The sequence below is a fragment of the Ammodytes marinus genome (assembly GCF_949987685.1).
Source record: "Ammodytes marinus genome assembly, chromosome: 5".
Classification (NCBI taxonomy): domain Eukaryota; kingdom Metazoa; phylum Chordata; class Actinopteri; order Uranoscopiformes; family Ammodytidae; genus Ammodytes; species Ammodytes marinus.
Window position 1 is genome coordinate 31953256 of NC_137234.1, and position 144179 is coordinate 32097434.

At 41.5% G+C, this 144179-nt stretch overlaps 3 protein-coding genes across 4 annotated transcripts; 1 reads left to right on the forward strand and 2 right to left on the reverse strand.

Moving 5' to 3' along the window:
* Positions 1 to 5599: 5599 nt before the first annotated feature.
* On the reverse strand, positions 5600 to 16263 carry LOC307250653 (uncharacterized protein). Its single transcript, XM_080027786.1, has 9 exons — positions 16086 to 16263; positions 15792 to 15878; positions 14934 to 15007; positions 14372 to 14510; positions 11108 to 11307; positions 9357 to 9635; positions 7820 to 7990; positions 7083 to 7319; positions 5600 to 6888 (listed from the first exon to the last, which is right to left on the reverse strand). The coding sequence occupies exons 1-9, from the start codon at positions 16145 to 16147 to the stop codon at positions 6839 to 6841; spliced, it is 1299 nt and encodes a 432-aa protein (XP_079883912.1). The 5' UTR covers positions 16148 to 16263; the 3' UTR covers positions 5600 to 6838.
* Positions 16264 to 28947: 12684 nt separating this feature from the next.
* cnot1 (CCR4-NOT transcription complex, subunit 1) lies at positions 28948 to 62867 on the forward strand. Of its 2 annotated transcripts, none has more exons than XM_080028207.1 (49): positions 28948 to 29077; positions 30685 to 30984; positions 31091 to 31198; positions 33854 to 33952; positions 37790 to 37858; positions 38550 to 38604; positions 38871 to 39074; positions 39204 to 39372; positions 41401 to 41527; positions 41989 to 42099; positions 42305 to 42475; positions 42715 to 42842; positions 43069 to 43309; positions 43997 to 44116; positions 44364 to 44486; positions 44600 to 44751; positions 44984 to 45134; positions 45325 to 45538; positions 45907 to 46248; positions 46886 to 47010; positions 47123 to 47409; positions 47495 to 47573; positions 47717 to 47956; positions 48078 to 48218; positions 48304 to 48483; positions 48635 to 48751; positions 48851 to 48961; positions 49176 to 49253; positions 49546 to 49723; positions 50192 to 50346; positions 50491 to 50787; positions 50939 to 51079; positions 51317 to 51421; positions 51578 to 51697; positions 51978 to 52172; positions 52329 to 52471; positions 52570 to 52678; positions 52801 to 52970; positions 53307 to 53538; positions 54967 to 55215; positions 55555 to 55718; positions 55879 to 55996; positions 56129 to 56230; positions 59158 to 59331; positions 59473 to 59622; positions 59720 to 59900; positions 60142 to 60274; positions 60363 to 60497; positions 61934 to 62867. In XM_080028207.1, exons 2-49 carry the CDS (start codon positions 30883 to 30885, stop codon positions 62010 to 62012), a joined length of 7374 nt encoding a protein of 2457 aa, XP_079884333.1. In that variant the 5' UTR covers positions 28948 to 29077; positions 30685 to 30882; the 3' UTR covers positions 62013 to 62867. The 2 variants fall into 2 exon arrangements, with proteins under 2 accessions (XP_079884333.1, XP_079884332.1); XM_080028206.1 differs by having other exon boundaries at positions 47495 to 47572; positions 47707 to 47956.
* A 1234-nt stretch (positions 62868 to 64101) lies between these two features.
* Positions 64102 to 68265, reverse strand: setd6 (SET domain containing 6, protein lysine methyltransferase). Its single transcript, XM_080027371.1, has 9 exons — positions 68191 to 68265; positions 67671 to 67754; positions 67374 to 67518; positions 67118 to 67259; positions 66511 to 66705; positions 66276 to 66405; positions 65490 to 65670; positions 65261 to 65397; positions 64102 to 64502 (listed from the first exon to the last, which is right to left on the reverse strand). The coding sequence occupies exons 1-9, from the start codon at positions 68215 to 68217 to the stop codon at positions 64146 to 64148; spliced, it is 1398 nt and encodes a 465-aa protein (XP_079883497.1). The 5' UTR covers positions 68218 to 68265; the 3' UTR covers positions 64102 to 64145.
* Between the last annotated feature and the right edge of the window lie 75914 nt (positions 68266 to 144179).

The window sequence follows — 144179 nt, forward strand, 5'->3', positions numbered from 1 at the left end:
CAACTTTTTGTATAATAAAAATATTGACTGGTGTACCATTTATTTTTCCAAGAGTCATTTTAGTGTAAATGAAGTGTGACAAACTTTAAAAATAAGAAATGTGCTTTTATTTTCATTATATCTGCCAGGGACACAACATTGCCTCAAGTTGAAGAATGACAAATTTATGAAGATTTCAATTTACTTTAATGTTTTTTTAGTTACTGGCTTTAACAGCTAACTGATAACAGGGAATGGATTCCCATTTCATTCACAGTAGCCTACTTTTACGGTTTCCTCTGAAATTAAAGGTAGGGCTCAAACCATTAAATTTTCTTCACCTCTCTCTCTCTCTCTCTCTCTCTCTATCTATCTCAATCCCTCTCTCTTTCTCTCTCGCTCTCTCTTTCTCTCTCTCTCACCCACCCACCATGATGAGCAACTCTGGGTTTTTGGTTTCAGAACAGTGGATCAGCGTTGGGTTAATCAAGTATCAAGCATCAGCGTGTTCACTCAGGGTTGAGCGCGTGCGTAAAAGCCATCGTCAATGAATCGCTGATAACATGATTCACCATGGAAACAGAAGAAACAAATGCTTGATCCTCCCACACTTCTCCACTTCTCAAAAAAGAAAAGAAAGGAAAACCTCTCTGCTCCTCCCACTAGGGTTAGAAATAGCCTATTAACGAATGAGCTTATGGTATGGAGAAGAATTAACGGGAATATTGTCTCATAACTCTGATCTAATCACCTCGGCAAATCAGAAAAAAACGGGGCAAACAAAAGAGCAGCAATAGTCTATTTTAAGAATTAAGTTACGCATATCAGCAGCAGAAAAAGTAAGCTGGCGCTGCACAGCGTTGCTGACAGTGTTTTATATTCGCTGTATTATGTAGGCTAGGCTAGACAGTAGCCTATATGTATTACCAGATCCCTTGTCCTCTAGTGATCACAGTTTAAATTATTAGGCAAGGCAAGGCAAGGCAAGGCAATTTTATTTATAGAGCACATTTCAGGCACAGGGCCACTCAAGGTGCTTCACAGGGTTAAAATCAAATAAAGAATACAAATACAAAAAAAAAAATGAACAAATTTAAAACATGGATAAAAATACAACATTTAAATAAAAGAATTAAAACATTTTACCAAAAAAAAAAAAAAAAAAAAATTACAGGTTAAAAGGGAAACAAGAACGTTTTGAGACCCGATTTAAAAGAGCTGAGAGTCTCAGCGGACCTCAGACTCTCTGGCAGTCCGTTCCAGACATTGGGCGCATAAACGCTGAATGCCGCCTCTCCCTGTTTAGTCCTAGCTCTGGGGACTTTTAAAAGACCTGTCCCAGACGACCTAAGGGCTCTGGGCGGCTCATAACGTATCAGCAGATCAGTAATGTATTTTGGCCCTAAACCATTTAAGGCTTTGTAGACCATCATCGATATTTTAAAATCAATTCTTTGAGTGACAGGAAGCCAGTGTAAAGACCTAAGAACTGGGGTAATGTGATCTACTTTTTTGGTCCTAGTGAGGACTCGAGCAGCAGCGTTCTGAATTAGCTGAAGCTGTCTGATTGATTTTTTAGGAAGGCCTGCAAAGACACTATTACAGTAGTCAAGTCTACTAAAAATAAATGCATGGACAAGTTTTTCTAAGTCCTGCTGAGATATTAGCCCTTTAATTCTCGATATATTTTTAAGGTGGTAGTAGGCTGACTTAGTAATTGATTTAATGTGTTTTTTGAAATTCAAGTCGGAATCTATCACTACTCCAAGATTTCTAGCTTGGTGTGTGCTTTCTAACATAACAGATTTAAGCTGTGCGCTGACTTTTGATTGTTCATCCCTGGCACCAAAGACAATTACTTCAGTTTTGTCGCTGTTTAATTGAAGAAAGTTTTGGCACATCCAGTCATTGATTTGTTCAATGCATTTACTTAGTGCTTGAATCGGACCATAGTCTCCTGGTGATATGGTTATGTAAATTTGTGTGTCGTCTGCATAATTATGGTAGCATAATTTGTTTTTGTTCATAATCTGAGCTAGCGGTAGCATGTATATGTTAAACAGAAGAGGCCCAAGAATGGAACCTTGGGGGACCCCGCATGTAATATTTGTTCGCTCGGATGTGAAATTGCCTATTGACACATAGTAGTCTCTTTCCTTTAAGTATGATTCAAACCAGTTTAGCACAGTTCCAGAAAGTCCAACCCAGTTTGCAAGTCGATCTAGCAATATGCTGTGGTCAACTGTGTCGAACGCAGCACTGAGATCCAATAAAACTAATACAGAGCTTTTGCCACTGTCTGTGTTTAAGTGGATGTCATTGAGGACCTTAACCAGAGCAGTCTCAGTGCTGTGGTGTTGTCGAAAACCTGACTGAAAGACATCAAAGCAGTTATTCATTGCTAAGTAGTTATTTAGCTGATGATGAACAGCTTTTTCAATGATCTTGCTTAAAAATGGTAGGTTGGATATCGGCCTATAATTGTTCATGAGTGATGTATCTAGATTTTTCTTTTTTAGGAGTGGCTTGATGACAGCTGTTTTCAGGGCCTGTGGGAATACACCAGTGCGAAGGGACATATTGACAATTTCTAGGACATCTGAGGCCATACAGCTAAAAACAGTTTTAAAGAAGCCTGTGGGCAGAATGTCAAGGCAACAGGATGAGGAGTTCAGGTGTTGTATAATGTCATCCAGGTTTTTCTTGTTTATCAGAAAAAACTCTGTCATGGCATCTGAATTTGTTTTAAATGGGTACAGAGATAAAACATATCTTGAACCTGGTATTGATGCAGTGACAGCTTGTCTTATTTTATGAATTTTCTCAGTAAAGAAGGAGGCAAATTCATTGCAGGCCCTCGTGGAAAGATGCTCAGACGCTACTGACACAGGAGGGTTTGTTAGCCTGTCAACAGCAGCAAACAGGGCATGTGCATTGTTGCTGTTTTTGGTGATGATGTCAGAGAAGAAAGACTGTCTTGCATTTCTTAGTTCTAGATTAAACGTGCGTAGTTTCTCTTTGAAGATGTTATAGTGAACATTTAGATTTTTATTACATCATTTCTATATTCATATTAGGCTATTTAGGCTCGTCTGTGACTTTGTGATGACACAAGTGAACAGTAGGCTAACAATCGCGTGCAGCCGCAGAATTCAGTGGCACAGACGTTAAAAAAAACTGTTAATAAATAAATAATGAGATAGGCCTACATACAATACAATAGGTTTAATAATCTGAATGTAGAGCATGTTCGCGATGTGTAAGGTGGCCGCCTATATGAACGGCACGAGGGCTGAGAACTATGCTAGGCCTAGCCTACTGATTACTGCTTAGATAAATGATCGATCAAACATAAAATCATCAGGAAAGGATAAAAACATCCCGATGGAGATTTCTATGGAGTGTTTTGTTTCAAACTGTACAGGGTCGCGTTGTGACAGTGACACTCTTTCTTCAGTCGGAGCTGCAGCGTAAAGTGAAAACAAACTCAGAGTAGGTCAAATCACTAGCAGGTCAGACCCACGGCGTAGCCTACATGTTGCCGCAGTATGACTCTCGGTTGCGCTGAACCTGCTACCTGAAACGGAAAACCGAGAGTTTCCACTAACTCAGAGCGAACAAACTCTGGGTTGCCTCATAACCAGCTACCTGAAACAGGGCTCTGATGTTGTATGAAGAGAGAGAGAGCAGACATTGCCATCTAGAGTTGAAAAGGTGAAACGCCATCTTAGAAACGTAATTGTACACTTCATTGCCACTGCACTTTGTATTCATCTCCTTCATTCCAGGAGAACAAGAGAATCTGGCTTCTTCAAAAATATGTCTGGATAAAAATTAAAGTTACAAAGGGTAAAGAAGACAAAGATGTTGCCCACTGCCTTTAGTCCATTCTGACCTCCACCATCACCATCTGATACACTGCTGTCACTGTCAAGGACAAAGACAGACTACAACATGTCATTCCATTAGCAGAAAAAGGTGATTGACTGCAATCTGCCATCCCTACAGGATCTGAAAGCCTCCAAGACCCTGATGTCCCACTACTATGTCTGTAACGTAGTCTCCTTTCCTTAGTTAATGTGTCAATCACTTGCATATTTGTACAATTGTATAGTCCTTTCCTCTAAAGAACAATAGGCTATACTTCCCGGCCCAAATAAAATGTAGGCTATCGAAGCAAATAGAAGAGCCCTCCATTCAATGATAACTGCAGTGATTATTTGCTTTCAGGTGACCATAAATTGTTTAACCTTAATGCAGGCCGTGAATAGCTTCTTATTTCTTAAACAACCATGGCGGAAGACATATTTTGTGGTCATGGAAAATATGTTACTCTGTTATGGCTTGCATGAATCAAACAAAGACTTAGGATAACTAAAATTGGGTTAGAATTCCTGTCTTTCATTCCGTCTGCTTTCAGGCTTTTAAATCTCGGCAGTAGTCTTTGGAAATGAACATTTAATCTGAGTTTGTATTGCTTGTGTATCATTGTCTCAACCTTATTTATCTATTTATTTGTATCGTTGTTTTTTTTGAATTTTAACTGTATACTCATTGCCGAGCCCATTGTGTTCTCTATGATATACTGCTGTGTCTGTCTGTTGTCTGTATGTACATTTATGTTTAGTCTGTGGACTACTGAATTGAATTGCCCTCTGGGATAAAAAAAAAAAAAGGTAGTTTGAACTTGAACTAGGCATTATTAACAGCTGGAAGGATAGTGGTAAACCATCATCTTCAAGGGAGAAGAGGAGTCAGAGAGACATCTTGAATGATCGTGACCGGAGATTACCTAAAGGTTTAGTGAAATAAAATCGTAAAAGATCAACAGTAGAATTCATGGCTATGTTTAATTGTGAAAGTATGAGCATTTCCACAAGCACAATTCATAGAGAATTCAAGGGATTGGGACCTTAACAGCTGTGTAACCACAAATCAGTGAGGCAAATCTGATACAAATACTTCAAATTGCTAGGGAGCATAAAGATCGGACCCTTGAGCAATTGAAAAAGGTTGAGGTCAGATGAGACCAGAATTGCCCTGTTCCAGAGTGATGGGTGCATCAGGGTAAGAAGAGAGGTGGATGAAGTGATGCTCCCATCATGCCTAGTGCCTACTGTACAAGCCTGTGTGGCAGTGTACAGTATGATGGGGTTTCTTCAGTTGGTCAGATCTAGGCTCAGCAACCTCATTTGCCAAAAAAAGCTTTTCAAACGATGCCATAGTTTATGCGTGCCGTAATCAAAGCTAAAGGTGGTCAGACGAAATATTAGAGTGTGAGACTTTATGGGGGGCAGGCAGTGTGTATATACAGTTCAGCAAATATATAAACAGTATATACATATTATTTGTATAATATAATTTTTCGACATGCTTATACTTCTGTTTATTGTATATGTTCCAATGAAACAAGGAAAATTCCTAGTATGCTTACAAGGTACCTTACAATAAACATGATTTTGACCAACTGAAATCCTCACTGGTGCAGCCAGTTTTTCAAAGTAATCAAGGATTTGCTGATGTTTTCTTTAAAAATATCATTGAATATCCCCCGTATATAACTATGGAACATTAACACTGAAGCACAACGAAAAAACAAATCCACAGTGCAAAGTTGTTGAACATGTAGATCAGTATTCATTTATTTGTATATATACACATTAAGAAAAAAAAAAAAAAAAAAGGTTTTTAACATCATCTACAAAACAGAAAAATGTTTAGCTTTTTTAAAAGGACGTTTTTTTCTCACAAAGAACTCTTTTCCACGTGTAATCTCTTAAAACTTTTGATGGTTCCCACAAAAAAAATGGAAGGAAATGTCTTGAAGACCCTTTGGATCATATTTGAGAATTTAAAAGATGTTTCCCCACAACAAAACTCAACAAACACAGGTGCATGGAGATTACTTCATCACTGGATCGCTCCACAGATGCTACGCAGAGTAATGTCAATGAGTGTTAACAACCAAACAATAGGATTCTACAGTTCTACAGCAATGCTTCAAAAGTTATACATTCAAAATTAACAACACAGCTAGAAAAATTACAGTACAGAGTATGAGTTTTCCCTGAATTACATTAAGCAAGTGTGAATGTTGGTTCTCTCATATCATGTCCAACTGTAACAGTTTCAAAAATTGCCTCCACTTAAAATACATGTCTGACTGCATCTGAGGAATTTAATCCTAAAGTAAAAAAATTCAACATTGGGTATAATGATAACACACCATGCTTGGAGATGTGTTGCAGCTGAGCTTTCCAATTTGTTCTACATTAAGATGGTTGTCAAAGGTAGACAAAAAAACAAGTGTTTTGTGGCAAACTGCTTCTTTTTCTTCCCATCAATGTAAAATGGTCCATTTCTTTTTCTGGATGGCAAAACAAAGCTTACAAAGAGTCCAGATGTTGTTGGAGTAGACCATGCTTAGACAAGGTATATGGCAGTTTTTTTTTGTTTTAAGGTCATTGATCTGACTTACAACAAAGCATTAGAGGCATTTTAAGGAAATAAACCATAGGTGTGTTTACAAAGACAACACACAGGAAGTGAGGTGAAACCGAATTAATTAAATTATAGATGGTTAAAGGGTGCCAAAAAATGTACTCACAACTATAGAATGAGAACCATTACACAACGTGTATTCCTTATGAAATTTTGAGCACCGCTTTGAAACACTGTATACAGCAGGAAGTTACTCGTTTTATTGTACATGCCAAACTTCCATCAACTCATCCACAATGAGGAGATAATATCTCACGATAACTACCATCTTTTTCATCTAACTGAGTGTGGTTTACTACTTTAATAAAATGGTGTATGCAAGTGCCAGGATTACGCTGGCTTAACAGTGTGTGAAAATCTATGCCATTTCATAGTGTCGCGGGCCGCTCTGTCGTGGAATAGGGCCACCTGATCAAAGAGAGAGAGAAGAAAACAAAATACACAACGTTTCATGAAAAGATTACACTTACAGTTAACTTCTACAGTCTCTTTACAGTATTTCTATAGAAATTATGGATTGCAATCCTAAAATCATACTGAACAGACATAAAAATGTATATTTCAGGATCAAGACGAGAGGGGAAGAAGAAGAGACGACCCACCTGGAGCAGAGTGAAGAGGGCGGGAACTCTTGAGAGATGGTGGGGCTCCTCTACCCCCGTGAGGGCCCCTTGAGCCTGGGTGGTATGAGGGAGCGTGGTGGTGTAAGGGTCCACGGGGTCCAATGCCATAGGAGCTGTGTGACGACATGGGGCCGCGGGAAGGAGGGGCCCCTAAAGACGAGCCAGAAGATCGATGCATCGACAGCAGCGGAGGTGGTTTGGTTTTGGGGTAGGAGCCTAAAATGAGACAGCATACACGTCTGAATGAAAAACACTGTTGACAGGACATTACAACACGATGAAAGGTTTACTGCAGATATAACTATGAAAAATAACTATGAAAAATAAGTAATAATGTGTATGTCAAGACAGGTGACAAATTACAGGAAAAATTGGAATAAACAGTCCGCCCAGAATAATACAGAGGGACATTATAGTGGGGCCAAAGAGAAGGGGCTGTGTTTTATACTTCTTGTCAAAATTAAAACATCCATTTGAACGTTGGGGAAATCAGTCGTCACATGCATCCCTAGAAACCACAGGCACTGGTCTACAGCGATTTGATGAGTATTTAATCCTTCCCCATATTCTCCATAAGTGTTAATGTGTGTCGTACACCAAGAGGACAGTACAGGCCTGAATGCTTGACCCCCATGGTGAGAGGATGCGGTGGCGCTGTTATGCTGTGCGTGGGCATTTCCCTTCCATGGTTTAAATAGTCAAGTAATGGGTCTCACCTGGTGTAGGCAGGAGAGAAGCGGCTGAAGCTTGGTTTAGTTCCATCATGGACTCCAATGCTCCAGCTGTGGACTGGGACTGAGGGGGCCCAGGTGGAGTAGGGAGCAGAGGAGGCGGTTTGCCAAGTCCTGGAGGTAACATGTTATCCCTCTCCCCCTCAGTGTTGGAGGCTGGAGCAGAAAGTATGATAAATCCAAACGGAAAGGATGGATACAAGTTAAAACACGCAGTCAGTAAACATCTCTTCTATTGCCTCGTTTCCACCGAGTAGAGCGGGTCGGGTCGGAGCGGCTCAGAGCGGGACAGCTCACTTTTAAGAATCTCGGTGGTGTTTCCACCGACGACCCTACCCTTACTGGTAGGGCGGGGTTTAGGCTGGACTGCGATAGCCGGCAAAATATGGGTCAAACTGGCTGTGGAACAACTGTGGTCAAGCCAGCGGTCTCTCGTTTTTGCTTGGTCAAACCAGCCACTTCTTTATTATTCCCCCCGTGTTGTTGTGAGCGTAAACGCACAGAGACGGCTCGGTGCATCTGATACAGAGTGAGCGAAAAGTGCTGGCTGCGGCAGCTACGTGGCATCGTAGCAGTGGGACACAGTGTAGCCAACTGATTAATTTAACGACGAGGAAAAACACCACTCAATAAACAGTGCTGTGCTCACATTTTCGCCAAAACACAAGACTCTCTTCACTCTTGCCGAGGTGAATACACACGGCGGAAAAGATTCTTTCGACCAATAAACCGAAGGCATGTGTAGCTCCGCCTTTTCGGCACCCTTTCAGGCGGCTGGTACCCCAACGGAGGAGTACTGAAATTAGGAGCGGCTTAGAGCGGTTAGGTGCACTTAAACCGTACCCTACCCAACTTTTGGCAAATGAAAAGCCAAACTACCCGGACCGAACCGCTCCGACCCACTCTACTCGGTGGAAACAAGGCATATGCCTCATTTCCACTGAGCAGCACAGTAAGGTTTGGCACGGCACGGTTACCCTAGATCTGGCTTGCATTTCCACTGCCAACAGTTACCTTACTCTGTAGGCGGGGAATAGCCACGGTTAGAATATATAAGGTTAGATTATATACGCAGCCAGAACCGTCGAACGGCCCTGGCTGCGGCAGCTACGTAACTATTGTGACGTCATAGCAGCGGGAGACAGGGTTGCCCAAGGATTAATGCAATGAACAGGAAAAACGCCACACAATAAACACAGATCTGCGCGCCAACATTTAAATCTAAACAAGATTCTTCACTCTTGTCGAGAAGATACAGCATCTCTCGCACAGAAATGACTATTCTGTCAACCAACCAACGGACTGCAGTGTGTAGCTCTACCCTTTTGCAACTCTTTGGAACTTCTTTGTACCCCTACAAAAGGCTGACAAAAATATTTGCGGCACGGTTAGCATAATTTGGTACCCTTACCAGCTTTTGACAGTGGAAAACGCAAATAAAAGCAAGCAAAGACCCACCGAATTGAAAACAAACCGCTCAGTGGAAACGAGGCTCTAGATACTACAGTTGGATCAGTTCCACCTTGTATGTGCTCCTGCCGGGCACGGACGTACTCCGAGATGGTTTCCAGCTCCTCGGAGTACAGGTGCACTCCCTCTGCAAGCAGCAGGAGAAGCTGGCGAGTTTCCGAGGGAACGGTGTGACGCTCCGTCTTTTCACGCTCCAGAAAGTCATCCAGCAGCTGTGACGCCTGTGCCGCAACGTCTGCGGGGTCCCTCGGAGGGCGCTCTTGGACTAGACCATGACTAAACTCATTTGCAACAAAGTCCATTGCCTGGTCTTTAGGCATATTGCGATGGACTGGGAGAAAATGGGAATGTTAATGGTGAGGTGTCATTGTAGCGAAGGGGAAGAAAGAGGTGAAACAAGAAAAAACGAATACTGTAGAACCGCACTAAAATTCTTCAGGTTCTTACAAGTTACATTGAAGACAATTTTTTTAATGTGATAGTGCAAACTAACAGCAAAATATGCCCCAATGTTTTTTTATTTGTCAGGTAGTACTATAGTACAGCAACTTCACTTCAGAAGTTGTGGTTTGTTGGAAATTGGGGCACAATGAGGGGAATGCAACTTGTGTTAAGATGTTTATTTATCAGTAGCTTTTTATTCTAGTTGCATTATGTTCCTATATAAAATATTCAATTAGTAGGCGTTGATTTTATTTTTAGTGTGAGTTCAGAGTTGAATTACTGTTTGGATTTGTTTACAGTGAATGGATTTTTTTACTGAAGAATATTTTTTTGTTGTGAGCTACACAAAGTTGCATCATGGTGAGACAATTACATCACTTACGTTTTGAGATTCTGGTTTTATATAATGAATATCTGCAATTTATTTGTGCAGATTTGTTGGTGCAATGTTGAATTTTCAAATGAACTATCAGTTTTTGTGGGGCATTGAATTCCCAAAGACTGTTTCATGACTATTACACACACACAGTGACGTGTATTTTTATCACAAGTATAGAAAAAAGTTATATAAGATATAATGTCCTAATTGTCCTTCATGTTATTTGTTGATTTTTTATTTGGATCTTTTTAAATCGGCTGTATTAGAGTAAACTATAAAAAGGAATAATTTTTTACATTTAGGGAAAAACACTCATTTGGTTTTGATAGCTATCAGGTCTGATGGTCAATATTAAGCTTCAGCAAGCAGACAGCACTGGCCTGGCTTTGTTCAATTACTAAAGTCTCAACCCCATAGTGATGACAGTACAGTAGGTTTTTTTTTAATAGCCATTCTAGCCATTTTATGTGTTTAAAATAATTACGGATTGAAAAGTGAGCTTTAGATGTTGTTTTGCTTCGTCTTTATTATAGAGATAGACTGAGTGTGGTATGGATCTCTTCCAACTCCTGGAAATAAAGTCAAACCAACACGTCGAACCATCCTTTTTACAAACCTACATTGTTGCTTTTGGGCTTCATTCAGTTTGTTTAGTATGTAATGTCAAAGTGTAGAACAGTGGCAATCAGTGGATCATCAGCCAACTACTAAATTTAAATTGTGTAGATTTGATTTGTTACCAACACCATGCTCTACCACTTGATTGCAGATCTTAAGTTTAAGAACTCAACATAATGGTGGTTTAAGGGGAGTATATCTTGTTTTTAGATGGTTTTAAACTGGATTTATTCCAAATTCTGTTTTCAATGATGTTGGTAGAATGTACATAAAATGCACTAGACCAGGTGCACTAGAAGGGATGGAGGGTTGTACCTGAGTTGGTCTGGCTAAGTTTGAAGGAATGAGGGGTAGGGACTTACTTTTGAGTGATTCTGAGAATATGATAACAGTGCAGGAGGACAGAGCTACGTTTGTCTGCTCCACCAGAATACATAACGCCGAGCCGTCTGCTCGGACATCCTGCAGGGCCCGGGTCAGGCCCGACTCCGCCTGAAGGTAGAGCATTTCCACTGACAGGCCACGCTCCTGCAAACACTGGCTTAGCGATTTGGGGTAATCCCTTTGAGAGGAAGAGAAACACTTTGTTAACTTGACATTTCTATATTAAAAAGGTGCACGATGTCACTTTGGGTGTGGCAGAGAAGTGAACATTTTATAAAGGTATATTCTCATAACTGAATTAATGCACCTTCCTCACAGGACAAATTGAAACACTGTTTGGAGTTAGAAAGCTACTTTAAAAGTTACTGTTTCACGGTTGTTGTTTACAGCAGCAGGGCTCAGTTTGGTTGACAAACGTATTCAAGTCTTAGGTTTGGTTCAAGTTGGTTTGGTTCATTACATGTCTTGTAAACTAACTGCACACTCTGCAAATGTAAACAAATCAGCCACCATATAGAGAAACCTAAATTATATTTCTGAAAGGAACAGAGGGGTTATTCTTTGTTTTATACTGTGCTTTACCAACAACAAGGTAATTGTAAGTCATCATTCTTTTTGTGTGTTGACTTCTGTATGTAAGAACTTTAATTAGACAGGACCAAATGTAGCATAATGTAGAGCTTTGATTGGCACCAACAAAGGTTTTTTGTAGGGTAGTAATGTGTGTTTAGGGAATACACCAGGCTCTTATTCATATGGAAGATGAAGGGAACTGTTTTAGGTTTGCAAAGAATTGTGGTCATTCTGTCAAATGAAACACCTACACCAAAAACTGTGTAGAAGCTAATGCATTTTTGAGACCACTTGTGGTGTGAAGGTGGCGTATGATATAGTGTGAATAAATGTCTGCACATGGGCAGGTTTGATGGCATTTTTCGACGCACCTTTCTAAAGCAACAATGATAAATGTCTTGTTTTCATATTAGTCGTTGCAAATAATAGCACAAGGGCCTTGTCCAAGCTATATACTTTGCTCCAACATTCAACAACAAAATGGGTGGAATTCTTCTGGATGAGGCAGGAATGCCATTTCTTGTAAATGTCGGAGTTTGTAGAAATTACATCCATAATGTAGGTAACTGAAAAAGCAAAAACACTATGGTCACAAAAACAGCACTTTTTAGGGGGTATAATACACATTTGATAAGCATACCATGGTATTATTGATATATTTAATAGATGTTGTTATTAAGTGAATAAATGCAGGATAGCCTGCTGATTGCCTGACCATTGAACCAATTGCTAATTTTGCAGTGTTAGCAATATTCCAAGTTAGTCTTCTGGTTAGCGAGTCACAATTAACATAAATGCAGTCACACCTGCCAGATTTTGCACAACCTAAAAGGTTGCCCTTTGTGTAGGAGAATATATCCATGCATGAATTTTTTTAAGTTCCATTGTTTAGTGAGTGTAATGTTTTTTTTCCTGTATGACTGCTTTGTACAAAAGATGCCACAGTGTGAACATTACATATGTTTGTGTAAGCATTTGTAACCAAATGGGAGGGCTGATCCAAATCTAATGGTGTTCATTCAGGAGCTTAGTAAAGCACCCACCCACTGCGGAATCTTTAGAATAGTTTTTGACGGTAAATATTTAAATTTATCATGAGAAAAGAACATTTGACCTGCGTGTGCGGCATGTCACTCCTACGTAAACATAGAAGCCTTTCATGAGATGAAAGTTGTTTTGAGAGAATTTGTGATCCAAGTAATATTTGATAAGTAATGTAGAGTGAATAAAAGTAATTTAATGGTATTTATATCAATCAGAGTGTATTCAACCATTCTAAAGTAGTGTGTGTGTGTGTGTGTGTGTGTGTGTGTGTGTGTGTGTGTGTGTGTGTGAGACTAGCAGAGACACGTATGTTTCCACTTTTATTCTATGTTTAAATGGTAGCCTGGATTGCATAATCTCAATATGCAGAAATAAAATATAATATGAATACAATTATAAAAACACATTAATTTATATTCAAGATTTGGCTAAAGGTATGATTAACGATACATCTTATTGTAACTATATAACACTATGTCTTTATGAGAGACAGTTGAAAATAACTGTGCTGACTGCTCTTTAAATTTAAGCTTTTACTGTTCCTACTTTTTCGTGTGAATGGCACTTTCTCCAATTATTTTAAGGGTATTTACAACCAGATACACTTTAAGAATCGCACAACGTTTTGCACATACACCCTTAACTTAAGTGGAGCAAACACAATTGGACAAATATAAATAAAAAAAGGTGTTTACAAGAATCAAGCGGGCAATTCTGCATTTCTGTTATTTTCAATTCCTCCCATAAAAAGTCCATCTCTCTATACATCACAACTTCTCCATTCAAGTGATGCAGCAAATAAAACACAAAACTTCCTAATGAAGGCAATAAGACCAGCAGCTGAAGACTAGCAGCCAGCAGAGTAAACTCAGATGCGTGGGATCAAAAAGTTAAAAAAATCCATTATTATTACGTTAAACATGAAACTATACATTTCCGGTTATTGACCGATTGAGGCCTTAATACCTTTTTTTATGTACTCATGTTGGGAAAATGAGGGCCATTATGTACATAGGACATGTTTTGTCCTCTTACAGTACATTATGCTGATTTAATCCTTATCTGTCACATGCCCATCTGATTGCAAAGCTGTTTCAAGTTGTAACTATAACAAAAAAAAGAAACTAAATAACTGCAAAACACAAACAACATTGCTGACAAAATGAAGCAGTAAAGTTTTGGCAGTTGTCATTCAAAAGATGGATATGTTGATTTATCAGAGGAATTAATTAATAAACTCCTGTGTCAAGACCTTGTTTCATCATGTTTAAATAGAGCGATGGTAGGATATTTCTGTTGTGTGTTTTTTGTTGTTATGCATCACAATCAAAGGACGGTGGCCTCATGTCAGGGATGATCTCATACACAAAAACTCTTTATCTTCATCTTAGTCACTGCTGCCAAGTCTCGACAGAATGAGTGTCGCTGACATAAACACTTGAGTCTTAATACAGGAGCAGAACGATCTTATCTGGACCCACAAAAAAATTGACAATTACACGACATCCAACGGTCTCGCCTCGATAACTGGCAGCCAAGTACAACCGATCAAACCCTGGGTGTAAAGGTCTCCCAAATTTCTACTTTAACTGATAGGGAGTTTTGATATTGTTAAGAGTACTCACAGGCACTGGTTGGTGACAGAGAGGACCACGCAGTCCGCCGGCTTCCTCTCCTCCTGCACCTGTCTGTAGAACTTTGGATACAGGGCTTTACGTCTGTCTGCTGGAGTGCAGCCCTCTGGCTTGGCTGGGGGGAGTTTGACTGATGGTGAAACAGTTAGGAGAGAATTAAAGGGAGGTAAAGGGAGAAAGGGTGGAGGGAGTTGAGAATAAAGCAAGAAGGAGATTTGCAGGTTAAGAAATGCAAGCAGACTTTCTGTAAGCCATCAACAATGTCAATGTTAGATGCCAATGAAATGGGCTTTCAACTATGAATGCACTTTCTCAGAGGTTATTCAGAAGTGTTAACCGATAGGATACATATTGTCAGAATTCTAGACTCTGTGTCACAATCACAAAGAATGGACTTTCATACAGAGACCCTTTTGCTAGGAATAAAAAAATAAAATGTGTTTGTGTACAAGGTTTATATGAGTTCAGTAAAAAAATAAATTAAAAAAAATATACAAAATCATTGACCTATTACTTTGTTCTCACTGTGGTACATTTAAAGAAAAGCTCTCACCGGTGGGCTGATGCTTGTACCCCTCGTACTTCACGTTTCCACCATAGTTTTGAACTTGATCCTGTTCCTCGTAACTGAAAGAAAAGTGGTGAAAGAAGAGCATTGTTTTCTGTTTTTTTGATGGAGGATGAATTTATATGATTAAGAAAATTGCAGACTGAAATCAAAGTTTCTGAAATCTTGACTCTATATCCAAACAGGCAGCAGTCACTTTCCATCCAAAACCCAGTCAGTGAAGTGTGCTTCAAAGCACTGGCTAAGGGTTTCCCCCAGTGTATTCAAGCCGGCGGCACACCACAACTTTTCTGGGGGAAGCACTTCTGGCTTATTATTTTATACATCGCTAATGGTGGCAAATATTTCTGTTTCAGATGATTTCTTTAAATTCCATCTGTTGTTGCCGAAATATGTCTCTGAAATATTTGTGTTATTAACGCACTAACGGTTGACTTGAAAAACACAGGCTTCACCTGCCCCAATGGAACTGTTGCCCAATTAACATCTGTGTCAGTGCAGTGTGACTGCAAAACTGAAACAAGTTTATGAAATACACACTTTGTATGCATTTTATGAGGTGGTCTCATATAATCAGTTGTATGCCATTTCTGGAATGTTTTTCTCTTGCTTTTCAACCATGTAGTTGTCCTGTGAGCTAAATCAACTAACTAATTTTAAGCTTTCAACATTACCTAAATGTGTCTCGATTGTCAATTATTCAAGATATTGAACAAAAGAGCCTCAACATATTAACACCACTGGACATCAACATTCCCAACTATGACTGCGTACTTACTATACATTAACTACCACACAAACACTGGCTTTGAATGTGATGTGAATGTAGTCTATTGCTGGTACCTTTCCAAGGCTTCCTTGAGCTCTTCGATCCTCTCCTCTCTGGTGGGGTAAGGCGCTGCTCTCCGAAAGTGACGCAGTTGCTGAGCACTGCACGACACAAACATTGGTTTATAGACGGCTTTATTAAATACAACTCGTGTTTATTGATGTTAAACTGTGGAAGGGTGGGTGTTTATCCCGTTGGCACAGCCCACACTTCTGTTTTCAACTGTGACTGCTAACTGCTAACATAGCATGTTAGCTGCTAACGCTACATTCGCTACAGGAGGGGAACAAACCAACCACACGGCTCACCTTCCGTTTGGGTTAGCTGTTGGCCGCCGCACAGGTGCAGAGGATTTCGCCCAGGACGACATTTTTATCTGCACTGCAACTTCACCCAAACAAACCAAAGTTTTAAAAATAACAACAAGAGGAGAAAATGATTCCTGCAAGAGTTGGTTGAACTATCCCAGTATTCAGTTGGAGAGGACCGGACGACAACGACGAATTCTTCTTCTTCTTCTTCTTTTCGGTTATTGGCGGGTTGCAACCATAACTTTTTTGGTGCATACCGCCACCAACTGTACCGGAGTGTAACAACCGCATTTATGTCATAAAATAAATAATCATATAACTAGCTACTTGTATAGGAGAATAAAAAGGGGGGGGGGGGGGGTTAGGCTATACAAATACTAAATTATTTTAAATAATCCGGTGTCCTTTAAATATTCGATCACTGCTTTCTGTGCAAGAGTTACACCCTCCCCTGCTGTTCCCAGTATGCCACCCAGACTCCACACTCTTCCTGCTTTCTGCACCCTACCAGCCAACCTCATTCTCTCCCCCAAGTAGCCTACCTCTCACACTCCATCAACACATGCTTCACATTTTCTATTTTACCACATTCACATCGATCCGTACCACTTTTCCCAATTAAAGATAGAGTTTTATTTAGTCCTGTATGCCCTATTCTCATTCTCGTGAGTATTGTTTCCTCCCTTCTATTTTTCCTTATAACACCATGAGCATTCACATTTTTTTGTATATTATAATAACTTCTTCCAGTGATTTCACTATCCCACATGTCTTGCCACTTTTTAGTTACTTCTTTTTTTAATATTGCTTTAACTTCTGCTTTCCCAAAAGGCATATCTATAATATTATCCAGTTTTGTTGCTGTTTTGGCATTTTTATCTGCTCCCTCATTCCCTTTGATTCCTACATGGGCAGGAACCCAGCAACATTTAATATATATTCCTGTTCTGTGTAATCTATATAAGCTTTGTTGAATTTCTAAAAGAAGGTCTTGTCTGCTAGAGTTCCAACTCTGAATACTTTGAAGGGCTGCCAATGAGTCTACGCATACTCTATCTGGTCGAACTTCCTCCACCCACTGTAAGCCAATAATGATTGCCATCATTTCTGCTGAATAAACTGAAATTTGATCTGGCAATCTTTTACCAATATTGATGTGCATTAATGGAATATATACACCTATACCTACTTTGTCATATTCATCTTTGGAGCCACCTGTATAAATATCTAGGTAACTGTAATGGTTGTTTCTTATATACTTACTTGCCTTATACGCTTTCTCACCCTATTCCCACTCTTTTTTCATTTCTACTAAATTTAAATCTATCTCTGTTACAGGAAAAAACCAAATTGGTACATTACTTATAGGATTAGTAGTCACTCTTATATTACTTACTCTATATTATTCTGCTTTATCTTTAGCTATCCATCCAAATCCATTACTTTGACATTTTCCATATTCCCAACATTCCTGAATTACAGTTTTGGCAGGGTTTTCACTTCCACATCCCTGCAGCCGACTCCAGTATTCAAGCAACATTTTCTCCCTTCTGAGTTCTATCGGGATTTCTCCTAGTTCTACAGGTATAGCTTTAATGGGTGATGACCTCGTTACCCCAGCACAAATCCTCAATGCTTTATTTATTACTCTATCTATTTTATTTAAGTGCATTTTTGCTGCTGCTCCATTCACCATGCATCCATAATCTATGTTGATCTCATTAAAGCCCTGTATATATACATTAATGACTGTTTGTCCGCTTCCCATTCTTTTCCAGCTATTGCCCTCATTAGATTAATAATTTTCTTGCACTTTAGTTCTATATTTTCCACCTGCGTTCTCCATGTGCCCTTTTGGTCTAGCCAAATCCCAAGATATTTGAATTTTTCAACTTTTTCCATGCATTCCCCATATAGTTTTATATTATGCACATCTATCCTTTTTTATTGGTTATTATCATAAAACATGAAAGAAAGCTTAAAACCCCAGTTGTATGACCAATCTTCTACATTTCTAACTGCTTGCTTAATTGTATTCATCACTGTTGTAGTGTCCCTTCCCCTTGTCCAAATTGCCCCATCATCTGCGTACAAAGCCAACCCAACTCTTCTGCCCAAATTCATAAATATATCATTGAGCATGATGTTAAATAAAACTGGACTAATAGCGCTCCCTTGTGGAATTCCATTTTCAATTATCAGTTCATCAGATACTTCCGATCCCACTTTAACTTTAAATCTTTGCTCAGATAGAAAATCTAGGACCCAGTTATAAAATCTTCCTCTAATCCCCATCTTGTTCAGTTTAATTAATAGTCCCTCCCTCCACATAGAGTCCTAAGCTTTTTCAATATCAAAGAATACTATGGTCATTAACTCCTTCATTTTAAACGTTTTCTCCATCTCATTACTGACTTTAACTACAGCATCCATAGTTGATCGCCCCTTCCTAAATCCATTTTGATACGAAGCAAAAAGTCCTCTATGTTCGATAAAATAATTGAGTCTCCTAACTAAAATCTTCTCCATCCATTTACAGAGGTGGGAAGTTAGGGCAATAGGTCTATAATTACCAGCACTGCTTGCATCCTTTCCAGGTTTATTGAATGGCAATATTAATGCACTTTTCCAACTTTTTGGCATCGTCCCTACTTCTATATCTTATTAAATAAATGCAAAATTAATTTAAGTCCTTTTTCTGGCAATTTTTTGAACATCATATAGCTTAGTTGGTCCTCTCCAGTAGCAGCATTCCCAGCTCCATCTAATACTATAACCAATTCATTCATGGTAATCTCAGCATCCATTGCACGTTCCTCCCTATCTTTCTTTATCTTTCTGTCGCAGTAGAGTAGTAGTCAGTGTATAGGTGTAATACCGCCACCTACTGGATTACAACTGCTCCTGTGAAATAAAAGTGGAATTAAACTGAGCTCAATAATAATAATAATAATAATAATAATAATAATAATAATAATAATATCTACATCTGACACTCTGTTTATTGATAGCTAACCTTTTAGATCGTAAATGTAATAACACAATTTTGAGATAATCAATTAGGCCTAGGAAATGAATGTTTCCTCTTCCCGTCAAAGGAAATGTTTTATTTCATTGGTTCTCAAAGCTGTAAGCAATCAAAGTTAGAATACGATTTAATTTCCGCTCTCATTTCCGAAAATTAAGGATGTTCATTTTCAAACAATTTAGATAGACGTAAATGTAGGGTAGGCCTACATGTTGTCATATTGGCTAAAGGAAACTCAAGAACATATTTTCTACAGTATTGTATTTTCACCGTCACATGAAGGCTAATTCCTGTTTTTTGAGTATCACATGGTAAAGTTTGGTGAGTTAATGCGAAACAAAGAGGTAAAAATGTTGTGATAATATTTTTATTATAAATAAATTATATAGGCCCTAGGCTATTCACAAATGTATTTATTTTAAAGTTAACCCAAATTGTGTTGCTTTTAATGAATGACAATGTGGGAAAAGAGAAGTTCCTTGAGACTTATTGATTTGCTTGAGCTATATACACTCACCGTCCACTTTACAGCGGACAGTACAGACGTACGTACAGCGGTTCATTTTCTTGTTAAAAAATATAACTAATCAGCCAATCACATGTCAGCAACTCAATGCATTTAGGCATGTAGACGTGAGTGGACGGGACAACTTATTGAAGTTAAAACCGAGCAACAGAATGGGGAAGAAAGGGGTTTTAAGTGACTTTGAACATGGCAATGTTGAGGGTGCCAGGAGGGCTGGTATGAGGGTTTCAGAAACTGCTGATCTACTGGGATTTTGACTCTAAACCGTCTCTAGGGTTTACAGAGAATGGCCCGAAAAAGAAAAAATATCCAGTGAGCGACATTTGTGTTGACATAAAATGCCTTGTTGAAGTCAGAGGTCAGTGGAGGATGGGTATACTGATTCGAGATTACAGAAAGGCAACAGTAACTCAAATAACCACTCGTTACAACCAGGGTATGCAGAATACCATCTCTGAAAGCAAAACACGACCAACCTTTAAGAAGATGGGCTGCAGCTACAGAAGACCACTGGGTGCCACTCCTGTCAGCTAAAAACAGGAAACTTAGGCTACAATTCTCACAGGATCACCAATATTGGACAATAGAAGATTGAAAAATCATGCCTGGTCTGATGAGTCTCGATTTCAGTTGCGACATTCAGATGGCAGGTTCAGAATTTTGCGTAAACAACATGAAAGTATTGATCGATCCTGCCGTGCACCATCAACTGTGCCACGTTCAAAGTCACTTAAACCCCCTTTCTTCCCCATGCTCGTTTTGACTTCAGTAGGCCTACATTGTCTTGACCACATCTAAATGCCTAAATGCATTTCATTGCTGCCATGTGATTGGCTGATTAGCTTTTTGTTTTTATAAACCATTGGACAGGTGTAAAGTGGCCGGTGAGTGTATAGCAGTATGCCCACTCCCCAATTAAATTGAGTTAAAGTTTTTAATTCATAAACATTTATTTTATATTCTTATTGTTATATGACTAGTTGTTTGTTGTTATTTCATTTTATTCCTCAAGTTCGCTTCTTAGAATTTTTTTTGTAAAATTTAAAATGTTTTTTTTTAAACACCTGTTTTGTATTTGAAAATGTTACATTAAAAAAACTGTTTGATCATTCTGTGATCCTGCTAGTTTCTTATGAATTCAATGGTCCCATCTTGACCAGGACTCCCTCCTGTCTGCTTGACACTGCTTTGGATGAATTTCCTGTTTTTTTACATGCTCTACTGTGAATGATGCTGCCTCATACCAAAAAATGTTGTCCTTTGTTTGCTGTTCATTGCTTCCTTCTGTTGGGTGTTATTTGTTGCAAATGGCCAATGTAACTTCAGGCCAAGAGACACCAGTTGATAATTAGCCTCCAAACTAACACTTGCACATTCACAGTGTTGCTAATCAATGTGCATTGTCCCCGAGAATTAACACATACAAATGAAAGATAAACGAGGAGCTCTCCACTGCCAAAAATGTTGATGATTGGGACGGTGATGTAGTGCTAACGTTCTACAGTATCTGATATTTGTCACTGCAAAAGTAAGACCCCAATTCCGAAAAAGTTGGGACATTATGTTGAATGTGATTAAAACAGAATGTGATACTTTCCTTATCCTTTTCGTTGTGTATTCAATATAAAACAGTACCAACACATCATATTTGTTCAAACTGATAAACTTTATTGTTTTTTGTAAATATACACACATTTTAAATTTGGTGTCTGCAACACTTTCCAAAAAAGTTGGGACAGGGGCATGTTTACAATTATTTTACATCACCCTTAACAACTATGAGTAAGCATTTGGGAACTGAGGACATTACAATTTGAAAGCCAAATTATTTCCCATTCTTGCTTAAAATACAACTTCCGATGCTCAACATTCCGGGCTCTCCATTAGGATATTTTGTGCTTCATAATGCACCAAATGTTTTCAATTGGAGACAGGTATGGACTGCACACAGGCCAGTCAAGTACCCGCACTCTTTTCCTATATGAAGCCAAGCTGTATAAAACGTGCAGAATGTGGCACATTATTGTCTTACTTAAATAGCCAGGCACATCCCGGAAATAGACGTTGTCTGGATGGCAGCATGTTGGCCCAAAACCTGTATGTACTTCTCAGCATTAATTGCGCCTTCATAGATGTGCAAGTTACCCATGCCATGGGCACTAACCCACCCATACCATCACAAACGCTGGCTTTTGACTTGTATTGGTAACAATCTGGATGGTCCTTTTCCTCTGGAGCCCTGAGAACACACCGTCCATGATTTACAAAAACAATTTGAAATGTACTGTAGACTTGTCAGACCACAGCACATTGTTCCACTTTCCGTCAGTCCATCTCAGATGAACATAGGCCCAGGAAAGTGATCTGCAGCATTTGTGGATGTTGTTGATACAGTCATATGAAAAAGTTTGGGAACCCCTCTCAGCCGGCATTATAATTGACTCTGCTTTCACAAAAAAAAGATAAAAGTGGTATGTCTTTAATTTACCAGGAACAGCTAAGTACTGGGATGTTTTCCAAACAAAGATTTTTTGAAAAGCAGTATTTGGTTGTATGAAATAAAATTAAATGTGAAAAACTGGCTGTGCAAAAATATGGGTACCCTTGTGGTTTTGTTGATTTTAATGCCTGTAACAGCATGTAAAACTGATGACTTTAAACGCAAAGTTGGTTGGATTATGTTGTTAAGCCTTGAACCTCATAGAATTGTCTGTTTAATCATGAGAAAATGTATTTTAGGTGCCTAAATGCAAGTTGCACTTCTCTTTGACTCTCTGCTGAAGTGAAACAGAATGGGATCATCAAAACAGCTCCCAAAAGATCTGAAAAACAAAGATTGTTCATTGTCATGGTTTAGGGGAAGGCTACAAGAAGCTTTCCCAAAGGTTTCAATTGTCAATTTCGACTGTAGGGAACGTTGTCAGGAAATGGAAGGACACAGGCATAGTGGCAGTTAAACCCAGGCATGGCAGACCAAGAAAAAAACAGGAGCGGCATAGGTGGAGGATTGTGAGAATGGTTGCACACAACCCACAGATCACCTCCAAACACCTGCAAGAACATCTGGCTGCAGATTATGTATCTGTACATCGTTCAACAATTCAGCGCAATTTGCACCAAAACATCTGCTTTTTATAAAGACCAAATAACTTAATTTTTGTCTCATCAGTCCAAAGCATTTTCTTCCAATATGAAGCTGGCTTGTCTAAATGAGCTTTTGCATACTCCATGCAACTGTATCTGTGGCGTGGGCGCAGAAAGGGCTTCCTTCTCATCACCCGGCCATACAGATGTTTTGGTGCAAATTGCACTGAATTGTAGAACCATGTACAGATACACAATCTGCAGCCAGATGTTCTTGCAGGTCTTTGGAGGTGATCTTTGGGTTGTGTGCAACCATTCTCACAATCCGCCGCATATGCCGCTCTTGTACTTTTCTTGGTCTGCTAGACCTGGGTTTAACTGCAACTGTGTCCTTCCATTCCCTGACAACGTTCCTTACAGTAGAAATTGACAATTGAAACCTTTGGGAAAGCTTCTTGTAGCCTTCCCCTAAACCATGACAATGAATAATCTTTGTTTTTAAGATCTTTTGGGAGCTGTTTTGATGATCCCATTCTGTCTCACTTCAGCAGAGAGTCAAAGAGAAGTGCAACTTGCATTTAGGCACCTAAAATACATTTTCTCATGATTAAACAGACAATTCTATGAGGTTCAAGGCTTAACAACATAATCCAACCAACTTTGCGTTTAAAGTCATCAGTTTTACATGCTGTTACAGGCATTAAAATCAACAAAACCACTAGGGTACCCATATTTTTGCACAGCCAGTTTTTCACATTTAATTTTATTTCATATAACCAAATACTGCTTTTCAAAAAATCTTTGTTTGGAAAACATCCCAGTACTTAGCTGTTCCTGGTAAATTAAAGACATACAACTTTTATCTTTTTTTTGTGAAAGCAGAGTCAATTATAATGCCGGCTGAGAGGGGTTCCCAAACTTTTTCATATGATTGTAAATGGCTTTCACTTTGCATGGTAGAGTCTTATCTTGCATTTGTGGATGGAGTGACGTGTAAACTGTGTTTAACGACAATGGTTTTCTAAAGTTTTCCATGGCCCATAGTAATATAATTTATATACAGGTGAAACTCGAAAAATTAGAATATCGTGCAAAAGTTCATTTATTTCAGTAATTCAACGTAAATGGTGAAACTAATATATTATATAGACTCATTACATTCAAAGTGAGATATGTCAAGCCTTTATTGGTTATAATTGTGATTATTATGGCTTACAGCTTATGAAAACCCCAAATTCAAAATCTCAGAAAATTAGAATATTACATAAAATCAATAAAAAAGGGATTTTAAATACATAAATGTCGGCCCTCTAGAAAGTATAATCGTGCATATGTACTAAGTACTTGGTTTGGGCCCCTTTTGCACAAATGATTGCCTAAATGCGGTGTGGCATGGATGCTATCAGTCTGTGGCACTGCTGAGGTGTTATGGAAGCCCAGGTTGCTTTGATAGTGGCCTTCAGCTCATCTGTATTGTTGGGTCTGGTGTGTATCATCTTCCTCTTGACAATAGTCCATAGTTTCTCTATTGGGTTCAGGTCAGGAGAGTTGTCTGGCCAATCAACACAGTAATACCATGGTCAGTTAACCAGTTACGTGTGGTTTTGGCACTGTGGACAGGTGTCAAGTCTTGCTGGAAAAAGTAATTCAGCATCTCCATAAAGCTTGTCAACAGACAGGAGCATGAAGTGCTCTAAAATCTCCTGGAAGACAGCTGTGGTGACTTTGGACTTGATAACACAGTGGACCAACACCATCAGATGACATGGTGCCTCAAATCATCACTGACTGTTGAAACTTGACAGTGGTCTTCAAGCCCCTTGGATTTTGTGCCCCTCCACTCTTCCTTTAGACTGTGGGACCTTGATTTCCAAATGAAACGCAACATTTAATTTGGATCAGTGATGATTTGAGGTATCATGTCATCTGCTGCTGTTGGTCCACTGTGTTATCAAGTCCAAAGTCACCACAGCCATCTACCAGAAGATTTTAGAGCACTTCATGCTTCTGTCTGTTGACAAGCTTTATGGAGATGACAATTTCCATTTCCAGCTAGACTTGGCACCTGCCCACGGTACCATACACCACTGGTAACTGGTTGACTGACCATGGTATTACTCTGCATGAATGGCAGACAACTCTCCTGACCTGAACTCCATAGAGAAACTATGGACTATTGTCAAGAGGAAGATGAAACACACCAGACTCAACAATACAGACGAGCTGAAGGCCACATCAAAGCAACCTGGGCTTCCATAACACCTCAGCAGTGCCACAGGCTGATAGCATCCATGCCACGCCGCATTTAGGCAATAATTCATGCAAAAGGGGCCCAAACCAAGTACTTAGTACATATGCATGATTATACTTTCTAGAGGGCCAACATTTCTGTGTTTAAAATCCTTTTTTTATTGATTTTATGTAATATTCTAATTTTCTGAGATTTTGAATTTGGGGTTTTTCATAAACTGTAAGCCGTAATAATCACAATTATAAAAAATAAAGGCTTCACATATCTCACTTTGCATGTAATGAGTCTGTATAAGATATTATTTTCACCTATAAAGTTGAATTACTGAAATAAATGAACTTTTGCACGATATTCAAATTTTTCGAGTTTCACCTGTATACTTTGTAATTTTGGACCTTGCCCCTTACATGCAGAGATTTGTCCAGAAACTAAAGTTAGGTTTTTACTTTAGGAATAAGTCATGTTTCTCTCTCGAGGCCAGACGACGATTAGTCGAAGCTACCTTCTTGCCGGTTCTTGATTATGGTGATCTGTTGTACATGAATGCATCAGCTCACTGTCTACATATGTTGGACACTGTATACCATGGAGCCTTGAGGTTCATTACAAACAGCAGAGCCTTAACCCATCACTGTACACTGTACTCAAGAGTAAACTGGCCTTCTCTTTTTATGAGACGACTTAGTCACTTGTATGTTTTTATTTACAAGGCGATCTTAGGTAAACTCCCTTGTTATTTGCCATCGTATATGTCCAGAAAATGTGTCCCCCATGCGTTAAGGTCTCAGGACATGGTGCTCATGACTGTTCCTCAAGCTCGTACAGAGCTGGGTAAAACAGCTTTTAAGTTTTTTGCGCTGTCGTCATGGAATAACCTGCAAAAGCAGTTTAAGCTTCAGGACCTAGTAACTCTAAACAAATTTAAGGCTGTTGTTAAGAGTTTGAAGTTGGACTCCATCGGAAATTGTGAATGTTTTTAGTTAAGAATCTTATTTTTATGTTGTACAACTGTACTTAATATCGAACTTGTATTTTGTATTGTGTTTTATGTGTAACTGTGTTCTGCTGTCCATCTTGGCCAGGTCTCTCTTGAAAAAGAGATTTTAATCTCAATGAGACTAACCTGGTTAAATAAAGGATAAATAAATTCTCTCAATATTTTACTTATAATATAGATTATAGACGGTGTAAACCTTAAATTTTTGAATGTTGTTTTTAAACTGTTCTCCCTTACAGTTCTTCACAAAGTGGTGAGCCTCACCCCATTATTGCTTGTGAGGACTGAATCTTTATGGGATTCCCCTTTATATCCACCATGATAATAACACCCGTTACCAGTTAACATTTTTTTTAACATTCTACAGCTTTATCAATCTTTCAATGCCCCTGTCCCAACTTTTTTGAAATGTGTCGCTGGCATCAAATTCAGAATAATCATATATTTATATTTACAAAAAAAATAATGAAAAACATAGGGTAAAACATCCAATATATTGTCTTTTTATTGTTTTCAACTTGATTGTATGTTAAAAAATGATTACTAAATGATCACATTCTGTTTTATATACGTTTTACATAACGTCCCAAGTTTTTCTGCATTGGGGATGTAGATCAGACCTGACCTTTTTCAAAAATATACTGTAGTATTCTCTGGTTGTAGTTCCTGTCCTCTGTTTAGTGTGGCTAACGTTTGGATGTATGGTTTTGGTCATAGTTTGTAATTAGTTTATTATCTTACTGCAGGGCACCAGGAAGCCCAAGGCTTAACTTTTTCTTTTTCATCATCTATCGTGTTCAAGAAGCTATGTAGAAGGCAATAAGATTGCTCTTTGAGATGCTGTTGAGCCAGCAGTGGATGCATGTTCTCTTAATACAGGACAGTTCCTGTACATTCATGCCAAGAAGAGCAGAATGCAGTCCCATGTCCATGTCCATGTCCTGAGAGAAAGCTGGGGCCATGAATGTAAGTTAAGGATAGTTTCTGCAACACAAATGTAAGGTGCTTAACTTAAGGTGAGTGCCAGGACCTTTTTGAGGGAGGATGCAGGGTGTATGTCCACGTATAAAGTTGTTTTCAATGTCTGCGTGACATGTGTAAAATGCTTTATCATGTTAGAATCGTCAATGTTACATTTCCAGGCTTTTCAACTGCATTTGTATAGACTTCATGTTGCATTTAATAATCAACCTTCAATCACATAAATGCATGAATATAATTTTTTAAATGAAAACATTGTATTTGTTTTATGATTAAAAGGGTATCACGGAATAGGTAGGCCTTGGTGTTGATGTTACCTAAAGTCAAGGTAATCAAAGCATACAATCTAGTCCAGTTAGGTGAAGCTCAAAACATGCTGGATCCTTAAACATTTATTGCAACTCATTAGAGTCGACCTGTCATTATCAGTTATTTTCCAATACAAGCTCTATTTCAATATCCATGTCCCATGTCCCTCCATACAAATCCCGGACAATATAGCCAGATCTATGATGTCATAGATGACATCATAGATCTGTGATGTCAGCCCACAGTCAATACTTTTTGAAAAAAAAAACGACTTAAAGAATATTAAACAAAATGCAACAATCAATAGCAGGTAGCAGGTGGAATTAATTACTAGCCTACAGTTATTACTATGTATTGTAACCCGCTATGACGTGTGCTGTGTGGAATATTGGAGTATTTAGCGGCATCAAGTGTTGAAAGTTCTAGAGTGCAACGCTTCCTTGGTAACCCCTACCTTTTGGAGTGGCCTTCAAAGACAAGAAGCTAGATGGCATCATCCAACACTGCCTCAAGTCATTCCACAATATCTAGTGATGATATTTATTTATTCTAGCCTATTCTTCTTCGTCTTCAAATAGGAGTGCCTATTTCCCAAGGACATCCATACAAAAATGCACATTCATTTGCACATTCAATGCACAAACATCTTTAATTTGCAAGCGATGATCTAACAATTAAAATCATTAATATTATATGCCATTTCTACCTGTTGTTCTGAAAAATGCCAATAAATTCACACTGCATGTCATATAAAATGAAATAATAAAATCATCCAATAATGTTGAATTTGATTAATATGATAAAATGTTGCTGAAAAGTCTAGACCCACCTGTTACCTTCTGTGGGTTATATATCAGTCCCTTGTGCTGCATTTGCAGATGCACTTTAAAGGTGCAGTGTGTAATATGACATCATCAAGAAAGTTCTACAAAGTTCTAGAATGCAACACTCCCTGGGTAACCCCAACCCTTTCGAATAATAACAGAAGCCTTCAGTGGCCTTCAAGGACAAGAACAATTCTAAATTTTAAACAATGCACCTGATGACATTCCAACTATGACACTTTCAAGATGGCGGCACAAGGCCTTGGTCCAAAATATGCAGAAATATGGACATATATGAGACCCTTTCTAAGGGAAAAAAATGTATTCAAAACACATTTTTGCACTAAATTAAATGTACTTATGGATATTGTGATTACTTTCTACAAAATCTGCTAGGAAATAAAACCCAAAATTCTACTGCAGGTTTAAGATAGGCCTACACAAATAAGCAGATATGGCAATACCATAAAGTTACTAAAAGAGCAGAGTATCAAGAATAAAGCAAGAGAAAGAAAAAAGTAAGAAAGATAGATAGAGAGAAAAAGAAAGAAAAGAAAGAGCGAGAGAGAGAGAAATAAAGATGAACTTCCAGCTTATTTGACAATTAAAGCAGATCTTGATTAAGGTGTTAGTCCCAGTAGGCCTATAGGCAACACAAACAACAAGCAAGCAAGCAAGGTAAAGTCCAGTTGGATGAAGCCTATGTCTATAATTTGTTATTTTTCATAATTTAGAATTAATAAAATACGGTTATTGAATGAATGACTAGATCATAACAGCCACTGGAGCACCTGGCTTTGGTGTCACGCGGATAAGCACACGCACTGGTCTCGCTCGAGCCGTGAGCGCGCCGCGGCGGTGAGGGTGACAGTCGCCATTTTATTTTGAAAATCAAACTGAAGTGAAGGCACAGCGACCCTTCCATTTCGTCAAGTTTGTTGTGAGAAACAAGAAGGGATGAACACTTGAATTACTTTCTTGGGAGCACGGTGAGATTGATTATATATTCGATAAGGAGCCGTCGACCGGTTTAGATACAAAACAAAGGCAACAATATTAATGGGGAGGATGGCCGTTAGCCACCAGTATGGCTTGGTCTATTTACTGAAAAGTAGCTGTCATTTTGGTCACACCAAGAAAGTAACAATTCCATAATTTCGAAACGTTTTGTGTAACGTAGGTGATTATCAATAGTCATATTAGTTCAATAGTTGCTGGAGACTATATGGGCATTGGTTAGGTTAAAGGTTTACGCGTATTTTCAGGACTGTTGGCATTTGAAACTAGCCATAATGTTAGCGGTTCAAGGATTAGTCGGTGACCGTACACAAGCTAACGTTAACACGGTTGAAGCTATCGTTAGCTGACGAGATCGCGCAAAACAAATCCGCACCACCCGCGGCCTCCAGACTGATGGCAGGGGCATGGCTAACGTCTTCGAAGCCTTTGTGATCATTTAGGCGGACAAGAACTCAAGGTAGTATTTTAGAACAAAAACGCAGACTGAATTGGCTTTTTAGCGATTCATACATAACAAGTCGAAACGGGCTCGTGCTGCTAATGTTAGCTTCACGTCAATGCTAATTTGATAGCTTCAGCCCATAGCCTGCAGGGAGTTGGTAACATTTCACAAAGGTTAATGAAGCATATTGGCCACAAGTAGGTTATGCTGATGAGTAGACGAAATTAATATATGATTATCACGTTGGACTCATCAATCGATAGTGTTAATCGGATTTAACGGTTAACGTTGACGCCAGATAAATAATTAAGTAAATATGTTTGCTAACGTTCTCTTAAACTTCTTCCTAGCAAGTGTTTACCAGCGTCATGGTGATGTTAGCTTACGGAGCTAGGTTGCCCAACTTGCTACAGTATTACCATCCCTCAGTTGATTTAAATTAATGTTCCATCGTGTGATCATATCATTAATATGTTTGGGGAAATAACGACTCTACTCAACGTTTAGTAACACGCAGATTTATTGCGAATGTGAGGATTTGCTAACTTCTATTAGCTTGCTCTTTGTTTCATTGAATTATTTTTAACTGCCTTTCGTTGTACCTTGACGTTAGTCATTAGAAATTAGCTGCCCTCAATGCTATATACTTTGCTGTCGTATTATAAAACAGTGGGAGTGATTGTGTAATTGTAAGCGGAGAAGCTGGTTATTTTGGTCAGAAATTTGACTAGGTTTGACTGTGTGCCAGATATTAGGATACAGTCGAGGCCTAGCTCGGGCTACTGACATGGCAAGCGCCACAGTATCTCGTGAAGATACCGTGCTAAAGTACGTAGTGATAACTTGTCTTATATTGACTTTATGTGGGGAATGTATTATCAGATAAATGCCAGGGCAACAGAGGGTAAGAATCCAAATCTGATTATTTTATGCACAGGCCTCAAAGCCTATCACAATATTCTGTGTTGTCAATGAATTGTAAATATTGTCCTGCATAAAAGTAAGACCACAGTACCCAAGGTTTAATGTAGCTGATAGAGGAATGCCTTCTTGTGATTATTTTGTTTGTTCTGTAGGGTCTTTTGCGAAAGTGTGTAAAATTAATTTAGCCTTTTTTGTCCTTTTTAATTCCAGATGCTGAACTTGATTTTAAACTGAAGGACTTTACCCTAGCACCAGGAGCCACTGATCGGACAACACATTTGGAAGCTGATAATTTTCACACTTTTGGGGGGGGGGGGGGAGCAGAAGTAACCTATCACTGAAGTGACTAAAGGGGAATAATGGTGATTTTGCGCCGTGCTCGGCCGCCTGCTTCCGCCCCAAACAGCAATGAATCTTGATTCGCTTTCGCTGGCTTTGTCTCAAATCAGCTATCTGGTGGACAATTTAACAAAGAAAAATTACAGAGCCAGCCAGCAAGAAATACAGCATGTAAGTGGCAGCAAATACATTAAGAACTCTTGTTTTACATCTGTACAGTGTCTTGAAATGTATCCTTGTGTCCACATGAACTGATGTTTTTCGTGTTCTCTCCCAGATTGTTAATCGTCACGGTCCTGAGGCAGACAGGCATCTACTACGCTGTCTCTTCTCCCATGTGGATTTCAGTGGCGATGGTAAAAGCAGTGGAAAGGACTTTCACCAGGTAATTTGATTAGAAACATGTTTACATTTTCGGTTGTTCGGTAGCAGAATTTGTTACCAGATTTCTTTATAGTCCTCAGCAACATTGAAGGTTTCCCATTTCCTGCGATAATAGCCCTGTAGTGGCAGTAAACACATTTGGAAATGAGAATTGCTTACTGAAAAATGACTTAGGAACCCTCATTCTGCATTCCATTACTTTAACACATGCTGCATGTTTATAAACAGCTGACAGCTCTAACTACACAGAAACCTGAAGACCCAGTGAGACTTAAGGCGAGACACGGCAGGCAAAAACATCGTTTTTTTAAGCACTGGTCAATTTTGAGATTTGTCTATTTAGCTTCCATAACATCTCTTCTTTCATACTAGTATGGATAAAAGGTCCAAAATATACGTTTTAGGTGTTTATTTTACTGAACTTTGACTGCTTGCGTCTGTATTTTGCTCCTAAATTCGTCAAAAGTGAGCATTCTAACGTAACATACAGCACCGCGACCGCTGTATGAATCATAATAACCATGGTACTGTTGGAAAGCTTTGAATCTCAAGAACAACGTTATCTGATCCAAATATGGTCATTTCCTTTGTATCAGTAACCAATCGTGAAAGTGTGAGGAGGGATTCAATGCTAGGAAAGCGACCTCATTGGCTAATGCACATTTCTGACGATGTGATTCGCTAAAAGGCATCACGTGATGCTAGCCCCGGGTAGCTCGAAAATCACAAAATAAAATGGGAAAAACGTCGAAAATATGCCAAACCAAGACAAAAAAAATACTTAATCAATTGGCTATGGACATTACATGATCGCCATTTGAAGGGGAGAAGTGTTAAAGACATGTAAATCACGCCGATCACGTCGGAGAGACACAGACTGTCAGACGATCAGAGGAGAGATGGTGGGGAGAGAGAGCGTCTGTGCCGACAGGAGCAGGTTGACAGACAGTGGCTAATAATGAATTAACCACGTTTAAATTAGCATGTGGATGTAAATGTTACTATGCTATGGTTTATATATGTTAAGCAGTGGTAGGCCTATATGGCATTGAAGGGTGTAGGGCCTAATTCAATAAATTACTCTAGCTATAATCAGTGATTATCAGCAGAATTCACGTTTTTATCTTTAACGGCCGTTTTCTCAAAATGAGCTTTTTCCAATACTCTGCGAAAGATATCTCAACTTCTAGACCACTGACATCAACCAAACTTTCTATGATCATTCATAGCACTATTTTAAAGGTTTTTACACAAGGATTTGTTAATATATTGTTAATTGTCTGATTTATGATACATTTTCCTCCTAAAAACATGCCTAAAATGCATTTCTAAGACATGTACATAGTCTTTTTTGATTTATTAAATGAAAAAAGGCTGTATCCAAAATCTGTTGTGTAAAAACTTTAGAAACTAATATGTGGTTAAAATAAAATAGAGATTTTAACTCTGGCTTTATCCAACATCTCAAAATCTTTCTCGAAAAATGACCCAAATTTACGCATAATTGGTTAAATATTGCCATATTTGCATATTTAATAAAATATTAAAGAAAAACATGTAATACAAAAAATAATTGTGTTAGTGTCAGTAATCAACTGGCAAAGTTTCATGATGATATCTACAAGTTAAAAAAAAATCCCTATTCACCTGGGGTGTCTCGCCTTAATAAAGAAATTAATTTTCACATATCAGCAGTTTTTTGCAATTATAACTTAAATACTACTTTCACATCTCCTGCTTTCACAAATATGACGGGTTCACTCAAAGGACAGGATGAGATGAATTCAACTGATCTGGGCTTCTGGAAGCAAAACGTGTATTCAAAATTATGTTAAATTAATTGAAATCATCGCAATGACAATTTCCCTGATTTGTATGTCCAATGTGTGTATATGTATCAATATTTGATAATTTAATCACCAAACTGCCCCAAGTTATGAACACGTAAACAAGGATTAAAAAAGAGCCCCCTTAGTACTTGTAACTCGTTAGCCTCATTAGAGACTCAGCTTGCGTTATTAAAGCAGTGTCTCTGATTTATACTGCCCATATCTGTCGTTGACTTCTACTTAAGTCTCCTGTTCTTCCCTACGTGTGGTAATCGCAAGAAAAAGTGTGTGTGGGCTGCCGAGGTTATAATCTTTATGTTCAGGGTTGGCTTTTATTTGATATTGCGACTTTTTCTCACAGCGTGGCTGTGCTATGCTCTTAAAGGTCCTGGGATACATACAACTATGTTGCTGGGACTGAAAGCATCTACCATGCATTGATCATTTTGCACCAATCAGTTTGAATTTGTAACAGTTGGCCCTACACCAACTCTTCAGATCCTCTCATAGCTTTCTCTGATACAGTGTTTGCTGCCCCCCTTTAGCATTTATCTTAGAATGTGATCACTGGGAAACCTACATTTCATAAATTATTCATATTACCTTAAATAAACTGGAAGATTCCTTGATGTGCAGTCTTAATAGTTATTTCCCACATAGTGATTTTGGCAGAATTTTCATAATGGAGTAGACATTTGAGTTAATCATGTGTATTGTTTCACATTGATTCATGTGAGAGATCTACTTTCTTATCTTATTCTTCACCTGCCTCTGTTCTCTTTACTCTCCCTTCTTTCCAATACGTTTTGCTTTTCAACTTGCCCAAGACACAGTTTCTGATCCAGGAGTGTGTGTCGCTGATATCAAAGCCAAACTTTATCTCTACTCTGTGTTACGCCGTTGATAATCCCCTGCACTACCAGAAGGTAAGGAGCAAATGTCTCTAGCATTTATTTTATACCGGCCCTTAATAGAAAAGTTAGTCTTTAGTTGCAAATATAGTCATAGCTACACAATGTATAAAGAGTCGTAAAAATATAATAGTTCAATTTAATTGATTTTTTTTTGTTGTTGTTGTAATAGGTGAGTCAATCTAGGGAAAAAAAGGGCTTAACCCCAAAAAAATTGATACAAAAGGTTTTTCAATGGATTCCAGTAGTATTTGGTGTGCTGAATAACATACTAAAAGTCTACCAAAATCTACCCCCCAGAAAGCCCTCATTTCCAAGATGGCGGCCGAAATGGCGGCGGGGAGCTTGAAATGGCTATATCTCAAATTGAAAAAATGTTGCAAAGGAATTTTCAACTGATTTTGGTACCTCTGGACATGCTTACAAACATACTAAAAATCTAGGAAAATACACCTTCCGGAAAGGCTTCATTTTCAAGATGGCGTCCAAAATGGTGGCTGGCCAAGCTTAAAATGGCTATATATCTCAATAGAAAAATATTATTCAAATGATTTTTCACTTGATTCTGGTACCTGCAAATATGCTTATGACCATACTAACAATCTAGGAAAATATACCTCCCAGAAAGGCTTCATTTTCATAATGGTGTCCAAAATGGCGGCCGGGAGCGTAGAATGGCTATATCTCAAATGGAAAATGTTACAAAAGAATGTTTCAACTGATTCTGGTACCTCTATACATTAAGAAAGTGCGACAAATCTAGGTAAATATAACTGCTAGAAAGGCGTCATTTTCAAAATGACTGCCTGATGGTATAGGGGAGGGCTGGGCGATTAATTGAAATTCAATTTCGATTACGATTTTGGCGTCCCTCGATCATGAAAACAAGATAATCGTAATAAATTGATTATTGTGTCGCACGCCGTGTCTTGTGTGGTAAATGCAGCGAACCCTTCTGTGCCCCCACCCAAACACTTTCGCTTTCAGCGATTGCAATGCAATGGTTTATTCAGCATAAAGTTAAAGTACTCGCCCAAGACTGATGTTAAATCGAAACACAAAAGCCTTGCGTGAGCGAAATAGCGAGTTGCCAGTTGAAACTCCGTGACGGTGGGTAACGGTGTCATTCACAGTGACACCTCGCCAGTGTGAGCCGCCGCACAGAAAAGCCCTGTGGCTTTACGGCTAAAATGAACCGGGGATATCCTGCCCGTTAACGTTGTTGATGTGGAAGGCTTCAGCTCAGATCTTGTCATCGAGACGACATTGATGAGGTCATTGAAGACGCATGGAAGTGGAATGACTGACAATCAGAGAGCCCTTTGGACCATGTCAAAGTGCATAACATCACAGTACAACACCGCAATGCAGGAGTTCACAAACCAGACATACACAACATCAGAACAGCACAAGGACTCAACAGAGGCAAGGATGAAAAGGGATGCTGCTGACCTGGAGAAGATCACTTCAAAACTTGCTATATGGTCACCTTTCTCTCCAGACTCTTCTTTAAGGAATGTTTTTACAGGTGTTGTTGCTGAGGACGGAGTGAACGTGCATGATTATGACTCTGTTGGACGCAATATCATGCACAAAATGATTGGACAGCCTGCATTCACGTTCTCATTTAGTAGAAAGGATAAAGCCATAACCCTTGGACAAAAATCGTCTATCAAGGTTGCTCCTGATCGAACAATTGATTTTGCACTTATTTTTCAACGTTTCCTGATTGTCTCCCAAACTGGAGAGCTATCATTGGAGGAGGTTATGCGTTACGAACTCAGTCCTTTCCCTCCTGCCCTCTTTGAAGCTGGAAACATCTTCCGCAAGGCTGATAAACCACAACTTGCGCACGCAATCTGTGATCATGCAAGTGATGCAATCCTAGATTCTGTACCAGAAACAGATCATTATGTTCTTGATGGAGGTTCACTCCTTCACCGAATACCATGGAAGCACGGACAAAGCTATAGTAAAATTGTGCAGTCATATGCAGACTTCACCATCCAACATTATGGCTCAGCTACAACCATTGTGTTCGATGGCTATGGGGATGGGCCATCCATTAAAGACAACACACATCAAAGAAGAGGAAACAATATTCATCCCATTGTCAACTTCACTGCTGAGACAGAGTTCTCAGGTAAGAAGGAGGAGTTCATGTCAAGAGATCTGAATAAACAAAGGCTGATCCAAATGATAAGCGATGAACTGAAAGAAAGGGGTTGCACTGAGGTCAATTCAATTGGAGATGCTGATGTAGACATCGTAAGGGCCGCAGTGGAATCATCTCTTCTTCACACCACTACGCTGATTGGAGAAGATACAGATCTCCTTGTCTTACTACTTCACTATGCACAGAGAGATAGTAAGGGCGTATATTTCAGATCAGACAAGTCAAAAGCTGATGGCAGTTTTAAAGTGTATGCCGTAAACCATTTAAAAGAAGTACTTGGACATGATGTGTGTTCTCAGTTGATGTTCATCCATGCTCTCACTGGCTGTGACACAACTTCTCGGATCTTCGGGGTTTGCAAAAAGACTGCTTTCCAGAAGCTTGTAAAAGGGGATCCCGTCCTTCGATCTTGTGCCAATGCATTCATTGTCCCAAACCAGACCACAGAGGTGATTGATGACCTTGGGTGCCAAGTAATGACTGTCCTCTTTGGTGGAAAGTGCACAGATTCCCTTGCAGCAATGCGATATAACATTTTCAGCAAGAAGGTTGTCTCAGCTTCATCAACTGTAACGCCTGAACGTCTGCCACCAACTGAATAGTAGAGCGTACTACCAGGTCATGGTCTGGATGGGAACAGAAGATGGTATGGATGCCCTGAACTGGGGGTGGAGCCTGCAGGACAATAGATTTGTCCCACTCATGTCAACAACGAATGTTGCTCCAGACAGTCTCTTGAAGGTCATTCATTGTAACTGTACCACTGCCTGCAAGACACTCCGCTGTTCTTGCAGAAAATATGGACTACCTTGTACTACTGTCTGTGGACCATGTCAACTTAAGGAATGTGACAATCCACTTAACAAGTTTCTTCCAGAGGAGCCCGAAGATGATGATGAATAAAGACCACAATAAGTGTGGCATTTATGTTATTCAACAACAACACCACCTTTCTAGTTTGAATAGTAACCAATTTGAACCATTTAACCAATGTAAGCTTACAGGCAGTCATTTTGAAAATGATGCCTTTCTAGCAGTTATATTTACCTAGATTTGTCGCACTTTATTAATGTATAGAGGTACCAGAATCAGTTGACATTCTTTTGTAACATTTTCCATTTGAGATATAGCCATTCTACGCTCCCGGCCGCCATTTTGGACGCCATTATGAAAATGAAGCCTTTCTGGGAGGTATATTTTCCTAGATTGTTAGTATGTTCATAAGCATATTTGCAGGTACCAGAATCAAGTTAAAAATCATTCGAATAATCTTTTTCTATTGAGATATATAGCCATTTTAAGCTTGGCCGGCCACCATTTTGGACGCCATCTTGAAAATTAAGCCTTTCCGGAAGGTGTATTTTCCTAGATTTTTAGTATGTTTGTAAGCATGTCCAGAGGTACCAAAATCAGTTGAAAATTCCTTTGCAACATTTTTTCAATTTGAGATATAGCCATTTCAAGCTCCCTGCCGCCATTTCGGCCGCCATCTTGGAAATGAGGGCTTTCTGGGGGGTAGATTTTGGTAGACTTTTAGTATGTTATTCAGCACACCAAATACTACTGGAATCCATTGAAAAACCTTTTGTATCAATTTTTTTGGGGTTAAGCCCTTTTTTTTCCTAGATTGACTCACCTATAATGTTTTAATGTGTTTGACCTCAACTGTCTTTCAGAGTTTGAAGCCATCGGCTCACTTATTCACTCAATTGAGTAAAGTTCTAAAGCTCAGCAAGGTCCAAGAGGTAAGTCTGCTCTGCAATGCAATAGTATCCAGCTGCAGCCCCGGAGACAAGCACCCTGGCGTGACAACGACACCCAGGCGTGACGGAAGTAACTGTGGTGTGACGGACGTTACCTGTAGATTTTATTTTTGCAACGTCATAAACTTCTAAGTTGTAAACAACGTCAAACAATAACAAGACAGCAGACCGATACTAAGTTTGTGTTATTTATATTGTTTTGGCGATTAGGTTCAGGCATCACAGTTGGGTGGTTAGGGTTAGGGCAAGGGGACAGGGAGAGGTTAGAATATAGATAGAACATTGACGGAACACGGCGGCGGCCATCTTGAGTACGTCACGTCAAACAATAAAAAAGACCGCAGACCGATAGGCTACTAAATTTCGGTTAAATAGTCAAAAATCACGTCCGTCACACCACAGTTACTTCCGTCACGCCTGGGTGTTGTTGTCACGCCAGGGTAACTTGTCTCCGGGGCTGCAGCTGGACCCTACTCCTGCAATGGGCTGGAAAATGTACCTAAACTACTAAAGGGGGCATTTTAAATACAGCACATGGTTTAAATTTGGCAGTTATAAAATCTTAACTGTCCAAATAGTCACATATTTGACCTAAAGATTGTCTATCTGAAATGGGAGAACCCATTAGAAGTTGTTTTAGTATTTATTTTTAATTAATTCATTTATTTCACAGGTGATATTTGGCCTTGCTTTGCTTAACTCCAGCAACGCAGACCTTCGTGGTTTTGGTAAGTAATTTTATTAGCCTGACCTATTTAAACCTGTAGCAAACAGGATCTGAAGTAGCAAACAGTAGATACACACACCACCACACATTCTAGTGGGGCAAAAGTGGTCATTGAAAGGGATTATTTTTGTATGACTATACTTTTTATGAAATTCCTACCAAGTATGCCTTTTAATATAGGATCATTGGAACATAAGAAATTGTAGAGAAGCAAGTCTTCTTGTTTTTTTTTTTAAACTCTTTTTTTTTTTTTTTTTACTTTCTCAGCTGCACAGTTCGTCAAGCAGAAACTTCCAGACTTACTGCGGTCATACGTTGACGCAGATCTAGGAGGGAACCAGGAAGGTGGCTTCCAAGACATTGCAATAGAGGTCTTGCACCTACTGCTCTCCCATCTACTGTTTGGCCAGAAGGGAGCCAGTGGCGTAGGGCAAGAGCTGATTGACGCCTTCCTCAAGTCACTTTGCCGAGGTATGGGAATGTTGAGCATGCATGGCTTTGTCGGTCTGAACAGAGATGGTACAAATCCTCTCCTTGGACAGTTTTTTTTGTAGTTTTGCTGTACCACATTTGTTTATTTAATTGTGTGTTGTGCTTCAGATTTCCCCCAGGAGCGCTGCCCTGTGGTGCTTGCACCACTGCTGTACCCTGAAAAACGGGACATTCTCATGGACAGGATCCTACCAGACTCGGGGGAGTTAGCTAAGACCATGATGGAGAGTTCTCTTGCAGAATTCATGCAAGAAGTTGGTTATGGCTTCTGTGCTAGGTGAATAATTTCCCTTTAAGCTACTCCACAATTAGCATATATTCAAATTATATTTTTAAAGGGCTCCTGTGTATCTTTCTTTTAGGTTTTATTTAAGTAAATGCAGAGTTATCATTGACAGTAGATCATCCAGACTTTGCAGAAAATGCCAAACTGCATACCAATGTGCATATGCCCGCATGGTAGATGACTGAGACACTGAATACAGTTCTAACCTTCAACTCACACCAGAGTTTCCGTTGGCCGGTAATAACCGGTCACTGACCGGAAAAAAAATTACAGGGACCGACTTTTCTAATTGTCTCCGGTCAGAATGTCTGGTTGAAATATTTCCCTTGCACACTTTAAATTTAGTTAATGTTACAATGATTTTCAAATTTTTCGTTCTACTGAAACCATGAACAATCATGTTAAAATCATTTAAAACAATGACTGTGTACACTGTTGCGTATATGCGTAAAAGGAAAAATCTACGTGACATGCTCTCGTTCTGCTTCAATGGACAGGTTTACAAACTACAAATGGCGACAAGCAAGCGTAACAGTCAAAGCCCAAGCCATGGCAAAACAAGGAAATATTATATATAAGAATGACTTCTTAGCAGCAGCCAGTCTAAAGTAAGTTCAAATAAATATGACTTTGACTCCGAAGAGACGGCTGGTGCCGAAAAGGAGAGAGAGAAAGTGAGAGAGAAGGTTAGGAGCGTTACTCTTCTGTATTTCAAAGAGTTTTAATTTGATCTGAGAAAAGACCTAGACTATAGTGTAGACGTGTCAGAGGCAAGAATCGACAGATCAATCAGTTACTGTGATTTTTTTTCTTCTTCTGCAGCGGCAGTTGTGGTGCTGAAAATAAACTGCAAACTGCGCTTACAAATGCCACCGTAGGCCTCATATTCAGCATTTGCATCAGAGCTCTTATGATAATAATAAAGATAATCTTTATTTAAATGCTGTCCCTGTGACGGTGCTGATTGATTAATTGTAACTTTTTGTTGCTGTAGACAGAATCTCACGGAAGGGAAGCAGCTGTTTCACTTGCTTTAGCATACATGTTCTGTAGTCGCGCAGTCAGTTTTGCAACATGGCTCTGTGTATTCGGGCTCGAGAAATGCCATCAGATCGCGGAAGACTTTCCCCTCGACAACGCTAGCGGGCAGAATATCCCGTTATCATTTAGCCGTCAAACCACAGAGTTTTTCTGCACGTCGGCTCACACTGGCGAGGTGTCACGGTGAAACACTGCTTTGCTCGGGTGAAGGCTCTGGTTGTTACTTTGTAAGGTGATTAAACATCACAGTCGTAGATTGGCGTTATAACTTAATGCTGTATTATTTATACTGCATTATTTTCTAATCTAATTTGAAAAAAAGCTCAAATCTACAATCTTGTGAAGCTGCCATTCCATGCACATTGCAGAAGTAGCGCTCACAACCACACGTGAACTTGCATACACGGATGCGTCTCCCATTTCCATTTTGAGATCAGACTTAAATTGGCTACGAGTCGAAAATCGGGTTGGCATATCGACATATTGTTCACACAGTTTGTGAATAGGCTATCATTATTTCCTCTGCCTTGCAGATGGAAATTATGCCTATATTCAGATCGACACATTACATGTTATGTGCTTTGATTAAATTGTTTTGGCCTCTCTGCCTGTTGTAAGTAGTAGCCCACATTTCAATATTTAAGTAGCCTATAAATCTTCATGCTTTGATGATAGTATTCTTTATATAGCCTGCTTATCAATATTTGACGAGAATTTTTCCCATTTGCCCGGTAAAATGAAAACACTGACTCACACCACACCATTTTGGAGTTTGGCAAATCTCAATTTGTGATATTAACAATGATGATGATGATGATCAGCAAAAATAGAAGTGACGCGACTTGCCCACATCTTGAAGCTAAAATGTTTTGCAGGCCCATTCCAATACCATTTCAGTGTGATTTGAATAGATATTTTGATGTTGAAGATGATGGATTATGTTCAGCACTGACCAGATTGTCTTTTTTGTGTCTCCAGTTTGGATGAGTGCAGAAACATAATCATCCAGTATGGGGTGAGAGAGGTGACGGCCAGCCAGGTAGCCAGGGTCCTGGGCATGATGGCTCGGACCCACTCTGGCCTAACTGATGGCATCCCACTGCAGGTGACATACTTGTTTGACGTAAAGGCTCTCAAAGATCAATCCTACTACTTCAGTTTGCTTAACTTGATAGGGATCAAAGGGAAAAATTAACCATGCTATTTTTATAGTCTCTTTCTGCTCACACAGGTGTTTTACAAACTAAAAGGCGTAATAGGTGAAACTAGTTTTTTGAGTAAGATTAATTGTAAACTGACTTCCATTAATGTCCTTAGTCTACTTCGTCTTTCTGCAAAATTGTGCTTGGTAGGTATGGTAGAAGGGCTTAATCAGAGCTTTTAGTTGGGAGTGGAGTTATAGGAAGCTCTACCTTGAGAGTTGGTTCATTAATGATAGCCATTTAATTAAATAATTTTAATATTTAAAATATTAGTAGTTGACGTTTTGTGTGCCGGCTTCTCCATTCCTGACATTTCAGTACATCAGGGCTTACGTTTTCTATTCTTTTGTGTTTTCTCTTCCAGTCCATCTCTGCTCCAGGGAGTGGTATCTGGAGCGATGGAAAAGATAAGAACGATGGCTCGCAGGCACACACGTGGAATGTTGAAGTTCTCATTGACGTTGTGAAAGAAGTGGTGAGTCAAGCATAAGTTTATAGTTTTTTTAGAGGTTTCCATAACTTTTCCCAATAATATATTTGTATATAAGTAATTTCTTTCCAATTCTGCATCAGTGAACAAGTTATGTACACTAGTCCATCATAATCCTGACATTGAAATTGTTATTTGTAAAACATTATTTTCAAGCTACTGAGGTTTCACTTTTTTGTCTGTGTCCTAGAATCCCAACCTGAACTTCAAAGAGGTGACATACGAACTGGACCACCCTGGCTTCATAATCCGGGACAGTAAAGGCCTGAATATAGTGGTGTATGGCATCCAGAGGGGGTTGGGCATGGAGGTCTTCCCTGTCGATCTCATCTATCGCCCATGGAAACATGCTGAGGGACAGGTAACCATCAGAATGATGAGGATTTTTTTAAATAAAATGTTGAATTCCTGTCGCAAACTTGATTGAATGGAATTTCTTCTGGCAACACTTAAGAATAAAATAAAAAGATGAATAAGGTATAATGCCAAACAGAAATGTTTTTTATTTTTGTAGACACACTGTGGTTTATGGTGCCTATGGTTGAGCCTTGTATTCCCTCTTTAAATGTCTAAGTGCTTTGTTTTCTTCTTTTTTTTCAGTTGTCTTTCATCCAGCACTCCCTGATGAGCCCCGAAGTGTTTTGCTTTGCAGACTACCCTTGCCACACTGTGGCCATTGACATCCTTAAAGCCCCACCAGAGGATGACAACAGGGAGATTGCCACCTGGTATGGAGCTAGTAGCCTGGCCTCTATGTAGAAGGATATTTCAGTGGATTGTTTCTCCTTAGTGGATTTAGTTTTGAAGTATTTGGACCTTGTTTAGAAACTGCAGACATCTTTTTGCTGGTTTTCTCACAACAACCATTTTGATTTTCTTAATAGTTAATACGTCTGATGCCATAAACTGTATCATGTAAGGTGTGTTTGAGCGATTGTCCCTACCTCCTCACAGGAAAAGTCTGGACCTGGTGGAAAGCCTGCTACGACTTTCTGAGGTCGGCCAGTATGAGCAGGTGAAGCAGCTGTTTGGCTTCCCGATCAAGCACTGCCCAGACATGTTGGTGCTTGCATTGCTGCAGATCTCCACCTCCTGGCACACACTGCGCCATGAGCTCATCTCTACCCTGATGCCCATCTTTCTGGGCAATCACCCTAACTCGGCCATTATCCTGCACTACGCCTGGCATGGACAGGTTGGTGTTACAAACTGACTTGCTCTCAATGCTTCTTGACTTCAGTCATTAGTCTTGTTTCAGTCAACAGCTATCAAAATCCCTTTGTAAAAAATCATTGATCACCTCCTCACAATCCGCTACCTGGCTGTACTATGTGTGCGCTGAAACAAAAAATCTGATGTTTATACACAGTCTAGGCTGGATCTTTTTTCAATGCATTCACAGTATGGCCAGGTAGCGGATCTTAACCCATTGATGACTATGGCAATCTAGGATGCATGTCCTTAATGCCTGAGGGTTTTCTGAAAAAATAGTACAAATTGTCATGTCTACCAAAACCTTAATATCTAAGCCTGTGTAGCACATAGAAACATGATATAAAATACATTTAAAAGTTAAGGTTCAAATGTTTTATTTAAATGATAATCATACACAAGCGAGAAAAGCCTGGTCGGGTGGAAATAGTGTCACAAACACCCGAGCAAGGACATTGTCAAAATAAAAGCATATACTACATCGATTTGCATCAATGTTTGGATGTTGCATCAATGCAGTTTGATTGTTAGCAAATCAATCGATGGACCGATCTACATCGATGGATCGTTACACCCCTAATGGATATTGGGTTATTTTACCCCTTTTTTTTTTTTTGGTCAGTATTCCAATAAAAACTGTGTACTTATAAAACCTGGTTTTTATTCCCAGGGACAGTCTCCCTCCATCCGTCAGTTAATTATGCATTCAATGGCTGAGTGGTACATGAGAGGGGAGCAGTATGACCAGGCCAAGCTGTCTCGCATCCTGGATGTGGCCCAGGACTTGAAGGTTTGTTGGAAAAGACTTGATAACCATGGACATGACAACTTCTCTGAGCTTCACCTTTTAAGTTTAAGCTGAATCATTGGGCATTGTTATTTATGATTTACTAGTTAAATTAACATTACATTGAAATTAGACAAATTAAATGGAATAGAGCCAGCCTGTCCTGCGTTGTTGATAATGGTGGTGGCTTTTTTCTTAATTTTCATCATTGTCAATCATTTTTTTCTTTGTATTTTTCTTCCCCCTCCAGTCTCTATCGATGTTGCTGAATGGTACTCCATTTGCCTTTGTTATTGACCTCGCAGCACTTGCCTCTCGCCGTGAATACCTCAAACTTGATAAATGGCTTACTGACAAAATCAGAGAGCATGGGGTAAGTCTTCAAATAGATTTATATGCATTAATTGTCAGAAGAATGTTTGCCAATGCATTTTTAACATACTTCCTAAAGAATACAGTATTTTACAATAATTTGTGTTGTTTCAGGAACCTTTCATCCAGGCTGGTGTTACATTCCTGAAGAGGCGCTGCCCATCCATCATGGGGGGCCTGGCCCCAGACAAAGACCAGCCAAAGAGTGCCCAGCTGCCCCCGGAAACCTTAGCTACCATGCTGGCCTGCCTGCAGTCCTGTGCTGGGTGAGAGACACTTTTTCTTAGTCTCTATTATAATACTCTTGAGTTTGCATGTTTTTGATTTAATATCATTAACTCAATGTCAGTCTTGCTCAATGTTAATTCCAGCTATCTCTCTTTTTGGTGTATTAAGACAATGTTATGTATGGCAGTATAGTTATTTATAGATAGAAATCACACTCACTTTTTCATGGAGTGTTCTATTTTCTAAGATTTGTTTGACCTTTTTCTTTAGGAGTGTGTCCCAGGAGCTGTCGGAGACGATCCTGACCATGGTAGCCAACTGCAGCAATGTAATGAATAAAGCCCGGCAGCCGCCACCAGGGGTGATGCCAAAGGGACGTGCCCCCAGCACCAGCAGCCTGGATGCCATCTCTCCTGTACAGGTACAAGTTCAAGTTAGAAATGTGTGTTAACCATTCCAATCTGTGTTCATGGTGCTGTCTTAGCTCTGTTCTTTACTTTTTTTTGTCTTGTATTTGTTGTTTGAGCATTGCTCACATTTGTAGCACTGACACTCATCGTCCCTGCCTAATTCTCTTTCTGGGTGTTTGTCCCTGTCTTGCTCCTCTCTAGATGGACCCTCTGTCTGGCATGGGTTCCTTAAACCTGGGGGGCACAACCACCTCCCACACTCAAAGCATGCAGGGTTTCCCAACCTCGCTCAGTTCAGCTTTCAGTAATCCCCAGTCCCCAGCAAAGGTGTTCCCACCTCTATCCAACCCCAACCCCAGTACACCATTTGGGGGTATTGGCAGCCTGTCCTCACAGCTCCCTGGTATGGACTCTGGTAAGATGCAGTTTTATCTATTTATTTTAAGACGGATCAACCAGGGCACATGTTCAAGTTAGCGAGTCATACTGCATTTTCAAAGCCATTTGACTTTGGAGAAATAAGAATGAAACAATCCGTAGGAACCCTTTTTTCAAATGTTAATGTAACTATTTTCATACAGTAAGTATAGCTTGGGTTTTATTATTAACTTTAGTAGTTTATAGCATGTTGTGAAAACCAGAAAAGGCCAAAGGGAAAGATTTTGTATGGTGTTACACATTTGGCAGAACACCCTGTTTAGTCACTAAATACATAATAAACTGAACAAAGGATAGTGTTTCAGAAGTTGAGGCGGGAGGATTGAAGTGTTGTGTTTCTTGCAGGTCCCTTGGGCTCTGGCATAGGCTCTGGAATAGGCTCTGGAATAGGCTCTGGCATAGGCTCTGGCATAGGCTCTGGAATCGGCTCTGGAATCGGCTCTGGAATCGGCTCAGGCATCGGCTCAGGCATCGGCTCAGGCATCGGCTCAGGCATCGGCTCTGGACTCAGCTCTGGACTCAGCTCTGGCCTTGGCTCAGGAATTGGCTCTGGACTCGGCTCCAGCATCGGCTCTGGCATTGGTTCTGGTATTGGCTCAAGTCTGGGGATGCCAACAGTAAACACAGACCCTTTTGGCACCAGAAAGATGAGCACACCAGGCCTGAACCCACCTACCTTTCAGCAGAGTAAGATCAAGGCTTCTTTAAGTGGTGGTAGTGGTGAGACACAGTGTCGTCTAGCGTTGCTCAGCACTGTATTTCATCTGCAGTGATAGTGATTATCGTCTTGATTCGCAAGTTTAAATCAAATGTACTTTTTTAATGTATCGCACAAGTGTACGAGACAACATTCACTCTTTTGTATACATTTGAGTGTATGACTTTCTTTTTGCATTTCATGTTGTACAACTTGTACAGTTTGTCATTGAGGAAATACAGATTGGTCTTCCATTCCTTGTCTGCTAATGCTGACTGCAGGCATCAAAAAGAGCTGTAACCTGACTTAATCAGTTAGAATTAGGGTTGCAAAATTCCGGGAATTTTCAAAGTTGGAAACTTTCCATGGGAATTTATGGTAATTAACGGGAATATTGGGAATTAACTGGAATAAATGGGAATTTACTCAATTTGATGCAACCCAAACAACTTTCCACCCCTTTGCAACCCTAGTTAGAATGCATTTTGATTCTTGATGGATCACTTGATTGTGCAATGGTTTTGACCAGTGACTTAATAATTAGCTCATGCTACACCAGTGTTAGATTACAGCATTTAAGTAAATTACATTTATGGTTAAAACATTTTTTTTCTACCCTTCTTCCAGCTGACCTTTCTCAGGTGTGGCCTGAGGCGAATCAGCACTTTAGTAAGGAAATAGACGATGAAGCAAACAGTTATTTCCAGCGCATCTACAACCACCCACCTCACCCAACTATGTCTGTGGATGAAGTATGTATTGACATTTATTTCTCTGCCAATAACTTACCTGAATAAAACTCACACATGCTCAGTAATGTTGCTGCGCTTCAAATGAACTAATCTCTCATTACACGATCACCAGGTGCTTGAGATGTTGCAAAGGTTTAAGGATTCAACCATCAAGCGGGAACGAGAGGTGTTCAATTGCATGCTTCGGAACCTGTTCGAGGAGTACCGATTCTTCCCCCAATACCCGGACAAAGAGCTGCACATCACTGCCTGCCTATTTGGTGGCATCATTGAGAAGGGTCTTGTAACCTACATGGCTCTGGGCTTGGCTCTCAGATATGTTCTTGAAGCCTTAAGAAAGCCCTACGGATCCAAAATGTATTACTTTGGAATTGCAGCCCTTGATAGGTTCAAAAACAGGTATTTAAAATGTTTTCTTTTGTGACATGCATTTCCAAATAAGTCATCTTGTGTCTGGCTAACTTTTTGTTAAAAATATTTCTAGACTAAAGGACTACCCTCAATATTGTCAACACCTGGCTTCAATTGCCCACTTCTTGCAATTCCCCCACCATTTACAAGAGGTAAACTGGTTTCCTTAATTTATCTTTGCCCTGTAAGTCTTAACGGTTTTATCCCAGCTTAGACTACAGGAAAGGATCCCTGTGCACTGCTAAAAAAAATAAAATCCATCGCTCTGCTCCTTTTGAATATCCTGTGTGTGCAGTATATCGAGTATGGCCAACAGTCACGGGACCCTCCGGTGAAGATGCAAGGATCCATCACCACCCCCGGCAGTCTGGCCCTGGCCCACGTCCAAGCCCAGTCGCAGCAGCCCGGTGTTCCCAAAGCGCCACAGGCAGGTCAGCCCAGCACTCTGGTCACCACCACCACCACCACAACCACAGTAGCCAAGACCAGCACCATCACAAGACCCACACCCAGCACCTTCAAGAAGGACGTCCCAGTAAGTTTGGCTCCATCGATGTCTAAACATCCTAATGTGTGCCTTGTCAATGTTTCCAGTTGGTTTATATCGGGTTTTGTTCACGTAAAGAAATTATGTTTTTTTTTTTGTCTACCTGCAGCCCTCTATAAACACAACCAACATTGATACTCTGCTGGTTGCTACTGACCAAACAGAAAGGATCGTAGAACCACCAGAAAATGTCCAGGAGAAGATTGCGTTTATCTTCAACAACCTTTCCCAGTCCAACATGACACAGAAGGTAGAATGAGACAGACAAAACCTTACCATCTCAAAATCCTTAATGGTCGAAGAGGCTTTTTTAAAACCCATATTTCTTTTTTAAGGTTGAGGAGTTGAAAGAGACGGTGAAGGAGGAGTTCATGCCCTGGGTGTCTCAGTACCTAGTCATGAAGCGTGTCAGCATTGAGCCAAACTTTCATAGTCTCTATTCCAACTTTCTGGATACTCTCAAGAACCCTGAGTTTGTCAAGATGGTTCTGAATGAGACCTACAGGAATATCAAGGTAAAACACAAACTATAGATATCCTATTTGAGTCTTTTGCCTGTCTATACTCACCAACATTCACACAGTTGCAGCACCGCTGAAGAACAGTCATAAATAGTGAAATACTGACACCCCCACCCCTCTCTCTCTTTCTCTCCTTGTCTTTCAGGTTCTGTTGACGTCTGACAAGGCAGCCGCTAATTTCTCTGATCGCTCCCTGCTCAAGAACCTGGGCCACTGGTTGGGCATGATTACACTGGCTAAAAACAAGCCTATCCTTTATACGGTAAGAATTATTAACATAGTTGGATCTTCTTCTTTACATGGTGAATCTCCAGTCTGCATTTGAGTCGGCTAACGTATATATTTTTCTTTCTTTTCCCAGGATCTGGAAGTGAAGTCTCTGCTATTGGAAGCCTATGTGAAAGGCCAGCAGGAGCTTCTCTATGTGGTTCCCTTTGTGGCTAAAGTTTTGGAGTCCAGTCTACGAAGCATGGTAAGTAACATAGATGAAAAAGAGATTTCTCCATGCCAGTGACATTTCCTCATATTTTCTCCAAGCATAAAATGGCTTGAGAGAAACTATTTATTTTCTATGTTCCCCTAAACACATATCAAATTGGCTTACACTTACCCAAGTCTACTGTTACGAGGGTCTTTGGATACTTCATAGTGATTTAAACTAATGTGTTTGTCGTCTGATGTTCTAGGTCTTCAGGCCGCAGAACCCATGGACCATGGCCATCATGAATGTTCTCGCTGAGCTGCATCAGGAACATGACCTCAAGGTAATGGATCATTCCTTCTATGTAGCCACTTAACTCCATTACCCCTGTGCGGAAATACAGCCCATCTTAAACCATAGTTAAAGAGGCTGGTGAGATATAAAGGTATGCTACAAAAGTCATATATCAAACAATGTCAGCCAATACTTGCAGCATATTCTTTTCAAATGATTTAGGCCTAAACCTTCCAACTTCTAATTTAAAAATTAACAGTATTTACAGATGGCTACATTGAAATCATGTTCAACTGAGAAATGTCAAATTATTACTTACATTGTTTTTTTGTTTATTGCAGCTGAACCTGAAGTTTGAGATTGAAGTTCTGTGTAAGAACTTGTCTCTAGACATTAATGATCTCAAACCAGGAAACTTGCTGAAGGACAAGGACAAGCTAAAGAGCCTTGAGGAGCAGCTGTCTGCACCAAAGAAAGAGACGAAGCCTCCTGAAGAATTGCTGCCCGTTTCTACCACAGGTGATGCTCCATATCTGCTTCAGCTGCATGCTAAGCTCAATGTTGAACATTTCGAGCTACAACCTTCATTGTAGTGACCATTTCAGTTTAGCTTTTAATTTATAATCTTAATATCATTGTTGCCTCTGGCGATATGTCAGTATCGAGCCGCAGTTTGGACATTTCCCCTCGTGTAAATCTGTGCGAGTGAATGATTGAAGAAACAAATCATGTCAGATGGATGAAGTCTGAACATTATCAATTTCCAAAAGTGATGTGATGAATTTTACAAAATGAATTATGACCATATTATGTACACCAGTTTATTTTTTTGTATATATAAGCCGTGTCTTTTATTTTGTTAAGTTCTGAGAAAACGTTTAAGTTACCTTGTTTGTGCTGCCTAGTTGCTTGATTTCTGTTCTTGTTGTTTGGATAATCTGTGTTTTCTTGCGATTCTAATCAAATATGTGTTTTTGTTTCCAACAGGGGACTTTGTTCCATTTGCAGCTCCTCCCTCTACCCCAGCTGCCACCACCACCCCTTGCACAACCACTGGGCCCCCCACCCCACAATTCAGCTACCACGACATCAATGTGTATGCCTTGGCTGGCCTGGCTCCACACATCAATATAAATGTCAACGTAAGTATTGGGCACCTGCACACCACAAACGCCTTCCCTTTTTCATGTTTTCTTTCTGCTGTTGAAATACTTTTTTCTTTTATGCTTTGTATGGTTTTTCATTCCTTGACTTTTCTGGTGCTCTGCCCCATCCTTTCTCTTTAGATCTCTCTGCTTCAGGCCCATCCTCAGTTGAAGCAGTGTGTACGGCAATCAGTAGAGCGAGCTGTCCAGGAGTTGGTGCACCCGGTGGTTGACCGCTCAATCAAAATTGCCATGACAACTTGTGAGCAGATCATCAGGAAGGACTTTGCCCTGGATTCAGAAGAATCCCGCATGCGTGTGGCTGCCCACCATATGATGAGGAACCTGACTGCTGGCATGGCCATGATCACCTGCCGCGAGCCGCTCCTCATGAGCATCGCCACCAACCTCAAGAACAGCTTTGCTGCCGCACTGAGGGTAAGACCATTGCTTACGTTTTATTTGCACAATTGCCAGTGTTCAATAAGATCTAAAGGGACTAAGCATTAAGAGAGTCTTTCTTTCTCTATATACTCCCAACATCTCCTATCACTCCTGCTCATTTAACTTGAGGTGTTTGTTTCCTCAGGCACCAACTCCCCAACAGAGGGAGATGATTGAAGAGGCTGCAGCCAGAGTTGCACAAGACAACTGTGAATTGGCTTGCTGTTTCATTCAGAAAACTGCCGTGGAGAAGGCTGGTCCTGAAATGGACAAGAGATTAGCCACGGTAATTACAACTACTTCAGAATTATGCCTGTTGTTCTTTAAGGTATTTGCGTTGTTATTGCCACAATGACTAAAGGTAGTACTTGTATATATTTGGAGACAAGAGCCCAATGTATCCTAGCAGAGTCAACAAGTGTGAATTATATGATTCTTTAGTGTTCATTTCATTGTGAGTTTTTAAATATTTTACTGGAAAGCTAAAGTGCCCAATTTCCTAATCGGGTCTCTACTCTTCTAGGAGTTTGAACTGAGGAAGCATGCACGTCAAGAGGGACGTCGTTACTGTGATCCTGTTGTTCTGACATACCAGGCTGAACGTATGCCTGAGCAGATCAGACTCAAGGTAAGTCCTCTATCATTATCATCCAACCTATGCTAGTGGCAGCTTAATAATGTCACTGCAACTGTCACTGTCCAATGATTCACTTCTTTTTCAAAAAACGGAAAGTCTGTGGGTACCATCTTTTTTGAAGTAACAAAATGCTTGTGTGTATTGTAGGTGGGAGGAGTCGACCCGAAGCAACTGGCCGTATATGAGGAGTTTGCCAGGAACGTTCCGGGTTTCTTACCCAGTAACGATCTCTCCCAGCCCACTGGCTTCTTGGCTCAGCCCATGAAGGTACATGTTTTGCTTGTGAGCCCCATAACAAAACATAGGGATATTGAAGGTTGAAGGATACTAAATTGCTAATTTGAAAGTATATTTATTTTTTCCCACTGTGCCAATCTTGCCCAAAGGCAAAAAAGATAGCCCAAAGTCATAATAATTCAGTCTAACAAACTAAAACAGCTGTGAATTAGATGCTGCTTGTGTTGTTGGGAAATGTATGTCAAAGATTGTTGTGGTCGTTTTGAAAACCCTGAGAACTCATTCCATCTCACTGTGTCTCTGTTAACAGCAACAGGCATGGGCCACAGATGACGTGGCTCAGATCTATGATAAGTGCATGGCAGACCTGGAGCAGCATCTTCATGCTACCCCTCCAGCGCTCGCCATGAATCCCCTGACCCAGTCTCTGCGCAGCCTGCTGGAAGCTGTGGCCTTGGCCAGAAACTCCAGGGATGGCATCGCTGCACTCGGCCTACTGCAGAAGGTAGGGCGCCTAACATGAGGAGTCCACTGATTTTGATCAAAGTGATCTTGACAAAAAGCTTTTTCCAGAATTACTGACTGCACCTTTTAAGTCTGGTCTGAGTATTAGTCCATGGTAGTCTGCTTTACTAAACTTGTTTTCTCTTTTTTCCCCTAGGCTGTTGAAGGTCTGCTGGATGCTACTAGCGGGGCTGATGCTGACTTGCTTCTCCGCTACAGGGAGTGCCACCTGCTGGTGCTTAAAGCCCTACAGGATGGACGTGCCTATGGACCACAGTGGTGCAATAAGCAGATAACAAGGTGGGTCTGGACAAAGAGGATTTCAAATCTTTAATCATCCTATGCTGCCCTTTTTTAGGCTATTTTTTAATAATTCTGTTTTCTATGTTTGTTTACAGGTGTCTGATAGAATGCCGTGATGAGTACAAATACAACGTGGAGGCAGTTGAGCTTCTGATCAGGAACCACCTTGTGAATATGCAGCAGTATGACCTGCACCTGGCACAGGTACACAATGAACACTTTGACTTGTAGAGTTAGCACTGTATGTTATCTCGCTTCAATGGATGGGAGTCAGTAACTCAGCTTTTTAAGTGTGATTACTAGCTAACAGGTTTGTTTCCTTGCAGTCAATGGAAAACGGGCTGCATTACATGGCAGTGGCATTTGCCATGCAGTTGGTGAAACTGCTGCTGGTGGATGAACGCAGTGTCAGCCACGTGACAGAGGCCGACCTTTTCCACACTATTGAGACTTTAATGAGGACCTGTGCACACTCCAGAGCCAACGCACCTGAGGGGTACACTACTGCTATTAAATATTTCATTTCTTTCATTAGTTGATTATTTATCCATAGACCACCGTGATCACCCCATCTAGTTTAGTTTGTAGAATAGAAGAGCTCTTAGAATATATTTTATTTTATTCAAGTTGCTATGCTTTACACTAAAACAAGGATTGGTTGCCATCATCAAACTAATTAAACTAACTTATATTTAAGGCTATTATGGAATTTGTTTTGGCCACTCGACCTGGAAGTCGGCGTTTAATTTTAAACACATTAGCATAACTTAAATGACTCTGAACTGAGGGGGCTTCAAACTAACTCATTCATCTCATTGTCCTTCTTCCCCAGTCTTCCCCAGCTGATGGATGTTGTTCGCTCCAACTATGAGGCCATGATCGACCGGGCCCACGGTGGACCCAACTTCATGATGCATTCTGGGATTTCCCAGGCTTCGGAGTATGACGATCCTCCAGGCCTGAGGGAGAAGGCAGAGTACCTTCTAAGGGAATGGGTCAACCTGTACCACTCAGCTGCTGCTGGCAGGGACAGCACCAAGGCTTTCTCTGCCTTTGTTGGCCAGGTACTCATTCATCACCTACTGTAAAATCTAGAGTATAAAATGCACCGGTATTTAAGACTCGGTCTCTTTCTGGGTTAATCCCAGAGATGGGTGAAAAGGTTTTCTATGGCTAAATATTAATAAAAACCTGTATAAGTTAAATCCATAATATCGATCGTTTAGTGTTGTTAGCTTTGATTCTAACAGGCATATTAGCTTTCCCATGATGCTCTGGGTGAGTATCGAAGAATCAGTTTGGTTGTGTTCGGAAAGCCATACTAACGTCCTCCCTCCTACATACTCAACATCTAATATACTACATACTGTCTACTCAAAGATCGATTTGTGTATGCAGGTGCGTTGAAACGTTGACACTGAAGTATACTCAAGCAATAAAGAATTACTTCTTCTTATACGATTCAGGCCGTTTAGACGCTGTTTAGTGTATTACCGCCCTCCACAGGTTAGATATTGAACTAGATTTTTACATACAGTCCTGTGTTCATCGTCTGTGTTTTAGTCCTCTTGTTATCTTTAAGAACACTAATCACGTTTCGTGGCGACTCAGTAATGAAACTGAAAGTAGATATAATATCGCTAATAAATGAAAACAGCCGGTCAAAACAGCATCCAAATGAGCTAAAATCCTAAATACAATGAACAGTAATATGGCACACTCATTTTTAGGTAAGCTTTAATTGATTATTCATTCATTTGTTCACACATTTACATGTTTTGAGGCGGTGGATTCCTCCGACGCTCTTTGTCCGGCTCATCTGACAGCTGTCAGTTGAGCTGGACGAGTGTGGAACACAGCATTCAGTTCTGATCTCTCTCCACTATGAGACTGGCATCACTCATTTCACTTAGTAACTCTTATGTTGTTAGGTATTTATCTTCATCTCTTATCTATTGCACGTACAGTTGTCAGATCGCGGACCCCAAACAATGCTGTTGCCTAGCAACTTGCTCGAAAATATTTAATATTCCTGGGCGGGTAGAATTGACCCAGTGCATTGTGGGGCGGTTGAGTAGGAAAACTAACCTGTCGATCCATACCCAAAATCTTCCCGGAAGTTAGTACTCATCGGGGTAATTCTCGCATACCCAAACCGTCACATACTGAAATTGAAGTCAAAATTAGTATGAGTAGGACGTTAGTATGGCATCCCGAACACAGCCCTTGTTTTTGCTTATCTGAATGCCAGATGTGAGGCTTGACTATAGCGCCATCTTTTGGGTTAAATACCTCTCTGCATTTTATTTTGTTATATTGGTCACAACAGTGTATTGGATGCACCCCACTTTTTAGATGAGGAGAAAAAAAGGTATTAAAGTTTGTCTTATGTCCCGGATTTAACAGTAAATCAAATGCAGGTATCATGAAAAATCCAGGCCACTCTCGTTCTCCTCATCTTCATCTTCTGCCTGTCTTTGTCTGTCCTCCAGATGCACCAGCAGGGCATTCTGAAGACCGATGACCTCATCACAAGGTTCTTCCGGCTGTGCACAGAAATGTGTGTGGAGATAAGCTACCGGGCTCAGGCGGAGCAGCAGCACAACCCAGCCGCCAGTGCAGCCATCATCAGGGCCAAGTGTTACCACAACCTGGATGCCTTTGTTAGGCTCATCGCCCTGCTGGTCAAACACTCTGGAGAGGCCACCAACACAGTGACTAAAATCAACCTCCTCAACAAGGTACTGCAACACGACTACAATGTATTCCTGATTAAGAAAATATAATTCTTTATAAACAGCTCATCAAAGAAAATGTTGTTTTAGTAGTGGTGATTCATGATTTTTGCAGGGGCTTTCAAAGAACTCTTCATAGATCAGGGATGTGTAATGAAGACTTTTTGATTGGATTCATAACTTATTTAAATATCTATCAAAGTATCTCAGACTCGTTCTTTGATGACTGGAAAGCCTTTTTGTAATTTCCATTTGATCATAAAATCTCACCAGGGTCAGACAATATAAATGCTCCTCTTAGGCAGGACACCTTTGACCAACTGGTTTACGTGATTGTTCTCCTAGGTGCTGGGTATCGTAGTTGGGGTTTTGATCCAGGACCATGATGTCCGGCAGACAGAATTCCAGCAGCTGCCATACCACCGCATCTTCATCATGCTGCTGTTGGAGCTCAATGCCCCTGAACATGTGTTGGAGACCATCAACTTCCAGACACTCACAGCCTTCTGGTAAGTCTTCCACATGGATTGATCATACATAAAGGGTGCCCTCCTGCCAGGGAACTGTGTACAGTGTTTAAAATAGAGTCTTCAGCAAGAGCTGTGATTTAAAATGAACACAAGAGCACTGCACTTTGGTTCATTCTCACATTTTCCTGTTTGCCTGCAGTAATACCTTCCACATCCTGAGACCCACCAAAGCACCAGGCTTTGTGTACGCTTGGCTGGAACTCATCTCCCATCGCATCTTTATCGCCAGGATGCTAGCGCACACACCACAGCAGAAGGTATGCAGGAATAAGACAAGAATATCTCTTCCACACATCTTACATTCACTCTCATTCATATACAAGTGTTGCTGCATTCCTTGTATTTTTGGTGTCTGAATTTTGGTCTAATAGACTGACTTTGTCTTGAAGGGATGGCCCATGTACGCACAGCTGCTGATTGATCTCTTCAAGTACCTGGCCCCTTTCCTGAGGAATGTAGAGCTCAACAAACCTATGCAAATCCTCTACAAGGTGCCGTCTCATCTTTCATTCATGTTCAAGCATCAGACCAGTTTGGAGGCAGTGAAGCCCATGTTTCTGTCAGTTGGGTTGTTGGACTGAACTTTGCTTTGAAACTTGTAAATGGTTTTGACACATTTAATCTTTTTTTGTTCAAGCAACAACCAAACTGAGTGCGATGGTCCCAATTACTAAACGATACACTGTGATACTTTATTATGTGATACATTGATAGACCAGTACCAATATCATGAGCCTTACTCTGTACCAAAGCTTATTATAATCATAGACGTCGATTACGGGGGGTATGGGGGGTACATGTACCCCCCACTTTTCGTCAAGACTCATTTTGTCCCCCCCACTTTTTAAGCCGGACATGGAGTGCGTCCAGCCGTATTAAAACACAGCGTGTCTCTCTCTCTCTCTCTCTCTCTCTCTCTCTCTCTCTCTCTCTCTCTCTCTCTCTCTCTCTCTCTCTCTCTCTCTCTCTGTGCGCGCGCTGAACTGTCGGCTCATGGTGTGAGCCTCTCGCCTCTCTTTTTCGCCTTCTCTCTGTTTAAACCTAAACAGATAAGCGTAGAAGCGGCACTAGTAGGCTTAGACCGTAAACTTTTTTTAAATAGCACAACAGCAGTGGATAGCCTACCAACGACAAAACAGTGAACATGCTCCGAAGTCTCCGCTAGTTTGCACACCAGAGAAGACTGATGCATTTCAATCAGCAGCAGAGAGACAAAGGCGAGTGGCTTTAAGCAGGGTAGCCAAGTCTCACTCTTTGGCCGTGAGACACACGCAAATCAACCCGTTCACACTCTCACACGCCACACCTCAAATTTCTCACGCGGAGAAATTAATCCCCAAAATAACATTTGTTTTGCGGACTTTTATTTTCAAATTCTTATTTTGAAAAGCTAACAGACATGAGTGCCGTGACTTCCTCTTTCTGAACGCGCATTAACGTTATGTTTGATGTGCACTGTGCATTAGAAGCGGGACAGGCGAGCCCCCTACCTGAGGGGTATACTACGAAGCGAGATTAAGGGCTGAGCGAGGTCTGTCGAGTCTAAAGCCAGAGTTTTCAGTATCACGAAAAGTGGCTCTCTTTTTACCTGGCTAGATTACCGTGGTAACACAGGCTGCACGGCTAACCTGCTCAGAGCAGTTTTTGTTTCAGAGTTTGAGCTTAAATTCGGCTCAGAGCGCTGCCCTTTAAGGAAACTACACATTTTGAAATCCCGCGGACCTGACTATATTGTCTGAGCGATATATTCTCACTGAGGAAACTCGTTAAATAAGTAAACTTATTGATCAGTAAGTTAATGAACGAAACGAAGCCGTAACATAAGGCTTACAGCAGAGTGAACTGTAACATCGCGCTGGGGCTTTTTGCCACATGCATAGTTATTGATGCAGAAAATGTTAAATGGCCTAGACCTACTGTATGCAGCGCTACTCTATGCTCTCACCTCAAATGGTTTTACCTGGCGATATACACACACTGGCTCTTAATAAAGCGTTCTATAAAATCACAGTTTGCAACATTATTTCACTGTGGGCTTCTTTCTTTTCATCAGTAGCGATTACAGTTGGGACGTGACAGGTGACAGCTGTCACAGTTCGGACATCGCTGCAGACTCGCAGTTTAAGCTTCTCACAGTAGATTCATATTTGTCCGAAAAATCCAGACTACAGGTTTTTTAATGTAGGCCTATTGGTATTTGTAAGATTCAAATAAAAGGCTAATAGTCTAAATCAAATTGTATTCATTATGATGTGGCCCAAAACTAAAGTGATTTTCCATAGGCTATTCATTTGGGGACAGTGTCAGACTTAAATTACATTCTTAAGTGTGGGACTATAGGCGTAGTGCTATACATATAGCAAAGTAGCCTATATATATATATTAGGCTAAATGGTATAGTGTTTAAATCCGAGTTCAACGTTTCATTGTTTTATAATGTCACGTTACGCACTGCGAGAACGATCGGCAAGATAAATAAATCATTTCCATGCTGGCAGCATTCCACTCTCCTTAGCCTATTTGCAGTAAGAGTTTTTTTCGGCTCTCTGATTTCTGCTGTAATAATTCAGACTGACAAACTCTTCCTCTTGAATGAAGTTGGCGACACACTTTTGTTTTACTCAGCTGCTCACAATCAGTCCGTTTGTGTAAAGTTAGCGGCACAAGATCAGTCCATTTTGTGCGGATGCAGAGTCAAATGACGGGTCAAACGCCCCCTTTCATGGGGACGCGCACAGAGCCTGAAGCCGAAACCCTCGTTCAACATAAGAGGTTGATAACTTTCTTCGTGATACCGGTTAGCTCTGAGCGAGGGTGTGTGTTATGTTGAACCAGATCAAAAAAAGAGAGCCGGGCTCTGTTGAGTTTGTTTCGTAGTATACCCCTCTGCACCTTCTCTTCTGAGGTGTGTGTTGATAGCCTGTCAAGATACCGCTGATAAGAATTGTCTCCCCGCCGGCCGGTGAGCGCGCGTGCATCAAACATATTAACCCTTCCCAAGCTCCTTTTGTTTACGTCATGTTTGGTTGGGCAGCTAGTGGCTCATATGTCCGCTGCTTTTTGAAAATGCTTTTTTCATCAAATGTGTCAGACATCAGTGTTTTGTATACATTGTATTCATTAGTGAGCGGGTATGCCGTCTTTCAGAACCGTTCATTACCTGCACTAAAGAGAAAAAAAGATGTCCCCCCCACTTTTGAAAATGCACTCCAGAATGCCTGTTTGTCCCCCCCACTTGTTTAGCCAAATCGACGTCCATGATTATAATGTGTTTTTGGTTTTGAGTATTAAAGTCTCATGAACTGTTTATGTAAGCCATGATGTTATCATATCAGATTTTTTAAAACAAGTTTCCTGATAAAATTTGGATTACATAACCTGAAACTATTTTTTGTATTATTATTATTGTTTCTTTTAGGGCACACTGCGAGTGCTCCTGGTCCTGCTGCATGACTTCCCAGAGTTCCTGTGCGACTACCATTATGGGTTCTGTGATGTCATCCCACCCAACTGCATCCAGCTCCGCAACCTCATCCTCAGTGCCTTTCCACGCAACATGAGGCTCCCTGACCCTTTCACACCCAATCTCAAGGTAGGTACACACACCTACACCCCCCCCCCCCACACACACACACACTATCAAGAGGGGGACGCCTCTCTTTGCCATTTTCATCTTCGTTTGTTTATGACCAATGACTTCATAAATCTGTTTATCGTTACCACCCGGCTACAGGTGGACATGCTGAGTGAGATCAACATCGCTCCCCGTATCCTCACCAACTTCACAGGCGTCATGCCTTCCCAGTTCAAGAAGGACCTGGACTCGTATCTGAAGACTCGTTCACCAGTCACTTTCTTGTCTGAGCTGCGCAGCAACCTGCAGGTAGGAACAGTGTCTATCTATTTTAAATTACAACTATTATTGAACGAATCCACACAATAGCATCTTTTGTTCATTTGCCATCTTTTCTGTCTCCCAGGTGTCTAATGAACCAGGGAACCGCTACAACATCCAGCTGATCAATGCCCTGGTGTTGTATGTAGGCACACAGGCAATCGCTCACATCCATAACAAGGGCAGCACCCCCTCCATGAGCACCATCACCCACTCTGCACACATGGACATCTTCCAGAACCTGGCTGTGGACCTGGACACTGAAGGTAGGGTGGTCACTTTTCTGTCGTACAGTTGAATAGTGCTGTTTTTTTTGCAGTGTGACACTTTGTGGGTTTTCTTTTTTTGTTAAGATATTTTTTGGGCATTTTTATGCTTTATTGATAGTGTAGGGACAGAGTTGAAATGGGACAGAGAGGGGAGTGACATGCAGAGAACAAGAACCAGATTTGTTTAAAGCTCTGCATTTTATAAAAGTAGAGCATCTTTCGTCTGTTGTCTTTTCAGGGCGTTACCTGTTTTTGAACGCGATCGCCAATCAGCTGCGCTACCCTAACAGCCACACCCACTACTTCAGCTGCACCATGCTCTACCTGTTTGCCGAGGCCAACACCGAGGCCATCCAGGAGCAGATCACCAGGTGAGATGGACTGCACAATGAAGCCGTCACAGACTTAAATGTTAGAAATCCAAGTGCTGTTTGTTAAAGCTTTCTGCTCCTCTTGCAGGGTTCTGTTGGAGAGGCTGATAGTGAACAGGCCGCACCCATGGGGTCTCCTCATCACCTTCATCGAGCTGATCAAGAATCCTGCCTTCAAGTTCTGGAGCCACGACTTTGTGCACTGTGCCCCTGAGATTGAAAAGTAGGTTACCTCTGTGATTCCTTCTTCTGTGGTATTTGTGCACATCAGAGCTCAACAGCTTCCTGAAGTAAACATCCCTACGGTGGCGCTGAGCATTCACCAAATAAAAAAAAGTTTCACTGCAGGATCTCATAATTACGAGATAAGGATCTCGTAATTACGAGATAAGGATCGCCCTCTCATTCATCAATAACGATGTCTGTGTGTGTGTATTTGTGTGCAGACGAGGTGAACCTAGCCATAGGAAAACGTAGGCAATAGCCTTGGTTTCCGGACTACAATGGGCCCCATAATCAATAAACGTATTTTAAATATTTGTTTAGGCTACTGTTCATTCATTAATCAGCGATCGCATCGGGTAGGCTACTGAGGGACACACTTTCGGCTTTACGCCCGTGATCAGCTGCTGAGGTCCGACTGGGCTTTTCTCCTGAATAGTCCCAGTGACTGCATATCTGCACAAAGTTGACATGGCTATCATTGTCATGCCCTCCTTGTAGAAAGTTCTTATGTGTTTGTATGAGTCATGGATTACACCGAGTTTAACGACTGCATTTAATCAAAGCATTCAATAAAACTGCGTTCCGATACAGTAACAAACAGGAGGTAAAAGTGAACTAGCCCACCGGGCATTCTGATTGGATGAGGCAACACAGTACGGTGGCTCCGGTGGCTCATAATGAACAAACTGCATATACAAAGTGAAAGTGTATCCCTCATTTCCCAATGCGATCGCTGATTAATGAATGAACAGTAAACAAATATTTAAAATAATTGTATTGATTATGGGGCCCATTGTAGTCCGGAAACCAAGGCTATTGCCTACGTTTTCCTATGGCTAGGTTCACCTCGTCTGCACACAAACACACACACACACACACACACACACACACACACACACACACACACACACACACACACACACACACACACACATCGTTATTGATGAATGAGAGGGTGATCCTTATCTCGTAATTACGAGATCTTTATCTCGTAATTACGAGATATTATCTCGTAATTACGAGATCCTGCTCTGAAACTTTTTTTTATTTGGTGAATGCTCAGCGCCACCGTACATCCCAATTCATCCCCAACTTTTTTTTTTACATTTACCATTTCTTCTCTGCTGTCCCTGTAGTAAAACGGGGTTGATATCATACAAACTACAGGAACATATACCATTGTTTCACACTGAGGTAGCACATGTTAAGTCTACCTTGGATGGTTATGACATTATTATATTAATCAATCAAAACCGCCATGGTATGGTAATGGTAATGGGATTTTTACTTCTGTGACCACAATGTTGGGCCCTATAACTGAGCCAGAACAGAGAACTTTAATGGTTTGGTTGTTGTTGGGAGAATGATCTTGTCTTTTTACCAGTAGTGCTGCTCTTTCAAAGGCCTTCATGTGTTCTCTCGCTCTCTCCTCAGGCTGTTCCAGTCTGTAGCCCAGTGCTGCATGGGACAGAAGCAGGCCCAGCAGGTGATGGAGGGCACCGGTGCCAGCTAGCCTGTGTACCAGCCAGCTCAAAGCCCACGGGAGAGACACCGCCGCCTTGACCCACTCCCCCCACCACACACACACTTCCCCCTTTGCTGTTGGCACTGGATAAACTGTCATTTGAAATGTGGATGAAAGGACTACTGCTCACGGATCTAAGGAGTTAGATTTTTTTTTGTTTATCCCTTTGGGGCTGAATTGAAATGTGAGAGAATGGATTGAGATATGCTGTTTAATATACTTTTTTGATGCTTTGATGTAAATATTGGAAAAAAGGGAGAACGGGAGCTTTAGATAAGTGGAGAGCAACTCACATGTCAAAAGAAAATGTATCCTGACATGTAAAGACACCATAACACATTTTCACTCACTACCAAAGTCCTTGGTTTGCTTCCCTCCCACACAAATCCCCTTTTCTGACTTTTGGTTGCTTTCAGAGGCTGAATGGTAGATTGAAGAAGAAGAAAAAAGCTGCCTGCTACTTTCATTTGATTCCTTTTTATCTCTGAGTGGGACAGGAAGTTGGGGGTCAGACTCCCCGGTGGGGTGGGGGTCTACTCCTGGTGTGTTGGTGGAGATAGTTTACTGATGGTTTGTCCATTTGAAACAGGCTCTGGAAGTCTCTCCCTGGCACTTGTAAATTGTGCAAAGTAATGGTGACATGTATCTTGACAACTTGTACAAAGATCCAAATTGAAGAACAACAATAGAAGGACCAATACAGCCCATTTTGTAACATTTTGAATGTTTTGTAAATGTATTGGTCCATGTGTTGTATTTTGTAGTCCTTTCTAGTTTGCCTTTAGTTCTTGCTACTTAACTGCAGTATGCGTACATACAGGAAATAAAGCATTCAAACTGCAATCCATCTGGTTTCATTCAGGACTGCAAGATAAAAGTGGATGGTGCTAAAATACCAGATGTTTCAAAAGTATCTTTTTGTTAAGCATAGTTCACACCTAAATGAAATACTTATTTGTTTTTCTGATCACAATAGCATACTTTTAAAACTTCATTAAAACTAAAATGTTCTCTAGTATCATGCACATGGAGAGAAGACTGGGTGGACACAATTGAGCTGGATTACAGGACTAGGAAATGTTACTACTCTGTCGAACAGACCTGCAGCTCTGAGGTTATCTAATGTGGCCACCCATATCTACACTCGTTATCTAAAGGCATTACTTTGAAAAAGATTGAATATGCAATAGGTTTTGAATTCTTGAACAAGATGCAAATAGAGGTGGTTTGCTTTGTCTACTGCATGTTAATATTTGCGTATTTAGAAATGTTTTAAATCAAAGGTTTTCCCCTTTTAAACTGATGCATTTCTTTGTATATTGGAGGTGAGATACTGGCTGAGGCTGTTAGTAAACTTTCCGTGTTCCGAATCGCATACTCTTTCTTTTTTCTATTCTACATACTATATCCGACAATAAAAATAATCTTGTTAGGATGCAGTAGGCATACTATTGCGACATACTTTTACTTATTATTTCATCATAACTTTGCGCCTTGATCTTGCCTCTTGCTGTTATAGCCGTCGCATCCCCGTTTCATATGGAGGCTTCGTTGATGTGACGTCACTTCAGGTGCGCACTGGATTATGGGTCAAAATCGCCCAAATAGGATGCTGAACACTAAAAATCTTGGCTGGATGTATTAGACATCTGGGTCTTTCTAACTATCCTAAATCTGGCCACAAGAATCGGCGGCATACTAAATCTTTTTTCAACCATACTAAATAGTAGAAAGTATGCGATTCGGAACGCAGGGATTGACTATCTTGGAACAGAGACACGCCTCTTTATAGCGCTCCGTCTCCTGATTAGATAAAAACGAGCGTGATACTTTCTTAAATTTAAATTTTTGCTTTATGAATATAGAGTAGTAATAATAATAATAATCACTTCTCAAACACAGAGCTGGTAGAATATAAATTAGGCACTTTACATTGCAAGATTAAAATACTAGTGAAACATCTATTATCACTTACCTGGTTGAGTCAGCAGGAGTGCAAAACGGGGACTTAAAAACCAGACACCAGTTTTAAAGAAAAACATTTATTGACTGATTTGAGAGAGCCGTTTCAGATAAAAGAAAAACAAGACAAAAAACCACACCTCACTGCTGGAGATAATTTCATGACTTGGTGAGCTCTATCAGTCTGTACAGGATGCTCTTCTGTCCGCAGCGTACCTGCAGTGCCTTCTGCTGCCTGCTGTTCAGTGCTGCGATTGCTGCCTGGTCCTGGATCAGTGCCTGGTCTATGTCCATCCCCTCTCCCTCCATCTTCCCCTCCTCCTTGTGGTGTGTGTAGGCCCTCACGGTCAGACGCGCTGCTTCGTGAATGAGACGTTTCCACGAAGCCTTTAATGCGGGGAGACCCTCGTTAGAGAAAGCCAGGGAAATGGTCTCTTCTTCCTCGTCGTCTTCCTCTTCCTCCCATCCTTCATTCTCTTTGAAATCTGAGAACTCCTCCTTTGACATGCACAGCACCTGAAGAGCACATACATGCCTCAAATATTAATCTGTAACAAACTGGCTTTGTGTCATTTTCCAGTTTCTGTGCCGAGTGCAAGCAAACAGGTCATCATAACCCTATTCACACACTATGCCATATCTCAGCTGTTTTGGCTCCTGTCACATTTTTACTAATATTGGGCTGCTTACTTTATAACAGCATGACCATGGCTAAAAGCTGGAATAGCTGCACTCCTAAATGTCTTTTTAGCAGTACAACACAGTTATAAAAGCATAAATAATAAAAAAGGAAAATTGATTTGAATGTTAAAATTCCTTTGATAATTCTCATTACATAAAAAAAGGGGGAAACAATGTTCCCAAGTGCACACAAGTATTTAAAATACATGATTGAAAAAGGGATGGCACGGCACAAACATGGCTGCTAGCCCAGTAATACTAAGGAGGGCAGAATTGTATGTTATTTTTTCTTTACATCATCTTGATCATGCAAATGGTTGATTTTTTAGCATATATTTGAAAAAAATACATGTTAATGCTATATTTTGATAAAGCAATGCATTTTTGGCTTAACTTTGAATCTATATTACAAAATGACACAAGAGTCTTTCGGGGTGCAGTCACAGGCAGTCGGGAAACTTTGGAATCTGACTAATATTCTGTGTTTTCAGCTTCTGGCTAGGGTCAGTGTTTTTTTGAACGATTGTTTTAAAAAAACATGCTCCTTTGAAACCCGCCGTCAGGTTTTGGTGTTAGACAGCACGGTCCCTCACCTTGAGCGCAGTGTGTAGCTCAGTGTCTGTCAAGCAGCCCTGTTTGCCAAAGACAAAGGCTGCTTTCTCTTGCATTATCTGACACAGCATCTCCCTCTTCTCCTCTACCAGCTGCTTCTCCAAATCAAACTGAAAACCTGGAAAGAGAAGGGAGTGTTTATGAGAACGCACTTCCCTTGTAAGCGTCTGTCCTGTTCCTCTGGTGGCACTGTAGCGTGTCAACTATCACCTTGCGTGGCCACTTTGTAGAGGTTGGCGCTGGGGATGTCGGCCGTGTCGTTGCTGTTGCTTTGATGCAGCTCTGTGAAGCCATACATATGCAGCAGCTGCCAGTTGGCCATCTGCCCGTAGGTGTTAAAAACCTCTTCACCTTTACGAATAGGGCGCACGCAAACCATCTTCAAACTGTCCTGAGAAAGACGAGAAGAAGCGTGTGAGAAATAAAAAAGGGATACGGGGAAGTTAACACTGTAAACTGGGCAGTTAATTGATTGGTCCAAATATAGTGTTTATTTTGAAGGAGCTGTGTTTAAGGGAATTGGCCTTTTTCAGAACAGACTTGGTAGAAATATTATAATATTCTTAAGTATGTTTTATTGTAATACAAAATTGTGTAAATATGCTTGCCCCCAAGTTGCACCACCATGCTTCTAGCAGCACGGAACGGACCAGCTTAACGGCCTTATGTATTTTTATACATAGTGAGTATCCTGGGGAAATGCAACTATTAGAAGAAGAAGTAATATAGAATCAAGAACTATACATCTTCCCCTCATCTCTTGATATTGTGGAAAAACTTGAGGCAATGGTGGATGAAGCCATCTTTAGGAACTAGCATCTTGCCCTTGAAGGCCACAGTAGATTCAGTTAATTCCACCAAAGGGAAGGGTAAGCAATGGCATGTGCATAATTAAGTGCAGTCTAGAGTTTTCACCACTAGATAATGCCAGTGTCGCCCTCTGACATTTAAAACAAAACGTCCCCTGGCATATCAGGAGCTTCTGTGTCGACTCACCGGTGTAAACTCCAGGTTAGCATTGTGATTGGACACATGGTTGAGCATGTCGGCCATTGGAACCATCATGGGTAGGTTGGGGGCCTTCTCCTCCTCTTCATCATCCTCTTCTTCCTGTGGCTCCTGGAAACTACAGAGGAGAGAGATCAGGGGGGTAAGTTTAGGAGGACGAGGATAGGAAGATCCAGATGGTTTCATACACAACACCAGTGTATTTAGTCTCACGCTCACTGACCTGTAGGCCATGACGAAGGCCACCAGCTGTGTGTACAGCTCCAGTGTGTGTGTGTGGCGGTTCCAGTGGGCAGGATGCTTGGCGATGAAGGGAAGGACCACCTCTGTGTATTCCCCCTGGATGTTAGCCAGGTCCCTGTCCACAGCCTCTGGAATACCTGTCCCCCTCAACAGTCTGTCTCTCTCCTCTTTAGACCTGAATGGATGAAAACTAAGTGACTAGAAACAAACAAATGTATTTAAAAGATGGGGATTAAAGGTGGGGTTAGCAATTCTGGAGAACACTTGTTGTCAAAATCACTTTTTTTTCTTCAAAATCAGTGAATATCTCCTCATGATCAACTTTCCATACTGTGTTTGCGCTGACAATAAAATCCTGTGTCAATACACAGCCTAGGCTCTATAAACCAGTAGCCTATGTAAAGAAAGGGTATGTCAACAAAATGGCCCACCATAGCTAGCAACATACCCGTTTTACAGAGCCTAGACTGTGTTTTAAAACAGGAACACATTTTCAACGTGCACAAAGGTAGAGGATTTGGAGGAGATAGCATACTCCAGAATCGCTGACTCAACCTTTAAAACACAGATTAAAAAGTGTTTCTCACCAGAACATGGGGTGGTCCAGTGTCTTGAAGTCGGTCCACAGAGAGAGGTAGGCGTTCCAGTGGGACTGTGGGGACGTGTGCTCGTACAGCAGAGCCAGCAGCAGGGGAACCCAGCCGGACGAACTCTCCAGAGACGAGCGCTCTGTGGAGGGATCACAGGACAAGCAGAGGGGTAAACAAACGGTAGGATGATGATGATGAAGACGGTGATGATGCAGAAAGCTTCAGTCTTTGGGGAGAACTTGTTTGTGATCACCTTCCTCCAGCAGGGCAGAGACGGCAGTCGTTCCCTGGTGGAGGAGAGCCGATCTGGGGATGGTGAATAAAACCTCCCCCTCCTCGATGTTGTCCTTCGCCAGCATCCCATACTCTGCCACTGTTCCCTCTTTTCTCACACACACCTACAGAGAGATGTATGATCCAGAATCTGGGCTTAATTCAGGTAAATACAGGAACTGCACATTTATAATGAAAACAAATATAACAGTCTGCCTGGTTGATTCAATTGAGAAAGTCTAAAGGGAGCTGGGTTCAGGAAGTTATTATAACATACCTTGTTGCTGAGTACCAAGTCCACTTTGTGGCACCATTGTAGAAAGTTCTGTAGTGGACTGGAGAAGTCTGAGCCACTATCTACCTGTCAGCGCAAGGATGAAAACCTAAACATCAGCACGATCAGGCATGCATGAGTGACCTAATGTTCCGGAGCACTTGGTTTTTACTACGAAAATGAAATGTAGGATATCCTTATTTAAGACAGAAACATTGCAAAACATGTTTGCTCCTAATAGACGACAAGAGAGACAAAGTAACCGCTACGCTGTAGTGAACGAGTAACTCACTGGAATGAATGGAACGAATCACACCAACATCTGGAAAACCACAACCTCACACCGTTAACGTTCAGTAGGCTGCACGCGTCCTAACTAACTTTAGCACACAAAGAGTTATATAAAGTATACATCGGTAGCAGCTACTCTCACACAAAACTGACTGCAACAACTAAGTATACACAAACAGTCAAACGCATATACAACAGCTGGTTATAAGGTTCAAACTGGCTGAATGGTCACCTTGGATCTTTTTGCTTCTGTTGCCATCTTGTTAGTGTAAATGCAGTCAGGCTCAGAACTGGTTAGCTTACAAAGCTAACTCGAGCATGCGGACAGTGAACGAAACGTGGGTTAAGATTGACCCAAAACGCTGACTTGCAGGCAGCTAATGCATTCGCATACCTTGCATGTCATTCAGACAGCATAGTTTTAAAACTAATTTTATCATAATCCTACTATAGTGACCGGTCATGAGCATAAAAACAAGCTTACATATTATTTGTGACAGCTCTAGGACATACTTAAGTGAATACAATCAAAAGACTAGCACCAAAGCTAAAAAGTATCCTTAGAAATGTATTTATTTGTTCTTTGTACCAACCTAATGTTCAATAATTGTTTATAGGTTGTAGTCTTTGTAAGCAGTTGTATGTAAATCATGCACACAGTGTATCATTCTTGTGTTGGAAACGTCTTAAAAACTTAAATTCTCGTGCGGCTATTAGGCCTGTGTGTTGTCATCCCTCAGGTGGCCACTAGGTGCTGTACTGTCAGGCAGGGTCAATGCAGCTAGCTATCAGGAGATTTTGGAGCACTTCATGCTTCCATCTGCTGAAAAGCTTTATGGAGATGAAGATTTAATTTTTCAACAAGACCTGGCACCTGCTCACAGTGCCAAAACCACTGGTAAATGGTTTACTGACCATGGTATTACTGTGCTCAATTGGCCTGCCAACTCTCCTGACCTGAACCCCATAGAGAATCTGTGGGATATTGTGAAGAGGAAGTTGAGAGACACCAGACCCAACACTGTGGATGAGCTTAAGGCCGCTATCGAAGCATCCTGGGCCTCCATAACACCTCAGCAGTGCCACAGGCTGATTGCCTCCATGCCACGCCACATTGAAGCAGTCATTTCTGCGAAAGGATTCCCGACCAAGTATTGAGTGCATAACTGAACATAATTATTTTGAAAGTTGACTTTTTTGTATTAAAAACACTTTTCTTTTATTGGTCGGATGAAATATGCTAATTTTTTGAGATAGGGATTTTTGGTTTTTCTTTACTTTTTTGCCAAAATCATCAATATTAAAACAATAAAAGGCTTGAACTACTTCAGTAGTGTGTAATGAATCTAAAATATATGAAAGTCTAATGTTTATCAGTACATTACAGAAAATATTGAACTTTATCACAATATGCTAATTATATGAGAAGGACCTGTATATACTGGAGCCAGGCACGTATAGTTACCACTATAGTAGTGCGTAGTACGATCTGGCAACGACAGCAGGGAAGCCAGAGGTGTATGTAGGTGGGTTAATTGCTGATGCAGACCAGGCGAGCGGAGACACACAGGGGGAGTGGCAGGCACAGGAGGAGGGACACACAGCAACCAGCTGATCACAACATGATAGGCTTCTATAATTTGGCATGTAAACGTATTGTCCTGAAGTAAACCATATACATTTAAATACACCAAATTAGCTTAGGTTTTTAGGTTCTTTAGTTTTTTAGTTTGTCTGCTTTTCAGCATGGTTTACAATATATTTTAATGTATTATTTTTTTTTAAAGATATATATTTTTTGCATTTTTATGCTTTATTGACAGTGTTGAAATGGGGCAGAGAGGGGAGTGACATGCAGAGAACGACCGCGGGTTGGAATCGAACCCGGGTCCACTGCTGGCCGAGGCCCATGGGGGGGACGCCCTACCAACTGAGCTAATGTATTTTAAGAGTAGTTTTTTTTCATCAATCTCCTGTATAGAGAATCAGTGCTTTCAGGGTTCAGTGTCATGAACAGTAAAGTACGGTAAATGTATAATTGTGACCACTACATGGCACAATTGGGCTACATAAGATTTGAAGGCCAAGTTGACACCACTAAAGTAAGACAGGCTATTTGGCATTGGGGTTAGATTCTTGCCAAGGGCAGTTGGGTTCACATCTTAGATGTTCAGTGTATTTAATGTATTTAATGTTCACTTGCAGTTGGTCAACCTCAATTTATCAAATTCAGAGGAAAGAGAGAGAAACGGATAAAGGGGCCATCCATCTCCTAACCCTATTAAGAATGGATGTTTTCTTGGCCGGTCTGAGGAGGAGAGGAAGGAGGGGCGGTGGACACAGGATGAAAGAAGTTTAAAGAATACAGAGAAAGGTGCATTAGGGTAAAGATGAGGGGGAAGACGATAACAACAAAGGATAAGAAACAAGCAAGCAGTGATAGCCTGGTCCTACCAGACCATCGTTCTTCAATTCATTTGACTACTGAAGGGAAATGAAAATTGAGCGGAAGTAGGTAGGCGGGTGGTGCCAGACTACTGAAGGGAAATGAAAATTGAGCGGAAGTAGGTAGGCGGGTGGTGCCAGACTAAAGTAGTGAGGGTCTAATGAGAGAATGGCTGCCTGCAACACATGCAAGCACGCACGCACGCACGCACGCACGCACGCACGCACGCACGCACGCACACACACACACACACACACACACACACACACACACACACACACACACACACACACACACACACACACACACACACACACACAAATTGGAGTTCCAGGACTAGTTCCAGAAACTAATGTGAAGCTCACAAGATCAGGCTGGTCTCTCCAGGCTATGAAATGACAGGCCTGGGCAGGTTTTATACGCAGGATTTATTCAGATCATTAAAATATTTATGGACACAATTTAGACAACTTATTGTTTAAATAGCATAAATAAATACATACACACAGATTCAATTAAGCATCTTAAAAACACTATAAAGTCCAAACAGTCGATTATGCACATACACTTTGGCATCTGTGTATGTCTCTACAGTCAACTGCATGTGTGTAAGTTAGTGTGTACATATCTCTCTCTCTAAGATGAATCAGGACGGTAGCCCTTCAGGTAATAGACCCAAGAACAAGGTTTGCTGTGGCCCTCAGAGCGCTGGCTGGAGATAGTCAGCTTGCCAAACCAGGGCCCTGGGAAGCCTCCTGAAGGGGCCTCAAAGGATATCAGGATGTTTTGGCTCTTTTTGGAGAGGATGGTGTCCACCCCTCTGACAGTAAAACAAGGGTTGTCCACCTAGAAAGAGGGTGAATAAGAAACCAATTAAAATTGCAATTAAAGACTGAAACATGTTAATTGAAATTTCATTTTGTGGAAGCTGGATTTGTGAAGAGTATCAGCAGGGGAGTATTAACGCCAGACTGCACCACTGGAACTTTTCCAGGCTTGATTAACAGCAGCTTGCTTCAGGCTGGCTGGCACGGCACCCAGTGTAAATGTTTGAAAGAAAATGTTAAAAATAGAACATATTTCTAAAAGTAAGTAAGGTTTTCTGTACAGTGGTTGTATTGGGATGTTATCATTCACTTTCATTCTCAGCTAAACGTTTGCTCCTCCAGACATATCACATTTTGAACTTTTGTTTAATCTGGTTATTCTCCCCTTTAGGTAATAAGTTCTTTACCTGAAAAGAGAAAGCGGTGGTTTGCTGGAAAACATTCTTGAAGGGGATGGTGAGGTTGCGACCGGCCCTGACACAAAGAGGGCCTTGGGCTTTGGGAGGGAGGCAGATCCCATGTAAGGGAAAGATGTATTCACCACCGATTCCTGAGGACAGGTGTAGCTGGCCTCTCACTTGTCCCAGCTGAAGAGGTTCAAAAGAAACCTCCAGGCTCGCCTCTAACCCTCCCTGGAAACCCGGAGAGGCACCAACACTCTTGTCTACAATGAAGTCCGGGCAATCAGTCTGCAGGAGAAAGAAAACCAGATATAAATCACTGTGTAATATACTAAGGCCAAATTAACTGTATCATTTACTTTGGCATTGTTGTTATGAAACAAAATAGTTCTTTTTGAAAAAATTGTATTCTGTCATTCTAACTCTGGTATCATAGATGGCCTTCGATATAAAATGATTTCTTATTTTTCTTTCTTTCTAATGTAAAAGGCACCTTGTTAAACAAAGGAAATAACCACTGAAAACAACATACAGGTAACTAAAACTATTTCAGAGAGTTCAAATTCTGCATCACAGCTTTTGGCCCAAAGATATGAGAAGCTTAGGGCTTATTTGAATGTGGTTTCAGCTATCTGGCTCCTGAGTTATTCAGCTCAATTCATGTTTTCGATAGGGATTAAGTGGATTTTAGCAAAAAAAAATCAGAACGTATGGCAAACAGAGAGAAGATGAAGTGCTAGACTATGTGTTTAATTGATAATTTATTGGTCGTGCTCTACAATAATAGCTGTTAGTATAGTAGTTTTGAGTAGGTGTACGTCACTGAATCACAAGAATGAAGGAATTATAAACACATTATCCACTTGTGTTGACAAGTGAATCAAACTTTCATTATATTACCCAGATATCCTTTAGTAAGCAGCACTAGAAGAGAAAATGTAAATGGTCAAGTGAGTCTTACCTTGCATGAGTACTCTGTTCTGAAGCGAGAGAAGTTGATGAATTTAACAAGAACAGAGTGGCTGTTGCCCAGACACGTGTTGAAGTGGACGGTTTTCTCTGGTGGTGCTGGCAGAGCTCTGAGAAGCAGATCGTAGTGGAAGCATCCCAGATCACTACTGTTCAGAGTCAGCCGGGCTGTAGACTCACCTGAACGCAGGGGCTGGTACTCAAAGCTCATAGAACCCTAATGAGAAGACACACATACACACAGCCACATTGAGTATCACACAAAGCCCAGGACTAAAGAATTTCATTGCCAGCGACTACTCTGTAATTGTTGTGCATATGACAATAAAACAATCTTGAATCTTGAATCTTGTGGGGCACACAGCTGTTTTTGCAGGAATAAATGAACTTAGTATGCACCTTGGAGTGTGCTGGCACTGTGTGCTGAGACGGAGCATTGATTTCAGGGCATTTACACTCTGTTGTTAGGCAGATAGCTGTGGTCAGGGGATTCTCCATCTCTACGGTGGCAGAGGCCATCCGACGGACAGCGGTCTCCAGCTCTATGGTGGACAGGACTCCTGGAGATGTGGCTTTGAAGGTCACCAGGTAGAACAAATACTCACCAGACAAATCATTTTGAAACGTCACCTGAGGAAACCAGTTAAAGGTAAGGACAAGGCTCAGAAATATGTTCAGATATGGTCAAAGAAATGTGTGTGTGATCAAACCTTGGTGTTGTACTGGCCCTCTCTGTATGTAAAGAATGACATCTTGTAGTCCCTCGTGGCCAACGCAGGGACATCAATGTATTCTAGACCATTGAGAGACACTGTAGAATCTGTCTTGTCATGTTTCAGCAGGAACTCTATCAGCACACGGAACCTAAGCACGCAGACACAGTTATCTGTCATCTGTGTAGTTCACCTTAGTCACTCACATTAAGAATTTACATTTTGCAAGGGTTGTCTTTAAATTGAAGGGGTAGGATTTGCTCCACTTTACTTTGCACATGGGTGATGCAAAATAATGTGTGTAGCAAGTGATATTTCACATGATGATCACAGTATCAGGTGTCTGTCTTTTCTGTTTTCTTAACAAAATATGAAACACTTAATGCTTTAAACTTGGGATTTCCAGCTGCTGTAATCAATATTGTTAAAACAATGTATCAAATGACAATGTGAGAAAAAGAGGTGTGTGTGTTTTACCGCTGTTGCTTGGACAGCCAGTTGTGCACAGGGAGCAACTCTGTGTAATGCGTCTTTGAAGGCAGCTCGTGCACAATGGTGTCCTCTGGCTTTGGAGACTCAGCAATTCCCTGCAGTGAGTACAGTATGCCTGTCCCATCAGGGAAGGAGAAAAAGACTGATCCCTGCAGAAAAAGACATAGAGATGGAACAAGTTCATAACTGAGATGAAGTCAATGTCACAATGTTATATTGAGTCCTTTGCCCTGCACTGAATAGTCACACAATTCAATAACTACAAATAAATAACTGATTGTGCTGGAATGTCAGTGCTCCTCTACCAAGTGTTTTTTTCCATCATCAGTCATTGTCCCTGGTCGGTAGGTGATTTCGTATGTCTTGTTTTGGTGGGGTTCAAGGATCACAGAGGTAGCAGCGCTCCACTGCTCGCCCTCTAGGACAGGTGTGATGCTGCATTGCTGGTTTATGGGGTTGGTCACGTGCAGGGACTGAGTGTGGGAGCCACGTACTGGGCAAATAAAATTCACCACCTGGAGAGTTCAGAATGAGGTCAGAACTGTCAACAAAAAAAAGGCAGTACAAAGGCAGTTGCATGGCTAATCAGCTAATTGGAATCGACTGAGGTTTTTCCAAATATTTACTGATCTCTAAATCTGTCAAAGCTCTCTGTCTGTTCTTAAAAGTAGCTGACTCAGTGTCTCATAATATGCGCTGCTGGCCTTTAACCATCCTTACAATGAGAAGCTACACTGCTGACTAGGCAGCTTGTGGCCTTTATGCCTGATGGAGAAGCCTCAAAACCAATATCCAAAAGTGTTTGAACCCTTTTAGTTACATTGCTTTCTAATACGTGTTACATAAATCAGATGTGATAGTGAATAAAAACCTTTTGTCCCTACATGCACCTGTATTACAGTAGGAACATCGTAATGATAACAGTTACTTTAATACAGAACATTCTCAGTTTTGTCAGGGGACTGATATGCTCTGATATTGTTATGTCACCCTGCCATAGCAGCCATTGTTTATTTTGTACCAACAGTCAAAGAAAATAAAACACTTTTACTATTATTGCTATAGTACATTGTGTATAAGCCATTGTGTTTAAATGTGCATCAATCAAACCTCTTTGACAGTGGAGGCTACGATGCAGGAGCCTGTTACAGTGAGGGTAATGGCTGAGGCTGAGCCCTCCACACAGCATGACAGGTTCTCATATCTTGTGTCATTACTCAGTTCCACAGGAGCATAAGTCACTTTGAAAGGAACCTCCATGCCTGGACAGATATAGCCTTTAGCCGGCGTGATGCACAACTCTGCAGGAACATTTTCTGTTTTCCACTGGAACCTGGTTACGAGGAACATGGATAAATAAATAGCAAACAGCCTTGAGTTCTAAAGGCAAACTACACTGCAAAAAATATACAAAAAAACATTTTCTCAATAAGTAAATCTCCTACATCTTTGTTTAATTAAACGACAATCCTTACTATAAAAGTAAATAACTCTACAAAGCTTACCTTGATTGGTGTGTTTGTGAATGTGTGTCTGAGTGTTTAAGGATGTGTATGTTTGTCTGTGTTTCTTCTGCAATATGTCCCATGAGGTTGATAACAACTTGAATTGGTATTGGATTATATACTGAATAATAGTGAACCGTACCTGGCACCAATGTCCCCAGTGTTAATCATGACAATTTTCTTGCTGGTCCGGCAGCGCTGGACAACAGCTCCAAAGGATAGGTGGTCCTGGTCTAGCTGGACAACCACGCCCTGACAGATACAATCAGAGGAAATAGTGGTTAAAATGACCTTATAGAGGTAATAAATCAAACCTTAACATTGCTTGTATGAAATTTTGCAAGATAAACTGTGTCATTCATCTCACTAAGTAATAATTAATTCAGCACTTTTTAAATAGACATCTGCTAAATGTGTATGTTACATTATTCTGAAAATTGTTTTGAATATACCAGTAACGTTTATAAAGAGAATAATTCCATTCAGTATTATCCGCATCATCTGTACCAGCCTCATAAATGATCTTGACTGCACAGCCTACCTCGCAGCAGCCTTGGATGGTCAGCAGGGGTTGTAACATGCCTTTTAGCTCCGCCTGCAGCTCAGCACTGAATTGAGGCACAAGCTGACGAGGGGAGAACTGGATTTCAACATTACAGGAACCACCTTTGGCCTTCAGCTTCAGCTCACCTGATGGACTGACTGAAAGATCCTGCAGTAGATGGTTGAGGTGAAGGAGAGAAGAGGATATTCTTGTGCTTGTATAGACCACTGTTAGTCCAAGTGTGTGTGTATGTGAGTGTGTGTGTGTGTTCGGTTGTATGTGTGTTCCGTACCCTTGGGTCCAGTGATGTGTTTGCATTGAGCAGCAGAGTAAAAGAAAGGTCTAAAGAGCTGCGGTTGACCAGATTAACTAGTTTCTTCGCCTTCTGACCCAATATCAGAGATCCCAGTTTCACTTTCCTCTGCCTGGGGTCCTCCACCTCCAGCTATGGCAGAACAAAACATTTGAAGGATAATCAATTTAACTACATCAGATATTAATTTAATTACAAATGGCAAATGGATAGTCAGCGGGACCTGCTCACAGAAGGGTCCACTCCAACTCATCCATTAATAAATGGGCAGTCTTAGGGCAGAGTTTTCTTTTAAATCTTCTATCCCTAAGGTTATCGTTTCATTTATTTTTTAATATTGTTAAATATATGTAAGCCTAGATAGGTTTTAGATTCCTGCACTCTTCTTTCTCACCTTCAGCTCGATGCCTTGCCCCAGAATGTCCACCTGTTTGGTCACACGGCTGTTCAAGATGAAGGTGAGTTTCTCATGGTAAAGACATGCCTTTCGAGGATAGAAGCTGACTGGTACCTCCATCACATCACCAGGGGACACAATACCTGGGTTCAAGTCCATCTCTAAGTAAGAGGTGTTCCTGAACTGGCACTGGACACTGAGGAGGGGGCAGCAGAGCACAGAAGGCTTTTCACTCACACTCTATACATTCTCACTTTCTGAGAATCTTTATGCAGTAAACACACATGGGAGACAAACAGACAGACACAAACAACTACCTGATGCCCTTTTCGCCTTTGTTGGTAATCACTAGAGTCTGAGAAGGCGGGACCATGCCAGGACAGTACAGGAAGCACTTGCCAAAGTTGTACTTGGTGAAGGAGAATTGAAGGCTTGGTGCTACTGCCCTGCCTTTAATGGCAAAGGTAAATGTTGGACCGAGCATAACCTGACGAAGTGAAACAAGAGAGAGTCTATTTTCAGTGCAGCAGACATAATGCAATTGTGTTTGGCGACTCCATACCTATAACAACAAGTCATGAATGCTCAGGGGTTAAGCAAAAACCATAGAAATACTAGAGTCAGTTTAATCACCGGAATAGCTCTATTTTTTATCATTAAATTATGCAGCAGTTTACTTTTGAGGTTCATGAACAATATGGTAAAAGTTGAATATAAAACATAATTAAAACAAAGTCATAATGTGGCAGTAATCTACTTCTTATGTATTTTCTCTTATTCAAATTATTTATTAGGATAACCCCTTGAGATTAGACCATCTCGTTTTCGAGGGGGTCCACCTCTTCATCATATAATACAAATTACATCACTTCGGTGTCCTCTCAGTAACATGTTCTCACCACACTTAACAAAATGTGGAAAGAATCATTTAGATTAAGGGACAGTCTTAAACATAGATTATTCATGGCTATACACTTGTCAGTGCAGGATGAGGCTAAGCAAGCCTGCTTATTACAGATACATCTGCTACAGCATTTCACCTTGATGTTCAGTCTGACCTCCTGGAGGTTACAAATGCTCTGGGGACAAAAGAAGAGCGACCACTGCAGCTGCTTCCCAACCTCAATAATAGCATTTTGTGGCTTTGGCTCAAAGTGTTGCAGCAGTTCACTGGGACCTGTCAGGTCAAAGGTCACTTCCAGGCTGAATCTTGCCAGATTTGACACCAGGAAGTTGAAGGTGGATTGCTCTGATACCTCCAGCTACAGATATACACAGACAAAAACAGGAAGGTTACTGTCGTGTTTACACTTCACACGTAACGGCTTGTGCATGTGAGTATTTGTGTCAGGAATGATAAAGTATGCTGACCTTTCCAAAGTCCAGAGTGTCTTGCTGATTAGGGTCGATCTCTCTGAGACCTCCGTTTGGCTTCTCAACTTGAACAGATGTGCTCATGCTGAAGCAATCGGCCTTAACTGGGAGTATAAATGGCTCTGACATCATCTTCACCCTCACAACCAACCTGAAGCTCACAAAGCCCTTGCGGTGAGGCTTGAAGGACACTGACAGCGGCAACCTGCAACAAAGAGTTCATAGCAACCGATAGACTCTCTTTTTATGACTTTCTACAGTTTGCTAAAATAGTTATACTAAAGTTAATCAGCAGTCCAGCAACCAACAACTATATTAAAAACCTGTAATATTTGCTCTAACATGGTGCAAGATGCACAGTACATGTCAGTCAGTGAATGTGTTTTCTTAATAACGGACACATTTTTAAACCTCCAAATAAATATACACAATTTCAATACTGGATAGGTATTCACTGTATGCTATAGAGTGCTTTCACACCTGCTGTGTTTGGTTTGATTGAATCAAACTCTGGTTTGTTTCCACCTTTGCTGAAGTTTGTTTGTGCAGGTGAGAACACATCCATCGCAATCGGGTGCACACCAACAGCAGACCAAAGAAGCTTAGGTGGTCTCAGTAGGCTTCCAAACGAACTCTAGTACGGTCTGTTTGTGGTGAGAACATGAGGGGACCAAGTCTGACCCAACTGCAGGAAACACTGGGTAATGAGCTCCCGTAGCCAGCCTTGTGTTATGGGATGATCTACTTCCTGTAATTTATTTCTGTAGTTTTCCCGCATGGAAATTCTGAACAATTGAAGAGCAGTTCAGGAACTACGTTATTGCTCCTGCCCCCAGACACATCTGACTAATTACTGAAATGAACGTTCCCACATCGCTTATGCTGCTGCATTTTAGGTGTTGAAAAACGAAACAATGCATCATGCTCGCATCTGGTGCGAACCAGTGAAGCAAACTACCAGGTGTGAAACCGGCCATAGTGTCACTAACCTGTGTTTGGGTTCCACTGTGCCAGTCATCGGCTGCAAAATGAGGCTGGACTGTTGGTCCTCAGAGAGAAGAGACTCCTGCTTGACAGAGAAGTGTAGGGGCTCAACGTCTCCATTCACCAGATCCACTGTCAGTTCCACTGTGCGACCTTTGCAGCCAAACACACACATGCATGCACACATAACACACAAACACACACAGAAAAAACTCTGTCAAGGTAGACTACAGCATTCCTAATCTCTAAATCTCAACATACTGTAGTTCAACCCTTCAGTAATGACATAGTAGACAAGACTATGATATACCAAGAGGAGTCAGTGGTTTGAACACCTTTCTTGAAGGTTCAGTAAGCGGAATGGTCAGTTTAGCTAACTTCCTGTCAGTGACTGCAGTTAGCAGTCCCCTCCCTCGTCACCACATTAATGCACTGCGGTCTTCAAGCAGAGAGTTATCTAGCATCATCTTAGATCCATAAGTGTGATAAAACAAGATAAAAACCATCAAAACAGACATTGGGAAGGATTTTTACCTGCTATATGATATTTACCTTAATTTGTTTAATAATAGAATATATTTATTGACTGTTGGTTGAAGGATTTAAATAGAGTACAGATTTTCCCATCATTAAAGGCCTACTTCACCGGTTTGAATATGAAGGTGTATTGAATTCTGAGATCCTATGTAGTATAAATGTGCGAAAAAAATTAAAATCGGTTCATCCTAGCCTGAGAAAAGGCAGAAAGAGTGTTTTTTTTAACCCTATATTTCTCTTTCTCGTGACATCACAGAAAGAGAAATATAGGGTTAAAAAAAAACATACTTTGTAAATATTACTGTGATGTCACAGTAAAAGACATCACAGTAATATTTACAAAGTAAGTTTTTTTTTAACCCTATATTTCTCTTTCTGTGATGTCACGAGAAAGAGAAATATAGGGTTAAAAAAACACTCTTTCTGCCTTTTCTCAGGCTAGGATGAACCGATTTCAATTTTTTTCGCACATTTATACTACATAGGATCTCAGAATTCAATACACCTTCATATTCAAACCGGTGAAGTAGGCCTTTAAGGAGCCCTAACAGAGTTGTAGCAGTTGTATGAAGTTCTTATTGGCACTCATTTGTAGTAAATACGTGAAGTGTTCACTTTTTTTTCCCCACAATATGTTTATTGTCATTTTTCTTTTTCCCCGAAACACACACACACAAACAAGCACTTGCACCATCTCAAAAACACAATTCAAATAATAACTTAAAAAAAGAAAAAAAGAAACAAGAATTATAATAAAATATATATACAATTTTAATTTAAAATAAAGAAAAAGCTTCATCTGAAATGATTGCCATATGTGGCTCCCAGAGCTTGACAAAGTCCCCCCGGCAATGTACGTGAGCCTCTCCAGTCCAATACATCTCGACAGATCCTTAATCAATATCGACATTGATGAAGGATCCATATTTCTCGAACTAAGAGCAATGGCTAAAGGTCCATTATCTGTTTGTGTTTTGTTGACGTGTAGCTTTTTAATTGTATTTGAAAACGTGTTTTTTGTGAATTTGGTATCTCTGACATCAAAAGAAAGCAAAGCTCCATCTACACATACTGTAGATCCATTATTTTTTTCGTATTTATCTTTCGTATTCCATAGCCTAAACCCTCCATCCTTTTTGCCAGGTGGAAACTGTTACCCCAAACAGGAGTGAATCGAGATAATTCAGGCATGTCACCTACATGTTTGTGTGCAGCATACCAAACTAAGATCGTGTTTTAACATCATTCCTGATGAATTGGCTCAACAATTTGTCAAGTTTATCATTGAAAATCTTTGGTAATGGGAGTGGGAGTGTCTGAAAATAGTATAAGAATTGTGGTAGGACAGTCATTTGTATTATATTTATTCGTCCGACCATATAGGCAATCTGGACCAGTGATTCAGTGCTTCGGTAACTCTCTAACAAGGGGTCATAGTTTGCTGAGATTATATCACTTACTTCAGGGGTAATTTTCGTACCTAAATACCTAAAACCCTCAATTGTTGACATAAATGGGGTACGTACACAAGGATTATATCTTTCTTCCTTAATAAAAAAACATTAGTACTGATTTTGAATTGTTGATTTTATATCCAGAAATCCCTCCAAAGCGTTCAATTAAAGCTACTACGAGTAAGTCGGCACGTTGGCGACACCTTTGAACAAAAGCGGTAGTATTTTTACGACGCCAGCTGTTTTCTAGCTCGTGCTGGGAGTCCAAGATTCAAATAATCAGGAAGCAATATGGTGCGTGTCCGTGTGTTGAAAGCGTGAGGGCACCGGACTCTTTTCGGCTTCCAGAGAGTGGTTAGTGACACAGCTTCAACTAATGCCAGTAAGTGCTAAACACACACCTGATTGCAATGAGTTGATGCATTGTCACCTCTCACGTAGCTGAACGAGTCCGTGTCCGTGAGATGGCAGTTAGTTAGTAGTCTATGGATCACGATGAGGTAATGTGTTTATGTTGTTGTAAATAATGACTATTTCAGATGAATAATGGTCATCTGATGATGCTGGTGAGGCAAAGTAAACTTTGTTTTAGTAGGCTACCGCTCATTCATTTAGGAGTAAATACTGCAGTCTAGGTTCGCTCCGTGAAATTGTGTATACGTTGCTTGGCAACGCCCTCCCGCCCGCCTATCACTCTCCCGTTTAGCTTTTCTTCATTGCATTTTCTTTTTTTTCTTTGATGGTTCAGCCCCGTTATCAGTCATTATGACGACAAACAACTGTCTCAAACAAGGCTCCCGCTCCCCTTCCCTCACCTGGAGCCATAGGCTTCTCAATTCACGTTCCTGCGCCACACTGAAATCTGCGACCAATACGGATATGTGACCATAGAGCATGCACGCGTGAACCGAAAATTGGACTGGGTGTACGACCAGATCAAATGCAGTAATAAAAACTATATAAAAACGTCTTTCTTTGCACTGATGGTCTCGTTTGCTGTTAAAGGTAATTTATGATTATGAGAGGAAACATGAGGCTGTTTAAAAGATATATAAATGTTACTCGTTGCCGCTTTAAGGTCATCAAATTAGGAATACAATTTGCTAGTTTTGTAAAGAAAAAACAACATCATCTGAAAATAAGGAAAATAAGGATTCCTGTATGACTTTGTGCGGCCATAGCTAGTGGCTCGATTGCCAAAAAGAATAACAAGGGTGACAGGGTACAACCCTACTGTCGAATCCATTTGAGAAAATGTTTGCCTAGCCCAAATCTTAGAAGTCCATTAAAAAGGTAACAGCACTCTCCTATCAAATGCTTGACAAGCATCTACTGATAACATTGCAGTGTCTTTATATTTCTCATGGAGAATATTCAACACTCCATGTTATGGTAACTGTAGATGAGGGAAGGTTTATAGGATAATAGCTGTCACCACGGAGTGTCAATCAAAACACTGGAATACTGCTTTCTTGGTTTGTCCAATGTAATGGCAGATTTATTTAGTTTGTAGGGTTTGGAGGGTATCTGTATGGGTGTGTGTGTGGTCTACAGAAACAAGGGAAACAAATAATCACGTCATAACCACATTCATAATAACCCCATACATCTATAATGCATGCACACTACAACTAGCATGAAAGTCTATAGGTGAGTCAATCTAGGGAAAAAAAGGGCTTAACCCCAAAAAAATTGATACAAAAGGTTTTTCAATGGATTCCAGTAGTATTTGGTGTGCTGAATAACATACTAAAAGTCTACCAAAATCTACCCCCCAGAAAGCCCTCATTTCCAAGATGGCGGCCGAAATGGCGGCGGGGAGCTTGAAATGGCTATATCTCAAATTGAAAAAATGTTGCAAAGGAATTTTCAACTGATTTTGGTACCTCTGGACATGCTTACAAACATACTAAAAATCTAGGAAAATACACCTTCCGGAAAGGCTTCATTTTCAAGATGGCGTCCAAAATGGTGGCTGGCCAAGCTTAAAATGGCTATATATCTCAATAGAAAAATATTATTCAAATGATTTTTCACTTGATTCTGGTACCTGCAAATATGCTTATGACCATACTAACAATCTAGGAAAATATACCTCCCAGAAAGGCTTCATTTTCATAATGGTGTCCAAAATGGCGGCCGGGAGCGTAGAATGGCTATATCTCAAATGGAAAATGTTACAAAAGAATGTTTCAACTGATTCTGGTACCTCTATACATTAAGAAAGTGCGACAAATCTAGGTAAATATAACTGCTAGAAAGGCGTCATTTTCAAAATGACTGCCTGATGGTATAGGGGAGGGCTGGGCGATTAATTGAAATTCAATTTCGATTACGATTTTGGCGTCCCTCGATCATGAAAACAAGATAATCGTAATAAATTGATTATTGTGTCGCACGCCGTGTCTTGTGTGGTAAATGCAGCGAACCCTTCTGTGCCCCCACCCAAACACTTTCGCTTTCAGCGATTGCAATGCAATGGTTTATTCAGCATAAAGTTAAAGTACTCGCCCAAGACTGATGTTAAATCGAAACACAAAAGCCTTGCGTGAGCGAAATAGCGAGTTGCCAGTTGAAACTCCGTGACGGTGGGTAACGGTGTCATTCACAGTGACACCTCGCCAGTGTGAGCCGCCGCACAGAAAAGCCCTGTGGCTTTACGGCTAAAATGAACCGGGGATATCCTGCCCGTTAACGTTGTTGATGTGGAAGGCTTCAGCTCAGATCTTGTCATCGAGACGACATTGATGAGGTCATTGAAGACGCATGGAAGTGGAATGACTGACAATCAGAGAGCCCTTTGGACCATGTCAAAGTGCATAACATCACAGTACAACACCGCAATGCAGGAGTTCACAAACCAGACATACACAACATCAGAACAGCACAAGGACTCAACAGAGGCAAGGATGAAAAGGGATGCTGCTGACCTGGAGAAGATCACTTCAAAACTTGCTATATGGTCACCTTTCTCTCCAGACTCTTCTTTAAGGAATGTTTTTACAGGTGTTGTTGCTGAGGACGGAGTGAACGTGCATGATTATGACTCTGTTGGACGCAATATCATGCACAAAATGATTGGACAGCCTGCATTCACGTTCTCATTTAGTAGAAAGGATAAAGCCATAACCCTTGGACAAAAATCGTCTATCAAGGTTGCTCCTGATCGAACAATTGATTTTGCACTTATTTTTCAACGTTTCCTGATTGTCTCCCAAACTGGAGAGCTATCATTGGAGGAGGTTATGCGTTACGAACTCAGTCCTTTCCCTCCTGCCCTCTTTGAAGCTGGAAACATCTTCCGCAAGGCTGATAAACCACAACTTGCGCACGCAATCTGTGATCATGCAAGTGATGCAATCCTAGATTCTGTACCAGAAACAGATCATTATGTTCTTGATGGAGGTTCACTCCTTCACCGAATACCATGGAAGCACGGACAAAGCTATAGTAAAATTGTGCAGTCATATGCAGACTTCACCATCCAACATTATGGCTCAGCTACAACCATTGTGTTCGATGGCTATGGGGATGGGCCATCCATTAAAGACAACACACATCAAAGAAGAGGAAACAATATTCATCCCATTGTCAACTTCACTGCTGAGACAGAGTTCTCAGGTAAGAAGGAGGAGTTCATGTCAAGAGATCTGAATAAACAAAGGCTGATCCAAATGATAAGCGATGAACTGAAAGAAAGGGGTTGCACTGAGGTCAATTCAATTGGAGATGCTGATGTAGACATCGTAAGGGCCGCAGTGGAATCATCTCTTCTTCACACCACTACGCTGATTGGAGAAGATACAGATCTCCTTGTCTTACTACTTCACTATGCACAGAGAGATAGTAAGGGCGTATATTTCAGATCAGACAAGTCAAAAGCTGATGGCAGTTTTAAAGTGTATGCCGTAAACCATTTAAAAGAAGTACTTGGACATGATGTGTGTTCTCAGTTGATGTTCATCCATGCTCTCACTGGCTGTGACACAACTTCTCGGATCTTCGGGGTTTGCAAAAAGACTGCTTTCCAGAAGCTTGTAAAAGGGGATCCCGTCCTTCGATCTTGTGCCAATGCATTCATTGTCCCAAACCAGACCACAGAGGTGATTGATGACCTTGGGTGCCAAGTAATGACTGTCCTCTTTGGTGGAAAGTGCACAGATTCCCTTGCAGCAATGCGATATAACATTTTCAGCAAGAAGGTTGTCTCAGCTTCATCAACTGTAACGCCTGAACGTCTGCCACCAACTGAATAGTAGAGCGTACTACCAGGTCATGGTCTGGATGGGAACAGAAGATGGTATGGATGCCCTGAACTGGGGGTGGAGCCTGCAGGACAATAGATTTGTCCCACTCATGTCAACAACGAATGTTGCTCCAGACAGTCTCTTGAAGGTCATTCATTGTAACTGTACCACTGCCTGCAAGACACTCCGCTGTTCTTGCAGAAAATATGGACTACCTTGTACTACTGTCTGTGGACCATGTCAACTTAAGGAATGTGACAATCCACTTAACAAGTTTCTTCCAGAGGAGCCCGAAGATGATGATGAATAAAGACCACAATAAGTGTGGCATTTATGTTATTCAACAACAACACCACCTTTCTAGTTTGAATAGTAACCAATTTGAACCATTTAACCAATGTAAGCTTACAGGCAGTCATTTTGAAAATGATGCCTTTCTAGCAGTTATATTTACCTAGATTTGTCGCACTTTATTAATGTATAGAGGTACCAGAATCAGTTGACATTCTTTTGTAACATTTTCCATTTGAGATATAGCCATTCTACGCTCCCGGCCGCCATTTTGGACGCCATTATGAAAATGAAGCCTTTCTGGGAGGTATATTTTCCTAGATTGTTAGTATGTTCATAAGCATATTTGCAGGTACCAGAATCAAGTTAAAAATCATTCGAATAATCTTTTTCTATTGAGATATATAGCCATTTTAAGCTTGGCCGGCCACCATTTTGGACGCCATCTTGAAAATTAAGCCTTTCCGGAAGGTGTATTTTCCTAGATTTTTAGTATGTTTGTAAGCATGTCCAGAGGTACCAAAATCAGTTGAAAATTCCTTTGCAACATTTTTTCAATTTGAGATATAGCCATTTCAAGCTCCCTGCCGCCATTTCGGCCGCCATCTTGGAAATGAGGGCTTTCTGGGGGGTAGATTTTGGTAGACTTTTAGTATGTTATTCAGCACACCAAATACTACTGGAATCCATTGAAAAACCTTTTGTATCAATTTTTTTGGGGTTAAGCCCTTTTTTTTCCTAGATTGACTCACCTACTAAGTGATTAACATAGGGAAAATGATTATACAATTCAATAGCAGGATATGCATTAATGCCAGTAGGCCCCGGTAAAGTACTAGGGAAAAAATAACTGACATCTAATACAAACGGCATCAAAGACGGTAAGTGCGCGAGGCTCTAAAACGGGACTTTACAACATTCAACAGTTGCTTAGATACTTAACAAAAACATACAAACAACTCAGGTTATCGTCACTTACAAATCTTCAACGACGCACACTTCTTATTGGGGAAAACTCCAAACTCCGTCCGCAAACACGATCGCTCTGCTGCCTTTCTTTCTCTCCTTTTCTCTCTCTCCTCCTCGGCAGTTAACGGCTCCGCTCCTAATCAATAAGCGCGCGCATGAGCATGCACCGAGCGCATGATCGGCTCATGCCAGTGATATGGCCAGGTCCTTTATAATCGCGGACCCTCTTTAACAGTAACCTTGTTTTTTTTGTATAAAACCTTGTTGGTCATCGTTAATCAATTGAGGGAGATACTTATCAAATCTATTTGAAGGGCTTTACAGAGTAAAGTGTCACATCCCATTAAACGTATTGGTCTATAAGACAAGCATTCGGTTGGGAGTTTTTTTGGTTTTAATATGAGGGTAATTAGGGCAAATCTTAATGAATCTGGGAAGCTCCCTACAGTCTTTATACATGTCAAGAAGTGGTTTTACAAGGTGCTTTTGAAATACTTTGTAGAATTCTATCGGTAACCCGTCTGGGCCTGGTGCTTTACCACTGTTAATGTTCCCTATAGCTTCATAAAGTTCCCCTGCGGTTAATGGGCTATCTAATATAGTGATTTTACCATCTGATATCTTCCGAAATGTTAATTGGTCAAGGAATGCATTCTGCTCTGTTCCATTATCTGTTTGTTCTGATTTATACAACATTTCATAGAAGTCCCTGAAATGATTATTTACCTGTAACGGGTCTGTGGTCAGATCGCCAGTTGTTAATTTAACTGTGTCATAATTCTGGATCATTATCGTTACATATTTCAGTCTCAACATTTTTAATTTGTGTTTCTAAAGTTCAAAACTCTTGGTTGAGCTCTTTAGTTTGTAAAACTTGTGTAACTAATTATCTCTCCTCTTATGTAGGCTTTGAACGCCTCCCACCGGATGCTGTCCGTAGTTTCATCTGTGTTTAATTCAAAACATTTTTTAATACAACTCTCCACAAATTTAACAAAAGCTGGATCTTGTAAGAAATACACCTGTAATCTCCATCTCGAGTTTGAATCTACCTAGATGAATCTCCATAAAGACTATTGCATGGTCGCAAATTACGATACTATTGTACCAGCATTTTTTAACATTAGGCGATAGCTCTATCGACATCAAAAAGTAGTCGATTCGTGAGTTAGTTTTATATGAGCTTGAGAAACAAGAGTATTGTTTATCATTAGGGTTTTGTGGTCACATGACCCCAGGGCCGCTGCTACGCTTTTGGGTGCCCTAAGCAGAAATTGTCAGTGATGCCCCCCCCCACCCCTCCAAAAAAAAAAAACACCCAGAAGCTCGCGTCCGCAGGGCGCGAGCGAAATTTTTTTGCCCTTGCAAGATCTCTGCGACTGCTTTTTGGCACATTTGCCTGCATTTACTAACAGAAAGAACAGCTTAACTTGTGAAAAAACTGCCTTTGCAAAGGAATTGAGTGATAGGATCATAGACTGATTATGAGATAATGGGCCCCTGGGCTTACACTCTTAAAGGGCCCCCCACTTGTCCCTATCCAGTCAGGTACACTGAATTTTCTACACGGATACATACAATTAATGGCAAAAACATATTAAGGAAGTCAGTGTTTCCCACAGGATTTTGGGGTATTGTTGGAGGGACCCTGTACCTTGTTGGGGGGTGGGTGGAATTTTTTTTACCTTTTTAAAGTAAAATGCATCAATCTGGTGCACTTTGTGAGGAAATTTTAGAGACTAGAGAGATATCAAATCCTGAGATGCAGAAGGAACATTATTTTTCTGATTTTTCTTAAACAGGTAGCACTCTTTACTCTGCAACTGTAAAAACAGTAGATTGGTCTGCAGACCCATGTTCTATGATGGAGGGGCCCATTTCAACAGATAAAGGGTGGATATGAACAATTTAGAATTCACACATATAAAGTTTATTTGTGTATGTGTGAGGGGGCCTTCAACCCCCTTAGACAGAGCTACTAATGCTGTTGTTTTTAACTTGCTTTTGTATTTCTCCCCTACTAGTTGAGGGGCCCATGTGATTTCTATCTTGTTACATTTTAATGAGTATTTATATTTAGGCTATTCCTTTTTGGACCCTGTTATTGACATCAGTGACTGAGCTCTTTGACTATGCAACATGAAAAGTTACTATCAGTATCTCTGGCTAAGGGCCCCCCTGAGCCCTTGGGCCCCTGGGCCTGTGCCCGGTGTGCCTGTGAAGTAATCCACCCCTGGATAGGTTACACAATTAAGAAAAAACAACGATGGGCCTGTTCATAACTAATTTATATATTTTTTGTAATGTAATGATTATCATGAACTTTAAAAAAAAATAAACTATTTTGGGGGGCCCCTGGACCATCTCTTTTTCCTTTTTAATAAAAAAAAAAAAAAAAAAAAAATATATATATATATATATTTTTTTTTTTGGGTGCCCCCCCAGGAACTTGGTGCCCTACGCAGTCTGCGTACTCTGCGTATAGGGAGCGGCGGCCCTGCATGACCCATTAATTTGGGTAGATCTGTCTAGCACTGGGTCGAGGGCGCAGTTAAAATCCCCTCCTATAATGTTAAGGACAGAAATGGTGAGAAAATAATCTTTAAAAAAAAGAGGGGTTGTCCTCATTAGGGCCATAAACATTTATAAGATTACATATTTGCTTCAAAATATTACCTGAATCTATAATATACGTATCTACCAGATGGGTCTCTGGTTAGATAGTTTTTGAAACTTGAAATGGGATAGATCTATGTATGACAGTTACCACACCTCTTGCACAAGTCTGTAATGAAGGATGAAACACTTGACCTCACCATCTTTTGTGCGGTTCAACACCTGTTTTAGTTTAGTTAATTTTTTTATACCCCGCACATTCCAACTTATTACTTTAATATCCAAACTACTTTGTTGCGTGCTGTCCATTATTTTCCATCTTGACAATTAGCAACGTTGTGATGTTGTTCGATGCCACAAAACAAAAACAAAACAAAAGAAAGAAAGAAAAAAAGAAAAGAAAAATGGATGCAAATGTATTAGATAGAAACGTGAACAGATAACCCACCATCCCCATCCCCAGACACACACAAACAATAGGCCTAAGCCTCAGCATTTCCCCAACTGAAATGCATTCCCTTCCCCTTCTGTTGAAACTGTGAGGAACGTTGATCCACAGCATTTGAGGAGCAACTAATCAAAAAACCGTACCTAGGTAACAGAACAATGTGCCCATCCAACGTGCAACATTAGAGTAGTTTCACCATTTTAAAACATAAAAGGTTATAGAAACCAACCCTGGCCTATAGAATAACAATCATATTCAGTAGGCCTATTATCATTAACCGCAGCTGCTGCTATGTAGCTTCAACAAAAGCATTCTGCTTATAAAAATATTTGAACAAAAAATAAATAAGGCCACAATCGAAAGAAAATGGAGTTCAAAGTTATTTTAGTCGTTGTCTTGCGTCCCTGAGTAAAAATGTCACACTGTTAGTTTTGTGTCAGACATCCCACCCCCTAGGTTACTTTCAAAAGGTTAGCAGCATATGTAAGGGTTTTTAGGTAAAATAGTGCACTATTGAACAGAGCTCACTCCCTAAACTGCCATCTTTAGTCGCGGTCACATGACCTCCTCCTGAAGTTCACTTTGAGACAAGAGAATCAAACAATAGTTACTCCACACACAATGAACAGTGACCTGCTTCATCTATCAATGGAGCTGAACATTGAAAATCTGTGTTTGAGTTCCGATGGGCTTGTTTACTGGGAATTCATTTACCTGAAAGGTTACAAATTGCATTTATTTTGATATCAACAGTAGATGTATGGAAAAAATAGGAGAAAAATATTTTCACTGCAGGACCATATTTGTAAAAGGAGTAAGTATTAACAATACCACAGTGTAAATGTATGTACCAGTGTGTCTAAATAGGTTACATACCGATCAGCAGTTCTCCAAAGTCAAGGTGAGGTCTGTTGAGGTAGAAAAGTGGCTCTCGACTTGTGCCCACACACAGGAAGGGGACAGACAGTGACAGAGTCTCGATCACAAAGCTCCAGAAAGACTCCACAGTGTCCAGCTGCTCAGCTGCATATTCAAAACACACCTGCACACGACACACACACACACGCAGAGAAAGTGACAAGAATAAAGATGAGGAAGAGAAGAGTGATGAACAAACTAGGGCAGATTAGATCAGATGAGTTGATTTAGAAATTGACAAGATAAAATTTGAATAGTATTAGATTAAATTAAACAACTGAGATCAGATAAGATTTTTTGTCATAGTGTGGAACATGGGGAGATATAGGAAACTGGAACAGTAATGAGATGGAGGTATTGAGAATGATGATTAATCTGAAAAGGATGGTACAAAGTGAAATTAATGGCATAACACAGATGTTGTGAGATACCAGCAGCCCTATAAAGATTAAGGGCCACATCCACTAAGAATGGATTGCGGGCACTAATAGCTTGATGCATTGTGGCGAAATAGCGCCCGCAATCTGCCCTGTTTTAGCCCTGTTTCCACAAAAGAGTTTGCACTAAGTATATACTGTACCAGCGCTAACACGCCCACAAAGTTTGTCAGCTGGGTGAAGTTTGCCCTTGTTTAGCGTTTACGTGAGTAAGCCGGCAGGCCCACCATCAAGGGGTAAACACCTGTACAGTTGTCCCGGGACAAGGAGGGCTGAGTGGCTAAGGGAGACACTCGGAGAAAAAAACTCAAATAAAATTCTCACAAGAAGAGAGAAACAGACGAAGACGATGCTTTGCTTACTATTACAAAAAAAACACCTCAACTTGGACATTCTCATCCCACTTTTTTTTTTTTTTTTTTTTTAAGATATTTTTTTGGCATTTTTCATGCTTTATTGATAGAGACAGTAGAGGTGAAATGGGGCAGAGAGGGGAGTGACATGCAGAGAACGACCGCGGGCGGGAATCGAACCCGGGTCTGCTGCTGGGCCCGGCCCGGAGGGGGGGGGACGCCCTACCAACTGAGCTAAGGGCGCCCCCTGTCATCCCACTTCTATGCTGGAGCATGTGATGCAACATTTTGAATATTTTATTCACGCCGAGCTGCAGGAGAAGGGGTTGTAGAGCCATGTCATTAACTTTTTTCGATGTGGTATTAATTGCACTATGAAGAACATTTTGTCAAGGGGATGGGGAAGGCACTCAGCAGGCAGTAACGGGTCTCTTCCCAAGTGGGACTGTTCCAGACAGCACCGTACGATTTATGCACAGTGCCGCGGATGCTTCATTAACACGATCGACCAGGTATAGATGGTGATGAATGATATGGACTATACAGCTGTGTAGCCTTAACCAAACCACTAATCAGTGGGTCTTATCAGGATAAAATGCTTCAATTTGCCATGGCGCATAAATATTGGACTCTGGAGCAATGGAAAATGGAATTAAGAGGCTAAATCTGAGGAGTTTTGTGTGAACAAATAATTTGGAGACACTGGGTCGGATGAATTAGAAGCTATTGAAGAAAGACTCATGAAAAAACTCTGTGGTTTGATGGATAAAATGATAGTCGGGGATATCCCATGTAGCCTGGTCCAACCAGACCATCGTACTTCATTTCATTTGTACAGAAGGTCTGGAAGTGCTGTAATTGGCAAACGTTCACTCACTTGGAGGCGGGTGTCTGTTGAAGTTTAAAACTATTGGATCTGCCCAGTGCCACTCTGGATTAGCCAACCAATCGCATAACGTTTGGTCGTCACGTGTGTCATGAGCCGGCTTCTGGCGGTGCATTCCAGTTGGACAGGGAACTCGGAAATTTCCGACTTCACTACATATTGTGGTCTATGGATCTACCGGTACCTGGCAACGGTAACTTGTTAGAGCCTAACGTTTAGTTATTTGGACGAGAAAGGTTGTCGGCGTCCATACTTTCGCGAGCAGATGCACTGCAACACAGACAGGTCGGAACTCGGAACTACCAAGTCGGAAATCTCCTTCTTCCGAGAATAAAGGAACGCAGCATTCAACTGAAACTGGAGCGCGACTTCGACGTCATCGTTCTCAGCCACTCGCTCTGTTCGCTGATTGGACACACAGAAATCTGTTCGAGCAGGATCCCAATAATACGCCCCATCACCAGACTGACTACTGAAGGGAAAATGAAATTTGGCCGGATGTAGGTAGGCGGGCGGAGCCAGGCTAAATCCCATGGGGATATCCTGCCCGTTAACGTTGTCTACGGGAACGGCTTCCGCGATCTGTTTGTATGTCTCGAGCCATGGTCTCGAGGGTAAATACACAGAGCCATGTCGGCAAACTGACAGCGTGACTAAATAAAGGGACTGTACAGTGAGCTGCGTCCCTCCGTTAGTTTCTGTTTTCAGCCGAGTAAGTTACATTCACCTCCGATGCATTGAAAGCGTTTAATCAAAGCCTCTAATTTTTTATTTATTATCAAAAAGGCTTTGATTGAGACTTTTAGCCAATTCTAAAGTCTGAACACACACAGCGGCAGCAGTGATACTTTACGGTGCCCGATCTTAAAGCTGATTGGACAATACTCATGACGTCTACCAAAGATGTTTTATTGCCAAGATAACGATATTCCCTTGTCTCACACTACGGTAACTCGCCCACACAGTCCAGTCTGGGAAGTGCTGGCTGACTTCTCTGGCAGCTGCCGCTACCCTCCCCCCACCCCCCCTCCCAAAAACAAAAACTCTTCGGATCTATACGATTCACGTGGGTCATATATTTTGATCCAAAACGGCGAATGTCGCCGAAAAGCGACGAGTTTGCAGGTATGTGTACAAGCCTGTGTGGCAGTGTACTGTATGAGGGGTTTCTTCATTTGGTCAGGTTTAGGTTCTAAGCAACCTTATGTGCCAAATAAAGCTTATCAAAACGTGCTGCGGCGAATATGCATCTTAATCAAAGCTAAAGATGGTCCAACGAAATATTTGAGCATGTGACTTTGTTTTTGGCCGGGCAGTGTATAATCTGCTTCAGATACACAGGTTGGATGTTATACAGATCACAGGTTTATACGGTGACATTGTTTTTAATAAAGCAGCCTTTATGCAATAAACCTGCGCTTCTTCATAACTGTTTTTTCCTATATAAATACACAACCCACTTCCTGTAGACTTCCCCCATAATATGACTCAATATCAATTCAACATAATTTAAAGCTCTCAAGTGTTGATCAGAGAGAGGGAGACAGAGATAAGGGGAGTATAGAAAGATTGGTAACACTTTACAATAAGGTACACGAAATTGTAGTACCTACAACATAGATATGTGTTACCATCATCATCATCATCAACCTTTATTTAAACAGGCAAAAAATTGCTAAGAAACAATGTCTTATTTAAGCAATGGCCTGGTAGGAGGTGAATGACCTCCTGGGGGGAAAGGGGAGAGGGAGAGAACAAGACAACACTGTACTATAGCCAGTAAAATCACACATAGACAACAATAACATATTCAACATAGCAACAGAAGTTAGACAAACAGCAGTAACATACAGCATAGCAATAGATAAATGTACTAGATCACGGTGAGCTTAGACTGAAACAGCTACAGGTGTGCTTTATACATTTTGTTAGGGCCTGTTTGAAGAGTCTAACAGAGGTAAAGGATTGTAACTTTAGGGATTTTTGAAGTTGGTTCCAGCTGTCAGCGGCCGCAAACTGGAAGGAGGAACGGCCCAGGGAGGAGTATGCCCTAGGAGCATTTAACAGAATGAGGGGGGCAGAACGGGTGTTGTGTGTAGGGTGGGGCGCAGGTGAAGAAGCTGAGTTAGATAGGGAGGAGTGAGACCTAGAAGAGTTTTAAAAACCAGCATCAGCCAGTGGATGTTGCGCCTGATGTCCAGGGGTGGCCAGTTTACCAAGGTGTAGAGGTCACAGTGATGGGTCCTGTACGGGGCGTTAGTTGCAAAACGAATGGTCGAGTGATAGAGGACGTTAAGCCGCTCAAGTGCTCCTTTACGGGCGGACCTGTAGATGACATCGCTGTAATCGAATAGTGGAAGGACAGTAAGCTGAACCAGTGAGCTTTTGACAGAGGCAGTGAATGAGGAGCGGTTGCGATAGAGGAAGCTGAGTCTGGCTTTTACTTTCGACTGCAGAAAGGACAGATGTTCAGTGAAGGAGAGGATGCTGTCAATCCAGACTCCCAGGTATTTGTAGGAGGACACTAGTTCAAGTTTTTGGCCTGTAGCAGTCAGAATGGTACCATCTTGGAGGGGGGGGCTTACGACCAAACCACATGACCTTGGTTTTAATGGGGTTTATGGCCAGTCCGAGGGCAGAAAAGCCAGCCTGTATGGAGTGGAAGCTCTGCTGAAGTGTTCCCAGTGCAATGTCAGGTAAGGGGCCAGTGGCATAGAGAACTGTGTCGTCGGCATAAAGATGGATAGATGCCAGCTGATTTGATTATGTCATTTATGTAAATTGAGAAAAGAACTGGGGCTAATATGGAGCCCTGTGGGACGCCGTTTAGAATAGACAGGGGTTGCGACGAGATGCAGTCAGATTTCACATATTGGGAGCGTCCAGAGAGGTAGCTGTTAAACCAGGCTAGTGAGGTAGTGGAAACACCGATGAAGTTCAAGCGTTTCAAAAGCTGTTCATGAACTACAGTGTCAAAGGCCTTGGCCAGGTCGATGAAGACGGCCACACAGAATTGCTTGGAGTCCAGAGCACTGACAATGTCATTAATTACTTTGAGAGTCGCAGTTTCGCAGCTATGACCTGTGCGGAACCCAGATTGAAAGTCAGACAGTATGTTGTTGGTGTTAAGGAAGCGTACCAGCTGTTTGTAGATCAGCCTCTCCAGTACTTTCGCTATGCAAGGTAAGATGGAAATAGGGCTGCTACATAGGTTTTTTTTGTGTTACCTACTACACAGGTTTTTTTTTTGTGCTACCAAACACATAGGTTTTTTTTTGTGTTACCTACTACATAGGGTTTTTTTTGTGCTACCAAACACATAGGTTTTTTTTTGTGTTACCTACTACACAGGTTTTTTTTTGTGCTACTAAACAGGTTTTTTTTTGTGCTACCTAACACATAGGTTTTTTTTTGTGTTAAAACAAACCTGTGTTAGGTAGCACACAAAAAAAACTATATAGTATGTCAGTGATTTTCAACCTTTTTTGAGCCTCGGCACATTTTTTACATTTACAAAATCCTGGGGCACACCACCAACCAAAATGACACAAAATGACACTCTTAACACAGTACCTATAATACATATACCGTATTGGTCGGAACATAAGACGACCCTGATTATAAGACGACCCCCCCCGTTTTTCAAAACTCATATTTGGAAAAAAGATTTGAAGACCAGATCTTGTTTTTAAAAGGAAATTAATTGTATTTATTTAAATAATATACGAAAATAAAAATGCATTGAATAAAACACTTTCCTTCATTGCAAATGAATAGTAGTGCAAATAGACCGAACTCTGATGTGTTCTATTTCGTTCCTACTGACCGCCAGAGGCGGTGCTTACAGCACTGGATGTTCCATCGCGCGCATGCGCAGGTCGAGATCTTTATACCAACAAAGTCACCTGTGACACCTGGGTGACCCCGGGAATGTCTATATATTCCGGAAGTCACCAGAGGTTCTGTTCCTTCTATATTCTCGCGGACTAGCAGGTCGCACACATTGTTGTGTGCTAATATACCATTAGCTTGTCGCAAGTAGCTCGTACCTAAGGGTTGGTGCTTCGATTCGACTTCGACCACCAAGGGATGCGACTTGCAATTCGTTCGACTTGGCTGCGGCCGGTAAGGGGTGAGTAAAGTGTGAAGGCTACGCGTAGCCCGAGGCTACCGCGGAAGCTAATATCACCTTTCCACCTTGCTTTGATTAGATCAGGCGGCGGCTGGGTTCACAGTCGCCGTGTTATTCTTTAGTTCGCACCGTTGCTTGTGTGTTTCGCTAAGCCCGGTTGCTAATTGTATGCTCGAATGTATTGTCTTTCTAGCATTGTGCACTGTTGATCGGGTGCTACGTTCGCCCCGACCGGTTGCCTACTCTGATTTAATCGACAGCGAGCGGCTTGGGGTACCAAGCCGCCGCCACAGTACTTTGTAGCATTGTCGCACTGTTGCTCGGCTGCTGAGTAGCCTAGAGCGGCTGCATAGGCTACTTAATTTGCTCGTCAGGTGCGGCTTCGGGTCAGAAGCCTCTTTCACTGTTGTTCGCACCGTTGCTTGTGTGTTTTTCGCTAAGCCGGTTGCTAATTGTATGCTCGAATGTATTGTCTTTCTAGCATTGTTGCACTGTTGATCGGGTGCTACGTTCGCCCCGACCGGTTGCTTACTTTGATTTAATCGACAGCGAGCGGCTTGGGGGTACCAAGCCGCCGCCACAGAACTTTGTAGCATTGTGAGTAGCCTAGAGCGGTTGCATAGGCTACTTAATTTGCTCGTCAGGTGGGCGGCTTCGGGTCAGAAGTCTCTTTCACTGTTGTATTTGAGCTGTGTCGCACCAATCGTGTGCTCTCACCTAAGCCTTGCGTTGCATAGCTTACTTTATTTGCTTACCAGTGGGTGAGCCGTGCCACACACTAGTATGCTGTTATACACTGTATGCTGCTGTATTGCTCGCCGGTGGACGAATTAGTTTCCTAAATCGCCTTCACCGTGTTATTTTAGCCGTGTCACACTGTTGCTCGTGTGTAGGCTGCTGTAGTGTGTCGCCAGTTGGCAGCTTAGTTTCACAGCACGGGTGTCGTGTCTGTGCCGCTGTGTTATTATAGCCGTGTTGCACGGTAGCTCACGCCTTAGCCTGACTGCATAGGCTACTTAATTTGCTCGCCAGTGAACGTCGTTGCCGTCACTGTGTTATTAAGGCGCATTATTGCTTGGGTGCTCTCGCCTAAGGCTCAATTGCCTATAGCCTTCGTTGATTTGCTCTCCAGTGGGCGGCTGGGGTTACCAAGAGCCGCTGACACTGCCAGGGGACTGCAGATGGAGAATAGCATTTTGGCTAATTCTAGCATTTTTTAACCCATGTATGATCATGTGGTTTATTGATTTGCACTGTCCCCTTCTTAAGTAAACTGAATTCAATTGAACTGTGTTATTTAGGGGGTCGTGGGTGCGCTCTCGTAAAGCTCGATTGCCTAGCCTACTGTAACTTGCTAGCGCCAGTGGGCGGCATAGTTACACCTCCACTGTATTATTCTAGCGGTGTCGCACCGTGGTTCGGTTGCTCTCGCTGAAGCCCGGTTGCATACCTTATTCGGATTACACATTTTAATTGGCTCGACAGGTCGCGTTGTTGCTTGGGTGCTCTCGCCCAGAGCTCGATTGCCTAACCTACTGTAACTTGCTCGCCAGTGGGCGGCAGGGTTACACTGCCAATGTACTATTCTAGCGGTGTCGCACCGTGGCTCGGTTGCTCTCACCTGAGGCCCGGTTGCATGCCTTAGTCGGATGCATAGTTTAGCTGGCTCGACTTTTGGCTAAATTCTAGCATGTTTTACTGTAACTTGCTCACCAGTGGGCGTAGTTGTACGCCGCCACTGTATTATTCTAGCGGTATTGCCCTTCTTATATGTCCATGGGTGTCGCACCGAGGCTCGGTTGCTCTCGCCTAAAGCCCGGTTGCATATGTTGGTTGCTCGCCAGGGAGCGTTTTGGGTTTCCAAGAGTCGCCTTCACTGTGTTATTTTAGCTGTCACACGGTTGTCGTGTCTGTGCAGGCTACTGTAATTTGCTCGCCAGTGGGCGCTATAGTTTTGCACCGCCGCTGTATTATTCTGGCGGTGTCGCGCCGCGGCTCGGTTGTTCTCGCCTGAAGCCCGGTTGCATACCTTAGTCAGATGCATATTTAGTTGGCTCGACAGTGGGCAGCTTACGCCTTCATGACCTCCATACAGTGGGGAATGGCCATGACAAGTGCCCTGCAGGTCTCAGGGTTGAGCACCTGAGGGAAGCGCTGTCAGATAACCCATGCATGAACTGTAGTTTCATGTCTCAGGCACTTAGGTTGCTAGGTAGAGGCTCTTCTACTAGCCTCCAACCAGCTCATGGTACAGTGGCAGGGAGTACCCTGCGGCTGGGCATCCTTCCTACTACAGGGGATGACTGTCCACAGCTGTAACCTGTAACCTCTTACAGGTGGGCAGCTCGGCTAGAGGGTCAGTGTCCGTCCGTGACTCGCAAGTATGGGGTTAGATGAAGCTCTGGTTTCATCTGCACCCACGAATGCCTTCTTTTCGGCAGGCCCTCAATCCTCCGTTTCTGTGTGCCTCCCTCTGAGCCTTATTCCGCTGAGCTCCGTAGATGCTGGCCAGATTTAAGGGCTCTCTCCCATCTGGGAATTTGCTTTCTCTCACAGTCCTGGCTCGGTCGCAAACCATACAGGGGTCAGGTGCTGGTGACTCAGCATGGACCCTCAGTGATGCTTCACTGCAGACTTTGCATTACGACTTAGGGAGCTAATAATAATTTGAACTTATATAGCGCCTTTCAAGGTACCCAAGGTCGCTTCACAAGGAAGGGCTAGGCAGGTTGATGTCAACTGTGACGTGGCGCGCCGCCAGGGTTGGCTGGCGCAGTCGTCCCAGTCGGAGGTGTGTCGACAGACCCTCCGTTCTCTTCCAGTGATCCCAGGCCAGGCGTTCGGCCAGCTGCTCTTCAGGCCCGGTGCGAAGTGTTCAGGTTGACCAGGCTAGACAGTAGTTACACGCTGCGACGTGCACCTCTGCCTGATTCCAGGCCGGGAACCTCTGTGGTACCCCGTGCCAATAACTTCGACCATGTTCAGGTGGACAATCAAGGGGCCAGTGCTTCTCAGCACATTCTGTACAGCGCCGTAACACTGCGCTACAGCTGCATTTCAGGCGCCAGGAGGTCGGCGTCCAGCCTCCGCCCTCCCCCAGAGTCCTTGGGGGTGCTACTCGATGCTCGGTAGGTTCTACTCAACCGAAGTTCAGGTACCAGGAGGTGGGGCGGGGTCGCCCCGTTCTGGACTAGGACGGCGGAATCAGTGCCTCACGATTCTTCCTTTCCCCATGCTGCGTGTTGCAGGGGTCCTCCAGTCTATCGCTCAGGCGGACTGGGTTGTGTCATAGCCCTGAAAGATGCTACTTTCAAGTCCCTACTGCCCAATGTCACAGGTGGTCCTCCCCTTTGCATTTCTGGGCAAGGTGTACCAGTTCAGGGTTCCTCCGTTTGGGCCGTCCCTGGCTGCGGATATTAAACAGTGTGTGGCAGCATCCCTGCCACCATTACAGCTCAGCTGGTGCTCGAGTCGGCGGCCATGCGAGCCTGCCTTTCTCCGTAGCGCGTAGCTACCGTTCAGCAGCTACTACAGCACTTCATGCAGTGGAGGCTGCTGGAGTACAGCCTCTTCCTTCGACTGATAAGTATGCTGACCTCAGCATTATCTAATTATCATTATCCAAGCTGTCCAAGTTCCAGGTGTCCGGAACACAGCGATAGAAAAGGGCCACCCCTGGGGAGTGGAGACTCCATCCGGAGGTGGTGGGCATGATTGGGACAAGTATGGCAGGGCAGTGGCATATCTCTTTGCTTCCGAAGAGATGACCCACTGTCCCCCTGGGTTCTCCTAGATGGAGAGGACCAGTCCCCTAAGGCAGGATGCTCTGGCTAATGCTTGGCCAGTCATCCTGCTTTGTGCATTTCCTTCGCACCGTTGCTTGTGTGTTTTTCACTAAAAGCCCGGTGGCTAATTGTATGCTCGAATGTATTGTCTTTCTAGCATTGTTGCACTGTTGATCGGGTGCTAAGTTTGCCTAGACCGGTTGCTTACTTTGATTTAATCGACAGCGAGTGGCTTGGGGTGGAGCCAAGCCACCGCCACAGTATTTTGTAGCATTGTCGCCTAGAGCGGTTGCATAGGCTACTAATTTGCTCGTCAAGTGGGCGGCTTCGGGTCAGAAGTCGCTTTCACTGTGTATTGAGCTGTGTCCCACCAGCGTGGGCTCTCACCTAAGCCTTGGCATAGCTTACTTATTGCTTGCCAGTGGATGAGCCGCGCCACACACTATGTGTGTAGCTTTTGTTACTGACAACACTGGATGGGGTCCAGCATTGCAGTTACAGCCTACGTTTGGTGGCTCCACATTGGCCAGGAAGGCCATGGATCCCAGCGTTACTAAACTCCTCAAGGAGAGCCTTGGTGCCTTCCAGGGAGACAGGACCTTCTGTCTCAGGTAGGCGGACACATGTGGCACCCGAACTCGGGGCGCCTGCAGCTGTGCGTGGGGCTCCTGGTAGCCAGGACCCACTGTACTTCAGGGGCACTCGCTACTACATGGCGCTATGCAGACAGGTGGAAGTTGTTTTCACAGTGGTGCATGGCACATGGCGAAGTCCCATGGACTTGCTCAGTGATAGTGATACTACACTTCTGCAGTCTGTGTTGGGCAGCAGGAGAGCTGCTTCCACCCTGTGCGTCTATGTGGCTGCGATATCGGCCGCACATGCAGGGGTGGACAACCAGACGGTAGGGTCCCACTACCTAGTCAGGCAGTTTCTGAAGGGGGGCCAGAGGCTTCATTCAGCCACCATGACCCCTGAGGGCACCATCATGGGACTTGCAAGTAGTCCTGAGGGCCTTAGGTCTACCCCCATTTGGGCCGCTGAGTCAGGCAGACCTGACGCGGCTGTCTATGAGACGGCATTCCTCCTTGCCATTGCAACTGCAATCGGTCGGTGAACTCCATGCCTTGTCAGTAAGCCAGGCGTGCTTGCGCTGGCATGTAGAAGGGTCAGGAGTGGTGCTCTCGCCAAATCCATCCTTCCTATCCAAACGATTGTCTCCCCACCATGTAAACCAATCGATCGAGTTGGCTGCTTTCAATCCCCTGGGCTCACCAGGGGGTGCAGAAAGAATGTCAGACCCACTGTGCCCGGTGCGGGCGCTTAGGGCATAGGTTGTGGCAACAACCAGCTTGCGTAAGACAAATACCTCTTTGTCTGCTATGGGAGCTGCAGGAAGGGGGCTGCCCTGTCCAAACAGAGACACTCCCACTGACTTGTGGAGTTGGTCTTGAATGCATATAGAGCACAGAGGCTCCCCATGCCTTGGCCGTTGAGTGCCACTCTACCAGGAGTATGGCTACATCATGGGCTGCCTTGAAGCGGATTCACGGCAGGACATTTGCGCCAAGGCTACATGGTCTTCATCATGTACGTTGCGCGGCTCTACAGAGTAAATGTTGCTGCACCTCATCCGGTGGGATGACAGCTGTCTTGTTGATGGCTGCAAGCCCTTAATTGATGAGTACTCTTCGTGACCTTTTTGGTATAAGTCATCCAGTGCTGTAAGCACCGCCTCTGGCGGTCAGTAGGAACGAAATAGAACGATAGTTACGTATGTAACTACGGTTCTATGAGTTCCGGATGACCGCCAGAGTTCTCTGTCACTCAGACTTCTCAGACACCGCGAGAAGATCCAGTTGGAACAGAACCTCTGGTGACTTCCGGAATATATAGACATTCCCGGGGTCACCCAGGTGTCACAGGTGACTTTGTTGGTATAAAGATCTCGACCTGCGCATGCGCGCGATGGAACATCCAGTGCTGTAAGCACCGCCTCTGGCGGTCATCCGGAACTCATAGAACCGTAGTTACATACGTAACTATTGTTTACCACACACTTTATTCCTCTGCTCCGCTGTGATCGCTCTCGCTGTCATCTCTCGATGCTCTGGTTCGGTCAACCTCGCTGCTGTCCTCGGCATCTGAGACGCAACATTTATTTAAAGCTCCCATATTATACACTTTTCGGTTCTATTATACACCATATTATATGGTCTTAGTGGTCCCTAATACGTTTTTCTTTAATTGTTTGCTGAAAAAAACTTTCAGATAATTTATTGTACTATGCTGATGTTCAGCTAATCTCACAATGGCCTATTTTTTAAAAAAGAGTTGCAGGTCCCCTCGTAAATATACAATCTTTGAGCTCCCCCCGCCCCCTGTCCGGAAGCGAAGCCAGATACGCCTCGCCCTCTGTCTGTCAGGGCCGTGGACCAATAAGAAATAGGGGTGTGGGCTGCACAGTGGAAGCTTCTGGCTTTACGGTTTGTGAGGTCAGAAAAGGGGATAATTCTGACTGGAGTGTTTTTTGGGGGAGGGGTGGGGGTTTCAGAAAAGGGGAGAGTGAGAAAAGGAGAGATTGTTATTTTTTTTGATATTTTGGCAGTCTCTAGGCACACCGTGGACGCATGGATATGTTGGAACACATTTAAAAAGTGCATTTAGCATAATATGGGACCTTTAATGCTCATAGTTAATCACATAGCCTAGTGCTGAAACGAAAGCTATAAACGCCATGGTTTAAGGCTGAAATGATAACCGGGGCACGTTACAGTTGTCGATTGGAAGGCTTCCGCGATCTCCGTTAGTTTCAGTTTACAGCCGATAAAGTTACAATCACAACGACCGCATGGACAGCGTTTAAATAAAGCCTCTTATTCTTATTATCATTAGGGCTTTGATGCAAATGATGAAATCTAAACATTACGGCGGCTATGGTGTGCATAAAAGGAAAGGGCAGTTGGCAATCTCTCCTTAGCACTGCAACTGCCGCAGCTAAAAAGCCAATCGCACAGCCGATTCCTGCCTCTGACACGTTGACTCCAGTGGCGGCTCCTGACAATAATCTCAGGGGGGGCAATTGTTGCCATGATGGGTAAAATGACCCAAAATTAACCTAAATCAGATAGCTAATATGACAATGTCAATGACAATTCATTGTTTACTGTACGTATGACGACAACACGTTAGGGCATTTTTTTTTTTAACCCATAGAGATTGCATTGCGAGGCCTGGGCATGGACATATAAAGGGCATGGGGCCTCTACGGATTCTCTTTTTTGCATAGGAAATTTCCTTTCCTATCGAGATGACCCGGAAGTACTCGGCGGATAGGTGATTCGAATTCTCAAAATGCTTAGGAAAGGAGCCTCGATGCATCCTTTAACCCTCCTTTAGCATAGGTTACTCCTGACCAACCTATGCGAAAGGAAAGGAGATAGTGATATCCCATAATCCATTACGGCGGCAAGATTTAAAGCAACAGGTCACCGACGGAGTTTACCGACTCTACACGAATACGAATGAGAGGTAAAACAGAAGAGAAGAGAGGAAGATTTAACTAGGCTAAAACAAAATGCCCCCCCCCCTCTCCCATAAAGATAATAAAGAACTCATAGAAGACCAACATCATAATAGTTATTTTCGTAGCACATAATTTACACCATAAGAAAAATAAAATGCCATCTTCACATTTAATGAAGATTACTGTGAGCTCTGTATTAGTTTTATTGGATCTCAGTGCTGCGTTCGACACAGTTGACCCATGGGTGGATTACTGCACGGGCACACCGGGCACAGGCCCAGGGGCCCAAGGGCTCAGGGGGGCCCTTAGCCAGAGATACTGATAGTAACTTTTCATGTTGCATAGTCAAAGAGCTCAGTCACTCATGTTAATAACAGGGTCCAAAAAGGAATAGCCTAAATATAAGTATAGTCATTAAAATGTAACAAGATAGAAATCATCATGGGCCCCTAAACTAGTATTCTGTATGTGTGAAGGGCCTTGAAGGCCCCCTCACACATACACAAATAAGCTTTCTATGTGTGAATTATAAATTGTTCATAAAAAGTAGCTATCCACCCTTTATCTGTTGAAATGGGCCCCTCCATCATAGAACATGGGTCTGCAGACCAATCTACTGTACTGTTTTTACAGTTGCAGAGTAAGGAGTGCTGCCTATTTAAGAAACATATGAAAAATAATGTTCCTTCTGCATCTCAGGATTTGATATAGCCTCTAAAGTTCCTCTCAAAGTGCACCAGTTTGATGCATTTTACTTTAAAAAGGTAAAAAAAAAATCCGGGGGGGCATGCCCCCGGACCCCCCAACAAGGTACAGGGTCCCTCCCACAGTATCCCAAAATCCTGTGGGAGTGACTGACTTCCTTAATATGTTTTTTCCATTAATTGTATGTATCTGTGTGGAAAAGTCATTGTACCTGACTGGATAAGGGACGAGTGGGGGGCCCTTTAAGAGTTTGTGCCCAGGGGCCCATTATCTCATAATCCGTCTATGAGTTGACCACAGCATATTACTAGATCGACTAGCAAACTGGGTTGGACTCTCTGGAACTGTGCTAAACTGGTTTGAATCATACTTAAAGGAAAGAGACTACTATGTGTCAATAGGCAATTTCACATACGAGCAGTGTTAATTTCGTAGACTAAGACTATGACGAAAAATATTCGTCAACAAACCTTTTTCACGCACGAAAACTAAATAAAAACTAAATAAAAAGGCAGATATGATGACGAAGACTGAGACGAATATAACTGACACTATAGTCTACGAATAGGAACGAGACAAAACTGTTAGGGTGGGACGAATGGAGAAGAGATCCAATCAGAACTGTGGGACAAGTTGGGAAGAAATCCAATCAGTGCAAAGCAGCGAATGCAACCCTGTGTCGGTGAAAATCGACGGGACACCGTGCCAGTGTGAGCGGGTGGAGTGAGCCGCTGTGCAGAAAAACTCTGCGGTTTGATGGACAAAATGATAGTCAGGGATATCCTGCCCGTTAACGTTGTCTAGGGGAATGGCTAAGTTCCGCGATCTGTTTGGCTGTGTCTCGAGCTTGAATACACAGAGCCAGGTCCCCAAACTGACTGCGCAACTATATAGGAAATTAACTGTGAAACTGCCGCCTCCCTCAGTTAGTTTCTGTTTTCACCCGAGTAAGTTACAATCAACTCCGACGCATGGACAGCGTTCAATTAAAACCTCTCATTTTATTATCAAAAAGGCTTGTGTCCGAACACACACAGCGGCAGCAGTGTTGCTTAAAGGAAAGCGCGTTGCTCAATTTTATCAGCACGTAACTGCATGCTGCTGCTGCTGCCCAGGGGTGGCCTTAACGATCTCGGGGCCCGTTTGGGGCCACAAGACCTAGTGTGGGGCCCCCCCACTTATTTTTTTTATAAATAATGCTTGTGCATAATCCCCGCAAAAAGAAAAAAGATTGTGGAATCCAGCTGGTTCATAGACGGATCATGAGATAATGGGCCCCCGGGCAAAGACTCTTAAAGCCCCCCCTCCCCCCTATCCAGTCAGGTACACTGATTTTATGTGAGATTATTACGAATTAAATAGAATACATGTTTTGTATTACAACCATTAAATATGTGTCTGTATTGCATATTCAAACTTTAATACTATTCAATGAAGAAAGAAACACTTAGTCGACGAAGTCCGCTGTAGTTTTAGTCAACTAAAATCTTCTTATATTTAGTAGACTAAGACTAAAATATTTCAGATGACTAGAATAGGACTAAGACTAAATGGTGTGATATTCAAAAGACTAAGACTAAGACTAAATCAGAATTTGCTGCCAAAATTAACACTGCATCCGAGCGAACAAATATTACATGCGGGGTCCCCCAAGGTTCCATTCTTGGGCCTCTTCTGTTTAACATATACATGCTACCGCTAGCTCGGATTATGAACAAAAACAAATTATGCTACCATAATTATGCAGACGACACACAAATTTACATAACCATATCACCAGGAGACTATAGTCCGATTCAAGCACTAAGTAAATGCATCGAACAAATCAATGACTGGATGTGCCAAAACTTTCTTCAATTAAACAGCGACAAAACTGAAGTAATTGTCTTTGGTGCCAGGGATGAACAATCAAAAGTCAGCGCACAGCTTAAATCTGTTATGTTAGAAAGCACACACCAAGCTAGAAATCTTGGAGTAGTGATAGATTCCGACTTAAATTTCAAAAAACACATTAAATCAATTACTAAGTCAGCCTACTACCACCTTAAAAATATATAGAGAATTAAAGGGCTAATGTCTCAGCAGGACTTAGAAAAACTTGTCCATGCATTTATTTTTAGTAGACTTGACTACTGTAACAGTGTCCTTGCTGGCCTTCCTAAAAAATCAATCAGACAGCTTCAGCTAATTCAGAACGCTGCTGCTCGAGTCCTCACTAGGACCAAAAAAGTGGATCACATCACCCCAGTTCTGAGGTCTTTACATTGGCTTCCTGTTAACCAAAGAATTGATTTTAAAATATTGATGTTGGTCTACAAAGCCCTAAATGGTTTAGGGCCAAAATACATATCTGACCTACTGGTCCCTTATGAACCAGTCAGAGCTCTCAGGTCGTCTGGGACTGGGCTATTGAAAGTCCCCAGAGTAAGGACCAGACAGGGAGAGGCAGCCTTTAGTTTTAATGCACCCAAGCTCTGGAATAAACTTCCAGGGGACTTGAGGTCCGCTTCAACACTCGGCTCTTTTAAATCAGGTCTGAAGACCGTTGTGTTTCCGTTTTAACCTGAAATTGTAATTTCTCATTTTGAATTAATTATTATTATTTTTTTTTTTTGGAATGTGTGCTCTATACTTGATGTATTTTGTTCTTGCTTAAATTCTTTTTTGAATGTGTGCTCTATGCTTGATGTATTTTGTTCTTACTTGATGTATTTTGTTATTGCTTATGTAAAGCACCTTGAATGGCCTTGTGTCCGAAATGTGCTCTAAAAATAAACTTGCCTTGCCTTGCCTTACTGGGGGCTGTTAATTTCAACATCAACATAGCCTAAGTGTAGCCTCTTTTTTTCACATGTGAATTGGGATTTAAGTGGCCTTAAATATTCCCCTTTGCCAAGTTCGATCTAAGTGATTATCACTCTGTTGGCGACAACCTCATTAACATCAATATGAAAAGAACGCATGGGCCCCTGCAGTTTGAAAAACTTTGAAGTCTACGAGAGCGCTGGGGGTGATTTTCAACCAGCCCGAAATCGCCCCAGAGTGACGGTACAGAACACAGACGCTGATTGTACAATGATATTCAGACTTAGATGCAGGTAAAAACTAGCCTGGCTCCGCCCGCCTACCTACTTCCGCTCAATTTTAATTTCACTTCAGTAGTCAGTCTGGGTGTGCGGTGTATTCATGGGTTCCTGCTCAGGCAGATTTCTGCCGGTCCAATCAGCGAACAGAGCGAGTGGCTGAAAACGATGACGTCGAAGTCGCGCTCCAGTTTCAGTTGAATGCTGCATTCCTTTATACTCGGAAATCGGAAATTTCCGACTTCGTAGTTCCGAGTTCCGACCTGTCTGTGTTCCAGTGCATCTGCTCGGGAAAGTATGGATGCCTACAACCTTTCTCATCCAGATAACTAAACGTTAGGCTCTAGCAAGTTACCGTTGCCAGGTACGGTATATCCATAGACTACAATATGTAGTGAAGTCGGAAATTTCCGAGTTCCCTGTACAACTGAAACGCACCGCCAGAAGCCGGCTCATGACACACGTCTGCCCAAACGTGATGCGATTGGTTGGCTAATCCAGAGTGGCACTGGGCAGATCCAATAGTTTTAAACTTCAACAGACACCCGCCTTCAAGTGAGTGAACGTTTGCCAATTACAGCACTTCCAGACCTTCTGTACAAATGAAATGAAGTACGATGGTCTGGTAGCACCAGGCTAGGTAAAAACTGTATTGAAATCATAAATTATGATTATAATACAAAACAAATATATTTTTCATAATTTTTGCTGGTATGGCTCAAGGAGGGCGTCGCCCTATCAATCAATATCCTTTATTTAACCAGGTAAAATTCATTGAGATTAAAATCTCTTTTTCAAGAATGACCTGGTCAAGAAGGCAGCACCATGATACAATAAGAACAATCAACCACAATTCTCATACACCACATTCAACGTCAGGTAAAGTACAATACAAGATCAGGGACAAGACTATATGAAGATTGAAATGAGTACAGTTAAAAATTAATTAAATAAACTGGTGACAGATGAATGAATAAACCCGGCCGTTATCAGAAAAAAGCTTTACAAACAATTGCATTGACCAAGAGAACTATCTTCTCTGTCCTTCAGGATTCCTTTGAATTCTCCCAAGGTGACCAGCTCCGGCAGCTTCAGCTGCTTTTGCACAGTGTTCCAGGCAGAAGGCGCAGCATATTTAAAGGCCTTTTTCCCTAACTCAGTTCTAGCTCTGGGTACCAACATCTGTAACACATCCCTAGAACGCAAACCATAGCTACATTTGTTTGTGGACATGTAAACACATAGATATGAAGGGACCAGCCCAATAAGACACTTGTAAACAAAAAACAACCAATGTGAGAGTCTGCGTACAGATAGCGATGGACATTTTGCAGTGGCATACAGGGTACAATGGTGGACACGATTTCCACAGCCAGTTACAAATCGCAGAGCACAGTGGTAGACGGTATCCAATTTCTTGAGGTACTGGTCAGGGGCGTTTATGAACAGCAGGTCACCGTAATCTAACAACGGTAAAAAGGTCGCAGTGAACAGACGTTTCCTGGCCTGCCATGAGAAGCATGATTTATTTCTAAAAAAGAAACCTAATTTAATTTTTAATTTGGAGACCAGTTTTTCAATATGAAGTTTAAAAGACAATTTTTCATCAATAATGAAACCCAGGTATTTGTACGAATTGACCCTTTCAATTTCGGTCCCATGACTAGTTAAAAGCTTTGGCAAAACTTTTGGTAAAGCTTTTCCATTTGAAAAAAGCATTAATTTAGTTTTATGTGTATTTAAAACCAATTTCAATTTTGTCAGCTGTGACTGCAGAACGTCCAAAGCAGACTGCAGGAAATGAAAAGTGTCTGCCACTGATGGGGATGAACAATAAATAATAGTGTCATCTGCATAAAAATGACAGGCAGCATTGGTTATTGAGTCACAAAGATTGTTTACATAAATAGAAAACAACAATGGCCCTAATATGGAGCCTTGGGGCACACCCTTTGATACAGGGAGAGAGGAGGACGAGGACCCAGCAAACTGGACACATTGCGTTCTTACTGACAAATAATTAGAAAACCAGTCTACAGCCTGCCTAGATAAACCAATCTTGAGTAGCCTGTCTACCAAGGTGACATGGTCTACAGTATCAAATGCCTTGGAAAGATCAATAAAAACAGCAGCACAATACTTTTTACAATCCAGTGATTCAATTATATCATTAACAACTTTTAATGTTGCAGTAATTGTGCTGTGTCGTTTTCTAAAACCTGACTGGTGTTGGGATAAAATATTATTCACGTCTAAAAAGTCTTTCAGTTGGTCACTGACACACTTTTCAAGGACTTTGGCTAAAACACATAGTTTAGAAATAGACCTGTAATTGTTTAAAACTGTAGGATCACCTCCTTTCAACAAAGGCAGGACATAGGCAGATTTCCAAATGTTAGGAATCTCATTATTAGAAAATGTCAAATTAAAAATATGGGTAAGAGGTTCTGCTATGAAATCTACAGCCAACTTCAAAAATAATGGCTCAAGCTTGTCAGGACCTGCAGATTTAGCAGGGTCCAAATGTTTTAGGGCTCTATAGACCTCAATTACGTCTAGTGGAACAATATTAAAAGATTGAACACAATCGTTATTTGGGAGTGGAGATGGAGAAGTATTCTGCATATTATTAGAGTCCGGATGTAAAGACTCAAATTGAGAACCGGAGGAGACAAAATGTTCATTGAAGCAATTAAGAATTTCTAATTTATCAGTCAGCCTACATGAATCCTTTACAATACATGTTGGTAGGTCGTTTGTGGCCACATTTCCAAAAGAAGATTTGATGGTTTTCCAGAATTTTTTAGGATCATTTAAGTCGCTAGTGGTTTTTAAGAGGTAGTATTCAGCTTTAACCTGTTTGACAAGAGAGGTAAAGCGGTTTCGCAGCTGTCTGAAAATCAGCCAGTCAGCATGAGAGTTGGATTTTCTGGCCTTAGCCCAGGCAATATCCCTTTCTTGTTGTAGACTAGACAGCTGAGAGGAAAACCAAGGATTGTCTCGACCTTTAACTCGAAATTTGCGGAAAGGGGCATGTTTATTAATAATATTGCTGAAAGCATCATGAAAGTATTTCCATGCCAGTTCTACATCATTAAAAAGAGAGATCCTGGACCAATCAAAGTCCCACAGATCATGGTGAAAAGCTTGCTCACAAAAATGTTTTAAATCTCGTTTAAAAATAATTCGAGACCTTGATTTTGGGAGCTTGGCTTGCCTCACTACGGCTATAGCACAATGGTCACTCATATCATTAGTAAAAATGCCTACATCTGAATATTTATGAGGAGTGTTTGTTAAAAATAGATCAATAAGGGAAGATTTCTCTGGACATTTAATATTTGGACGAGTTGGGCTATCGATTAATTGAGTAAGATTAAATGAATCACAGGTCGATTTAAAACTGTCAGAGGCAGAGGATAACCAGTCCCAGTTAAAATCCCCAGTGAGGAGAATCTCATTAAAGTCTAAGGCTGAGGGGGGTCTATAACAACCAGCAATGGTGATAGAATGGCCTTTAAGCAGTTCCAACTTCAAGGCAAGAAACTCAAATTGTCTGCTCAGAGATACAGATGAAAGAAGGGTAGTCTGAAATGTGTTTTTTGTGAAAATGGCAATGCCGCCACCCTTCCTAGGACGGTCACAACGAAAAACATTGTAGCCCTTAATTGCAATGTCTTTGTCTGTTACAGATTTATTTAACCATGTTTCTGTCAATACAAGAATGTCAGTGTCAGACGTTTTAGCCCAAATTTTTACAAGATCCAGTTTAGGAAGTAAACTTCTAACGTTTACATGAATAACACCAAGCCCAGATCTAGCTTTAAAATCACAGGGGGTACTCAGATAATTAAAATCAGGGCCGGGGTTAGGTTCAACATTTCCTGACAATAAAAGCAAAAGAACAATAAAACACTTTCTTTTCAAAGAGTTTTGAGTAGGTACTGCTTGAGTATACCTAACTTCCCACCTGTGTGAGAAGAATAAAACGAAAACAACCAGTCATATGCGCTAAATATGTTAGTAAAATAATGAGTCCGATCCTCATTTTGAACAATCCAGTTGGGACAGCTCCATTGAGGTTTTTCCCAGTTTGTGCATTTTTGAGGAGACAAAGAATGATGAGGCTTGATTAACTCTCCACATATTTCTTGCGTCTTGTGTTGTTGAAGAACAGTCAATAAAAGTAGAAGAGGTGCTGAGAAAAACATGCTGACAAGTTAGCGCAAGAATAATCCAGTCCGCGTTTTCTCGTTCACCTGAGCCTGAGCCTCTGCTGAGTCAGTTAATGACGTTGCGTGACGTCGCACATAAACAGGAAGAGAGGTCGGTGAAACAAAACATTCGGAATAAATGAATGAAACTCCGGACTAGTCAGCGGCTAAAAACAAATGGATTACAGTTTCAAACATCAGCATCCAAAGATAGAAGCACTTTCCTTTGTCATCGGAAATTTGGACCCATCAAAATCAACGATGCGTCAGCGTTCCAGCAGGTCCGGGAGAACAGCGCTTCTTCGTCCTGACAGACAGAGCGTTCCAGGTCCTCCGCAATCAGCGACAATGCAGGACACACCGCACAGATGATCCAATTTCACAGCACGACGGACGGGCTCCCATTCAAACGGGCATGTGTGTGTCTGGTCTGGCCATGCTTTAGTAAAGCGTCAATTTGAATGCTCGGACTGAGACAGTTTCCAAACTGTGTTTCCAGTCACGGATCTTCAGACAACAGGCATTAAGTGGCTGTATTTTCCAAACAACTTGCAAATTGGTCGGTAGGTTATGTTGTAAATGAACAGATGTATCCTTAACACTGACACTAGCCACTCACACAGTTAAACACACACAGGTTACACAGGTAGTCAGTCACACAGGTACAGGCGTGCTGCCATCTTGGGATCAATCGTCGCCCTCTATGGGCGAGCTGCCGCTGGTTGACTCGCAACATAATGAGTCGAGGCTTTGCATTGGCTTTGGCGATTTCCCGTGTCTCTTGTTTTCTCTCCACACAAAGCGTTCTCTCTCCCATTGTACACACGCATGCCCCGGCCGCTTCCGAGAGCACAGACAGTGTTGGTTCCAACCGATAGAAAAATAAAATAAACACAACTTGGACACAGGCCCTGAAGCTAAGTAAAGCGCTTTGAGTGCGAGAAATGCGCTTCCGCGGCACACTGGTTGAAAATCACTGTAGTAACCTCCCTCCCCCCTCCCCCCTTAACTTTATTTAGTCGCTACTTGTTTTGTTTTTTTTGTTTTTTTTTAATGTGTATTTGTACATATTTTTGTATGAAAGCTTATTATGTTTTGTATGATGTATTTTGATTTTATTTAAACCCAGAGACACCTGAGGGGTATACTATGAAGTAGGGCTGGGCGATATATCGAATATATTCGATGTATCGCGAGATGTGCTCCAGGGGATGTATAAAATTACCCTATCGCGACCATCGAATACAAATTGGCACGTAATGTGTTTTTTTTAGCCGCCGCCGCCACCGGCAAACTCGCTGGTGTTCGCTTCTCTCGCTCTTTCCTGTGGCTCTCTGCCTCAGACTACATGCATTGGCAACTCACTCACTCACCCCTCCCAACCAGAGTCTCCTGGGCGCGCACCTGTGACGTAGTCTGTGCCTTGTGAGTGTTTACTTTAATCGCCATGTGAAAACAACGACGAGAGGGGGAGAAAAAAAGACGAGGGCTCTGAAGCTCTTATGCTCTTATGACAGCCGAACGAGCGGGTGGAGGGGGCGCGAAAGACGGCGATGGTGGCCGTCGTTCATAGCATGGACCTTTTTTGTAGACGGGCGCTTGACAGCATAAGCGGCCGCTGTACAGAGCCTGGTCCTTATGAGAGGAAGGCGAACGAGCGCCGGGGGAGTTTTTGGTCCAACGTCACACAACCACGGCATCCCATTTATTACGGGCAGCCTCTTATAATAGGTCCATGTCAGCACCAAGGGAGGTGCACACCGTTTATTAACTAAAAGTCTATGTAAAGTAGGCTACATTTGCGAGTATTTTTTATAAAATAAAACAGTGTTTTAGTGATAATGCAGGAGGGCTAGATCAATAGGTATGAATAGCATCCAGGAATGGTGCATCGGTTAGAATGCAAGGAATGATGATGATGAGACTTTGCTTTCTTTAGACTGTAGGCTATTATTCTCAGCCGTATTTATTTAATTCCTCTGATTGTCTTCCAGTTTTATTTTCATTAACTAAATACAGGAGAATCAAACAATAAGGCAGGTAATAGAGGGACGATGAGCCACCTGCTGTTTGCGCTCGCATGAATCTCTCTCTCGGACTAACAGGCAGAAAACGAAACTTAACTTACAGACTGGGAGCAACTGCTCTTAAAGTGACAGTAACCATTATACATGTCAGAGCCTTTTATACACAGACTACTATTATGGATCAAAACCGGTTCTGCATTTAAAGTGTGGCTGCTATCTTCAGGGGGTTAGTGGTGATAAACAATTAGTAAGTGGTTGTAATGAGTCATAATTAGTGTTCTCAGTTTACAGATTAACAGAAGATGGAAAAAACTGTTTCCAAATAAAATAATGCTGGATCCATTGTATGGGAGTGGAAGGATGTGGAATAATCAATACAATGTGCAAACTCTTTGCCATGTGCAAGTTTCAAATTGTTCCAATAGAAAGCACTAAAGAATATAAACATGTTTCATGTAGCCTAATGCATTGTTAGTGCAGACACATTTTGCAGGGACTATTTAAATCATATTACTGGTGTGATGTTATGCAAAAAATTAATTAAATTGAGCATTTAGGATGTGCTCTAGAGGAGATTTGAAATATATCGAGATATATATCGTGTATCGAGATATAGTAAAAAAATATCGAGATATTGATTTTTGCCCATATCGCCCAGCCCTACTATGAAGCAAACTCAACAGAGCCTGGCTCTCTTTTCTTGATCTGGTTCATGAAGGCAGTTATCAACTTCCTATGTTGAACGAGGGTTTCAGCTTCAGGCTCTGTGCGCGTCCCCATGAAAGGGGGCGTTTGACCCGTCATTTGACTCTGCTTCCGCATAGAATAGACTGATTGCGAGCAGCTGAGTAAAAAAATAAATAAAAGTGCGTCTCTGACTTAACTCAAGGGGAAGAGTTTGTCAGTCTGAATTATCACAGAACAGCAGAAAACAGAGAGCCGATAAAAAACTCTTACTGCAAATAAGGAGAGAGTGGAATGCTGTCAGGAAATTGGGCTACTGAATTGATTAATTTATTTTACAGATCGTTCTCGCAGTGCGTAACGTGGCATTATAAAGCAATTAAAGGTTGAACTCGTATTTAAACACTACACCATTTAGCCTAATTGATAGTCCTACACTTAAAAATGTGATTTAAGTCTGACACTGTCCCCTAATGAATAGCCTAGCATATGGGGAAAATCACTTTAGTTTTGGGCCACATCAAAATTAATACAATTTTGATTTTGATTTAGGCTAATAGCCCTTTATTTGCATCTTACAAATACCAATAAAATAAATAGCCTAGATACAAAACCTGTAGTCTGTATTTTCCGGAAAAATATGAACCTACTGTGAGAAGCTTAACCTGCGAGTCTGCAGCGATGTCCGAACTGTGACAGCTGTCACCTGTCACGTCCCAACTGTAATCGCTACTGATGAAAAGAAAGAAGCCTACAGTGAAATAATGTTGCAACCTGTGATTTTATAGAACGCTTCATTAAGAGCCAGTGGCCGCGTTTCCCAGATTCGATCGCTCTTTGGGACCAAAGAAGGCTCGAAAGAAGGGTTCGGCTAAGAAGAAGGGCTAAGATACGGGTGTTTCCCAGATGCCTACTTAAGTGCCTTCTTTGGAGAACCGTAAGATGAAGCGAAAGAAGCATCGTAAGACGCTCTTAGTGGGAGCTGTCCACCGCGGTGGTGCTGAAACTGAATAAATCGATGCCAGGCAAATCGATCACCCACCTCTTTATCAGCGCATAAATCACACACAGCGCCCCGTGGTCCCCCCCACAGGTGGAATTAGGCTACGCATGTATCGTGAGTGTGGGTGGGTGCGGGTGTGTGTGTGTCTGTGTGTGGCAACAAGTGTATCCAAGTAGTAATCAAGCCCATTAGCGCATATACATCCGTGGATATAGGCACACACATGTGAGAATGGAAGAAACCGGCAGCAAAAGAAACAAGCGGGCACCGTCATTTACCGCGGAGGAGATGGGCGTCTTAGTGGACAAGGTCTGGCAGCACCAGGGAGTTTTATTTGGGTGAACAAGGGGCAAAAAGAACATCACGGTGAAGAACCGTGTTTGGCAGCCCATAGCCGAAAAGATGTCCCCCTCCAGCCCATGTGGCCTGCGTGACTGGCGTGCTGTGAGGAATAAGTGGCAGGAGTTCCAGAACCAAACAAAAAGGAAGAGTGCGAAGGTTTCACTAATCAATCTCCCTTCGTTGCAGGTGATGCAGACGCCCAGTAAAGAGAGCCCGGAGCCAACCCTCCCCCATATGGTTTCAATAAACTACTTTGGTTTCCTTTCCAACCATTGTGTGGATCATTTTGCATTGAAATGAGGGTGTCAAACCTAGCAACAAAAAGTCCCAGGCAATTTTTATCTAAGCGTAGGTTAATGACGTGTGCGTATTGTGCGCCCTTTCAACACAGCATGTTTTTCCGCTAATTTCCCACCTGTTACATGGTCACCTCAGAAACGTGGACACTATACTCCCACATACTGTATGCAACAATACTTCCTTAACATTCCAGTGCCAGACTTTCAGGTAAAGCACCCGGACGCTGCAGCAATAAATGATAGTGTGCAGGACGTTACATGTAGCCTACATCTGCTGGTTCTGTTTATTTATTTCAGCCTTCAGGCCTGACAGTTGATATGGGTGGTGTGGTGGTTGTGGGTTTATGGTTTAGTGATCAGTGCTTGGTGACTGGTGGTGAAGACGTAGGGGCTGGGGTTGTTGGACCTCAGAAGAGGTTGATATGTTCCTAAAAAGGCAGCGCAGCCAGGAGCTGCATCTCCGGGCTGAAGGCAAAATTGCAGTGGGTTGCTCTGGATGTGTGGAGACACCAGAGTGATCAGCCGTTGGATCTCCGCACGGGGCAGCCGGTACTTTGCCTGCACGGCCCGGTCTGATGGCACGTTCAGTGGGGAGAAGTGCCGTCGCACGTATGCATTTATGTAAACCGTCTGGCTTCGCGCACGGCGAGGCTGTTGGTTCGCAGCGAGAATGTGTTGTATTGCAGTCATGGTTTCTCACACGCGCAGACTTTGGCAACGCCTTTATAGCAGGTGGAGCCGCTCTGGATGAGGTTCAGCTGAGTTCAATTAAATCTATTTCCTTGATATCTGTGAAATGCCACAGGGTTGTTGATTTTTATGTGTAGTAGGGGAGAACGGGGGAATGTGAGGCATCGGGTAATGTGAAACACCCCCTGTATCTAGGAAATGGAACACATTTTTGGTCATGTGAGATATATGTTTTCAAGCCTCTCTCATTTCCCCTTGGCCATGAAAGAGAGGACCTCATGGTGATGTTGTAAGCATGTTTTTTTTCACAAAAATTTATTTTTTGCATGTTAAACTAAATTTTCTTGCTGTCAACTTAATCGATTGTTGTGTCAAATCAAATTGATTCAGGTAGAAAAACATCTATGATACATGTTGATGAACTACCAACATATGAAACCATGTGATGATGATAACTGAAGATTAGCCTGAATTGCTGAGAGAGGTAGTTTTTTATGAAATTGTGGCAGTGGGGTAAAGTGAGACAAATGCTGTGGGGTGAAGTAAGACAGAGTCTGTGCCCTCTTTTAATGAATCAATTATATTTAAGGTAGCAAGGAGACTAGTTTGAATAAGACAAAAGACAATGTGAAAAAACGATGTGTTAGGTAGCACAAAAAAACCCTATGTAGTAGGTAACACAAAAAAATACCTATGTGTTAGGTAGCACAAAAAAAAACCCTATGTAGTAGGTAACACACAAAAACCCTATTTAGTAGGTAACACAAAAAAAAACCTATGTGGTAGGTAACAAAAAAATAAACCTATGCAGTAGGTAACACATATCTACTATGTAGTAGGTATTACAATTGTGTGTACCTTAGTGTAAAGTGTTACCGAAAGATTGCGCAACTTTTGAACACGCTTTTCATAAGTGGTAATTGCTCCACTAAAATGGCCCATTCTTTAATGGATGCGGCCCTAAGACTATGTAACTGTGTGTGATTCCCTCCTTACTTCTACTTTCTTCCTAGGCTGGATGGTACCACATGGGGGGATGCATTGGAATGGACTGCCACCTGTGTCTTCACACCTCCACTTGAACGAGTAGGGTTTACTGGTTGTGTTCACCACACTGAAACATCTGTGGAGTAAATCAAGAACATATTCAACATTTTAGCTCTTACACTGACATACCGAGCTCTCACCTCTCTCCCTGTTACCTTTTTGATGATGTAGATAATCCCAGAGAGTTAAACTCTATGACCCTGGTGTTAGGGTCTAGAGATGTCCTGAATTCAGGGTTGCGGCGGTTCGCACTGACATAGTCTGAGTCCTCCAAGTCAAAGTGACATTGTGCAAACAGACTGCGGCCAAACACTGAGATACAGGGAGCCTGATCCCCATCCTGCAAGTTGGGGATACTGAGAGAAAAGTATTCACACACAGAAAGGAAAAACAACAAAGTCTGTGTCATTATTCTTGTGAAGACATCCATGCACCTCCTTTAACAGATGACCACTACTATGACATGTTTTTTTTTTTCTTCGTGTAAGCACCAACAGCACCGGATCAGGGTTAAGGACTGTGGTCAACTTATTTTTTTCAGTACATCTTTGGTGCAGCATGGTACAATTTGGACCAATTTCAGCCCTGTCAAATAATATTAAGTTATTCAAACTGGTCTATTCTGGACTGTACCTGCAGAACAGCCTGCCCTGAAACTGGGCCAACTCCAGAGGTGAAAAGCGAATGCTGAAATTCAGCGTAGCACCAGCCTTTATGGCCCCTATTGTGGGCTCAACACTGAAGGGAGGAAGCTCAGGATTCCCCATCAGAAGAGACATCACACTGGCTAGAGCGCTGGCAGGACGTGCTCCATTTAACACTTCTGATGACCTGCTGCCTGGTCGAGAGGTAAGGCTCCCATCTGTTATGAAAAGCACATGCTCACATGTAGACAGAGTTTGAAACTTAAAGGGTTAGTTCAGGATTTTGGACCTAGGGCCTGATTCCCAAGTTAGCCTGAGTGTTATTTATCATTGGAGACAGTTTTCAACACATTTCATTCAGTCCTTCGAGTTGCAGAGTTGGCTCGTGCTAGGCTAGCGCACGGGATTGGGGTCAAACCTAGCCTGCTACTAAAACAGTCTTACCCACTCCACAGTACACCCGAGGCTAATCAATTATAACGCTAGACTACAGATGTAAATGTCTGTGTTGATAGAATAATTTTAGAAATAAAACCAACCTTGCATATTGCATTTTGAGAGACTCGGTGTGTCTCAGCAGCAGTGTTTATATGCGGCAGCGGCGGACTGATACCTAGGTTACCGGATCTAGGTATTTCACCTGCCGCTGTCATTGCTACAGACGCAGAGTAGCCTACAGTGCACGAAGGAATTTTATTAGCCTATTCAATAAACAAGATATGGCCACGTTTGGAGGACTTAGCGATGCGTCTGCTTTTGAAGATGATTATGAGGAATTTGTTGTATCCGCCAAACCGTACCTGTACGAGCCGGAATACACTGATGAAGAACTGGGAGAGATGGATGCTCAAAGGGCAGAAAGAGAAAGAGCGTCTTTAGAGACGGACAGCCCCCGCTGGAGCTGCAGTAGAGGACCGGGACAGAACAACGGGAGTTTGCAATTAGCCCAGCCAGGTACCTGTAGCTATACCATTAGCTAACGTTGTCACTCTCCAAAATGCATGTCATCATCAATCTATCAGTAGGCTAACATTATGAAAGGGGCAAGCTATTAGCTAGAGTAGCCTACCAAAAGTTATTACCTGTTCATCAGTGCCTGTTGGTGCATCTGAAAAGACGGATATGGCACCGCATTCGTTTTCAGGGATTTCTTATTGTTATTTTCTCGAAGTCGTCCGGTCTGAAATTATCGCTACAAATACACCGTTCGCGAACAGTTTCCACCGGTGTACTGATGTCCAAGCCAGCAGCAACAAGCCACAGTTGCGTCCTTTCTGGATCTTGCACTGGACATTTGTGGAAACTTTGTGGTGTCCATCTGTAGGGTTTATTTGTACAATTCCTGGATGCACACTGACGCACCATGTTGCCTAGTCGTTCGTTTCAGTTTCTGTCCCATGCTGCTCTGTTTACTTTCTGCTGTAGTGATTTGGTTACATAGCAAAGTAAAATTCCGCTTCTGCTGAGAAAGTAGTCCCTCAAAATGCGACAATTCATGCAATGCGAGGTTGTTTTTATTTCTAACATTATTCTATCAACACAGACATTTACATCGATAGTCTAGCGTTATAATTGATTAGCCTCGGGTGTACTGTGGAGTGGGTAAGACTGTTTTAGTAGCAGCTCTGCTTGACCCCAATCCCGTGCGCTAGCCTAGCACGAGCCAACTCTGCAACTCGAAGGACTGAATTAAATGTGTTGAAAACTGTCTCCAATGATAAATAACACTCAGGCTAACTTGGGAATCAGGCCCTAGGTCCAAAATCCTGAACTAACCCTTTAATTTAAAAAAGCATTAAAATGGAAGAAAAATTTATATTAATTTCAATATTGGAACATGATGGCACAGCAAAAACAGTTGAAGCTGACATTTAAGGTCAAATCAATTACTAACAAAAATTACTAATAACTAATAATATTTTACCTCCTTGGTCTTGGTTGACAATGTAGTTGCTCTGATCCATCAGGACTTGCCAGGAAAATTCTAGTTTGACAGGGCCATGATTTACTATCTGCAGTCTGCAAATATACACACACACACACACACACACACACACACAGAGACAGACAGACAGACAGACAGACACACACACACACACACACACACACACACACACACACACACACACACACACACACACACACACACACAAACACACACTGTGATGAGGTGTCTGAAATATGCGTACTGAAACTATGGGCTCAAAATGTTAGATGTTTTCCATTTAGCATATTGAGCCCATAGTTTTATTTTGATAAACAGTATCTTTATCATCTTGAGTAGTTAACCCCTCATAATGCACGAAGAATATAGGGGAGAGACTCAAAGTGACTTTAAATTGAAGCCTTGACAGTAATGTCTCCAACTAAAATATGAACATATATTTCAGGATGTTGTGCATCCCTGGCAACAATAAATTTGGATCTGAAATAAACTGTTAAAAAATATGGTTTTCAGAAAAAAAGTGGTCTTGTGGCACAACTTTCCCCCGGTGCGGGGTAAGTTGTGCCTTTGGAAAGAATACATTGGGGTAAATTGTGCCATTTATTTAAAGTTAATTAAGTAAATATTTTACAAAGATTGAAGGTCAATTTCTTAAACAAGGCCTAGCAGGTCTAGGAAGTTTTACCTGCAAAGCTCACAATGAAAAAGCCAGCAAACAGATCCTTGTCATCATTATCATCATCATCATCATTCTGGACATCTGACTCTCATCAGTTATGTAAGTCTCTTCTGAGCTACTGTAGACAATCACTTTCTTTTTGGTGACCAGCGATTATAGCCATGCCACCGGCACAACTCACCCCAGGCCCTTTGGCACAAATCACCCCAACCCCAGCATTTTGGGAAAACTAGCATGATGCAGAAGTTTAGGGCTAACATCTTGCTAACTGTATATACTCATTGTGTAGCATACTAAAGCACAAAAACACGTGTCAAATGTTTTCAAACTTGTCTATAATTGTTCAGACACAATAATCAAAAAACCTTGATCATAGAAATTTTACTTTGAAAGGCAAACAATTTTACTTTGAAAGGCAAACATTTATTTTAGCACATTTAAGATAAAATAAATGTGATATAAGCACGTTTATTTTAGCTTAGCTTCTTTACAGTATGAGTCAAATGGATGGCTCTTCAAAAATATGTGGTTACATGACCAATTTATTCTATTACCTAGGGGGCAAAACCCCTTTTTTTTGAAAAACAGACATGGAGCGTTGTAAAAGGTTGTTCACCAGAAATGATATCCAGGACCTTCAAGGATCCCAACCTGGGTGGACAACCTGGTCAACAAGCTGCTGGAAAGCTACAGGGGGCCGACATAGAGCATATCAGAACCACTGTTTAAGCGAATGGGGGTGGGCTAATAGGGAATTTTTTAAACTTATAGATATCATTATGAAACTTTGCAAGTTGATTACTGACATTAAAACAACAACTTTTTGTATTACAGTATTTTCCTAAAAGTTTGAATAAATATGACAAATCATCAATATCTTACTAATGATGCGTAAATTTGCATATCTGCAAAGCCCCAAAATGTAGATGTTGGACAAAAGCAGAGTCAATTTGTTATTAAATTTTGAAAACAAAACAAGTGTCCAACTGCCTGAAGCCTTTCCTAATCACAGTTCGAATTTGATCAATAACCTATAGAAAATGCATTTTTTACACTGTTTTTTCCAAGGGAATGTCTAGCCGTTTCCTAAAATACCAGCTGGAGACTCCAAAAGGACACATTTGGTCCATGGCATATGAAATGTAACTGTGTAAAAAATTTATTTTCAATGGGTTATTGATCAAATTTGAACTGTGATTAGGAAAGGCTTCAGGCAGTTGGACACTTGTTTTGTTTTCAAAATGTAAAAAGAAATTGACTTTGTTTTCTTCCAACATCTAGATTTTGGGGCTTTGCAGATATGCACATTTTCGCATCATTAGTAAGATATTGATGATTTTTCATATTTATTTTAACATTTTGGAAAATACTGTAATACAAAAAGTGTTTGTTTTATTGTCAGTAATCAACTGGCAAAGTTTCATAATGATATCTATAAGTTCAAAAAAATTCCCTATTAGCCCATCCCCATTCACCCCCATTCGCTTAAACAGTGGTTCTGATATGCTCTATGTCGGCCCGCTATAGCTTTCCAGCAGCTTGTTGACCAGGTTGTCCACCCAGGTTGTGATCGTGGAAGGTCCTAGATGTCATTTTTGGTGAACAACCTTTTACAACGCTCCATGTCCATAAAATCACTTTGCCCCCTGGGTATATGGTTTTCTAGAAACAAGTGGTGGCACGACTTCCCTCCTGGCACAACTCACCCCACTCTCCCCTATTTGTAAAGTTGAATTGAATTATATATATTGTATATCACTGGATGGCTGTATAGTTCATTTATTGAAACAGCACAAACTGAATATACCCAGAGTCTGACTTACTGGTGGAGCCTGGTTTGGTAAAGCATGGTGTCTTTGAAGTGGATATTGTCAGTTTTGCAGCTGAACTTCACATAGTCACAAACTGCACTGGTATGCAATTCCAAGTCCCACTGGGAACCCTCAACAACAGAGCAGCAGGGCTCAGGATCTGTCTTTATCACCTGCATGCATACATATACACATTGATCAACCATAATTGTGAACCGGTAACTCTTCCTTTAACATCTATTTTGCAATCAATATCAAAATGCATACTTTATTCTTCACAGAAGCCTGCTTGGAAGAACTCAGCCATTGCACTGTCCTCTGCCTGTCGTCCCAGTCAGCTACCTGCTCTAGTGGCTGCTGAAACTCCACCTGACAAACCTTGCATTTCGTTAGCTGGCTGGTAAGAGTCACTGGCTGATTGGAACAAAAGGTGATAGTCACTTCCTTAGAACACCCAACATGAAGGTGTCCCATCTGTGAGAAAAAACAGATTTTTTCGAGTATATGCAGCAAAGTGTTGCAAAATTGCATTTTAATTAAAAGATATGTTTTTCTACTCTTTGACTCAGTTATAGGAGTTCTGCAGCAGGCCGTCTTGCTTTACCTGTGGTGAGAAGAAGACATGGGATCCGGCAGGAGGCCACTCAAACCTCACCACCTGGCTGCTGCTGTGGTTGGTCATGGTGAAACTCTTTTGGTATGGACAATCTACATGGCAGTCACCAAATTTCAGAACCTCGTGTTTACCTGTGAGAGAGAAACATGACTCAAAGAAAAATCCAGGAACAAATACGACACTTATAGCATTTATCTGCTTACAATCAGGGAGAGACTACTACTCTGGCTGATTAATGTACTAAAGTACAACTCTTCCTCTCGATTCCTACCACATGATCAGTCTCCTGAACTACTTTTTTGCCTCTTACCACCCTCATCATCTTCCTGATCCATTTCCTGAGATGTCCTGCTGATGTTGTCAAGAGAGACGATTTCCTGGTAAGCTTCCCCGGTCACTTGTAATATGCTATTATTGTACTGGTTGTCCTCCACCTGCAGGGATATCTTGGCCTTCACACTCAGTGGCTTGTCAGAGCAGAAGCTGACCTCAAGCTCCACCTGCTCGTCAACATTCAGGCTCAGGATGGCTCTGTGCACCAACTGATGCTCTGTGGATAAAGGAAGGTTCTCAGAGGTGTTGGTAAGTAATCAAAATGTGACAAAGACACAAGTTGGCATGGTCTTTTGGCTGAAAATTACAAGTTTGAAAATTAAAACAATCTGCTGTAGCAGAGCTTAGGGGAGAACGGGGTAAGTAGGCACACTTTTTACTCCAGTGAGAATTGCTCATCACCTAAACATCTTTCAATAATCATTCCTACATTAAATTGAAGCTTTAGGTGTTGCCTTGAAATGTGTACCCCTCACTTTTTCTATCTTATTGTAATAAAGAAGAAATTAATCATCAAAGATACCCTTACACATTGTGACAACCAACCCCATCTAGGGGTCGGTTGTCAAACACTATGGGGTTGTTTGTCACAATGTTATCTTAATGGGAATAATATTAAAAAGAAGGCAAGAAAGTAAAACTAAATTTGAAAGTTTAATTGCATTGTCAAGTTGACAAATAGGCCTATATAACTTACTGTAGCCTTGGCAGCTGGTCTAGTTTGGGATGCACTGGGTTTGTTTTGATTTTGTTGCCCTTTTTTCTTTTGCATGCTAGCTGCCTTTTCCTGCTCTATTCTTTCTTTCTCTGGGGTGTCAGTGAGGATACAGCTTGACAATTTATTTCGTTATTGGGTTCCTTTTCTGGCTGCAGCGTGTGACAACCAACCCCCCAAAAAATGTGACGACCAACCCCAACTTGAATTTCTTGCTCGCATCAAGGCCAACAACCATCTGAAAACTAATTAGCTTGCTAACCACAATCTAAACTATAGTTTACCCTTCACACTTTGTATGGGTAACAAGTGTTTTGTTATAAATCCATTGTGTAAAAGCCTAGAAGAAAAATACTGAGGAGCTAAATATTTTCAATTTGACATGAAAAACACAAACAGTCGTCACTCCTCAAATTCAGCAGTCTAACTCCAAGGAAGACTATGTAGGTGACCTCTGATCCCAATTCTGGATATTTACATACAAAAATTTCACAGACAGCGCCTTCTGGTTCCGAGATATAACGATTGTGACAACCTACCCGTGTGACAAATTACCCCGTTCTCCCCTACAAGACCTCTTCAGCCAACTGCACATCACTGGCTACATAACACTACGAGCATAACAGCCCAACTGCTGAATTGCATTGAGGGTAATGTACGCACCAGGTTTTGACAAGGATGGAGAATGGTTGGAATTAAAAGGATGAAATCTCTGGTTCTGCTAAATCATTTTACATTTCATTAAACTTTCCACTGTGAGTGTAAGGCTATATATGTAGTTTTTTGTCTGGATAGTGTGTATAAGGACACAGCTAGAGTTCACATACTGTAGGTAATAATAGACCTTGATATATTATTGCAATTGCACTATTAATAGAAAAATATGAACATTTAATCTGGGCTGTTACACAATAACAGTGTACTACAGTCCGCTGAATAAGTGTGGACAATTAGGCAAGTCTGAAGTGGATAGTGGGGTATAACAGATTGATGAAAGGATGTTATAGTGGGCAGCAACAATAGCAGTACTGTTTGTGAACTTAGTTAGCAGTAAGCAAAAACATAGGCACACCAAATGCAAAAGCACCTTTGGATGTGTGTGTCTAACAAATTGCTGACTAATCATTTTGTATGTGAAGATGCGATGCATTCTATTGTAGACAGAGTTTTATATGTACTTATGTTTTATAAGTTGTACCTGAGTTTGTGTTTCCTTCAAGCTGTGTGGAGTGGATCGAGCTGCAAGTGCTGCCAGGCGAAGCTCTGAGGGTGAATACTCCATGTTTATCCAGCATGTCAATCTGGACCTACACAGCCACAAAGCACTTTCCATGACAAAACCCTTTTCTAAGTTTGATGATGATACTATTTACTGTATTATGTTCATGCAAGCTTTGTTACACATGCTGGTGTTCATATATATATTTTTAAATTGCATGTTAAATATCGGCATGCCAATTTTTCGGAGATGTGCTATAATCGGCCGATTAAATCGGCCGGACGATATATCAGTCGGGCCCTACTGCACACAATGCTTGAGATTAACGCATGGGCAACCAATAACTTGAGCGTTACTTTATTAAAATTAATAATTTCTTCCGAGTTCGAAAATTTATGGAAACATTTGTGATGTTTTAGCACATAACTCAAAAATATATATGACATTGGTTATGTCACTTTGTGAAGTTGTATTGCAAAATCTTTACATATTGTACCTTTAAAGTGGTTTGGGGATGGCCATAATCAATAAAAGAATAAAAGGAAAAAAAAATTTGCCTCCTCTCACCTGAGCTGGGACATTTCCATCATTTAGCAGCACCAGGGGCAAAGCATGTCTGCGCCCTACCAATGTCCGTCTGAACATCAACATTGGGTTTCCTTCACCGTTCCTCAGAGCTGGACGCAACACACACACACTTGGCAGATTGCCCTCTCCCATTAGTTCGAACTCCAGCAGCCTATTCTTCAGGGTGGGTGTCATTCTGGTTGCAACAACAAAAAGAAAGAGTAGGTGGGCAGTAGTCATAAAGGAAAAGCAACAGGTGATACTATTCTCTTACTTTACTTACAGTAGTTGTAGAAATAAATGGACGAACAAACTTCTAAGTGAACACTAAAGTAGCATACACAGCCATGCACTAATTTACCTGCTGATTCCCTCCATTGTGGCCTCAAACACAGCACTGTAGAGCTGCATCGCCTGGGGTGTGAAGGTGACCACAGCGAACATGTGTGACTGGCTGTGAATGCTCAGTGTTGTAGCAGATAAATCAAAAACCTCCATGTTACGGGACGTCTGTAAGGAAGAACAAGACATGTATATATTTAACTTGCCTCCTCCAAACACTTATCTACCCACAGAGCTTTACGAGCCTTACCTTAGCATTATGATGATATTTGATGGCCAGGCTGAGCACGCAGGGTACCTTGCTGTTATTGGTGAGTTTGAAGCGGGCCTGAGAGGTTTGCCCAACCAGGACTCTGTTAAAAATAAACTTGTTCTCATCCTGTACGTAAATTCCTTCAGCATTGCAGAACTGCTCAGAGGTGAGCTGACTGCTGTTGTTGCACAGATAGTGTTCCTCAAAGATGGAGGCCATGTCTAATTCTATGCCTGGGAAACAAAACAAAAAGGAGAAAGTTAGATGCTACATTAATACAGTAAAAGGAATGGCACTGGATTAAGATGGTCAACTACCTTTTTCTTTAATGTACACCCTCTAAATGTGTACACAGTCAATGCTTTTGATTATTAGGACCATTTAGCACAACAATGGAGGCAGCAGTAAATACAGTTTTTCTGCATGGCAATAGTTTGTACCATGGACCAATTATAAGAATGACGGTGGATTTAAACATGTCGCCCATTCATTTCTATGAAAGCTGCTCATTTGCGCAGGGCAACATCATGGATAGAATTCAGATTTTTTTCTTCCTCGTCAAAGAGCCTTATCGGATATGTGCAGTGGCAGCGACCGCACGTGCAATTGTACCAGATGTAGAAATATTGCCGTTCTGGAATAGTTCTCGAGCCGTGTCTGAGCACAATTGCATTGTTTACCGACCATGGAAGTCTAAGTAACTTACCCCCCGATGATTCTCTGTGATCTTTAAATTACACTCCGTTGTTGTAAAGTAATAGTGGGTAACAAGTTCAAAACGAAGATTCCTCCTGCCATCTGTTTTACTGCGTTTATTTTCCTCTGCCCACCCTCCTTCTGCTAATTAAAAGCTTGAGGTGGCGTTTAAAAAATACATAATTTTAATCTTGTAGTACATGGTCTAAAAATTAAAAATTAAAAAATTCCGGCGACAGATTCCTCTTCCCTGCTTGTGAACAGTGATATCTGCTTCTGGGCCCAGGACCTGCCAAAACTGCAATACCAGGCTTGGCCACTGGGCACTGCTGGATTGCGGAAGCAGGTGCTATTCCTGGGGGCCTGGTTTGTACCCAACTTAGTTAGAATCCATTCAAATGACATATATGGAACTGAGCAGCTATTTTGAAGTAAACCACAACTTTGGTTGGTTTTATTTATCACATAATACAGAATCAAATCACACAGCTCTCACCTGGTTTACAGACTTCAGCCAGCAGTCTGTACGGTATGCCATCAGGGTGGTCTAAGGGGTCACGGTCACTGATGTCAATGACCAAATCCTGTTTCCAGATGCCCAGTTGTTCAGCTACACAGTCTACTGTAACAACCTGCTGAGACCCTGCATGTAGGCTTCCTATGCAGGGAAACACTGAGAAAACCCCTATGGTGAGGCGATTCTGGAGAGAAAGGTACAAATTAGAATACTGAAAAAACTTTTTAGTCAGTAGAAATAGTCAGTCCGTGACCTTTTAACAGCAGATATTTTGACTAAAGTGGTGAAGCTAATAACATTACCGATGGCTCAGTAACAGCAGTTAATAATTAGAAGCACCTGAGTTTTTACAGTTTACAATGCTGCTGTAAAAGTCTGTTCTACATCAGTAGATGTGTAAAAGTCAGCAATGGTAACATTATGTCATTATTATTATGTATTATGATTGATGAGGCAACCTCTCAATCAGTGAAGAAATATCTCTTGCTGTGCTATGCATTCATTGTATTGATCACAAAGAGACCAATCCCTCAAAAAGCACAGAGCACATGGGAGCTAACAATCATGTCCTGCTTATTTAACGATTACCCATGTGTGAAAAGAGTAACCACTTTCTTATAAGCTGTATTATACTATTATAAAGATAAATGAATAGGCACTGCCATTGTCATCTCCACAAGCAGTTACTCACCTGCAGTGTTGGGAACGTTACTTTAAAAAAGTAATTAGTTATAGTTACTCACTACTTGTTCCAAAAAGTAACTGAGTTAGTAACTGAATTACTTATAATAGAAGTAACTAGTTACCAGGGAAAGTAACTATTTGCGTTAGTTTACTGTAAAAAAAAAGTTGCTATAGGCCTATGTCAAAAAAATTGGATTTTTCTGAGCAGTTTTCACAAGTCAGTTGAAATGAGTAGAACAGACAGGTAGGCCTACTTGTAGGCTACATAACCCTCAATATGACAGCAAGAGGTTTATCCTGCACTTCAAGTATTTTGTTCTCAACAGTAGTAGAGGAAACTGCTGAATGTACCGTGCTGATCTGCTAGCCTATATCACTGGATTCACTTCAGGGGTGTCGGCTAAAACACCACTTAAGGCCAAAATCGTCAGACTATGAAGCATGAGACGATGAGAGGAGGAGTAAAGATGTATCCTATGTTTATTTCCTTCTTTAACATGCACAGCAGCATACAGATCCCAGGAAAAGAACAATAGCAATATTCGGCTCGTGATGACACGCTAAACAGCTGTTGCAACCGGCGAATCGCGGCCGTTTAATAACGTGCATAAATTATAATTTATAGAGATCGGGAAACTCCACGCACTTACTCACAAGGGCGATGCAAACAAACTCAGGGAGAGCACGTTTCAACCGTGGATTGATAGGTGATTACTGCAGCAACGTGCACGCCAGGCCCGGTTCTAGACAGTTAGATTAGGGTGGGCCTGTAGAAATTTTAGGTGGGCACACTGGGCAGAGAGACCGAAGATGCGAGCGCGCGCGAGCCAAATTTTTTGGCCCTTGTAAGATCTCTGCGTCTGCTTTTTGGCACATTTACTGTGAATTGTGTAGAACACAATATGCAAATAAACTTTGAGTGTTGCTGTGTGGGAGATTTGATTCTTGCATGTTTTTTTTCCAAAATGTTTATGAATAACATATAATATATATATATAATATAACATTATATACAACATAATGTATATATTTTTTAATAGCAGTATTAACTGTAGGCAGCCTGAGCTGATTGAAGAGAAAGCTTTGGGACTGGGCAACCTGGATGAAGGTAGTCCAGAGCTATATACTATACACACTATATAGATATATAGTCTTTCCACTATTGCCTCCGATGTCCTCCATACCCCCGGACCCTGCTAGGGGGGTCCGGGGGTATGCCCCCCCGGGAGATTTTTTTTTACCTTTTTAAAGTGAAATGCATGAATCTGGTAGCCTGGAAATCCAGACCCTGATATCTTGAACGATAGAGGGTCTGGCCACGATCAATAGTAATTTCCAACTCAAGGGGTGGCTCCTACTCGTGCATTTCAAATGCCACTGCACGCAGTTGGATAGCACTACAACCAATCAGAGCGATGCACAAGGCGACGTAAGCCCCTTTCGTTTAGCGAACAGCTGTTAAACTGTTAAATTAAACGTTTGCCGTTGTCGGTCGGCAAAATAGAACATTCCACTTACTTGCTAATGAAAGATTTGAGTGCCGTCTTCCAAATCGTTAAGGGTCGAGGCCAAAGCAGTCTCAAACTCACACAACATATCCGCAGCCATCTTTGATGTTTACTATCACGGCTTCGACGTCGCATGCACGTCACTGTCGTCATCCGGTTACGTCCTCCCCAGAGCACCATATAAAGGGCTCTGGCGCGCCCATATTAGATAGAACCAATTGAAACCACCAGCCAGATTTCTGGCTTTCTTGATAAAGCTTCAATGGAGCGTGTCCAGACCAACACGCGCAGCAAATTTAATTTGCCAGCGCCTAGTGGCAGGTCTGGGAATGCCAGGCTATGAATCTGGTGCACTTTGAGAGGAAAATTAAGAGGCTAAATCTGAGGAATTTTGTGTGAACAAGTAATTTGGAGACACTGGGTCGGATGAATTAGAAGCTATTGAAGAAAGACACATGGATTTTCCATAGAAATATAAATTTGAAATAAAATATTATGCAGGGTCCTCTGGGTTGGGCTTGGAGCTCTTTTTCTTTTACGGGACATATTTCTCTGTAATATAGTGAATGCATTTAAATGCAGTGAGAGGAACGAAGCAGAAGAACTCTGTTGTCCAGTTATCTTTTTTTCCACAGACGAGGCTGAAATAGGCTATAGACCAGGGGTCTCCAACCTTTTTTCAACTGAGAGCTACTTTGAAAAAATTAAAGTGGCCAAGAGCTACTTGTATCAAATCGCTTATATTTATTTACATAGCACACATCAAATGAATTAAGCTTCTGTTTGTACACGTGTGAAATTGCAATACCCAATGCTTATCATAAATAATTTCCCATCAAAGGTCCAAGAACACATTACTTTACACTTTTTGTGGGCCACATATCAGTGAAAATTGACATCAATGTCTGTATTATACTTCTTATTGTGACGCAACAGTGTTTCCCCAGGAAATGTCTTAGTCAAGGTGGTCACCACCCAGGTGTGGAGGAGGCGCGGCGAAACGCGGTGCGTCGAAAATTTTGGGGGTATTTTGCTCAAAGATGCCAATACGCACTACAGAAATAAACAACTGCTTATTTGAATAAAACAGACAACTGACCTTACAGTTGTACATTTTTAAAGTTCCTTTTTGGATAGGGGGCTGTTTTGAGATTATTGTGGACAATTAGGCCTACTGTGATGCGATAGCCTATAATTCATTAATGGTTATTATTAGCCTACTTGCTTGATTTCTTTTTAAATACAGAGGTTATTGGTCGTTTTGGAACATGTATTTCCCAATTTAAAACGCAAAAATAAAGCAGCATTGAAATTCAGAAAATAAATCTTGTATGGCTACTATAGCAGGCTGTTTTACAAATAACTAAATACAATGTGTTTTCCCCTTAAAATGATTAAATACATTTATGCAAAGGTCAAAGACAGTGCATGCCGTAGTTATGCATGGCCGCATGCAGAGCCGCAGAGTAGCACACACACCAGCTGATAGAGAAACGCTTTGAGACACATGTGAACATTTATTTACCGCAAATCGCAAAGTTTTGACCATGGGAAGAGGTGCATTTACCTTCATCAGATTTTAAACTTAAAAATTTTTTTTTTACAATTTGGTCAACCTATCAGGCGAGCTACTGAAAACCCGCCCGCGAGCTACCGGTAGCTCGCGATCGACCTGTTGGAGACCCCTGCTATAGACTATACCCAGTGCATGGGCAACTGAGGGCAGCCCCATTTTCAAATATTTTTAAATAAACTCAATGCACACTGTGCATGCCATGGACTTGAACGTGACGTGATCAGTTAACCTCGGATTACCTCCCAGATGAACTGATTCAATTATTAAGCTATTAACTATCTACCAAAACATTGTATTCCTTTTATTGTATGATAATTTACATTTACATAATATGATGTTGATATCAAACACACAAACTTAAATTAAAAAAAAAAAAAATTAAAAAATTGGGGGGGGCCCCCCTGGCAGTCGGGACCCTAAGCAACCGCTCATTTGCTTATGCCTCGGGCCGGCTCTGCAGACCAGTGACCACTATAAGCGGGTGGGTAACTTGGAGGCAGGCTGTCCTGCCCAGTGCCCACCCAATAATACAATTAAAAGCAATGCATGGTAATGGTATATTCTTTAGTATTAATTAATTGTCTGAATTTTATTTGACATTTTCTTGGACAGCGAATGAACAGGTCCGTCCAATAGTGGGCCTGGACTTCCACCTAAAAAAATAAATTATTATTATTTTTTGATTGGGTGGGCACAGCCCACATTTGGGTGGGCACGGCCCACCCTGGCCCCTGGCTAGCGCCGGCCCTGGTGCACGCTCACACAACAGAGGGAGAAAGAAAAAGAAACTTCACTAAACAGGCGCTCCGGCTGACTGACGTGACAGCGCTAACTGACAGTTATAATGTCATCCACACTGAATAAAACACAACTTAAAATACACCGGTCTCCTCACTAGCAGTTTGTGTAGTATGGATTACACAGTTTATTCAATCAATTCATAGTAACGCACCGCATTTAACATTCAGTAACGATAACGGCGTTGTAACGACGGAAAAAGTAATTAGTTAGATTACCCCGTTACTGAAAAAAGAACGGCGTTACCTAAAGCCGTTATTTTAAACGGCGTTATTCCCAACACTGCTCACCTGTGTATTACTCATCTCTTTCTGGAAGGACTCACGTCTCGCTTTGATACTGGCACAAGTGGACCTCCCTGGATAGCTCTCTTGAGGCATCTTCTTACCCCTGCAACCAGTACACAGCAACCCAAACCCCAATTCAATTTAAAGACAGTTAAGCAAATCTAACTGACCGTTTTAAGACGTTCAGTTTATCATCATTTTAGGCAGCTGTTGAGGCCATTGCAGTTTGCAGTGTTAATTGTGGACAACTGTGTCATAACTGATCAAATAAATAAATGCTGGAATTCAGGTCCACAGTGCATATTGCTATTCTTACCTCTACAACCTCAACTTGAAACACAATTGCTACAAGAAACAACCTAATCAATTTTCGATGCCTTTGTATTGTAATTGTTGCACAAGACGTTATTTTCTAAATTATAATACTATATCTAATGACCTATATGAAGTAAAAATATATATAATAATAAATTAAACAAAACATTTTCACACAATGATGAAACTTTATTTGTGAGGTGTATTATATTTTAATATTGGTTTTGTAGCCCTTCCGTCTGCATGTACATAATCTCTTTACAAAGTCTACAACACCTGCGCTAAGCTGCAACTTTACATTTTTTTAAAGCATGTTTCAAAAAGTTAATGTTTAATTCTTCTAACTCATGTGTTGAAAAAGTGTATGTCCTTGTGTCTTTGTGTATGTGTGTGTGTGTGTGTGTGTGTGTGTGTGTGTGTGTGTGTGTGTGTGTGTGTGTGTGTGTGTGTGTGTGTGTGTGTGTGTGTGTGTGTGTGTGTTCTGTTCTCCTACCCTGGCTTTCCTGGTGCGGTATAGTCTGCAATCATGCGGCAGATGGTGAAACGAGTCTCAAAGACTCCATGGTTCTCAATAGTGAAGCTATGGCTTTTCTTGTTGCCATAAACCATAGGACCAAAGTTGATGTCACATGAAGGTGTGATGGTGTACCTAAAAAAGGACCACACAGTAGTTTACATTGATTGCTTAGGCAGAATCTAAGAATTGCTTCACATATTGGGATGTGGTTTATAAAGCAAAACATGTACTAACGGTGATGTCAAATAGTACCACAAATAAAAAACACTCCAATCCAACAGAATTAAAAAATAAAGAATCTGAATCAAAATAAATTTTAATGTTTTCCTAATTATTAATGATCATAACAAAGAGGAAGTATGAATAAAGACCTGGAGAGGACAGACTTGACTGAAACCTTGATGGCTAAGATTGCTATGGTTTCTCCTCCTTTCCCAATGTTGGGTTCAATCACCTGCAGAAAAGAAAACAGAAAGGTTAATGTGCATTATGTAACATCCTAAAGAAAAAGATATGTTAGTTGCAGTTGAACAGGTGCCTTGAAATCCTGAAGAAGGCAAGATGCTGCTTTTTAATAAATATAGATTTTTTTTTCCTGTGTCAGTTTTTACCTTGTATCTCATATGAACAAAACAAACTTGTAGGAGCATCTTCCATATTTAATATAATTATGTTTTGTTGTTTTTGTTTTATGCATATTTCCTTTATTGGGTTGTTTAAAGTTGACATTCCGACATGATTCATTGGGAAATAGATATGCAACAAAGCTTACCCCTGGAATCAAACCAGGGATGTTATTATTCAATGGGATGCACCTTAAACTTCTATCAGGACAACCCATGCATTAGCAATCATTTAAAAGAGCACACAAACTGTGTTCCTTTAACCAGAGGAGGGCAGCGAGGACGGCATACCTCTTTTTGCATCAAGTTAATCAAGTCTAAATCAATACCTTATGGTTCCAAATAAAAATGTGATAACAAGGTCAGAGCATCCTTTTGGATGTATTATGGCTTCAATATGCAGTTACATCTCCAGCTGTTATCATCAAGAACAGTGTGCGGCTCAGACCTGGCAAGACAGGATAGGCTGATCTGTCATTAAGACTTCCATTTTGGGTCTGCAGAGGATCTGCACAGCTGTAGGTTTCTCATGGGGTATCAGAGAACCACTCTGGGGGGACACACTGAAAATGGAGTCTAGGTTGGGTTGCATTGGGTCGGACTGCTGAAATGTAAACCTTGTGAAAAGAAAAGAGAATCACTTTTCTAGTTCAATGGTAAGGTAAAACTCACTTACAGTAATGTGGAACTCACAGTTTATAACTTTTGTACATTGTTCAGACAAAAACTAGCAGTTCATACTCACTTGTAGGCAATCTCATATTTTCCTTGGTTTTTCATTTTTAGAGACAGTTTAGCATCTTCAAAGACTTTGATGGTTCCAAAGTCCAGACAGCCATCTGCCACAGGAACAAGAATACATTGTTTTAATTTATTATGAAATCAGGGCTGTAGCTCAGGCACTCAGTGGTTGACACTGTCCCTTTACAGCAATAAGCTTTAAATCTTAAACCAAATTGCATACTTTTTATTAGAATTAAAAGCCATACAAGTTAGAGAAGGCCCAAATTTACTTTGACTTTTACATACAAAATACTGTTAAAGGGTAACCGCACCGCCTGTTTGAGCGTACTGCATGATTTTGGAAAATGCACTCAGACCATGGATTCTGAATAGAACCATTGTTTTTAAAACATTCCAATATCAGCCGGCCGACATTCGGTAGGGAGGGGGGCGCGCGGTGTCTGTGAAGGAGGCGGGCTAGCTGCTAGCTGTCATTCAGGAAGATCTGAATGACATGACTTCCTTGAAAAATGGAGTGACACAAAGTCTAACGGCAGTGTCGCTACACGACGTGAGCTCATATGCCACACAGATTGGTTGTCTGAGGTGGAGGACTTTTCTTATTCTAAATTGTTGGCGGGCAATTCGGATGTAGATGATGTCTCTATGGTAGTGTTACGAGACAGAGTAGCGCAAGTGTGTGTGTGTGTGTGTGTGTGTGTGTGTGAGAGAGGAGAGCAAGCAGTAGCTTGTGTCAATCAAGTGAAGCAATGAACGAGTCCGGGTCTGTGTGTGTGTGTCTGTGTATGCGCAAGCGAGATCATTCAGACACACTGCCGGTAGAAGAGAAGGGTGTTAACCCCCGAAATAACATCCTTGGAGGGATGGTATAACAGTGGTAGCTCATGGACCAGCCATGGACCTATGAAGAGCTTGGCCGGCTTTGCGGTGACGTCACAATGTATCAAAATTACATCGTGACGTCATATTTCGAACCCGAAGGTGAAAGTTGTTTTTCAAATCTTAGTTAAGCTCTAAAATAATTTACAATACAAAATATTTCTAAAATTGCAGATATTTAACATATTGCAATTATGTTTTTCAATATTAACACCAGCATATACAGTATGTGTTCCTTAACAACATAGTCATTTAATTCAGCTCCTATCTCAAAAAACAAGTAAAAGGTTACACTTCAACTCTTCTGATTTCTACCTGGTGAGATGTCCAGAGCTATATCATAGGCCTCAGCAGTGACCAGTAGGTTTTCAGTGTGTACGATGCCTAGGATCTTCTCCACATCTGACACCTGAAACAAAACACCCAGCTCATTCTGAACAAACATACTGTAAAAACACATATGTGGAAGGCCCAGTTGACCCAGAAACGTCAAACAACTATCTGCTTAGGCCCTACTCATTTCCATCTTAATTAGCTTTAATTCCAGGTTTTCTAATAATATGTCCCTTTCACACATGCACTGAGACTCTGAATTTATCTAGAGTTAACCCGGGTGAGCTGTAAGTGTGAACACAAATGTCCGGATTATTCGACCCAGACTTTGCCTGGACTACACCTGGCGGCCCCCAGTCCTCCTAAATCCAGAGCCGGGGTTAAGCATGTCAATGGCATAAATATCAATATGAACCTATATCAGGCGACAGGAACGTGAAATAAAAATGTCCAAGTCTGAAGAAGGTAAGGAATTTTTAAACAACAACTAGGAAAATGTCTGAAAACTGGAGGGGTGAAGAGACCTGCGAGATTCTGGCAGTTCGGGCCATAGGATATACTATAAACACTTAGGTCTCCACAGCGCACCTTTTGCATTATATATGGCCTGTGTACTTCATATTAATGTATTATTTCAGCATGTGTACGTCTACAGTTTTGCTCTACCTCCAGACGTAAGATCCTCTTAATGTTAAGTGGCTTCCTGGCCCTGAAGTGCAAGGTCAGGAAGAAAGAGGAGTTAGGCGAGATGATGCCCTGATCCTGTGGCACACTGAAGTCTTCACCCAAATCTTCTGCGCCCTGCAGTCTCCAGGATACCGGCAGAGCTGTCTTATTATGCAGCATCACACCGCGGCTGTCCCGTCTAGAGAGAAGAATGGTAATAAAGTCAGGTTGAGCGGAGAGATGGACGGAAATCGCTGTTATTGATGAACATTATTCTGACTTCATCATATTGCTTTACTCTTGAGAAATAGTTCACTGTGCTCTTTGAAAATCAAATAATTCAAACATAATAGAACATATTAGTACATACTATTCATAATTTTGGTACCTGTGCAGCAAAATTCTGTCAAAGTGCAAAAGCTTGGTTTCCAGCTCCAGCTCTGGCCGAACGCCCCAGCAGGAGAGGTTGATCATGACAAGCTCAGGATTATCCTTGATAAAGCAGACTACGCTGTCCTTTATTTGTCCTAGTGTTGTTGGGTAGGCCCACACTTTCAACTCCTAGCAGGACAGAAAAATAATTACATGCAGATTTTGCAGAGCATCATTTTGCCTATGGATGAATGTCCTAGTGTACATAATACAGTATGTAGGCATAGTCTTTCTCTCACTCTTGCTATCTCTCCAGTTCATCCGCCCTTACTTTTTCTTTGGAATACCTATTTGCTTAATCTGTTTATCTTTCTATTTGTACCAATATTTATTTTGTTCTTTCAATTTTTTTTTCGTGTTCAATTGTTAACTTTGTATTTGTACCCTACTTTTCTTTTGTGTCAGCGTGAAGGCACTAGGAAAGTGTTTCCTTAACATAAATGTCTCTGAATAATCCCGTAATGAATCGGCCATATAAGCGTCCAGACACGAAAATAAAAACTATTCATTAATTTTTTATTCATTCTTACATGATATTATCATCCGTTAAATTATCTGGTATTCCCTGTAGTAGTTTGATCACACATTGGCCGCGTTTCCCAGATTCGTTAAGAGCCTCTTTGGGCTAAGTACTTCTTTGGAGCGCTCTTAAGAATGCTGTGAAAGAAGAATGCGTTTCCCAGATTCGTTCTTAGCGAAAGTAGCTCTTTCACTAAGACGGAACTGTAAGATGGGGCTGACCCACTCTTACGACCTTCTTAGCGACCAAATCGTCAGTGATCATGCCGCGTCAGGAAAATTAATTTTTTTCCTCAACTTTTCGAAATAATAAAACAATGTTCAATACTGGCGCAAGAAACATAGACTAATAGTAGAGATTTTTTTTTTTTAATGAATTAGACGTTTACGTTTTCCACACACACAGAGTTTATAGTACTACACGTACAAAAAAAACCATCAACAACCCTGTGGCATTTCACAGATATCAAAGAAACAGATTTAATTGAACTCAGCTGAACCTCATCCAGAGCGGCTCCACATGCTATAAAGGCGTTGCCAAAGTCCGCGCGTGTGAGAAACCATGGCTGCAATACAACACCTTCTCGCTGCGAACCAACAGCCTCGCCGTGCGCGAAGCCAGACGGTTTACATAAATGCATAAATGCGTCGGCACTTCTCCCCACTGGACGTGCTATCAGACCGGGCCGTCCAGGCAAAGTACCGGCTGCCTCGTGCGGAGATCCAACGGCTGATCACTCTGGTGTCTCCACACATCCAGAGCAACCCGCTGCAATTTTGCCTTCAGCCCGGAGATGCAGCCCCTGGCTGCGCTGCGTTTTTAGGAACATATCAACCTTTCCTGAGGTCCAACAACCCCCAGCCCCTACGTCTTCACCACCAGTCACCAAGCACTGAGCACTACACCATAAACCCACAACCACCATACCACCCATATCAACTCTCAGGCCTGAAGGCTGAAATAAATAAACAGAACCAGCAGATGTAGGCTACATGTAACGTCCTGCACACTATGATTATTGCTGCAGTGTCCGGGTGCTTTACCTGAAAGTCTGGCACTGGAATGCTGTTGAAAGGGCGCACAATACGCACACGTCATTAACCTACGCTTAGATAAATTACAAATTGTTTATTGAAACCATATGGGGGAGGGGTTACTCCGCGCTGTCTTTACTGGGCGTCTGCATCACCTGCAACGAAGGCAGACTGATTAGTGAAACCTTCTCACTCTTCCTTTTTGTTTGGTTCTGGAACTCCTGCCACTTCTTCCTCACAGCACGCCAGTCACGCAGGCCACATGGGCTGGAGGGGGACATCTTTTCGGCTATGGCCTGCCTGTTCTTTTTGCCCCTTGTTCCCCCGAATAAAACTCCCCGGTGCTGCCAGACCTCGTCCACTAAGACGCCCATCTCCTCCGCGGTAAACGGCGGTGCCCGCTTGTTTCTTTTGCTGCCGCTTTCTTCCATTCTCACATCACATGTGTGTGCCTATATCCACGGGGTATATATGCGCTAATGGGCTTGATTACTACTTTGATACACTTGTTGCCACACACACCCGCACCGACACACTCCCCCACACACACGATACATGCGTAGCCTAATTCCACCTGTGTGGGGGAGACCACGGGGCGCTGTGTGTGACTTATGCGCCGATAAAGAGGTGGGTGATCGATTCGCCTGGCATCGATTTATTCAGTTTCAGCACCACCGCGGTGGACAGCTCCCACTAAAGAGCTTCTTTCGCTTCATCTTACGGCTTCTTCAAAGAAGGGACTTAAGAAGCCATCTGGGAAACACCGTATCTTAGCGCTCCTTCTTAGGCGAACCCTTCTTTCGACCCTTCTTTGGTCCCAAAGAACGATCGAATCTGGGAAACGCGGCCATTATCAGTTATCTTATGAAAGGTAAAACCATTGGTACAGGTTTAGCACTGCTATGGTACCTGCTTCTGGTCGGGTTTGAGAGTCATGGTTGGGGGGTCCAGCAGGTATGTGGTGGCCTGGGTATCGTGCTGGAAACGGAACTGAACTTCAGCCTCCAGACCTGAATTGTTATGAATTACCAGTCTCTCTGTGTTCTCTGGGTACCTGTTTTCCTTGTATCTACACACACATAGACACAAACTGTATAAATATAAAGGCAACGACTGATTCAAACATACGAAGACATTCACCGCCAGAACTCTGCCTCTCACCTGTCCCTGGTCTTGCCAAAGAGTAATGGTCCAAACTCAAAGTATCCAGCTTTGATTACGTAAGTCTTCTGGAGTTCTTCTTCCAATTGTGGCACCTTCTTACTTAGGGCAAAAAGAGTCCTGGAAAAACCACATACAATAACTTAAAGTTAAACTGGAATGACATTTAATCATCCCTAAAACTGTTATTTAGGGAGTTTACATTTTTTAAATCTGACATTTCTGAAAGGTGGCTCTATATAAGTTATATTATAAGAAATATTAACACAAAAATATAATTATGGTGTAGTATGTATTTTCTTATCTGTAATAATCCATGTGTTCCTCTTTTCCTCTATATTTACCATTCATATTACTAAATTCTGTTATCAAACAATTCTCACTGACGTGTATTCTTTGTTGATGGAGGGATAGGAGCAAATTCCTCTGCAGATCAGCTGGTACTGTCTCTGGGTCCCCAGCAGCTCAAAGTTGAAGGTCTGTTCAAACTTCCCTGGGGAGTCTGAGTAGAACCAGACCCTCAGAACCACCTCACCGTTGGCTGGTACAACCCAGCGATGTGTTATCAGGCTGCGCACACACACACACACACACACACACACACACACACACACACACACACACACAGCTCACACACACACACAGCTCACACACACACACACACACACACACACACACACACACACACACACACACACACACACACACACACACACACACACACACACACACACACACACACACACACACACACACACACACACACACACACAAACAGGCTTGGTAAAACAGACAAAAAAAACAAGCAAAAAACACAGTGTATCTGTATGTGTTTTCCCTTGCCTCTGGTTGTGTTTCAGCTCTAAGTTTCCTTGGTTTTGGTCTTGTTCGTTGGTATTCTCCATGGAGGAGACGTTTAACTGAGGTGAGCCGGTCTGGTCTGAGCCTTTTAATTTGGTTTTGGCTGAAGGTCGTCTCTTGCTCTTTTGACTCTCTCTGCCCTTTTTATCCTTTTCTCTTGTGACAGCAGTCTCCTTAATGATGCCCCTGCCACGACCTTTGGAAGGTGTGGTTGCCAATTCCTTGAGTGTGCACAAACAAAATTCTGATTTGAAATCATCAATTTGACATTAAAATTCATTTGTACATTTGATTTATTGATTTGTATTATTAGAACTTAAAAATTGGTATCTTAACTCATATGATTATCATACAGTTGAGTGGAAGCTAGTATTTTACGTCAGGTATTACAGAATAATATTATTTGATCATATTTCATTATTACTGTAAGACTAAATTTCCTGTAGTTCCTTCTGACTTTTGCCATAGGAGGATGTGTCTTCTTTGGAAAAGATCATCAATTTCACACTACTAATTTTGCAATTGTGCATGTCTGTGTTTCGGTGTATATTGGACGTGGTGTAATGGTACCATTACCTTTAGAACGGTTGCTTGTCCATCTTGTTCTGAATCTTTCTTCTCCTCACCTTGTTCATCCAGCCCTAAGGGAATCAGGAAGGTGAAACAGTCACAGGTGAGTTGACTTCCAGATGTCTTCCTGTTTTTGGGGAAAGGAACCATAGAGAATGTGGTGGGAGGAGGAATGGGTGGACCACTCGGTCCCAACCCCAAATCATCCAACACCTAACGAGACCAAGAAGGAGAAGGACACAGATTAGCAGTGATTAATAAAAATAAAAGTAATTTGCACATTTTGGGATGACACATACAGTTAAGTAAATTATTATATAAAAAACTGAAAAATCAAGCCTTACCTTTGCCAGTGGAGGCAAGGTGTTGCTTTTGAGTAGCTCTGTGGCACATGGATAGTCTTTACTTGTCACGTTCAGCACAATGTAAGGGATGATGTCCTTCGGAGAGATCTTGTCTGCTTCAACTTGTATTGCGTTCTGACTGGGCACTGGAGAAATGGTTTTGCCATTGGCTTTCTTGCTCTTCTTTCCAACAGGCGTCTGTGTACACAGGATGAAAATAGATTTAATTTATGTGTTCTCAGCTTTCTTTGTCTAAGTTACTTATTTATGCAAATGCAATGAGGGAGTAACCGTTTATACTGTAGGTTTTCAAAAGAAATGTCTTGGCTACTAAAATTTGTTAATATGGTTTAGCCAGGGGTTGACACTAAGGTTTCAAAAGCACTTGCCCATAGGGCAAGTACAGGTAATGTTTTACTTTCCCGAATGTCGTGTTCACTTGCCCAAAAAAACTATATATATAGGCTAATTAAATTATACATTTTAGCGAACCGTATCTCTTAAATGCAAACACAGCTTACTAGTCTCATCCTGACCACATACAACCAACAACAATTCATATAAGCCTAGATATCATGACATCACACTACACCAAGTGCTTGGTCCTGCTGCAGCATCGTAAAAGGGCCTCTTTTTGCCATGCTCCTGGCCTGGTTTTGGGGGTCTCAGAAAACTCAGTCTAGCTCAGAGTCAAGCTGAAGGTAAGCTTCCACACAAAAGTGTTCCGAAAAACGTAACTTATTTTACTTATTTAAAACGGTCACATTGTGCGAAAAAGTGATAGTCTGCCATAAAATTATTAAAGTCCACCATGTTAAAGCTATTGCACAGTTATACTGTAAGTAGGGAGGGGGATCATTCATTTCTATTCATATTGATACCATTATAAAGACTCCACAATCCAAATCTTTATCGATACTTTTCTATTATTTTGTTAAAAGAGAACTGGTATTATTGCTTTAATTGCTTATAAGATTAGAAGAGCTAGGATAGGACTTTAAACAGGTCATAATTCCATAATTAGGCCTACTAATAATTTTATATTGCTGGGGAAACAAGTTTTTCACCCAAACTGTATTATTCACCCTTCTCACGAAAAACTTAAATTTATTTTTTTCTTGATGTTACATTTGAACACATCATGATGTCATTTTATTGACCTGTGCCTAATAATAATTTTACTGAGCCGACCTGAACACATCACATTTGAACGGTTTGCGATTTTTTTTTAAAGCCAACTAGTTCTTATCCTGCAGATTTTAATATGGATTTAAAAACTATCACATTTTTTAACTGCGGGACTTGCTACACAGTCTCTCGTTTGCGTTTGTTGATCACCGCTGCTTTGAATGAATGATGAGACGGTGCCGAGCCCGTCTGCAGCATGGTCTGCAGCGGCAGCGACTCAGCGGACAGATTTTTTTATTTTTTATGGAGACAGAGTTGAAGCGGGTTGAAGGAGTTTCTTCAAGACAGTCGAAGGTACAACACTTGTACAGTCTATGATGCAGACCACTGATGGAATAATTCGCCAAAGTAGGCCTAATTAGTTGAAGATGACCCGACTCGATATTTAAAATTACATCATGTGACCTACTGGACTCCATAGCGGTATCGATAAGCTCAAACGTTATTGATTTCTGGGGTTTGAATATAGCGGAACCAGGTCCGTAGCCTAATATAGCCGGCTTTCGGAACGTAGACAGCGAAACTGCGCGCAAACAGGCTGTTGTGTGTGTGTGTGTGAGAGGGAGAGAGAGAGAGCGAGAGAGTGTGATGCTGCTGGCTGCCGCGCGCAGCTGCTCAATAGTAAATATAGCCGATCTATTTTGTGTGAGTTAGCGGGGAAACAATTGTTTTGCGGACTCTAAAACACATGAATAAATAGCTTAGACTACTGACAACTCATCTAAAATCTATATCAACTTGCCCGAACATTATTTTCACTTGCCCCGGGCAAGCGGGCAAGCGTTAGTGTCAACCACTGGTTTAGCTATAGTCACTGAATATGACTGAATGCATTTGTAACCCTATTTATCCTCGAGAGACCATTGAGGGGTGACCCTCATTTACAGTACCCATTGTTTCCCCCAGCACTTTATGGCTAAAGCGTCCGCCTTCACAAAGCCAGCCACCCGCCTTGACTACCGACCGATAAAAAAAAAAAAACTTTTTAATTTTTAGTGCTGCAATTAATGTACTAGCAAGCGCGATGTGTGCTCGTGCATGTTCATAACTGCGCGAAAGGAAAGAAACAAGAAAGTTTTGAGACCCGATTTACAGTTTTTTTCGATTGCTAAACCACAGTGGGCACAACTGTAGCTCAATGTGCAAAACTCTAACTTCAGTCAGCACTACCAACAGTCACTGGAGG

Coding starts and splice junctions, on each gene's coding strand:
- LOC307250653 (XM_080027786.1), bottom strand. CDS start 16,147: ATGTCGTCCTGGGCGAAATCCTCTGCACCTGTGCGGCGGCCAACAGCT. Junction 15,008..15,791: donor CTCAAGGAAGCCTTGGAAAG/GTACCAGCAATA, acceptor CTTTTCTTTCAG/TTACGAGGAACAGGATCAAG. Junction 7,991..9,356: donor CCGGCAGGAGCACATACAAG/GTGGAACTGATC, acceptor TTTCTGCTCCAG/CCTCCAACACTGAGGGGGAG.
- cnot1 (XM_080028206.1), top strand. CDS start 30,883: ATGAATCTTGATTCGCTTTCGCTGGCTTTGTCTCAAATCAGCTATCTG. Junction 47,573..47,706: donor TTCCCCCACCATTTACAAGA/GGTAAACTGGTT, acceptor TTTGAATATCCT/GTGTGTGCAGTATATCGAGT. Junction 49,724..50,191: donor GCTGCCCGTTTCTACCACAG/GTGATGCTCCAT, acceptor TGTTTCCAACAG/GGGACTTTGTTCCATTTGCA.
- setd6 (XM_080027371.1), bottom strand. CDS start 68,217: ATGGCAACAGAAGCAAAAAGATCCAAG. Junction 67,260..67,373: donor CTCTGCCCTGCTGGAGGAAG/GTGATCACAAAC, acceptor ATCCCTCCACAG/AGCGCTCGTCTCTGGAGAGT. Junction 65,671..66,275: donor CTAACCTGGAGTTTACACCG/GTGAGTCGACAC, acceptor CGTCTTTCTCAG/GACAGTTTGAAGATGGTTTG.